Raw genomic sequence first — 101,133 nt, forward strand, 5'->3', positions numbered from 1 at the left:
GCCGTGCAGCCAGTGGGAGCTGGAATCCAGCCTCAGGTTCTGCTTGCTGAGTGTTTGCTCTGGTGTAGGGCTGGGCTCCCCTGAAGAAGAGCTGCCTTTTCCTGATTTGCTCAAAGCCGTGTTTGGGCTGGCTGTGACCATGGATGGCAATGGGACTCCTCCCTGCAGGGGAAGGTGGGAACTGGGAGGGAGTCAGCTGTAGGCCTTGCCCCAACTTAGCTCCTGGGGTGCCAGACAACTCAGGGTCGGCTGTAGCTGCCTCTCCTGGACAAACGAGGAGCTGAGGTACTCTCCTTGGAGCTGCTAGGGACACCCGTCTTGGCCTATCACACCCCTTCCTCAGGCTGCACTTCTTATCCCAGGGCGAGGGAGAAGCTCTTCAATGGCATGATTGACTCCCCTGTCTCTAAACCTCCTGGCCCTGAAATCTTGATGGTTCTAAGCCTTTCTCCCACTTTTGAGGTCCTGAGCCAACAAACCTTACAGAAAAAGATAAAATAATAGAATTTTTTAATAAATCTTTTTCCCAAACAACTTCTGTTGATCTTCACCACACAGGGGCCATGGTGGAGAGGCAAGTTCTCTCCAGGCACCTTTAAAAGTGTCCAGGGTAGACGTAGGAGAAAAGTATCCCTCCAGTGTCGGGAGGCTGAGGGGGGCTAAGGGAAGCAGGGGCCGAGGGTCAGCCTGGCCCTCTGCAGGGCTCCTTGGTGGGGCTTCCTTCCCCGAGCTTCCGAAGGCTCTGCTGGTGGAAGATGCTTTGCAAACAAAAGCTCCTCTCGAGTCCGCCGTGGGCACTGGGAGAAGGGGTCAGCGCCTGCCTGGGATGCCCCACCCCAGCTTTGGGGTGGGAACGAATTAATGGCCAGAGTTGGGGAGAATCGGGCTGAGCCACCAGACACAGCCTCTTGGGGCCGCCTTAAGCCAGCATCCCAGGAGGCAGGGAGAGGTGGCCTGGTCCTAGGGGAGAGAGGAGCAGGGAGTGGAAAGAGGCAGCAAGGCCGGGGGCGAGGATTGGGCCAGAGCCGCAGCTGGGGGCTGGGGCTGGGGGCCACCCCAGCCTGTGCAGTATCAGCACCGCAGTCAGAGGTGGTGGGGCGCCAAGAGCAGGAGACAAAGCAGAGGGGTGGGGAGCCCGGCCGAGAGCGCAGGGCCGCGGGAGTCCGGGGGCACCTGACAGGCTGCGCCCGGGCACGTCTGCTCCCCTCGCTGGTCCTCGCCCCCGTAACCCCCCCAGTAGTCGTCCTCGGTGGGTGAGTCCCCGCCCTGGCGCCCCCGCGGGTCTTCGGCAGGCAGGTCTCGGTAGAGGGTGGAGGGGTCGGCGGGGGGCGCCCCAGCCTCCGCCACCCCGTACAGGTGGTTGGAGGAGCTGTTGCCGCGGGCGCGGCTGCCGGGCCGCGTGGGCGCCGCGGGCGGGCAAGACTGGAAGTCGGCCTCGCGGAGCGCGCGCAGGTCCCGGCCCTGGCGCTCCGGAGGGGTGGCGCAGGTCACCTCGGAGCTGGACACGCGAGCGCGCTGGAACCAGGCCCAGAGCGGCCGCGCGCGGCAGTCGCACGCCCAGGGGTTGGCGTTGAGCCGCAGGAACTCGAGCGCCGGCAGGTCGGCCAGCGCCTCGCCGGGCAGCGAGGCCAGGCTGTTGTTGAACAGGTAGAGGATGGTGAGGCGGCTGAGGCCCCGGAAGGCGGCGCGGTGCACGCCCTGCAGCCGGTTCCCGTGCAGCAGCAGCCGGTCCAGGCCGCCCAGGCCGCGGAACACGTGCTCCGTCAGCAGCCGCAGGCGGTTCCCGTGCAGGAAGAGGTGGCTCAAGTTGGCCAGGTCCGCGAACAGGTCATCCTGTGGGTTAGGGTGGAGAAGACAGTGGTCCTGAGACAGGTGGGGATTTCTCCCCGGGGCGCTGGCGGAGGGGAAGGAAGAGGAGCACCATGGGAAGGAATTTGACCTGTCCTTTCAGAGTCCTGGGTTTGAATCCTGACTCCTCCAAGCTAGATACTGGTGAACGTGGGAAAAGCGATATAGTTGAGGCCGGTGTTCCTTAAACTTTTGGGTGCGTCAGAATCTCTGTGGATCCCGAAACGCTGCCCGGACAGTTTGTGATTTAGCAGGTGCGGCCTGGCCAGAGAACCTGCCAGTCTTTACAAGCCCCCAGGGAGTACTCACTCTGCAAGTCAGAAAATCACACTTGGAGAATGAGAAGCTCTGGTTAAGCATTCAGACTGCGGGCGATTTCCTGACTTCAAATCCGGGATCTATCAGTTACTGACTGTGCTACCCTGGGCAAGTCACGGGATCTCTGTGCCTCAGTTTCTCCCTCTGTAAGAGGGGGAGATTAAGTCGAGCAACGTGCATTAAGGTGCTTAGAACAAGGCTTCCATGTGGAAGGCATTCTATAAGTCGGCCATTATCATAACTTGGCCACGCCAGTAATCTCTCTGAGCCTGTTGCCTCATCTATAAAAAGGGGATGAGGGTACCGCCTCATGGCTTTGTTCTGAGGATTAAAGAAGATGATCCACATAAAGCTCAGATGGTGAGGTGCTGGGCACGGGGCCTGGCACACCAGTGTCCAGTCCGTTGATGAAGCCTGTGGGCTCAGAAGTCATGGCCCCTGGTGCCAACCCAGCTTGTGCTCTTCCCACCTGTCTGACTTTGGGTGACTTATGTAGCCTCACTGAGCCTCTCTTTCCCCAGTCTGTGTAACTTGGAGAACAGTACCCTCCCCACCAACCGGAGGGAGAGTTGGATGAGATCATGCTGTGAGGGCACAGTACCTGGTAGGCACATGGACGACCATGGAGAACCGATGGTCGCTGTGACAGTCGGGGCTCAGTTAGATAACTAATGTCCCTTTCCTGCTAGCAGGGGAGCTCTCTGGGGTCCAGAAGGTCTGCCAAGAGGCCAAGATATTAAGGGGACCAGGTGTCATCTTTCCCCGTCCCCACAGGCAGCAAGGGAGGGGAAGAGAGGCTGCTGCCTGATGTCCTGCATCACTGCCCCCTTAGAGGGGCTGTCCCACTTGTCTGGGCTGGGGATGCCCAAGCAGGCCATGTTCGTATTGGGAGGATCTTGGACTGTGGTTCAGAATGAATGGGGGTGTGGGGAGTGGATATGCTCCACGGGTGGGAGGTGGGAGGGGCTGGGGCTGGATTCTGCATTTTAACCAGCTCACTAAGGTATTGGTGATGATTAGCTCCAGGGACCACCAGCCCAGCCCGCTTTTTACAGAGAAGAGCACTGACACCCAGGGAGATGGAGGGCTTACCAGAGCATGGACCAGGGCCCTGGGACTGAGGTCCTCCCCCAGTGATACAGGACATCCCTGTGGTTGGCAGGTCCAGGAGGCCTGGCTCTCAGGGACACAGCATCCTCTATGCGCATACCAGCGTACCCTGGGGAGCCTGTTTCTGGGCTGTAGCTCTCCCACCCTTCCCTGTCTGGGGAGATGATCCCCCCCTTCCCCAGGAGCCTGGTCACAGGCTCTCAGGTGGGGGGAGGGCATTGACTCCCAGCCCACACCCACAGCCTCCACCTTCCTGTGCTCCTGCGTGTTCTCGCCCCCTCCCATCTGGCTTCCGCCCTCTCCGCTACAGGAACTGAGCTTGCCAAGAACCCTCCTCTTGGCCACACTGAGATCCGTCCCCCTCAACCTTCTCGGCTGCCTCTGACACTAGCGTTCTTCACCCCCTGTGCCACCGCCCATGCTCAGGCCTCCAGCGGGCTCCCTGCACCTCTGTGGCCTTGGGCTGGCCCTACTGGGCCGGGTACCTTTGTCCTCTTTCTGGCCCACCAGGGAGTGGGCTCTGAGTCCCTTCCACTTGAACACCTAGTTAGGGAGTGTCAGTAAGAGTGGGACACGCTCAGAGGATCAATGTATGTATGTGGGGGGCGGGTAGAGGGAGCACAGGTAATGGACCTTTGGGACTTGGGAAGGTTAGGAAGGGATGACCAAAGGTTCAGGGCCCCTAGGGAACTCAGGTGCCTTTGGCCCATAGTCCCAATTTTTAGGCTACAAAGTTCCTTGGTTCCAACCACCTCTCTTTCCCTTTTTTCCATTTGCAAAAGTCCTGCCCCTTGCCTCTCTGAGCCTCAGCCAGGGGGTCCATTTCCCCTCCCCCCATCCAAGCTGTTGCCAAATCCCGCTGCAGCTCTCAAATCCGGTCCTCCTCTCTCCATCGTTAAAACCGTTCTCTGTGCATTAATAAGCTCTTGACTTTCACAGCCCTCGCCCTCCCCCACCACCCTCCCTATCGCCCGCCCCCCCCCCCCCCCCCGCCCCCCGGGCTGAGAGTGGCTGCTAAAGTCATCTTCCATTTCCAAAACCACATTTCCCTCACCTCCCCCAGCCAGTTCACAGCTCTCTGCATCCATATGGAATCTCAATGCAGCATCCCTGCCCCCCTTCTCCGGACAGCATCCTGTTCTTAACCTTGCCTCCTTCTAGCCTCCCAAGGTCCAGTCTTTGGCACTAGTGCCTGAGCTGTGCAACCTTGGGCGGCTCCAGGTACCTCTCTGAGTCTCAGGTTTTTTTTAATCTGTGAAGCAAGGGACTTGAGATAGATGATCATTAAGATCCATCCTCATCTGATATTAATGAGTGAGTGAGTCCTGGACTGTACCTCATTCATTCAGCAAAGCTGTATTGAGTGTCTGCGCTGTGCCAGGCACCCCCCTCCCCGTGCTCACCGATCTACGTCTGGTGTCATTGTCTGGGCAAGCAGCTGAGCTTCAACTATGAGCCAAGCTCGGTGCCACGCACGTGCCATGTAGTAACCTGCACAACCCTGTGCAGCAGAGAATGTTATTATCTCCCCCTGCCCCGCCCCTTTCAGAGATCAGGAAAGGGAGGTTCAGAGAAGGCAAGCAACTTGCCTAGGGTTCAACAGCTAATATGTAGTGGAATGCAGATGTGAACTCTGTAGACAGGGCTCTGAAGAGCTGCACTTGAGTCAGACCCAGGCCAGTTCTAGGCTGTGCCCTTTACTAGCTGGGTGACCTTGGACCAGTGCCTTGACTTCACTGAGTCCCAGTGTCCTTCGCTATTAAATGGGGTAAATGATGCTTTCTCTGCCCAGATAGTGCTGAGCCCTTTTCCAGTAGCCTCTCCTTTAATCCTCACCAGAAACCCCTGAGGTAAAAGTATTTCCCCCATGTTGCAGATGGGTCCATTCAGGATTAAAGTGGTGAAGCAATTTGCTTAAAGCCACAGAGCAAGTCGGAGGTGGGGCTGGCATTCAAACCCAGATTTTCCTGAGTACAAAGGCTGCTCTTATACACCATGCAGGCTGCCGTGATGAGTAAAAGAGAGAATGGACGTCCTTATCATCTGGTTCCATTCAAGTAGGAACTACACTCCAGGAGCGCAGGGACACTATTGTTGTTTGCTCCTGAATCTCTGGAGCCCAGAGCACCACCTGGCATGTAGTAGGTGCTCAACTGATGAATGAACCCGCCTGGCACAGTACCTGGCATGCAGACGACAGCCTTTGAGAACCTCTAACCCAACTCATTTCCATTTCCACCTTCCTCATCTTTAAAAGCTGTGGTCCTCTTGCCTCCTCGGGCAGGCCCAGCCTTATCTTGGGCCACACCTGCATTCTGTGGATGTCACCCCAACCCACATTTCCTCACCTGTCTGTGGCCTCTCCCAACCTAGTTCCTCCAGGCATTTCCCAGGCAGGGCTGTCTCTTTCTTTCTCCTCTATAAAGGACCAGGTAGGAAGATGTCTCTTTCCCATGGTGCCCATACCAGTCATGCCAGGGATGTACAAAACACACTTCCCATTTCAGGAGATCCCAGCATCCACTCAAAATACTCTTTGTCCAGGTCTTTCCCGGGACCTGTCCCTGGGTCCTGGCCTGTGAGTCAGTGGAGGATCAGGTTCTAATGACATGATTTACTCAGCACCGAACTATGTGCTCTATATACACTAACTCATTTACTCTTTACAGCTGTTCTTTGTGGAAGGTATTCTTTTTATTACTTCCACTTTAAAATTAAGGAAACTGAGGTCCAGAGAGGAAAGGCATCATGCCTAAAGTTAAATACATCAGAAAATAGCAGAGCAAGGGGTCCAAACTCAAGCCCTCTGACTCCAGATTTCTTGTTGTGAACAGCCGATAACTATGGAGAAGGAGGCCAGGGCTTCAGTGGCAGTGCTTGAGTGTGGCCCTGTGCTAAAGCTCTCCTGATCGCCACTTTACAGATGAGGAAGTGGAGACTGAAAGAGGGCTAGGAATCTCCCCAAAGTCATAGAGGAGCTAGGATCTGAACCTACATCCGGTAGACTCCAAAACGAGTGCCTTCAAAAATGAGTCCACACTGCTGTACTTCAGGGTACTCTCACCCCCACCCCCACCCAGACAGACCCTAATGGAGAGTTGTACGTGGTGAAAGTGGCCGAAATGTGGTCCGCCCATGTAGGCTCAAGCATCACCAGCTCTGCCTGGCTGGGCGGCTCAGGAACTTCATTCCACGTCCCTACTGCCCCTCCATGTCCCTACTGCCAGGCTGTTGTGAGGCGAAGTGGGCTGGTGAGAACCTGTGAGCCCCAGTCACACAGGCAATGGTTTAAGGGACTTCATGTGTAGAGGCCTTATATCTACAAAATCTTGGGACTCTGGGCCTCAGCTTCCTCACCTGTGAGGAGGTGCAAACATCTCCCAAAAGGGCTGTAAAAATGAGATGAGGTGGCTGAGCATGCTTTGGAAACGGTGAGGTGCTAGGCAAACTGGGGATGGAAAGAAAAGAGAGAATGTGTTCTGGGACCCACCCAGGGCCTCAGTGCCATGCTTGAAGTTGACCCACATCTCCAGGATGAGGTCCAAGATGGGCCATTTCTCCAAGATCAATGTTAAATGAGGCTTGTCACTCTTTTAAAATAGTATTTTAACAAGCATTTATATAGTGCTTATCGTATGCCAAATGCTATTCTAAGTGCTTTACAAATTATTCATGCACTTACAATTATGAAATCTCTAGGACATGGGTGCTGGTGCTCCCCCCATTTTACAGATAGAAAAACTGAGGCTCAGAGGGGATTAGAAAATGTCACACACTTGCAAACTGCAGAGTTGATACCCATAAAGTCCTTCACACAGCACCCCATGCACAGCGTGTCTGCTAAATGATAGTGGGTGCCATTATCATCACTGATGCAATCATAATAACCACAACAGCCCTGGCTGGTGTGGCCCAGTGGATTGAGTGCCGGCCTGCGAACCAAAGGGTCGCTGGTTCAATTCCCAGTCAGGGTACATGCCTGGGTTGAGGGCCAGGTCCCCAGTAGGGGGCACATGAGAGGAAACCACATATTGATGTTCTCTCCCTTGCTTTCTCCTACCCTTCCTCTCTCTCTAAAAATAAGTAAACTCTTTAAAAAAAATAACCACAACATATTTTTTCCAATGTGCTACATACAGCAGTCTCCCCCCCTCACCCTGATTCACGACTTTGCTTTTCATGGTTTCAGTTACCCACGGTCAACCATGGTCCAAAAATATGAAATAGAAAATTCCAGAAATAAACAATTCCATAATTTTAAATTGCGTGCTGTTGTAATTAACGTGGTGAAACGTCTAACCTGCCTGCCTAGATGTGAGTCATCCCTTTGTCCAGCATCTCCTCACTGCCTTGGTTTCCTGCCTGCTACTCACTCATCGGAGCAAGTGTGGTGGTACCACCGAGCTTGTGTCCAAGATGCCCTTACTTTACTTAATTACGGCCCCAAAGCCATTCATGTAACTTTTATTACAGTATATTGTTATAATTGTTCTATCATTAGTTATTGTTAATCTTTTACTGTGTCTATTTTATAAATTAACTTTATCATTGGTGTGTATGTACAGGCAAAAACATAGTATGTATAAGGTTCGGTATCTCTTGCAGAAAAGCGGGGGCAGGCTACTGTATTTTCTGTCTCCCCCCCCCCCCCCCCCCCCCGAGAATGCTACCCCTGTGAAGGCAGGGAAGGGTTGTCTGCTTGGTTAAGTGCTGTATTCTCAGCACCTTGCACATAGTGGGTGCACAATACTTGTTTGTTAAATTATTATTGCTCCTGTTACTATCTTTATCAGCATCAACGTGACCTGACTTTTAAATCAGCACATTGGTGACCAGTTAGGCACCAAGCTGGGTGGGAGGAGGACCTGCCTTCAAGGTCTGCCGGGGGAGAAGGGAGACGCGGGATACTCTTGCCCCTTCCAGCCGGGGGCTGTGGTGCCCAGGGAGGGTTTTCTCCCGGAGTGGTTTGGAGGGCGTGTTATTACTTCCTGGGGAAATAGAATGGGAGGATTTGACTGTCAAACAGTCAGCTTAACAACAACAATAAACAATATTTAGATCAATAATAATAACAATAAATAGCAATTACTGTTATTCCTTCCGTTTTCAGAGCATCCATCTTTCAGCTACTTAATGGCTCTTTACCCTTTTTCCCCCTTCTTCCCTGTCAGCAAGACAGCAGGCTTGGCAATGGGAATCTAGACAGGGTGGTAGAGTCTCCCCTTGTCCTATTACCCAGTGTGTTGCAGGGAGGTGGAACCTTCTATGGGACACCGGTGGCACTGGGAAGGGGTGGGGGTGGGGAGAAAGGCAGCCATGAAGACCTTCAGGCCTGGTGCCTGAGGAAAGGCAGCCCCCGCCCAAGGCAAACAAGGGGGAAAGGAGAGATCACAGAAAGAGACGCATCACCCAGACAGACATGGGGGTGCGTGTGGAGTAGGCGTGTGAACGAAGACAGACAGAAGACGCAGAAGACAGATGGGGGAGGCAAGTTAGTGAGAGAGGCAGAGAGGGGCAGAAAGGGACAGACAGAAAGGCAGAGGCAGAGGGGGACACACGGGGTGGGGGTGGTTAGAGGAGTGAGAGTGGGGGGCAGCAAGGGAACCACACAGGTTAGACAGACCGACCCACGGAGACAACATGAAGAACAGTCCCTGGAGAAAGTGAGAGGGACACGCTGAGAAAAGGAACAGACATGGGGAGAGATGCTGAGATGCTGAGGCAGGAAGGGTGCCCTGGGGAGAGAGGAGGGACACACACAGGGACAGATGAGCAGAGGGGGGGTGGAAACAGGAGCGTCTGCGTGTGTGCGCCTGCGCCCTGCGCGCGCTGGGTGGGGCGGCTCACCTGGAGGTGGAGCAGGCTGTTTTCCTGGAGGTAGAGGTACTGCAGGCTGACCAGGCCGCGGAAGATGTTGCCGGGCAGGCTGCTGAGCTGGCAGCGGTACAGGTGCAGCGACTGCAGCCGCTCCAGGCCTTGGAAGGTGTCGGGCTCCAGAGAGCGCAGGTGCCGGTTGTCACCGAGGTCCAGCTCCTCCAGGGCCTGCAGATGGCGGAAGGTGCCCGGGTAGATGGTGGAGAGGTTGTTGGAGAAGAGCCACAGGGTGAGCAGGTTGGGCCCGAAGGTGCCCGGCCGCAGCGTGCGGATGAGGTTGTTCTGGAGGAAGAGTCGTTGGGTGCTGAGCGGCAGGGACAGCGGCACCGAGGAGAAGTTGTTGGCCTGGCAGCTCACGGTGGGCGGGGAGGCATAGCAGGTACAGAGCATGGGGCAGCTGGGGGCCGCTGGGGGCAGCGCCAGGAGCATCAGCAGGAGGCAGGCCGAGGCGGGACCTGCAGGGAGAGGGGGGCAGGCCTTTCTGGGCAGGCTGTGAGGGCGGGAGTGCCTGCCAGGGGCCAGCCCACCCACCTCTGATGGCGAGGAGCCTGCTGCTCCCAGGTGGGAGGGTTCTGGGAGCAAGTAACCTAGTTGCGAGAGGCCCGGGCCACTCCCACTTTTTGAGACCCCTGGAATATTAAAAAAATAATAAAGCAATGAAGAAATGCCGAGAGGACCCTGCAGAAAGCACAGCGCTCTGTTGAGAGTTGTTTCCTGGGTGGACGTCTTTTCCATCCTTGTTCTCACTGTGGTGGATCTGACCCGTTACCTGTCAGGCTTCTCAACCTCAGCGTTGAGAGTCGGGCTGATCGCTCTTTGTTGTGGGGGCCGTCCTATGTGGTGTCCTATTTAGGGTGTTTAGCAGCATCCCTGTCCTCTACCCACTAGATGCCAGTAACACCTTCCCCCTGATTATGACAACCAAAATGCCTCCAGACGTTACCAAATGTCCCCTGAGGAGCAAAATCGCCCCCACTGGAGACTGGCTGGGACTAAATTGAGGTCTCTTGTGAGTCTCTGGCTGGTGTAAAAGGGCCTTTTGGCTGCCCTGGGGGGCTGGCCTTGCTGAGCCCACCGGTGGCCACAGCCCCTACCTTCCTGCAGCTTTCACCTTGGAAGAACCTGAGTCTCTTCCTGTGGGCAGGGCCTTAGGGACCAGGGGCAATGGGCCTATAACTGGGGACACCAGCCACCTGCAACAGAACCAGCTGGAGGTTCGGAAAGAATGCAGCTCCCCTGGCCTGCCTGTGCAGAGTCAGAATTTCCGGATGAGAGCCAGGGAATCTGCATTGCACACTCCAGGCTCTTTTCATTTAGAGTCCCTTAATTTTTGTTTTCAAAATAACTTTTGAAGGTTGGATATGGTCCACCCTTCTTAAGATGCAGATGGAGAAGCAGGTCTGGGAAGGCTGCAAAGCCTGGGGGCTAAAGGGGTGTGTCTAAGCCCCAGCATCTCTGTGCTGGCCTGGGGAGCTCGGCCACTGGGCCCGAACTGGCATGACCTCTACTCTTTATCGTGAGTTCCACATGACTCCCGGGATTTTCTGCTGGGAGGTTTGCCTGGGGAGAAGGGGAACCAGCACCCCAAAAGCCGGAAAGTCATGCCCCAGGCACACATCCAGTGAGCACCTTCTGCCCCGGGCAGCGTGCTGGGCCTACCGAGGCTGAGGGGAGGAAGACGGGGCCTTGGACCCAAAGCCCTCGCCCCTGGGACTCTCGGGGTTCGGAGGCCCTGGGGAAGACTGATGCCTGGCGCCCGGTAAGTGCTGTGTGTGAATGCCTGTGTCTGAGCCGAGTGCACACTACATGAGCCTCAGGGTTTTCATGGCCCCCACAGGCCCCTGGCGTGGTGTAGACATCACAGAGGCTCCGGTGTGCCCCCTTCCCTGGGGGAACACACAAGCGAGGGTGGGGGACCCCATGCCCGACGTGCGTGGTGCTCCCATTGCGCCTCAGTTTGGGGCCCCACCACCGTATCCCTGCCCCTCCCTGTGGCCGCCGTGCAGGCTGCGCGTGTAAGAGCGTGTGCTGGCTGTCCTTGCATGTGTGTGTGTGTGTGTGTGTGTGTGTGAGTGCCAGCCCCCTGCGTGTGTAGGCTGGGTGTGATGTAATACTCATTCGTTCACACCACCTCCGCATTTCTCGGCCCTTCTCACCCCTCCCCCGAGCGGCGTTTCACGATTACTTTCTCCTCCTGAGTTTCTCAGAGCCACGTGGGATGGAGGAGCATGTCTCTCACCCCTCATCTGAACCTGTCAGGGGCAGAGTGCGGGAGCAGGTAGGGAACCTGGGGTAGGTCTCAGCCAGGGCTGAGGTTTGGGCCTTAGAACAGGAGATTACAGAGCTGGAAGGGTTTTCCAGGTTCATCTGGCTCAAGTTCGACTGAGGTCACAATCAATCGCGGTTCAGAGAGGGCAAGCGACTTGCCCAAGGTCACACAGCAAAGTGGTTGGCAGGGCAAGAACGAGAAAGGAGTCTCCTGATGCCTGGCCAGGGCACTTCCCTTCCTGGCAGAGTCACCCTCTGAGCTCGCTTCCCCAAGGACTTGACACCAGAAAAAGCCAAATCCTTTTCCGGTCCCTTAATCCCACCCCTTATTCACAACTGCACAAGAATGCGAGTTCTGAAGGCCACCAGTCCTGGGGAGGACGGGAGCTCTTCCCTCAGTCTCTAGGGCTGACTGGTACCCCAGGAGAGACAGGGAAGGATGTGCAATCCCAGAGCACTCCAGAGTCAGGGGCCACTCCCTGGTTTCCAGGGTCTCTTCCTTCCTGGAGGCTGCTCAGCTGCTCAGCAGGGCCTGCCCCACTCTATTCACAACTGGCCCCCTACTTACCCACATGAGGGCTCCTCTCTTCTTTCCCTATACCCCCTCCCTCTTGTCCCCATATATCCCCCATCCTGGCCCAGCCCCTCAAGCCTGAGACCTGTTCCTGGCAGGCTCTCTGAGGAGGGGCCCTGAGCACGGGGCCCCTCCATGACAGCTGCTGGGTAACAGTGACTCTGTTGCCATTTCTGGCCCTCGCAGCCATGCAAAGCAGCTGTAACCCAAGGAGCCTCATCCATAATTCAGGCTGCAGCTCTCACTGGAGGCTAGGAGGAGGGGAAGGTGGGGGGCACTGGGTTTCTCTGCCCCTAGGCCTGGCTGGATGCTTCCTGGATGAGGCCGTGGGGGCTGGTGAGCTATGCCTCTCTCTCCCTCCTCCACCCTCACCCTCCGGTCCCTGCCCAGGGTGTGCCCTTTTCCTTCTCCCCACAGTCCCCTCCCTACCCTCTGCTTCTCACGGCTCTTCACTGTCACTCCTTCCCTCCAGGCCTGTGTCCTTCTCTCTCTCTCCAGGACCACAGTCCCACTTCCGGCCCTCATTTTGTGAATCCCTGGCAGAGACTGGGGCCAGATGCACAGCATGTCAGAGCTGGAAGGGGGGCACCTCAGACACCACCAGAGCAAACCCCTTATTTCCCAGGTAACACAATTGAAGGCTGAAGAGCAGAAGGCTCTGTTGCTGAGTGAGCAGCCCGTGTCTCCTGACCGGAATCTCTGACAGTCTGCCTTCTATACCTTTCACGAAGGCTTCATGTCATCTCCCCCCTCCTATATGGGCCTAGGAAAGTCCTTTCTAACAGTGTCCCCACACTCTCCACTCACCCCATCCTTTCTCTTCCCTCTTTTCCTTTTCTTCTAAAGTTAGCAAGTAATGGCAAGAGTTGCAGGGGAGTGTAGAGCAAGGATGGGCATCTGTTCAGAAAGCATCTGTTATTAAGCACCTACTGTGTGCCAGGCACTGGATTTGTACATGTCTTCATATACATAGAACACAACACAACCCCATGAGATCAATATTATGGCCCCCAGTTAGCAGGAAAGGGGCAGGAGACCCAGAAACATGAGAGGAGTGCAGCCTCGGGTCATGCAGTGAGTACAGGAGGGACCCAGAATAGACAAGTGCATGTCCAAAGGGATTTCTGGTCTTTCTTCGGGACACTTCACATCATCTAAGGAAAGCACCCCTGAGTGAGAGAGAGGCTGCCCTCCAGGTAAAGGGAGGGAAGAAGTTGCGCCCAGGTGCAGAGGGCTGGGCCAGCTATGATCCTGGGTCTGTTTGGCTGTTCAGGGTCAAGGCAAAGAAGGAACCCAGGCTCCCTCTGCAACTTTCCTCTCCTGGGTTCCAGGTTGGGGTACTCTAGGGGGATGCTATTGGGACTCAAGAAGAGATGACCAGTGTCCAGGAGATATGGCCAGAACTGACCAGGGGAGGGATGGAGAGAGGCCAGAACATGGTATCGATCCCGGAAGGCTGAGGTGCCCAGAGCCAGCAGTATCCATTCATTGAGGGACCACTGTCAAGGACTCTGGGCCATCACCCTGGAGTACCAAGCTCAGAAACAAACTCCTCACCCCCGGAGCCACCCTGTGGTTCAGAGGCCCAGTGAAAGGACACACTTGAGGAGGAGGCTGATGGACCCCTAGACTAGAGGGCTGGAGCCAGGGGGCCAACCCACAGGGCACAGTGGCCCCAGGAAAGGTGCTCTCTGGAGTCAAGGTCTTTGACTTTGAAGGAAGGTGCCAAGGTCCCAGATGAGAAGCAACAGCTCCACACCCAAAAGGTTCGGGGCCCAAGGGTGCCGGGGCTGAGGAGGTGGCGGCGATGCCAGTGACGCAGGGGCCTGGGGAGGCACTGACGCGGCGATGGAGGTTTAGACTGTTGCAAGCAGCTTCTCACTCTGCCAGAATGTGACACCCCAAAATAAGCAGTCACCGTGGTGGCGGTGGCGGCTGCAGGATCCGACGTGAGGCCCGCAGATATAAATGGCAGCCAGGAAGCCCACCCTGGGCGGCTGCCACTCGATTAAAATGTTCTCCCTGTTCTTCCTCACAGCCAGACCTCAAAGCCCTGAGCTCTGAACCCGGGTCTGCCCCACTCCCCGAAAGAAGGAATGCGACGGGCAGGCGCTTTGGGAAGGGAGGGCTTCCCACGTGGAAGTGGTTACCAGACGCGTCTTTGTCTCATCTCTGGCAACTTTCCCCACCCCCACCCCATCCCTCTCTTCCATCCCTTTCTCGTCCTCCTCCCCCTCCTTCCTTTCCAGCCCCCATCCCCACCCTGGCGTCTACTCCTAGCCCCTCTTCCATCTGTGGTTCCCTGTCTCCAAACCTAGCGCTCATCCTTGACCCTCTCCCCAGTTCCTGAGACTCCATCTCCATTCCCCACCCTCATCCTCAGGCTTCGGATCTTCCCACTCCCCTTTCCTTCCAGGTCCTGAGGGCGCCAGGCTCTTTCCCATGACACCCATCCGCAGATTCTGGGTGCTTGTCCCTAGTCTTCTCTTCACCCCTCCCTTCATCTGGTGTCCTTTCTCCTTCCCTCTTCTTCCGTCCTAACCTGGGTCCCACTTCCCTCCAGGATTTTCCCATCTAACCTTTATTCCTCCTCCTCCTCCTCTTCCTCCTCCTTGTCTCCCTCCTCCCCTAACCACTTTCTCCCGTCGATAACGGCCCCCTCCTATCCTCCCTCCGACCCCTCCCCCCGCCCCGCGCCCGCCCCCAGTCTCCGGCCCACACCCTTGGCTGTCACTCAATCCTTGGAACTATCCCCTCTCCAGCGCCCTCCATCTGTCCTACGGTGGGGGGCCCTTGGATTTCCCTCTGCACCCCGCCCTCGCACACTGCCCCCTACCCACACCCCTTGTCCTCTCAGGTGACTGGAAAGTGCTGAGGCACGGGGCACGAGAAGTTGCTGAGTCGGCGCTTCCCCAGCCGGCCCGAGTCCTCGGCGTCCCCGGGAGCAGGTGGAGCTCGGACAGCGGAATCTGAGCCTCCCTCCCCGCCGCAGGCCCGGTCCGCCTGGCCCCTGCGTCCCCCTACGGTCACGAGCTCCCCACACAGCCCGGCAGTCTCCGAGCCGGGTGCGCTCCTCCAGCCGGCAGCCCTGGGGGCGGCGGCGGGGCCCCGGGATTAAGCCTTTCCTCCCCGCCAGGCTACCCCCACCTTCTACAACTGCCCCACCCTCGAGCCCTGAGGGCGGGGGTGCCCGCTGCCCTCCTCCGGATGGCCTTCGCCCTCCAGCGGGTCCCTACCTTGCAGCAAGCACCTGAGCCCGGGCAGCATCTTGTCTCGACGCTCGGGGGAGGGGGCGGCGGTGGGGGGCGCTCCCACTCGCTCCCTGAGCCCGCCAGACGGACGGCGGGGACTCCGCGGGGCTCCGGGAGGGCCCGGGAGTCCCCGGGAGGTGAGGCCAGGCCGCGGCACTCTACCCTGCGCCCCCCGGGCTGCGGGCCTCGGGAGGAGCCATCGGCCCCGACGGGACGGGGCGGGGCGTGACTGGGCGGGGAGGGCTGGAGCCGGCCGTCGACGCCGGTGCCGGCGCCCCCCAGCAGCGCAGGCGGCGTGCGAGTCCCTCAGTCCTTCGGTCCGCGCGCCCCGGCTGCGAGCCGAGGGAGAGTGGGGACGGCGAGGATGCTCTTCCCAACCACCCCCACTCCTTCCCGCACTCGCTGGCTCCTCCCTCTCTTCTTAGCTCGCCGATTTAACCCTTTCCTGGCCACTAGGAGGCGGGAGCGGCTCTTTAGCCCCCTCCATCCCGGACCCCTCCCCTCCTTGGAGGCCCCGGAGGAGTGTGTTCGATTGCCTTCGCGGCGCCGAGCTTCCAGGGAAATCCCTTACAGAGGGGGTGCAGTAGTGCATGGGAACCCCGTGGACTTGTCCAGTCTCCCCCACCCCAGTTATCCCGGAGGACATGGGCTGGGCTCCCGGGTCACCCCCACCTCCTCGCGGCGTCCCTGGTGCCAAGGTCCAGTCCTCCAAAATTTCTCTTCCCTGGGAGCGCGTCAAGGCTCCATTTTCCCTTCGTCTCTTGGACCCCAAGCCCTGGGAGTGTGCAACTGTGTGTAAGAATAGTACAGGCAAGAGTTTGTGTGCTGCTAGATCGAGTGCAGAGCAACGTGCATGCGCGCACGCAGACGCTTGTGCAGGTGTGATTCTTGAGTGCTTGCACGCTACACTTTATATGGGCTCAGGGAAGCGGGGGGCACGTGAGTGTGCCAACGGGTGAGCCGATGAGTGCCCGCCCGCGAGCGTGTCTGCGCTGGTAGGAAACGTGAGGCTGTGCGAGAGTTTGGCGGAGCGAACTTGGGGATGGGTAGCTAGGGTACAAGTGTCCGGGTGTGCGTGTGTCTCTTGATGCATTTTGCGAGCGGGTGCAAGTTTGGGTGCGCGTGTGACTGTGTGAATTTTTTGTGTATGTTAATGTGTACGAAAGGGGATATCTCATTTCCCGCGGGGGAATAGGAGAGGGCTCAAGGGTGGGGAGGGGAGCATTGGCTCCGCGCAAGCTGCTTCTACTTCCTTTTAGAGAGAGGTGCGTTCTGATCTCAAGGGGGTCCCTTATGCCTTCAGAGGCCGCGTTCCGGGCGATACCAGCCAGCCAGTGACCTAATCTAACATTTCCTGACAAAGGCGGCGTTGTCGACCGTCCCGGCTTTGACCCGGCCCAGAGGGCCCGGCCTCCGGCCCTTGGAAGCCTTCCCGGTACGGGATAGGCGTGGGGGCCTTGGGGGAATCGCTTCGGGGATCGTGGCCGGGCTGGGGCTGCCGGAGCGGCGCGTACCGCTGGGGCCAGAGCCATCTGCGCGCAGCCCAGCAGGGCCGGCGGATGCGCGGGAACCCCGGCGGCCCCTCCCGGTAGCAAAGAAAGGAACCCCTCGCCCTGCCGCCTCTCCCTGGCTCCTCCTCTCCTGTCTGTGCCCAACTCCCACGCCGCGCCGGGCAAACAGTCGGCGCTGTGTAAATGCTGGTCTCATTTTCCCATTCATTCTCTTCTCCATCCACGGTCTCATTCTTCCCTCGTTCTCATTAGATTTTTCTCATTTTCTCCCCCCACTCTTATTCACATTTTATGTGTCTCCGTCTTTCTGTTCCCTCCTTCCCGCCCTCCGTGTCATTTCCTCCCTTTATGCATCGTCTCTGTTGCTATGTTCCGTCTCTCCGGGCCTCTGTCACTTCCCTCCGGTCCCTGTGGCTCCCTGCCTCTCTGTCTCTCCCTCTCTGTGTCTGGGTCTCAGCCCTCCATCTCCCTCCCACCCCAGTTCTTCAGCAGGCTCCCGGCCCACTTGCACCTCGGCGCTCTGGCGCCCCCTGCTGGTTCCGTCCTTTGCTCTTCTCGGGCTCCCAGGCCCTCTGGGCACCTCTTTTTCTCTCCCACCCTCCCTCGATCAGGTCGCGTAGGAGCAGAAAGGGGGATCTCTGGGGCTCTGCTCCCCCTCCCATCTCTAGAAGGAATGGGCTCCCGTGTTTCCCGGGACCCACCCAGCGGAGGGCCCGCGCCAGGGAAGAGGGCCTGGAGGGGGAGGCGGGGAGGGAGTGTTGGGGGTAGCAGGGTGGGATTTGGCGTCCTTCCCCGGTATGAGCCGCGGCACAATCTGTCGCTGGGTTTGTTTGCCGAGCTGCCTCCGGAGCGCAGTGGGGCTGGCTCCCGGGTAGCGAAATATCACAAGATGCGTAGACAGACGCTGAGGGGCGGGTGGGCGGCGGGCTGACTCAGGTGTGCTGTCATCAGCTCCCCGGCCCGCTCTCCTCTGAGAGGGGTGAGGGGACCCCCGGTCCCCAACACAGGTGGGAACATGAAGCTGGGCGGGGAGCCCCCATCCCTGGTGAGCTTCAGGGATAGGGGTGCACCTGCCAATAGTTCTTGACTCTAGGCCTCTCCTTCAGGCCCGGGTACCCCTGGGGACACCCCCAACTCGAATATGCTGCTGACTTTTATCAAGCCCTCTGCTCATATACCATTATACAGGCATCGGTTTCCTGTAATTATCTGCCGGCTCACCACTTTCCCCCACTAGACTGCCAGCTTTTTGAGGGCAGGAGCCTCCTCTCGTTCATCTTTGTGTCCCCATCAGGGGCTCAGTGCATACAGTGCATCGACGAATCGATGGGGGGGGGGTGAGTGGCTGGCTGGTCTGTCTGCAGGAAATACCACAATGCATTTGGTCTCCCTGGTAGAATATTCTGACCCCTCGTTCCTCTTTCTACCGACATTTGCAGCCCCCCCTCCTCACCCCCACCTCCAGACAGGCACGGGGGATTGGAAACAGCTCTCCCTGGAGTCTGAAGACCAGAGTTCTGTCCGTTACCCTAAATAAGTCACTCCCCTTCCTGATGAGTTCCTTCGCTTCCTTATCTGTTAGTGCGAATATGCCACTCACTCATAAGGCTTTGGCGAATCTCCAGTCACTCAAAGTATGAGAGAGCTCTCAGTAAAATGAAGTTCTGACCAGTGTCTGTGGTGGTGGCTGTCGTGGTTACTTTTTTGGTGTTGACTATCCCTATCCCTGTAGAACCAGACACCATGTCTGACCATGAGTTGAACGCCTGCAGTTGGACGTTTTGAGACCTGAGGGAGTAAGCTGATGGCAAAGTGTAACGAAGGGCAGTGCCATAGGGCATCTAGGTCCATCCCTGGCTGGTGGCCACTTTGCCACGTCCTGAAGTACTGGGTCCTTAAGGCTTGGCCACAGAGCTGGCCCGCCCTCTGGTGGCTGTAGGCGGATCTGCAGCCTCACGGAAAGCCAACGATCTCCAGAAGTGGGCTGACCTCCAGAAGTGGGCTGACGGATAGATTTTCCCTGAGAAGGGGGAGGACCTGCTGTGCGGAGAACAGTGGAAAGAAAGTCATGTAGAAGAAGCAGGATACTGGCACAAACTAGAGGAGCCTCGTCCTCCCCTGAGTTTCCACTTATTAGCAGCACCCCTGCTCTCAGTGAGACACCCGAGGCCCCTCTTGCCTCTGGGGACCCCATCTAGTGAGTCCACAGAACTCTCCTGGTCCTTTTCTCCACCTGTTTGGAAACCTCACTGTGCAGGACACTTGGCAGTTAGTGTACGGGGTGGGGTGGCTCAAAGGTCAAGAGCAGAGTCTCTCTCTTATGGGTTCATGCCCTGGCTCTGCCCCTCACTAACTAGATGACCTTGGGCAAGGTGTTTCACTTTTCTGAGGCCCAACTTCCTCATCCAGAAAGTGGGAGGCAGGCAATACTAGTTCCTACCCCATAGAGTTGCTTGAGGATTAAATGAGGTAAAACATGAGAGAACCCGACAGAGTGACTGACCCTGTGCCCAATAAACACTAATAATAATATTACTAATTTTCTCCTTTAGCCCAACGGCACCCGCAGAAATAGATGTTGCAGTTCGGGGGAAGAAAGCACAGTTATGACCTGAAAGTTCATCAGCTGTGAGTGGCAGAGCCAGGTCTGGGAGTCAGTTCCTAGTTACAACCTCCCACACTCTGTGTATCTGACTCCTTTGCTGGCCGCCACTTCTCTGCTTTCCCCTGGCTCAGACCAGGCTGCCCAGTGTGATGAAAGTCATCTCTGCCTGAATTAGAAGTCTTGAGTTCTAGCCTGGGCTCTGACTTTGAATGGCTGGGTAACCTGGGACAGATCTCTGCTCTCCCTGGGCTTCAGGCTCCCCCTAACTGAGAGGAACACCTTGGACTCGATGCTCTTGAAAGTCTCATAAAGCTATGACTTTGTGACATCCTTGCTTCTCTGTCAGTCCAGAAGAGGAAGGTACCAAAAAATGGAGTGTCTCAGCTAGATCCCATGCCCCTACCTTCCCAGCTCTAAGGGTGTGGTGAGAGTTCTGGGGGGAGATCAGAATTTCTAGAGATCTCCTAGACCCCCGCTCTGGGTTCCACAGCCCTCCCAGTACCCTGCAGGCCTGCCCCTGTGCTTGTCAGTGATCCCTACTCTGGGGGAAGGGCCTTGTCACCCAGAATCCTTCCCTCAGTGAGTTCCATGTCCTACTTTGCCCAGCCTGATGGGAACATGGATCCTTTCCAGGTTATTTCTAAAACAGGGAAGAAAACCTAAACCTAGATTAGTTTAAAGGTCAAGGGTGTCAGAAATGTTTTCTCCTTCTGGCTTGGTTTCTAGGTCTCTGTCCATTTATATTCTTTGCAATAATAACTGGCATTTATTAACCACTTACTTTATGTCATGAACTTATATGTGTTGACTTGTTTAACAGAGTAGCTCTGTGGAGGAAGGTCTATTAATATCCCCCTTTTTACAGACGGAGAAACAAACCCAGAGGTATTCCTATGCTTAGATTTGGACAAGGAGGGTCTTGGCCTGGGTCCCATGCTAGAGGGTGTTGCTCTGGTCCTCCTTCAGCCAGCATCCCTGCATGGGGGGAGAAGTCCCCGAGACCAACGGGATGTGCCCTCTGGGAGTCTCCATTCCCCTTCTAGACCACACTTTGGGTAGCCAGGACATGGGAATCTCCATCTCAAATGGCCCAAGTCTACTTCCAGGACCCGTGTGGACATCGTCAGCCAGTGTGTGTACCCCTGGCCAAAGGTGGTGGAGGGGCAGCTGTTTGGAGAGGATGTGGTTGAAGCTTGGACATGGGGGTGAGCTATTCCCATGCATGTACATGAGGCCCTTGTTGTTTGGTATGGAGCTGTGTTTGTTAAGAGAAGAGGAGGTGGCTGTGTTTCTGTAGAGACCTCCAAGGAGTGTGACCACAGTACAACTGAACCTGGCTTTTCAATGCCAGGTTTCTTTGAGGAATACAAAAGAGCAATGCAGGGGGGCTGGGTGGTGAGGGCACCCTGTGGACTGGTGGGGCGAGGGGAAACCTCCCAGCCTGTGGTAGCAGCACCTCTGTTCGCACTCCAGCCATGCAGATGACTTCATCGAAGGTGACATGACCAGGAGGCTGTAGAGCCAGACTCTGAGTCCAGGGCTCTGTGAATATTTCCTTCCTTTATGAGGGTCCATGACAGTCTTGACCAAAAGTCAGAACTTTGACTCCCTGGAGGTCTGTTGGTGAGAAAGTTGGGTCACATTGTACATGCCTGAGTTTCCTTCCCAGAGAAGAGAGCTTCCTTTTCTCCCTAGACTGTGAGTTCACTGAATACAGAGCCCATATTTTTTTGGACTTTTTTTTGGTTTACACATCTGGCCCAGCCTTGACCCAGAGTAGGCACTCGGCAAATGATGCTGACCTATTGGACACACGGTCTAGAAGGGAAGATGCTAATCAAACAATCACAGCACCAGGTGCTGGGGTCATGTTGATGACCAACAGGTGTGGAAAGTCTGGACTGGGGAGTGGGTGTGCAGAAGTATTGGGAAGCATTGCCCGTGGGTGCCTATTAAATGAGCTGCCTTTGACTCTATTCATTTGAGAACCCATTTTATGGGGTTGTAAGGATGCAGAATGAGTCACCCCAAGATGTGCCTCAGTGGCAGGCAGATTATTATTATTATTTTAAAATCCTCACCTTAGGGTATACTTATTAATTTCTGAGAGGAAGGGAGAGGAGAGAAACATCAATGTAAGAGAGAAACATCGATCGGTTGCCTCCTGCACATGCCCTATCTGGGGACTGAACCCACAACTCAGGCAAGTATCTTGACCAGGAATGGAACCCACAACCCTTTTGTTGTATGGGATGATGTTCCCACCAACTGAGCCATCCAGCCAAGGCTACATAATTTCTGTCTGTGAAGCTCTCCTGTATGTGGAGTTCCCATACGTGCATATGTAACTAAACTTGTTATTTTCTCGTGTTAATCTGTCTCGTGTACATTTAGTTATTAGACTGGACAAAAGCTCCTTGAGGAGTAGAGGGAAGTTTCTTCCTCCCCCACAGAATGAAAGACTGATGATTCCCCTTTCACTGCTGCACTAATTCTCCACCCCCCAGAGGAAGAAGTACCCAGTTAAAGTCCCTCAGGTGGAGAGGGGGTACTTGTGGCAGCCCCTCATGGCATGGCCCTTTATGGGCGGCATTCCTTTCATGTACATAGTGAATGGACAAGAGAGAACACTTCATTTTCCCTCAAAGTCTGTGGACTGAAGCCACTGAGTTTGCAAGGGAGAGCGAGTACTTGTGTGAGGGGCTTGGGGAGGGGCAAGGTGGAGAGTCACAAGCTCTATTTCGGGGGATGTGGACCCTCCTGCCCATTCCCACCTCCACTCAGACCCCACTAGGGGACCAGTCACAGTAGCCTACTGACAGATTTCTTTGTCTCTCAGTTCACTTTCCTTAATTAATCTCAAAATTAATCTTCCCAAGGTGTAGTTTTGATCATGTGCCTTCTTGCTCCAATGGCTGAATCTGGCTGGCAAATGATGAATATCTACCGACTCTCAAGTGCTCACTCAAACTGAAGAAGAGCCTTAAGGCGTCAACAGATAAACAGGCGCAGGCTGCGGACAGGTACTTTACTGAGCAGGGTAAGCAGGGAGTCAGCACATACCTGGAAAATGGTTCAACAGAAAGCCAGGTAAGAGATGTGGGCAACCACTTTGCCTAGGAGGATAAGCAGAGACTCAACAAGTACTCAGAAAATAGTTCTCCCCATTCCTCATCAAGGAGACGGACATGTAAGCAGTATGGGACTAGCATTTTATACTTACTAAATTAGCAGAATTGGTAAACACCATCACCCCGCACTGGCAAGGCTGGATGAAGTCTGCGCTCCTTACATCTCTGGAAACAATGTGTAAAACTTTGGAAAACCAGCTAGGGAAGTGTAACAAGAGCCTTGAAAATATTATTACCTTTTGACTTCTTAATCTCACTCCCAGGAATTGATCCTAAGAACCTAATTCAATACGAGAGACGCCTCAGGGGTGTTGCTGGTGAGGTCCTTCTGCACACTTCTCCAGGCGGTGAGGTGGTGAAGGCAACCATGGCTAATCTAGTCAATGCAATATCACCCAGCCACAAAAATAATGATTATGGAGACCATGCAGAAGCACGGAAACTGTGTATCGCATCGCATTTGTGGAAAGCAGAATACAAAATCTGTGTGAATCCTGTGATTGCAACCATGAACGGTCAAGTATTCATGTTGACAAAGTCTGGAGGCAAATATGCAAAAACAAAAATCATTTGAAGGTGGGAGAACGATGAGTGGTTTCCCTTTTTGTTTAAGCATCTTCCTCGTTAGTGTTGTTGAAGTATTATTTTCATGGTAGAATGAGTTCTATAAAAGCAAAGCTTCTTTTATTGTCTGGGGGATATAGTCAAAACTCTCCTGCGTTCGCTGTAATAGTTACAATGACTGCATTTGTAAGTGTTCGCTGCATCGCAGGCAGTGAGGTGAGTCGCGTATAGACGCGATTTCACTGGATCTTCGTGACAAACGACACTGTGGGGAAAAACCCCTATTACACTCATTTTGCGGATTAGGCATCTGAGTTCCTGTGAGGTTAGCCCCCTTTCTAGGAAATCATCCTTGTACACAAAGGCATCTGTAGATCGGGTCAGCGCGGCCTTGCCCGTGCGTGGTAGCATGTGATGCAGTGCGCCCAACCTAGATATCGGCAGTGGGGTCGGTTACATGAATGTTAGTACAGCCATGCACAGCCGCCAAAAAGGATGAAGGTCTATGTGTTCTTCTACGGACTTAGTCTTTCTCAAAGACACTAAGAAAACAAAGCAAGTCACAGAACAGTGGCATAGGACGTTACCGTTTGTGTCAAAACCCTGTTTCATATAATCACACACACGTACAGATAACATGTACAGACTCTCTGAAAGGACATGAGCCAAACGGGTAAGAGTAGCTGCCCAGAATTTGGGGTTGGAAAGACTCTGGTTGACATGACCGGGGCGGCTGGCTCTGCCACAGTGTTGGTCCAGCCAGCAGACTGTACTGGAGTCTCTGGGTAATTTGAGAAGTTTGGGGGTGTGAGCAACAGAGATTCCCCCTCTCCGTGCCCACAACAGCCGCCCTAGGCTCTGCCCCAGATCCTGGGAGACTTATTCTTTACTCTGTAACCTTTTGTACTGTTTACTTAAAAATAAAAACCCTGCGCGTGCATTACCTCTTTAATAATTTAATATTTAAAATTTAAAAAAGAGGAATGTCCCGCCTGAGGCAAAACCCACCAAAAGAATGGGGGGCTATCCGGGCTGCAGGTGGGCCCAGGTGGAGGTGCTGAGATGTCAGGACCCTGATGGCCTCTCCCGTGGGACCTGGGGACCCACCCTCTCTCTTGTCTCTTGGTCTCTTTTCAGCAGAAGCTTTCATCCTCTCCTTTCCCCAGCCGCGGCTGGTGATGGCGTCAGAGGCGGGTTTTTGGTCGAGGCAGGTTTCAGTAGCCTCACTGAGCCCGAGTTGCATCACCTCTCTAGGACTGTTTTCTTGTCTGTGAGGTGGGGAAGCGCGTACCTCACGGGGTGTCTGTGAGAGGGAAGTAGCCGGTGCTAGGTGGTGCATAGAGATAGGAGAGGGTGGGGTGGGGCCTCTAGGACCTTGGCGAAAAGGGAGAAGTTGACCCATGAGACCTCAAACCAACACACAGGGGGAGTGGGAGGGATGCCCCCAGCAGTTACAGCATTTTGGGGTGCAAGTTATAGAAACCCTCACCCAGACTGGCTTAAACATGCCTCTTTGTCCATCTTCAGGAGAAAGTTGGCCTTCCCCAGTCATGGGGTAAAAAAGTCTTTTTCCTTCTCTCTGGGAAATCTGAGGTCAAACCCCACTTGAGACAAGTAATTGTCACCCAGAGGATAACATACCCGGATTGACGTAAGTTGGGGGTTCCCAAGTCAGTCTGGCAAGAGCATGGTAGCTCCACGATTATATTGGACTCATCAGGGCAGCCCTGTGGGTGGGATCTGGAGCCGCACTGCTGCTGAATGGGGGGAGGGGTCAACCACAGTGACCACCCCAGCCCCCTAGGTCCTAGGTAATGAATGGTATCCTAGGTGCACATTAAACATAGCTGAATAAAGACCATCCATCCATCCTTTCATTCACCCATTTATCTCTTTGGTAATTTATTTTTAAAAGATTTTATTTATTTACTATTAGAGAGGGGAAGGGAGGGAGAAAGAAAGGGAGAGAAACATCAATGTATGAGATATCGATCGGTTGCCTCTCACATGCCCCCAACTGGGGACCTGGCCCAAAACCCAGACATGTGCCCTAACTGGGAATTGAACCGGCGACCTTTCAGTTTGCAGGCTGGCGCTAAGCCCACTGAGCCACACCAGCCAGGGCTCTTTAGTAATTTATTAAATGCTACTGGGTGCCTTGCATGGGCCGGGGGCTGGAGGTTTAGCAGTGACTGCAGCTCTCTGCCAAGTGCTTGCTTCCTTCAGCATGTTGCTCATGCCCCCCTTTTCCTGAGGCCTCCCTGCTGCCCTGCACCTCACGATCTCACTTGCTCTCACGTCTTCCCACACTCAGTTCTATTTTATCTTTTTTCCCAAAGCATTCACCACTACCTTCCAACACACTATATGAGTTACTTATTTATTCTGTTTATTGTTTATTGTCTGTCTCTTCCTACTAGATAGAATGTAGACTCCAAAAGAACAGGGATTTTTGTCATTTTATTCACAGATGTACCTGAGCCCCTGGAGCAGTTTCTAGCACCCAGCAGTCACTCAATAAATGGTTGTTGGGTAAATAACTGCAAAAGTCCCTGCCACCACCCCGTGCCTTTGAGTGTTTACATGTATGTGGTAGGGAGGGAGAGAACTCAGACGTCAAGTAATCCCAGACAAAAATATGTAGGTACAAGCGGGGATAAATTCTATGATGAAAGAGTGTGGGCCATGGTGAGAGAGCTCACACCAGTCCTGGGGATTGGGGACAGTGTCCTTCAGAAAGGGACATTTGAGTCAGGCTCTGAGGGGTGAGTAGGAGTTGGCTGGGAGTGAGGCAGTGAAGGACAGAGGAGGGGGCTTTGTGCTGGAGGTGGCTGTACATGGAGGGCCCAGTGGATTCTCCTGCAGAGCGGTGAGGAGAAGGGGAGCTCAGGAGCACTGCAGCCCATCCGAGGTTCCAGATCACTTAAACGAAGGGAGAGTAACAGCTCTTTCTGGGGCCATGGGAGCTCGGCACTGACCCCCAGGCAGCCTGTCTTGGGGTCAACAAGTATCTCTCCCCGGCCTTGGCTGCTTCCTGTCCCTCTCTGCGCCCCAGCGTCTCACACCCCAGCTGCTCCCAGCCAGAAGCCTCACTCAGTGCCACTGCTCTCAGCCCTGCCTCTCTAGTAATGACTACGATGATGATGGCTAACCATAGTGGTGGAGGGCCTGGAGGAGCGAGGGTTTCTGACTCTTGAGCAATGCTCACACAGTGCTGGGAGGGAGCTCAGTGCAATACCACCCCTCTTTTCTGGTTGAGGATGGTGCTCAGAGGAGGAAGGACTCATTCAAGGACACACAGTGGGGAGTGTCTCAGAGCGCAAGGAAGGCTGGTGGATGAGGGGCGGCCATCAGGGGCTTGGACAGAGATCACAATGACCTTTGACTCCTAAGCCTCACTTCTGTAGAATTAGTGGGGACTGTGGGGAGGAAGACATTTTTATGTGCCCTTCGAGGTTCTTCTGGCTGGCCTAATAATTAAATTCACACGAGTCAGATTAACAAGAGAAAAGGACCAAATTGAATTACCAGCGTATATATGGGAACCCTTCACCCATGAGAGGTTCAGAGATGCCAACTTAAAGATTCTGCACTAAGGATGAGGTAAGATGCCTTGGCGCTTCAGAGAAAAGGAAGAGCATCGCAGGACAATAAGTACTTAGGTGTTGGTCCGATGTATGGTAGGTCATAAAAAGTCATTTCTGGTAATAACTCATCACGGGCAAGGCCCCAAATTTAGATTCATTCAGGGAGAGGTAACTGTTTCTTGTGAGCCTGCAGGGTCTTGATGGCCTTCAGCGTGAAATAATCCACGTGCCAAGCTGGCTCTTCGTGGGGAGGCCTGTTCGGAACTCCTCTGGGGCAAGGCCCTGCCAAACACACGTGGGCAGTCTTGGTTCCATCTTCTTTGTGATCATTTTAACTCCAGCGTCTTGTGGCCTGACCTGGATTCTTCACAGCTCTAGGCTTGTCCAGTCCCCAGTCACAGGAACCCCGCAGACATCCCAGATCCAGAACGGACCCAATCCATCAGCATGACCGGGGCCTAGACCGGGCCATGTGCAGAGCTCAGTGGGGATCAGTCCCCTCCAGTTGCTCTTTCTGGATAGATCTGCCAGCCCTCTTTCCTGGATCCCATTATCGGCATTCCTCCAGGCCCATCACTTGCTTTGGACCTCTCTGTTTCCAGATTTGACTTGAGGTCTCTCCTTTGCACCTCAATATGACTTAAAGACTGACCCTATATGGGGACTCTGATGATCCCTGACTTTGAGGTACACAGGTTGTAGGCAGGTCAGCTATAACTAGCCCCAGCAGCCCCAGTGGATGCAGAGAAATGTGAGCTCGAGGAAGACAGGTGGGTGAGGTGAGAGTTCGAGAGGCCTCCTTCCTGTCTCAGTCCAGGCTCTCTGGCTGCTCTGGCTTCCTGGCTTGGGAAGGTGGAAGGGAGGTTCTGTGGCTGACTTGTGGGTGGCAAGGGGAGATTGCAGAGAAAGTAAACTTAGCCTGGTCTGCTCTTGCCAAAGTCTCAGGCCACCAGCTGCAAAATGCAGTCTGGGCATCACCACCCCACCCCCGCCTCTCTCACCTACTCAGATGCTTGGCCTGAGCCCAATCACTTAATCTGAGCCCAGATACCTATCAGGTGTGCACTGATAAGTAGCTGATAGTATCTGCGCAGTTACCTCTGGGAGGTGTCTTCTTCTCACTGGGGACTTTGAAACCAAACCCTTCCCCAAGGTCTCTGCCTGTAGCCCTTCCGGCTGGTGGGGCAGGTGCTCAGGGAGGGCCTGGAGAAGTGTTTTGTTTGGCAAATTGTAGAGAACAGTGTCCATATGAGTGCGTGATTATTCTGTCTCTTCCTTTTCCTCTGTCAGCAAGCCCTTGCTCAGCTAACAAGGGAGGAAACAGGCTGGGAAGGGGAGACAGAGGGGCAGGGTCTTTGAGTCACACTGGTGCTGTCATCTCCTCCCCAGGTAGGTCTGTGTCCTCAATGGGAGGAAAGGGGATCACGCTCCTGTTGAGCTGTTCAGAAACGGGGGCCATGTGTGTTCAGGAGCCTTATGACCTTTAAGAGCTTTTTGTAGGCTTCCCTCCACTTAGAGAGCGAGCGAGTCCAGTGCCCAACAGACCCAGCCTCTCCGAGGAGGGCAGCTGCCCTGGCCCGGCTCACGCAGGAGAGGGCGGCTGAGTGGCGGCTGGGATGTGGGACGGAACTATGAAAACAAAGAAGCTCCAATTCTTAGCAGTTCCCAAAGGAATGGTCCATGAAAGCAGGGAACCATGAAGCCACTTGGTATCTTAAATCCAAAGCCGATTCAACTTCAGAGATTTTTAACACGCCTCTGACACCATCACCAGGAAGGAACTTTGTCTAAAGTCCCATTCTGAGGTGACGTCTTGACTAGGAATTTGCTTTTTTCAAATCCCAGAGAAATAGGCTTAAAGTTGGAAGTTCTCTGTCCTAGAAAATGTTGGTCTCAGGGGGAATTCAGAAATACCTGACTGTACGGATGGGGAGCACATCCAAGAAGAACCTGGGCACATGGCAGAGTCTTCCCCAGAGCTTCATCAGAATCATCAGGTGTGTCTGGGGCTGGGACCCAGGAAGCTGCATATGACAGCACATCACATGTGCTGAAAAGGACTGGAACCTCAGGAGTGAACAGTCAATGAATTCTCACATGTGAATAGAGCTGCACAACCACCACTCATACCCAGACAGCGGCCACTTCCCAGCGCCCTGGAGGCTCCACCCGACCTCTTCTCAATAGAGATGACTAACTCACCTCTTCCCTGCCGGCAGTCATCAGCCTCTGTTCTGATTTTTATCACTATCAGCTCATTTTGGCTGTTCTGGAACTTCACACAAATAGATTTGCATTTTATATATATGTAATCATATATATACATATATATACATATATATATAATCTTTGTGTCTTGCGAGAAATAGAGTGAAGAAATAAAATGGAGTCATTTTATCCAAGCCGCTAAATTACTAAAATCAAGTAGGTTGAGGTGGGAGGAAAAAATTCTATCTTTTTTCACCCTCCCCCGCCCCCACCATTCCATTCTTGTTTTAACTAGCCTAGAACTTCAGCCTTTGAACTTTCCAGCCCTGAGTTGATGCCTAGATATAGATCAGACCTCCAGACACCCCTCTGGTTACCCCCCGAAGGAACGAGGAAAGAATGTTCGCACATCAGACCGCCTGACCCCCGTTGTCCCGACCGTTGGTCACGCAGAGGAAACATCTCAGACCAACCCAGAGGCCAAGAAGGCAGGACTGATCATTCCTCAAGAATGTACTTGTTACTCTAACCATACTCAGCTTTTCTATCTTCTTCGGAACACGCTGGGTATTGCCTAGTTGTGTTCCCGGTTTGCAACCCTAAGACCCTTGAATCAATCCTTATCATTTATTCCTATCTAAAGCCTCCTGACTCTTTCTATGTTCGGCACGTGGGTTTTGTTTGTTTGTTTGTTTGTTTGTTTGCTCAACATCATGTGTGTGAAGTTAACTATGTTGTGTGTAGCGTTGGTTTGTTCTTTTTTATTGTGGAGCAGTTTTCTCCTGTGAATATGGGAGAATTTGCTTATCCACATTCTTACTGGCGGCCTTTGGCTGCTTCCAGTTTTTGGCTGTTATGAATAGAGCTGCTATGAGTATGCTTGTGCATGGGTGCTGGTTAAGAGATGCACTCATTTCTCTCAGGGAACGATCTAGGGCAGAATCACCTGATCATAGGGCAGGTGTGGTTGTAGGAATGTACCAGCTTCACTAGGCTGAATTTCATTTCTTGCATGTTTCTGGTTAGGTTTGGCCACGTGGGAGATTCTGGGGGGATTCGAGGGCAGAAGGGAAGCAAGAAGCCATGCTGTGGCTCCTGCAGGGTGTGGCTGATCGGCTGACCCACCCTGTTGGCAGGAAGCAGCAGCTGGTCCATTCTTTGGCTTCTCTTCCTGATGAGCCAGGTGTGTTTATTTAGCTTTAAGGTAAAGATCCTGGCTTCTGCAAAACAACCACATTGTCAATGACAGAGGCAAAAAAAAAAAAAAAAAGAAAAAAGAAAACAACCCCAAACAAACAAACCCTGATGTGAATTTCAGGGGTTCGGTTTATCCTTGAGACATTCCAGTTGGGACTTATGGGGTCCAGCCTCTTCTTTTATTTTAATCCTCACCCAAGGACATGTTTCCATTGATGAGAAAGAGAGGGGGGCAGGGGGGAACATCAGTGTGAGAGAGAAACGTGGTTTGGGTGTTTCCCGTACACACCCTAACCAGGGATCGATGCCGACACCTAGGTACGTTCTCTGACCGGGAATTGCACCGGCAACCCTTTGGTGCATGGGAAATGCCCCAACCCATTGAGCCACACAGCCAGGGTCAAGCCTGTTCTCTACGTCCCCCATGTTCCATCCATCTTCTGTTCGAACTGCCTGACCTGTGGAATTCCAACTCCCATGTGAGATGCAAAGACAATGTCCTGGCAAGTTTGCTGAATCAGCTCCCATGTTGAGTAGGCTGGATCCCCTCGGCAAACCCATAGACACAGTGGATCTGCTTCCCTGGGTTGAACCTGGTTGATACTGTAGGTGTTTGTTTAACTCAATTAGAAGCTGCCAAACAGATTTCCGAAGTGGCTATTCCTACTTACTGCCTCCAGTTGTTCTGCATCCTTGCCAGACCTACTTATTTTTATCCTTTAAAATTTTGCCCATCCTGGGGAGCGGGGGTGGGGTAGCTCCATTCTTCAACAAGCTATCCTTTGGATTTTTAGGAAGGATCCAAGATAAGGAACTGGTTCAGGGAAAGACCTTGGCACTTGAAGGAAGCCAGTGTGATTTGGAATTATACCTTCACCACTTACTGGCTGTGTGATCTTAGTTGACTTTTCATCTTTGTGGGCTTCAGTTTTTTCATCTATAAAATGAATTATTAATCATTTCTAACAAGCAGTGAGTGCTTACCAGATGCCAGACACTGCTGTAAGCACTATATGTGTATTAACTCATTGAATTCTCTAGACAAATGATAAGGTGGGTGCTAATATTATCCCCAATTTAGAGATGGGGACTCTGCTAACTGGGCCTGAAACCCAGGCTGTCTGGCCTCCATGGTTTCCTACGCCTGCCATTCCTCCTTTGCAAAGCAGCAGGAGGATGAAATGATAACAGGGGGGTGAAGGCCTTGCACAGGGCAGTACAGCCTGTACGTATTGACTCTTCTTCAGCGAGTCTCAATAGGAAATCGCCTTTCAGTCTTATCAAATATGCAGAAATTAATCTAAACAAATAAGCAAAGAACAAGCCGGCTGCGATCCTAATGCATGCAGCTGGAAAGGTAGGATCTCATAGGGTCCAGAAGAACCCAGCATCATGCAGAGAAGAAGACACCCATAGAGCTTCCTGCCTTGGACATGTTGGCAGGTAGGAGGTTTTAGAAGGACGTGTCAGCCTTCACCTAAGTGTCAGTCCATCAGCTTCCTTCACTCTGACTTTGTACTCAACAAAGAACCTTCTAGTATTGATTTCCTTTCCCAAAAGTCTATCCTTCCTGAAAGAGACTGTGCTGACCAGCCAACCTCAGGATTCCTGTGTGCTGGGTGGTTTCATTTCTCAGTGTCAATTAACAAATTGCATTCCAGGTTTATCGATCAGTCTCTTGTGAGTTTGTTTAGTGTAGGTCATTTCCCTCACACTGAATCACAACAACTAAGCTCTCATAGGAAGGCTGGCGGGGAGACACCAGGAGGGTAGTAGAAGCGAGATGTCCAAAGAATGGTATAAAAAGGTATGCTGCGAGACCGAAACCAAGGATCTTCACGACTTTGATTAAATATAGCTTGAAATCCTAGCTCTAGAGATCATATGTCTTTATATATAGCTCTCAGAGAATTAGCCTTTTTCCTGGATAATCAGCAGGCAACGGGACAGCAGAAGGCAGTAGCTGGACCTGACTAATGATCACACGGTCAGGCCCTCTGGCAGGCTGGGGATAACACCTTTCCCTTAAGTTGGGTTTCAGCTCCTGAGTCCTCAGGTGGAATGGCCCACTGGCTACTTTTCCATGACACCAGACAGAGAGATGCTGGAACAGACCTTAGAACTGTCCTCAAGACCTGAAGAAAGGATTCATTACCCTGACCTCACCATTGCTCCTGGCACAACCCCAAACCCCTTACCCACGGTGTCTTGTGATTTAGCCCTATGTCATCTGTAACCTACACGCCTAGGGGGTTCAGGCTTTTGAGCGTTAGCCTCCATTTTCCTGGGTGGCACCATTCATAACAAAACAGCCAATATTCTCCACTGTAGTTCTCGGTGTTTGGCTCTGCGAGCACTGGGTGGACCAGCACTTTCTGTTCAATATCAAGATGAAGAGGACAGAGAGGATTGCTGTGCAGGGGAGGGGAGTGGAGGGCATGTCAAGGAAGGCTTCCTGGAGGAGGATGAGGTTGGCACAGCAAGCGGGGCTCTATAGCATAGAAGTGTGGTTCAAACACAGCTCTGGAGTCTGCCTGCCTACCTGCGTCGGAAGTCCCTCTCTTTCCACTTCCCAGCCTTGGCCAAGTTACTTCCTCTCTCCAGGCCTCACAGTCTTCACCTTTAAAGTGGGCATAATGGTGGGAGCCACCTAATGGGGGGCCGTAATGGGGCGAAACAATTCTCTTAGCACAGAACTTGACCTACGAGCTGCACGCAGTACATGGTTGTCATTACTGTTGCCATTATTAGTACCCCAAGTGATGTTTCTTTGAGGAGAATTCTAGGAGAAGAGGACACCTTTGAGGCCTGCTGTATCCCCAGAGTCAATGTTGTCTCCAAAGGACTGAAAGCCGAGTCTGTGTTTGCTTTAAGACTCAGAGGGCAGAAAGCTCTTTGCTGGGGACGGCTCTTTCCTTGAGCGTGGTCACAGCCCATCCTGTGGTTTTGCAGCCCACGAGGAGAGCTGCCCGTACAATCTATAGGAACCCATCAGCCTCGACAACTTCTGTGGTTTCTGAGTCACTGTCAGGCCATTTCAGCTTCCAGGCAGAGTGTCCCAGGGAGGACTCGCCATCTAGGCCTTTGCTGTCCTCTGAATAAGGAGGGGGAGAACATGACACCCCACAGCAGACTCTGGCTCCCCTCCAGTCTCTGCATGGGTCCCAGCATCACAGCCAGTCCCAAAGGGAAAGATGCTCAAGATTGCCCAGCTGGGGTGCTCCAGACCCACGTCTGCATCTCTGTCCAGTGTGCTGTCTACAGATTCTCATGGGGGCTTCTGTAGTGTCACCATGAACTTGATCTGGCCAATGCAGGGAGGAAGGGAAGAGAGGGACAGGAAGCCACGCTAGAGGAGTGCTGGGTTTCAGTCAAATTGGGAAGAAGGGGGAAGCTCTCCTGGAGAGCGGAGAGCTTCCGCCTTCTTCCCAATGTTCCCCTCCTTTGGCACCATGGGAACTGCTCCGGCTCTGTCCCGCTTTCCTTTGCCTTTCCCCATAGCAAAAGGGGAGTGTTCCACCAGCCCCAGCGGTTTCTTGTTCCTTTTATCTTGGGGTTGCAGTGCGTCTAAAAAACCCTGTTGTTTTCACTCAGGAGTCCTGTCTCCTCTGCCTGGACCCATTTCCTCTTTTCATGAGACTGCATGTGGGTGAGGGTGGGCGGTTGGAAAAATTGAGCTGGGAGACATGGCCCCGGGGCTGAATGAGAGGCACTGTTTCTTCCTTGTTTTAACCAATGACACTTCTGAAAGGGGTCCCCACTCCAATTCCTATTACTAGTAATTGCTGCCCATATTAAGTCAATTCAGAAGTCACGCTCCGTCCAGCGCCCGGCGGGGGAGAGGGCGAGGCTCAGGGAGGCTGGTGGGGTACTGGTTCAGAACATCCAGATTATATCCCAGCTCTGTCACTTCCTACCCCTGTGAACTCGGGGGAGTTGCTTCATCCCTCTGGGCCTCAAATGGCGCAGATAATGGATGCTAATAACAACACCTATCCCCGCAGGGCTGGCGTGAGATTTAGTGAAAGAATCGGCACAAAGCACTTAGAATGGTGCCTGATAGGTGGCCAGCGCTCAACGAGTATCAGGTCCTATTGACAGGTGTTGTACCTCTCAGGGGTGGCGCCTGCCTCCGAGTTGACAGCCTTCTTCAGCCTGTTCTTTAGCTTCGGAGATTCACAAGTTGTCAGTGCACCCAGGGTACCCTGTTCTAGCAAAGTTTGTACGAGAAGTCGTTACCAATAAACGGTTTCTTGGTGAATGTGGACTTAGAGCTGGGTGGGGGCAATGGGCAGCAGGAGGCTCAAATGGCCTCATTTCTCTCCCAGGCACTGGCCCAGAAGCTCCCTGTGGCTGGTCCAGGAGCTCTGCTCTCCTGCACATAGAAGGGAGGCCTGATCGGATTGCAACATCTGCTGACTCCAACATCCCCTGGGCCTGAGCTGTTTGATCTGACTGGTTGGAGCCACCCCTTCTTCCCAGTAGCTTTTGGGTGTCCTTTTGATGCACCCTTGGTCAGAGAAACATCTTCCCAGAATAAGGAGGCCTCATCTTCATTCAGGGCCACGTAGAGGCTTGGCCAGCCCTGTCAGAAATGCTGAGCACAGCGGGAGACACCCTGAAGGCCCAGCTGTCAGACTCCCGCCCCTTCTGTCCTCTCTGGCCTGTGAACAGATGTCCTTCCTTCCCACAGCTCACGGTACAGGCAAACAGCACTCTGCTTTGGACAAACCTACTCAAGTGGGGAGGTCACCCTGGTCACACTGATGTTTGTTTGGGTGCCACACAGAGATCAGTTCTCTGGGGTGGGACTTCTAATACAGGTGACCGAGCTCACCCGTTACACAGCGATTCCCCCCCACCCTTCACTGATTTGTTTTTCAGGTTGTGAGCACTTTGCAACCCTCCTCAAACATCCACCCTTCATAATTTATTTTGCTTTTCAGTAATTAAATACTTTTTGTTAACAATAGCTGCATTTATTAATTAGCTAGTGTACTAATTGGGCAATTTTCTTGCATTATCTTTAATCTATACAACAACCGATTTCAGTTTTATAGATGAGGAGACTGGAGCTCAGAGGGATCTGTACTATCAGTAATTGGCCCAAAAAATCTGTGTGGGTTTTTTTTTTTTTTTGGCATTGCCTCAACATGATGAGTATTTTTCTCCCCAGTTGAAATGGAAAATATTTGCATTTACTTTTTGTCTTCCAAAACAAATTCTTGAAACCTCAATGAAGACCAAAGCTGGAAAAAAACAGACATTTTGATTTTTGTGAGCCCAGATTTTTCAAGGACAAAAAGTTCACGTTTCTGTTTCATTTGCCTGTTTGCTTGGCATATCGAAAATACAAGTCCTGTATCAAATGGGAACCATGGAAACCAGCAGCAGAATGCAATGGTGAGAGGTGGTGATGTCGAACAGGGCAGGGGCCAAGGGTGGGTAGGGGAGACATGAAGAGGTAGAATCCATAGACGTGATTGACTGATGTGGGCTGTGGTCCAACACCTTCACTTGGGCGGTCACTTCAGCCTCAAGCGTTGCCATTCCCTTTGCCATGTCTGCTCTAGTGGATTCCTGAATGTCCTGGCTCTGCCCAGGCTCCATGCCTCTGAAAGTGTTGCACTGGCTTCTGCCGGGGAAGACCATTCGGTCACTCCAGAAATCTTGTGTTTCTTTGTCTCCCCAACTAGACAACGAGCTCCTTGAAGGAAGGTGCTGAATCTCTTCTCTCAAAATCCCAGGCTCTGGCAGAAAGCCTCGGGCACCAGGAATGTTTGTTGAGAGCAGATCAATAAATTTAAAAAGATGCAGGATGAAGAGGAGGAAAGGAAGTAAGGAGAGAAAGAATGAAGACATAGGGTGTGCCATCTGACCTTACGATGATCAATGCTCTCTCTGATGTTACCTATTAAACCTCATTGGAGTGAGGTGTGAGAGTGATCCTAATAGCACATGCTTCTGCTAGCTGCTGGAACTCGGACCAAATGAAATGGGAATGGTTCAGAGGATATTCTAACATTCCATCCCAACAATTTCCATGAGACTGATGCACCACTAGAGGTAGCACCTTCTGCAGACATTGATGTGGGTGTGGGCTGGGGGCACTAAGAGCCAAGAGAGAGGTAATAAAACAAGGTGGACAGAGCCCTGACAACCTGTCCCACATCCTGAGCTCCAGTCCTGGATGCACAGATAGCCCGTGAGCTGGGCCTTTCTGACTGTTCCTGGTGATTTACATTATAGAATCTCTCTCTGTTTGCTTTGACTTTTTCTGTTCCTTCCTTGCTACTTCCACACTTAACTGATCCCCCAGGTCCTCAGGAGACCAAAATGTAAGCCAGAGCAGGAGATAGGGCTTGAATTAATTTCAGTGTCTTTGTGTCTTGCGGTAAAATAGAAAATCTTGCATCTTATGTCCTGTTTGCCTTGGCGTGCTATATTTTCTTATTTATTTCCCCATCAGTTAATTTTGGGGAAGAAAAAAAAAAGACTTGTCTTCTCTAATGTCCAAATATTCTATGTTAAGTCTGGTAGCATCAGCACATAGGTTTGGGAGTCAGGGAGATATTGCAACTTTGCAGAGTGACCTTGGGCAAGTTCCTTTGAAGTCCCCTCCCAAAGCTGGCTCTATGGAAACTGGAGAACCCAGTACCGTCTAAAGTCTGGCTACTGCCTTTCATACCTGCAGCAACAAACCCACCTCATATTTCTTTTATGACAATTACTGTAATTAAAGCAGCACAGTTTTCATTTCACCGGCGAGGCAGACAAAGAGCTTGCTCAGAACTCTGTAGCTCATAATGGCATAGGACCAGGGCTGCCCCCACCCCGTGCAGTCAGGTGGTTGCACTTTCTCAATCCTTTGCGTTTTGGTAGCAATCTGGAAAGCACTCCCTCCCCTGGCCTTCCACTGTCCTAATCTCTTATTTCTTCTGCATTAAAAAGAAGGGTGGGCTTGGAATAGCTTGAGTCCCTGGGATCCCGGAAGCAAAGGTGGGGGATTCAGGAGGCGGTGCCTGGGGGCGTCTACCTACCAACTGCATGAATATGCAAGAAGCTCTCCCCATTTCAGCTTTTGAGGAGGAAATGGCCACACAGGCCAAGGAAGCTGGCAGCTCACTTGCTCTGGGCCAGAATGAGAGCAATGCAGCTGGTTGGGCTGGCTATCTCACGCTGATCACGGCTCCGATGGGCAATTATACATGTCTTTGATTAATAAAAAATGGGGCAATGAATGAATACTTAATCAACACAGTCTGGTAGGGAGGCTCTTTCAGAACCTGGGCTGGGGGTGAGGCAGGGAGTAATCAAAGGGGCCCCGGAGGTGAAAAGTCAGGGCAGCCACAGGGGGCGGTTCTGGAAAGCTCTCCAGTCCTGGTCTTTGGGTCCCTGATGGATTCTGTGCTGGTGGATCTGCTGTGCTTGGGATTTGCTGGATGTTCTGGGAGCATGAGATGAGAGAGAGTTCAGCTGGTGGGCGAATGGGGGAAAATGTATTCTGAGCCCACCCACATGGTCAAAGAAAAGCACAAGGAATAGGTGTGTGTGTGTGCATGTCTGCAGGTGGCTGTGTGTCCTCTGTGTGCGATGTGAGTTTGTGGTCTATTCGGTTCCCTGGGTCTGCCTGTGTATTAAAACTCACTTGGTTGGGGAGGGAGGAGAGGCCAGGGAGCTGGGAGGCTGAAAGAGTGTCAGGAGAGATGAAAGGGGCCGCTGCTGGGGTTAGAGGGGGAGACAGGAGGGAATCCAACGGCTGGATCACAAAGGGTGAGAGAGAGCCTTCAAGCCCCAGCGCAAGGGAAGGAAGTGATGGAAAGTGGGAGGTGTTGGACCTCCTGGACACCGCCCCGCGGTCCTGGCCCTTCCGGAGGAGGTGGGGTGGGACGGGGGAGGAAGGGGACGGATGGCGAGAAAGAGGTCTGAACCTGAACCTCAGAACATCACAGAGTGTGGGGACTGCCTGGAGAGTCCGGGAGGAGGCAGCCGGTAGGGTGTTGGGGAGGGGCTGGCCGCATGGCCACGGAACAGGGGAACGGGAGACAGGGGTGGGAGGAGCAGTGGACAGTGAGGCCACTGACCCCTGGGCACCTATGCGGGGTCGGGGGGTGCAGATGGACCTGCGCTGTAGGGGTACAGGCTGGGGGTGGCAGGCTGGGCCTCTTAGCTCGCTTTCCCAGCACATGGTGAGCAGAGCAGGGGACATGGGGAGTCCAGGGAGGAAGGGATATTTTGGAGTTGGAATCTTTTGGGCATTAGACTGGCCCAGGTTGTGACTAACTAACCCAGGTGACCTTGAACAGGTTGACATAAATCCTCTGGAGCTGTGGCTTCCCTGTCGGTAAAGGGAAGCCCGATTGCCAGGAGGATCTGTGAGCCCACATATAAAGTCCCCTCACCCCACTGACTGGTGCAGAGCTGCTGCTGTCATTGTTTTTGCAGACAGTTTCCAGAATCGGTCTCAGTCCCCCTTCCCCACCTGCTGCCAACTGTGGTGGAATGGAGAGGCTTTTTGCAGCTGTTTCTAACAGCTGGCCTGGCTGTTCAGCCCACAGAAAAGACTTTGTCCACCTCTGGCTTTCCCATGAGCCCCTTGTGCCCAGCAGCCTCTGCCTCCTCCTCCTCCTTTTTTTTTTTTAAAAAGATTTTATTTACTTACGTTTAGAGAGAAGGGAAGGGAGAAAGAAAGGGAGAGAAACATCAATGTGTGGTTGCCTCTCATGCACCCCCTACTGGGGACCTGGCCTGCAACCCAGGCATGTGCCCTGACTGGGAATCAAACTGGTGACCCTTTGGTTTGCAGGCCGGCACTCAATCCACTGAGCCACACCTGCCAGGGCATCTCTGCCTTCTTTTATAGGATCCAAAGATGCGTCCACCAGTGGTTTCTACCCAAGCTGGAAACAGCCAGGAGCTGAGAGCTATGTGAACAGGAGGGCCTGCCAGGGGAATTTTCCAAGTGCTCCAGTGCCAGGCCTTGCCGCTTCTGAGATCTACCACCAGTGCCGGTGGGGTTGGAGGGTCTGCTGTACTTCAGGCCATGCCAAGCCAGGGGCTGCCCCTGCATGTGGCCACCCTGCTCACGGGGCTGCTGGAATGCCTTGGCTTTGCCGGCGTCCTCTTTGGCTGGGCATCCCTAGTATTTGTCTTCAAAACAGAGCATTACTTCGAGGACCTGTGTGAACCGAGCACTGGGCTGACGAGCAATGCCACGGGCCACGATGGTAAGGGAGTGGTGACTTCTCTGGGAAGTTGAGCCTGGCTCCTAGGTGGTGGGAAAGGGTAGGGAGGACTTTACCTCCTGCTCACCCTGCCAGCCTTTCTGTGGTGAAAGGAAGGGATTGTCAGCCAGCCTTCCTCTCTGCCCCAACCTCAGTCTAAGGGGCTCCTGGGGAGGGAAGAACCAGCTTCTGAGGGGTAATTAGGAGCAGTCACGCTTCGACTCGCCTAAGGGAAACCTTTCCACCAGGCACGCTGTTGACCCATCCGCCTGGGCTTATGAGCTCCTCCCTTCTCTCCTCCAGACTGCAAAGCCCAGGATGAGAGGTTCTCCCTCATCTTCACCCTGGCGTCCTTCACAAACAACTTCATGACCTTCCCCACTGGCTGCATCTTTGACCGTTTCAAGACCACCGTGGCCCGCCTCATAGCCATGTAAGTCGCAGAGGCCCAGCCTGGGCACTGGTGGGTGGCAGGAATTCCTCTGGCAGCAGCCTTGGCTGGAGGGAAACCCGGGCCAGACAGCCGGGCAGCTCTGTTGGAAACAGCCCAGGGAGCTGCACCCCTACTTCCCTTTCCTCACCTTCTACTTCTACTCCTTGTGAATATGTGTTCATCAGGAGGCCGAATTGAACAAGAGCCTAGGCCTACTTCCTGGGAGGGCAGGCCTGGGGCCAGGGTTACCAAACTAGCAATACCTGAAATTGCCACTCTGCCTTCCCCCTGGGGATCCTTGTCCAAATCTCCTACAAGGCCTCACACCAGGGGGCTCAGGATTAATCATCATCTTCCTTACCCTCCCTCATTCCACTAAGGCTTAGTAGATGAGTCAGGGAGGGTCAGGGACTTGATTTTGCTCACACAGGATGCCCCTGCAGCTGGCTGTGTTTAGCAACAACCAATGGCCTGCTGGGGGCTGGTAGGACCTGAAGCAAGCGCCTCCTGGTGGGCATGTGAGACATTAGTTGTCAGATAGAGGGACAAGAGGGCAGGCTGGGCCAGGAAACAGGCAGAGAGCAAGCCCCTTGTTCTTTAAGCCTTCCGGTGCGTGAAGGCTTTGTGTCAGTTTCTTGGCCTTTGGCTCCCTGTCCCCTCCTCCATCCTCCCCTTCCTTTGCCCCTTCTTCTTCCCCAGCCTCCCTCAGCATGCTAAGAAAATCTCAGTCTTCCTTTCTGTGTTTCTTCTTTACTTTCACACGAAACACTTCAACTGTTGACACTTCTGGTCACCACATGTGTGAGTTGTTTTTTCCATACCAAACAATTCTGTGACACCAGCTGGGTGTTCTACAATGTAACTCAGTTCCGTAGCTCAATTTTCTTCAGGGAGACAGTGTCAGATCTCAGAGGTTAAGGGCTCAGTCCCATGAGACTGCCCCTATTTCAGATGTCACAGGTGGTAGGTCCCCTGTGTGGGGGGAGGAGAAAATTTCCTCTTTCCACTCCTAGTTCTTCAGGCTGGTCTAATGATCAAATTGGCATGAGGCAGATTGACAGGAGAAAATAACCATATTTAATTACATACAGGGGCTCCATAAGCATATGGAGCCCAAGATCAGGCAGTTGAGGCTTATCTGTCATCTGGAGCTAAGGAGAAAGGAGGACAGGTAGTGGTTTGGGACTTCAAAGGGGAGGAAGGCAATTCACAGGGAGCTGGACAAGCAAATGTTTGGTAAACACATGTTTGCTGGGCCATCTTTAACCATGGGACCCGGAGGGACTTCCATGAACTAACTTGCTAGGTTCCTCCCTCTCACACACTAGTTCAGCTTAAACTGTAGTTGTCTATGAGGATACCACCCATCCTGGAGCAGGTCCTCTAAATATTTTTAGGTAATTAGGGGGAAGATCAATGCTCCTTTCTGAGTTTTTTGTTTCTTAAAAACAACCAGGTTAAAATAATCAATGTTCTGTCCTGACTGGCGTGGTTCAGTTGGTTGGGCATCCATCAAGAAAAGCGAAAGGTCACCAGTTCAACTCTCAGTCAGGGCACATGCCTGGTTTGTGGGCCCACTCCCCGGTTGGGGCGTGTGTGAGAGACAACTGATGGATGTCTCTCTCCCTCTCTTTCTCCGTCCCTTCCCCTCTCTCTAAGAGTAAGTAAATAAAATCTTTAAAAAAATTCTTTAAAAAAATCACTGTCCTGAAGAGGCACATTTTGGGTGGCAAACTTTGTTCCCCTTTACCAGGTTACCACAACTTTTTTGTCTAACCTGGCTACGGATCAGAGGTTCCCATGATCTCCTCCAGATTTCACTATCTGATAAAGCAGCTTATAGAACTTATGGAAACACTTATCATGAAAGGATGTGATAAAGGATACAGAGAAACAGCCAGATGAAGAGATACATACTAGCCATTCTCAGAGAACACTCAGGTAAAGAAAATACAGCTTCTGTACATAAAGCTTCTGTCCCTGAGGAGTTGGGTGCGTCACCCTCCTGCTATTGGGATTCTGTGGAGGCTTCCTCAGGCAGGCGTAATCAATTATGAACTCCATTTCTAGCCCCTCTCCACTCTCCAGACCAGCGTGTGGGGGACAGGGCTGAAAATTCCAAGCTTCTAAACGTGGCTTAGTCTTTCTGGTCACCAGCCCCCATCAGGGAGACACCCAGGGTTGTTTCATCAGAACAAAGACGCTCCAGTGCTCTTCTCACTTCACTTAGGAATTTAGGACAGTTTTAGGAACTCTGTGTCAGGGGCTGGGGACAAAGACCAAGTATATATTTCTTATTATAAAATCATAGTATCACAGTTCACCCCCTGGTACAGCAGCCTGGATTCCGTATAGCAAAGCAATCACAGAGCTCAAAAGACACAACACATTACGAATCCCCTTCAGTCACTAATAACTATCCAGTCCGTCATCATATCATATGAAAACGTCTCCCAGGGCCACTCAGGTCTGCAGGCTTCTATTCGATCTTGCCCAGTTCCAAAAGTAGGAGTGGTGTCAGCACTTTATGTCCTCACCCTTTTGGGCATCTGGGGTAATTGAGCTAAGAGACAACATCATCCCTTGCTCTGAGCCTCTTTTGAGGTGTTAACATAATATTGGATTTCCTTCACTGCATAATGCACTTACTCATTCCTTTACCTTTAGTTACTACTCCTCCTTCTCTTCATTTTTACCCAAATGTTCTCATGATGTTGGTCTGGATTGCCGGCAAGTGCCCCTCCCCCACCTCGGCCCACTTCTATTCAGGTCACACAGGTGCAGAACTACTAGGCTGTCTTCGGCACCGTGTGGGCGATCTAGCTGCATTCACTGTTGGCCCTGAATTTTGCCAGATGGTCTGAAGGCACATCCTCCCTCATCGAGCTCTTAGGAATTGTAACATGAAGGTTAAACACAGTTCTAGTTTCTCTCTCAGGAATCCTCCCTGTTTCCATCTCTTGTACCCACTGCGTTGGTAAGGAAAAAAAAGTTGAGTGGATGTGGAGCAGAAAGAATACCACAATCTTCCCTATCTCCTCTTCCCCAGGTCCACGTAAAAAACAGGGACATATATCCAGAGGGGACACTCCTGTAAGGCCCTGTGATGCTGAGTGTGAGCACACACTTGTGACGGCGTGTAATCCAGCCCTTCCCGCCCTTATCTTTCTGCATTTCCAACAATCAGTACTTCAGTTGCCTGTTCCAATTCTCTGTCAAACTCGTACTCTGAGAATATCTCTGTCCATTGTTGGACACTTGGGCTGTAAAGGGTGTTCCTTGGTCTGAAGAAACGGTGGTCAGCCGTACAGATTGGTGTAGTATCGGTTCCTTTATGGCATCTACCCCTAGTAAGCACAGCCCAGTCCAGAGTTAGTGTGGATTTCATTTGGGACCCGTGTGTAGCTGCCTGATGCTTCCAGCAGCTGCTCCTCTTGCCAACTCTGTTCAGGGACTTCCCCCCAGGGGGTCTGCCGTGTGGCCATCTGCGGTCTCTGCCTTTTTTGCTGGCAGGCAGAAGAGCTCTTACTAGAGTTCTGAGCCTCAGAGGCTGTGAGAGGCGATGTCTAGGGCCAGCCCCTGTCTGCACTGCTGCAGCAGCCCCAGGTCCACTCGGCTGATGGGCCCTGGTGGCCACATTAAGCGAGCACATAGGGACATATGCTTGTTGATTTCAGTCATTATCTGAACTTGGAAAGGGGTTCTTTGGATGGACATCGGCATGCCCTGCTTTAAGGCACCCCTCAAATGCCATAGTGATTTCCACAGGGCCATTCCCCCATATGGGCATCCCTTTAATAAGCCACGTGTCCATAGCCCTCTGTCTGACCATATGGCCAGGTCATTGGCCTCTGCCCACCAGCCAGGAAAAACTCAGTTTTCCATCTTTGCTCCTGCAACTCAGCCATGGAGCTGGTCTGTGTTTACCTCCTTTGATCAAAGTGGTGGCCTCCCAACGGGATGTTGTCCATTTACCACCAAACTGCCGTCCGCAAGCCCAGCAGCTCTGTGTGGGTCAGTTAAGGGTCCTTCATCAAGCGTGTCCAAGTGACAGTGGAATCCAGCAGCTCTCACACAGCTCTGGAGTCAGACCTACGAGAGAAGAGGCTCCCTGCTTGGGGGCGTCTCCTCCTTGCGTTCCCCAGGCAGCATGAACCGGTGTGAACCCCCTGTTATGGAAGTCTTCCGGGCAGTGCCACACCCCTTAGAATGTTTCTCCAACGGACATTGTGGATATTTCGTGTTTTAAGATCCTTTGATGTTCTTTAGTCATCAGTGTAGCTTCCACTAATGTCTGATAACAAGATCATAGATCCCCTCAGATGGAAATTCTCTAGTCCAAAAGCCCAGTCATCATCCCCGGGAGGTGCCCACAGGCTTTGCTATTGCACCAGTCTGGACTCCACGTGGCTGTGGCGTAGAGAACTTGTCCCTGCCAGCCTTCTCATTTGTATTTCACAGTGCGAATTCAGGCGTTCTTACCGGCGCCTGTCCAGCATCTCCAGTTAGCCTGGCTTGAAGGGTAGATTCACATGCCTCTGTTTGACAATGAGGTAGGGGCCCTGGCCCCCAGTCAGACACAGTGTGCACCCCCATAATACAATCAGGTGAAAGAGGCACCACCACTTCACACAAGTCCTGTTCAAGCATACCAATTTCCCACACACTCTGTAAAAATCCTCACCTGAGGCTGTGCTCATTGATCTTAGAGAGGAAGGGAGAGAGAGAGAGAGAGAGAAAGAGAGAGAAATGTAACATTGATATGAGAGAGAGACATCAATTGGTTGCTTCCTGTACGTGCCCCGATCAGGATTCGAACCCTCAACCTTTGGGTGTACGGGCTACACTCCAACCAACTGAGCCTCCCAGCCAAGGCTTCCTGCACACTTTTGCCTTAACTCCACCAACCCTTACATTCCTCACTGTAGCCTCCTTAGGGTGTTATTTGCAGGGTTTCGTTTTACAGTACAGGCAAAGGAAGTATTCCCTATATGACATGTTAGCCATTCTCATAAAAACATCCAGGTAAAGGAAACACACTTCTTCGCATAAAGCCTGTTGAAACATTCTGACTTTCATAATCTTATCAACTCTTACATTTTCAGCTCCTCCCCTAAAAATCGTCGTCCTTGTCAGGGCCTCACCGGTGGGTTTTGGCACCGTCGTAGGTGAGCCTGCTATTGCAAGGAGCCCTGAAAACGTCTTTCTCACTCCCGACCATATTTACCCACTCTTGTGCAGCAGGAGTTGGGTGCCCAGTGAGAGGTCAAGGGACTTTGGCCCTTGTGTCTTTCTTTAACTTGATTAATCTGCCTCAAGCAATTGCTGGTCCGGTTTCTCGTTGTCCCCTCTGAACATTTTTCTAAACTGGGATAAATAGGTGGGACTTATTTGAGGTTCCTTTAAGGCGGAGGGACTAGCAGGGGGTCCCCTTGGCCCACCCTGCCGTCAGTAGTGCTGTATCAAAGCCTCTATTTTAAGGCCCCATGGTGCTAGCAGGATGGGCAGGTGTTGGGCTTTTGCAAGGCCAGGAAGCTTCTCAGCCACAGGAGATCAGAGGTGGGAGATGAACAGCACCAGGAAGCACATCTGGGCCCAGCCCTGTCAGCCGCCCTCTGGAGCCCCTTTCCATGCAAAGGGTGCTGTGCTGGGGAACGTCGGGGTGGAAGCCAGACAGCTCCATTCTGCCATCCCAAAGTAACGGTTGTTTGCATTTTACTGAGGGAAACGATGAAGCTCTGGTTGTTGGATTCGGTCGCAAAGGTCATGCTGCTGGTGACATTTCCGGAGCCTGCTTTAAGGTTGTCAAAGTAGCCAATGTCTCTGTGGCCTTGTACAGGCTGTAGACCCATGTTTTGATGGGGAAAACATGGCACTATTTGCTTTATTCACCTCATTCCTTAATAACAATTTAAAATTTCTACTGGTCCTTTCCTGCTCTCCTCTCCCTTCCCCAATTCTCTTGTTAATTAGGCTAATATATTTATTAACATCCGTAAGACCCAGGAGGGGAAGCAGGAACAGCAAACTCGGTAAGGCTTCCCGAACTGTGTTTGGGTTTCACAGCAGTAAGGTTATGTGGGGTGCCCACGTGGAAGGGGGCCTTAACCACAGCATTCGCCACGACCCGGGTAACAGGCATGTTCAGCGGGCGACTATCCTGATCCTCACTGAAGTCACGCTCCCGTGACTCGCACACAAAGCGTAGCAGCTACTCCACCTGGGGCGCTCCACTTGGCACAGATGGGAACATGGACCCCGCAGTGGGTTTTATCCAGTCCACCCGGCTGGCCGCTCCCTTAGGAACAGCCTCCTGCATGTCCGCGTCACTCACCACCATCAGTGTTGTTCTGTAGTGAGCGGAGGGTCCTGAATCCACCCAGAGGCACTCTTCCCCTCCGCAGCATTCAAAATCGAAGGTGCAGCCCCACGTACATCACTCTCACAATTGACTCCAGTGAAGGTTCCTCGGGACGTTGATGACGCCGGTCCACAAAAACAACCCCTTCACACCATGTCCTCTGGTTTCACTTATACCTTGGTTTTGCTTTCCTCCCTCACTGACTGCCTTCTTCGTGCCCAGAGGTCTTAGAGGTCCTTTCTGTCATTCCCACATAATTTTTCACTTGGCAGGGTGGCTTTAGGGCTAACTTCTGCAGCTCAGACTGACCCAACTCTGAACTTGGTCTAGCCTCAAGGTCTGACCCAGCACTGTCTTTTAATTTCATTTGAGCTACTACACATAACAATGACTAAGAGGCTGTGTATTTTACCTTTTCTTTCTTAGTTTGCATTTTCTTATGCATCCAGTGAACCAATTCCCTGAGAGTTGGCTCCATCTCTAAATTTTAGTGGTAATTACACCTTTAGTGACTGATTGTAACACAGCTGCTGGACCACACCATGGGGTCCACGTGGTCACCCAGGAATCAAAGGTTCTTCATCCCACACCTGTTCATCCTTTCTCTTCCCAGACCATGTGCTTCTACCAGCCAGGGTCATTCTAGCAGATCCCACCCACTGACACCAACTGGATCGGAAAAACCTTTCGCCTTTACTTTCACACAGAACACTTCACTTCTGACACTTCTGTTCACCAAATGTGCGCACCGAGCAGTTCTGTGACACCAGCTGGGTGTTGTACAATGTAACTCAGTTCTGACTTTTTTATCTGGAGGTGCGTCAGATCCCATGAGACCGCCCCCCACTGCAGATGCCAACCACAGGTGGTAGGCCCCCAAGTTACCCACAGCTTCTGTCCGACTTGGCTACAAATTAGAGGTTCTGTGACCTCCATCCCCTACCCCTTGGACTTTCTTTGCTAGAACATCTCACAGAACTCAAGAAAACACGTGACTCACAGTCACCAGCTCATTAGAGGACATGATAAGGGATACGGCTAGCCAGCCAGATGAAGATATAGATGCACAGGTGAGGTCTGGGAGGGTCCCCAGCACAGGAACTTCTGTCCCGTGGGGTTGGTGTGTGTCACCCTCCTTGGCATGTGGATGTGTTCCCCAACCCGGAAGCTGTCAGAACCCCTTACTGTTGGGGTTCTTTGGAAGCTTCTTCACCCAGGCGTGCTCAGCTATTTCCAGCCCCTCCCCTACTCTAGAGAAATTGGGGGAGGAGGGGCAGGGGGCGAAAATTCCAAGTATCCAATCATGACTCGGTCTTTCTGGGGACCAACCCCTGATGCGGACTCCGCCCTGAGGAGTCTGTATGTTGTGGATGAGATGAGTGAGACAAACTCACATGGACTACCAAAGTCCTGTGGAGAAAAAGGGATGGTGCTGCCACTCTCTGAGAGAGAGAGAGCACCTCGACCCTTGCCTGGACAGGCTTTTATTGGCTTTCTAATAGCATACATCAAAGAAGGTTCTCATTCATTATGCTCAGGTTTGCTTTAGGTGATTACTTTTTACAGATAACAAAGGAAAGGATGTTACTGATTACTTCTTATAGATTAACAAGGAAAAACTGTTGCAAAAGCAAGGGAACAATAAGAGTGATTGGTCTGGTTACACTCCATCCCTGGGAGAATTAGCACAGACTTCAGGAAGTTACTTTAAAGATATGCAGTAAGCATTTGCTGCTTCAACTCAGGGTGAGGGAGTTTTAGCAAAAGCAAGCCTCAAAGCAGCCTAGGTATAATGCAGGCCTGGTTTCCCACAGGAAAGCTTATTTGCGGGTTTGGCTTCCTGTGCGCCACCTCGCATCTATTGGTTTTCTGATAGGGCTGGGCTACATTTGCCATTCCCTATAAGCCCCCATCCAGGTGCATACTGAGAGTCGCCACATCAGAACAAAAGATGCTCCCAGTACTCTTATCACTTAGGAATTTACAAAGGTGTCAGCAGCCCCGCATCAGCAGCTGGGGAACAAAGACCAAATATGAGTTTATTATATATTTCTTGTTATATATCACACTTAAGCATTGCTTTTATTACTTATGCATTCACGCCCCCCAAACTGCTAAGAGATCCCCATAGCCTTGGGATTGTGGACCTGAAGTTATAGGACCCTAGAACTGTACACTTCAGGTTTAGATCATTCCAATCATTTCCTTCTATAGAAAGGGCTACTGAGGCTCAGAGAAGGGCAGTGCCTTGCCCAAGGGTACACAGCCAAGAGGAATTAGGACTCAAGGCTTTCATTTTGGAGACCAGGCACTACCATCTTTCCCCAAGGGGTTGGCCTGTGGGGAGTTCATCTGCTCCACCCCTCCAGGTTTCTCTCTTCTTGACAATACCCTCCACCTCCCATTGTGCATTTCAGATTTCTCTACACTAGTGCCACACTCATCATAGCCTTCATCTCTTCAGGTGAGTGCTGTCAGGTGGGAGGAAGGGACGCCTAAAGCTCAGGGGCGCCTGATGGACGGGGCAGGTGCAGGAGGTGATGGCAGGACACACGGACTCCCATGGTTACTCAAAGATCCATAGACTTTGCACTTGAAAGAATCCTTGAAGGCATTATTGCTGCTCTATGGAAACAGTTCAGTATACTGAGAAATGTGGAAAATAAGGACAATGGAGGCCCTGCTTCAGAGGGTAGGATTTATCCAAAGATCACATCCTTCCTCTGGTATGTGTTAAAATGTTCTGTCTCTTTTAAAAATGAGATGATAATATGAATGACAGGTGCTCTTAAAAATGTGCTTACTTAGCAGAGAAAAAGTAGACCACCCTATGGTAGTCCAAAGTTGTGTTTTCAAATTTTGCTGGTCTACAAACATAGAAAATTCCCCAAGTCTGGGAATTCCAATACAGTTCATTACCACCTTCCCCCACCAAGTAGAGGACAAAACTGAAACCGGATAGAGACTCCTGGCAAAGGCTCGCCCAAGGCCACAGAGCAAGTGAGTGTGTGGGACCCCTGACTGGCCAAGAGATGCCTTCCCATATTACTCCCCAGTGTCAGGTCACGAGGCTCAAATTTGGGGTTAGTAAGAGCACATAACTCGTGTGTGTGTGTGTGTGTGTGTGTGTGTGTGTGTGTAGTACCTGTGCTGAAGCCTGAAAGTGACATGGTGTCATCTCCATTGGTATCTAGTTAACACAGGCTGGGTGTCTCTGCCCAAACAGATCTCAGGAGATAGCCTGGCACCCTGAGCCAGCTATTTAAAACCACGCTCCTCGTCAATCTGGCTTCATCTTTCCTAACAGCCTGTAAATGATTTTCAAGTGGCCGAATGTGGAGGGGATGGTGGGGGACGTTTGGCTCATTGTGAATCAGTCATTTGAGCAATTCCGCCTTCCCCCATAACATAGCGCTTTTAGCTTTGCGGGGAAGTCTTGGGACTACACTGACCCTGTTGCGCAATGAATCGCAACCAACCTTTAGTGCCCTCGGAGAGGTGTGCCTTTTTAAAGACGGAAATTGGATGGCAAACAGGGTGGGCACTTTACCTGCTTCTCAAGGTGTAGAACAATTGTCAATTACTTCAGAGGCTATTAGGAAAAACACACACCTGCTACATTAACAAACGGTGAATCACTCACGTGGTGGCAAAGTTGTTCCCTTTTCATTTCCCTGTGAGGTCTCTGATTTCACGAATGGAGGTCTTCATGCGGGTGGGGCTGGTGTGATTGAACTCTGCGGCAGGAGCAGGTGGCAGGCTTTGAGCATTCTGAGGGCAAGTGCCTCAAGTTACATTGTTACATTGTAACAATATTCTTTCCCTTTCATTGTATTTATTTTTGCAGTTGCTTGCTATTCACGACAAGCCACACAGGTTGCTTTTCATTTACGATAGTGACATGAAATTTCTTTTAAAAATAAGAGATTTCTTTTGGGTAAAAGTGAGTCAACTTAAAGAAAACATGTTAGCAAATACTAGTGTTACTGAATGGAGACCCAGACCGGAGCAGGTCTGCCTTGGGCCAGCCAGTAGTGTGTGGGTTTTTGACTTTGTGCAGGAAAGGTTACATGAGTCCAGGTGATTCTGAAAGTACGTTTATTAAAGCTGGGAACAGTGAAACAAAGGAAGGACTTAGGGCAGAAGAAGCAGCAGGAGGGAAACTAGGCTGAGCTCTGCTAGCTGGCTCCCTAGAAATGCTGCAGGAAAGAAGTGAGCCAAGGTGGGGCTTCTTTTAGCTCACTGGAGAATCAGAGAAAAGGGGCCCTTGGAGACAGATTCAGGGGGTAGGACCGGGGACGAGCTGCCATGCCCACTGCTTCCCTGGTTGCAACTCTCACGGGGTCCCTTAGAGTTTAGGAGGAAGTAAAAAGTTCATGCCTGAGAAGGACCATGGGTGTGCTCTGGAGAGAGTCCGTACTGGCGTCCTTTGTCTTGGGGGATTTCCTCTCTCTTCTGAGACTGAGAATCAGAGGGGAGGGTTTTGGCAGAATATGCATCAGCTCTCCAGGTGCGTTTTTAATATGCTGATGCATCAAAATGAGCTCATAGGGGAGTATGGGATCCTTCTCTGGTCAGCTTCATGGCTTCACTTTTATCTTGGGTGTGTCTGGCTCTAGTTGGGTTTTTGTTATTTGTTCCCCTGACTTCATCCATCCTTGGGTTTGGCTGGCACAAACAGCATGAATTGGGTCTCTGTGTCCTATCTCCCTGACCATGTCAATTCAAGCTATTTATTCTCAGGCTAGGGAGGGAAGGGATAAGCAGTTGTTCTCCAGTGTCCTTGGTGAGGGAAGATAAGGTCTTGCAGTTCAGTAGCTGGCTGTAAGTTGTTCAAATTGTTTGGCTTTGTTTAATTATCTTGTCTCAGTTTCCCCATTCCACCAGCCCAGGAATATTCCCAGCTTCTTACCATCCTGCCTCACTAGGACAGGCATGGGTTTTGGCCAAAATCATGGAAGTGGGCAGAAATTTCTGGCTTGGGAGAGACTCATTATTAAGCCATCCCCCGCCCCCCTCCCCCCCGGCACGTTAGTTGTTTGCTATGATCCAACATGTTCCAGAATTATTGCAATGATTTTTTTTTTTTTTTTGCACATCAGTTTTTTCAAGGACAAGAAATATTCTTTACTCAACCTGCATCCCTCAATGCCGAGCCCAATGCCTGGCATGAAGGAAGTGCTCCAAGTTCAATGAACAAAGGAAGAACAACACACAGGCTTGTTCTCACTGAGCTCGCTCTCCCAGTGCCCCATGAGGCAGGAGGAGCAGGTGACTGAGTCACAGAGTCAGAATCCGCTCTAAGTCGTGCAGTGAAGGAGAGGCTGGGCTTGGGGGCTAAGTCCAGGCCTCCCCCGCACAGCGCCTAGGATGAGCAGAGGGCTGCCTGGGCTTTAGTGAGGGCAGGGAGCAGTGGCTTTAGCTTTGAGTCCTGCCTCTTTTGGTAGAGAGACCCAGGCCTGCCAGGGACCAAGGGCCATCTTTGGTGGGGAAGAAGGTGGCTCTGGAGATTTCTGCAGGGTCCCTCTGTGGGGAACATTTGGGGGAACTCTGACCAGTACCCAAAGAGTCCCACCTCCAGGGTTGTCAGGAATTTGGAGCAGGTGGGGGCCAGAATTTGCGGCTCTGTGTTTGCATTGTACTGTGACAACACCTACCTCTGAGCTTGATTGTTCCAGCCTCAGCGCCACTGCTCTTCCTGGCCATGCCCATGCTCACCGTCGGCGGAGTCCTGTTTCTGATCACCAACCTTCAGGTGGAAGGCCGCCCTCAACCCCGGGACCCAGCAGGAGGCTGCGGAGGGATACGGGGGAGCAAAACACTTTTGTCCCTCAGCTGCCTGAAGTGGGGGCTTGCCTAAGCCAGGGTGGCAGCTGTGGGACGGAGGGTGGTCTGGGTGTCATGGAGGCTGGGCCCACGCTGGGCGCACTGGAAACAGTTCTCTCGTGAGTAAGTGAATGATTCGGGCTGGTCGTGTGTCCTCCAGATTGGGAACCTCTTTGGCAAACACCGCTCGACCATCATCACCCTCTACAATGGAGCATTTGACTCTTCCTCAGCCGTCTTTCTTATCGTTAAGGTAAAAATCAGCAACGGGCCAACATTCATTGAACACTTACATCTGCCAGGCACTGGTCTAGTAAACTTTGCGTGATTTCTCTCCATGAGCCCTTCTGCTGCTAGTAAGGTGACATTTGAACGTGAACCCAGGACTGTCTGGTTCTAGAGCCTGAGCCTGTAACCCTTAAGCCTCTTCTTTAAATTTACATAGGATTTTGGGGAGAAGCTAAGGGAAGCTGTGGCTATGATGTGCCTGGGCCAGTGTTGGCCGCACAGTGGGTCCCTTTGGCACGGGGGTCTTTGCTCCAAGAGGTGGGAGGCAGCTATGGGGACTGTGGGGGCATAGTCACATAGCATAGTGTCCTCAGGGTTCATCCATGTTGCACCCTGTGGCAGAATTGCCTTCCTTTCAAGGCTGAATGATACTCTATTGCATGTGTAACCACAGTTTGTTGATCCACTCATCTCTGGACGAACACTCGGGTTGCTTCCACCTTTGCATGTTGTGAAAAATGCTGCTGTGAACATGCGTGTAACACTAACTTTTCTCTCCTTCTGCTGCAGCTGCTTTATGAACAGGGCATCAGCCTCAGGGCCTCCTTCATCTTCCTGTCTTTGTGCAGTGCCTGGCATGTGGGGCGTACCTTCCTCCTGATGCCTCTGGGGCACATCCCCTACCCCCTGCCCCCCAGCTACAGCTATGGGTAAGGACTGTGATCTGGTGTTTGTGGGCCAGAGCCCCTCAGGTGGCCTGAGGTAGGAAGCAGGGGGCAGGGCAGACAGGGTGATAGAGGGCAGAGGAAACCTGTCACAGATGAGGACTGGAAAAAGGGGGTATCAATTAGCTATTGACACATTACATCCCCCCCACCCCCCACAGCCAACCAAAACTCACTGGCCTAAAACATGAAGCACTTACAATTATTCACAAGTCTGTGGGTAGCTGGATAGTTCGACTGACTGGGGACAGGCTTGGGTGATCATGACAGGGCTTGCTCATGTCTCCGATCATCTATCTGGTGGGCTAGCGGGGGGCTAGGTGGTCTAGGATGGCAGACATTTGAGGTGACAGGGATGCCTGGTCACCTGGCTCTCATCATTCAGCAGGCTAGCTTGGGTTGATTTACATGGTGGTTTCAGGGTTCAAAAGAGTGCAGAAGTGCCCAAGGTTCTTAAAGTTGAGGGTTGGAATTGGTACATCACCCTGTCTGCTGTGTTTTCGTGGCTGAAGCAGCTGATAAGCCAGCCCAGATTCAAGGGGTGGAGAACAGTGAGAGCTGCAGTCACATTGCCAAGCGTGGGGAACAGAGGAGGTGAAGAAATGCAACCACTTTGCAGTCCATCACCACAACTAGCAGAGAAAGGACACGCATTTGCTGCTCACTTACTATTTGCAGACCCACAGGCTCTCGGGTTTCATCTCACGATCATCCTCTGAGTTAGATGTCCTTATCTCCATTTTCCAAATGGGAAATTTGAGGCTCAGAAGGGTTAAGTCTGCATCATCTTGCCAGCTAGGATGTGGCAGAGCTGGGCCTGTCCTACTCTTCCCACACTTCCCAAACATTGCTGCCTATTTGAATCACCAGGATTATTACTTGGAGACCTTTGAAAAAAACATGGAAGCCTGGCTTGCATGACCAGGCATTCTGACTTCACCAGTCTGGGCTGTGAGCTGGGCGCTGGCGTTGGTAAAGGTGATTGCATTGTGCAGGGACATTGGAGATCCACTCCGCTGTGTCCTCCAGCCTGAATCTCAGGCTTAGCTCACAGCCCTTGGGCTGGGATGGTGTGGCTTCTGTTTCCACAGCCTGTGCTCTAGGGATAGCACTGGAGAGATGAAGGAGGAAAGAGCTGAGTTCAGAAAGTTGGACCTACCGTCCAAGGAGCTCCTGTCACCAAAGGAAGGTGAGCTCTGCTGGGTAAGCCATTTCCCCTTCAGAGCCTGGTCTTCTTCCCCTGGCTGACCTGGCTCCTCACCCCCAGAGCTCCACCAGGACTCAGACTCAGGAAAGGTTAGGTGGAGACGTCCTGTAGCATCTTCTCAGCCCCGTCATTTCATGGAGTCCAGAGAGGGGCAAGACCTTTGTCCCTTCTCTGTTTTCTATCCCTCTTTTCTCTTTCTCTCATCTCACCATCTCCCATACCCCTGAAGTCAGCCTTCTGCCATTGTTTTCCTTTCCCCCAACTGCTAATTCCCAAGTCTAGCTTGTTTGTCCCATTTCCTGCAAGTCCCCTGGGTCTGCCCCCTCTAACTGTCCCATCTCCATTGCTTCCTCCTTTCTTTCCTCTGTCTGCTTTGGGTCTTTGGTACAAAACATCACAAACCACTGCTGGCTAAGGTAGAAACAAGAAAGGAGGTCACAAAAAAGTTTGGGAAGCTCACAAAATCAAGGGAAAATGAAATTGCCAGGCTCCGGGAACAGTGGAATGAGGGATCCCAGTCCAAAGTCATAGCCAGTCTGCTTCTCTAGGAAGAATGATTGATTGGTCCACCTTGGGTGAGGCACAGAACGCCTGATTCATAGTTCTATCTCCCCTCCACCCCCCCCCCGCCCCATGAGGGATAAAGCAGGGATTTCCAGAAGGAACCAGGGTCCTGGGACCAAACGAAAGCGAGGGCATGCACAGCAGCCAAAACAGCAGCTGTCTTCCATCAACCCTTTGCTCATCTCTCCCATTCTCCTCTCCTTGTCTTTCCTTTCACTGTCCTGGCTAAAAAAGATCAGGGTAAAGTATTAGTGTGAGAAGCGGTGTTGGCTCCAAGCTGTGAAAGATGGGATTTCAGCATACAGAGAACATAGGGGCGGGTCATTCAAGGTGGTAGAGCCAGATGACAAAGGCATAAGGGTAGGGACTTGTGAGTTGTAGTCAGCCTTGGGAGCACCCCCAGATGAGTTCTAGAGGGCCATGATAGAAGTGAATTTGGACCTCAGGCTGTCCCACTAAGGACTCTTATTCTTGTCTATCCCACCCCTCTACTTGCCTTGTAATTCACACCCAGACCCTCCTTTCCCCAACAGAGACCCCAGGACCAGCACAGCCGGAGAAACAGCGTTCTTTCCGGAGCTATGTTTTCTCTCGGCTCTTTGCCTGGCACCTGGTGTGGCTTTCTGTGATACAGTTGTGGCACTACCTCTTCATCGGCACCCTCAACTCTCTGCTCACCAACTTGGCCAGTGGGGACAGGGCGCTGGGTATGTGGCGGGGCTGGGAGGCAGCCCATCTGCACATCCCGCTGGGGACTTGGAACCTGAGGGCGTGGGGTGCTAAGATCAGCGGGGCTATGTGCCCCAGCGGGAGGTCTGAGCCAGCATTTGGGGAGGAGGGTCAGGCCAGACAAGGGCAAGGTGGGAAAGCCCTCTCCTGTGAGGAAGGCCTGGAAATTATCCACCAAGCCCCCTCTCTGTCCTCTGCAGTCAGCAGCTACACAAATGCCTTTGCCATCACTCAGTTCTTTGGAGTGCTGTGCGCCCCCTGGAATGGCCTGCTTATGGACCGGCTTAAACAGAAGTACCAGAAGGAGGCGAGAAAGACGGGTGAGACCTGGGCTCCTGAGGATCAGGGAACCAGAAGGGGAGAGGTCTTCGTACAGCTCCATGCCCGTCTTCTCTTTTGTTCTTAATCTTTTTGTACTTGTATCTGTCCATCATCCATCCATCCATCCATCCATCCACCCACCTACCCACTAGTCTTTGAGTACCAATAACGTGCCAGCCACAGTTCCAGATTCAACAATGGACAAGACAGAGAGAACCTTGTTCTCAAGCTGTCCTCAGTCTAGAGGTTGGAGAAAGGCAAGTGTCAGTCATTGCAGTCCATGAAGTAAATCGCAGGGGGCTATGGGGACATGAAGAAGGGCACATAACCTGTTCCGGGATAGGATGAGATTGGTGTCAGGGAAGGCTTCCTGGAGGAAGTGGCACCTGAGCTGAGAGCTGAAGGATAAGTAAGAAGTGAGGAGATGAAGAGGAGAGCCCTGAAAGAATGGCCCAGGAATACAGTGGGGTCAAGATGATGAAGGAAGGAGCAAAACATTGAAGAATCTGGGCAATTCCAGAAAGTGATTCAGGCATGCCAGGGCACTGAGTACTAGGGAATGGTGGGCAGGGGCTGGTGAGGGAGGAGTCAGAAGGGGCAGGCAGCTGGCCACGTCCAAGGAGCGTGGACAGGATCCTTGGATGTGTTGAAGGGACGGAGGAGTGCTGAGGTCTTTCAGCCTCTGGGGGTGTGCATGGGGAGGGACTGAAGCAGAGAGTCCCGTTTATCCTACGGTTTCACCCACACCTCTCCCCCACTTCCTGGCACTGCTTCTCCTGCTCCTGCCGGAGTCTTCTAAAGCAAATCTCAGGCGTCAAATCATTTCACCCGTAAACACTTCAGTTAGCGTCTGTAACAACTAAGGACTCTTTTACTTAAGCATCGCTGTAATATTATCACCCCTAAAACAACCCTGATAGTTTCTTATTATCGTGTAATGTGTAGTTCTGTCCAGATTTCCCTAGTTGCTTCAAATATGTCTTGTTACAGTTGGTTTGTTCAAATTAGGGTCCACACAGTGTATTTTTGTTTGAGGTCTTTTCTGTCTTTTAAAATCTGTGTCCCTCTCTCACTCTCCCCTCCCCCGGTTGTTTATTTGTTGAAGAAACTGGGTCTTTTGGTATGTGAATTTCCCAATTTCAGATTTGGCATCCTTTTCATGTCATTGAAAAATGTCTCTTTAATTGGGTATTTCCTGTAAACAGGCAGATTGGAAGCTGAGGGGACTCGGTTTAATATTTTTTGGTGAGAATGATTCAGCGGTGGGGTGGAGGGCTCAACGGCCCTCGGTACTACTTGTCCCTGCTTTACGATGTTGCGATTGATTAGCGGGATCAGATGCTGTCATGCTAATGGCCCATGATAAAGTTTCCCATCAGCTGCCTGCCTCGTGATCTTAGCAGCCATTGATGATCAATGCCAAGACCCATTATTTTATTAGGGTTACGAAATGGTGATTTTCTATTTGTATCTTCCCTTCCGCTTTTAATAGCTAGAATTTCTCTCGAAAAAAAACTTTTCCTGAAGTAAATGCTTGGCTTTTCCTCTATTTACATTTCATAATAATGAGGTTGCCATAGCAACTCCTAGGGTGACTACTTGTTTGTTTTTCAAAGTTTCATTTTTAAATCCATTTGAATGTATTTCAATCCGTTTCTATCAAAATTCTTGATGCTCACATTGTCCCGTTTTTGGACTTGACCAGTCCAGTGTCTGTGACCTTTAGATGCAATCCTACTTATTTTAGATGGTGTCTTTACTTTCTAGCATAATCGGAGGTCTGGGTCCATTTCAGTGGGGATGTTTCCCGCCCCAGGCCTCAGAGCAGCCATCTTTCCAAGTAGCCCTGGGTCCCTCTAATGGGCAACAGTATTTAAAGACTACAGTGTGGGTGTTACTATTTCTAATTATCCTGGGTTCTCCTTGCTTTTAGGCCTTGGACAGAGGTAAGACATCCATAATTTTTTAGATGAAAAAATACATCATGAATAGCTAGTGTTGGTGTTTTAATTTAAACTGTACTTCATTGAGTTTGCATCTGTGTATCTTTTCCTCTGAAAATTGTGCTTCCTGACAATACTATCTATATACATATACTATGTGTACATAGTATATACTATATACATGTATAGTATTTTAAAAATATACTTTATATACAATTACTGGTTTAGTAATATCAATATTTTTAGAATTTTAATTTTCCAGTTCCAGTCACTGGTAAATATTATGTTAGTTTCAGGTGTACCTCATAATACAGGGTCTGGCACAAATAACACCCATTTTAATTACAAAATCATAAGCATGTAATTCTGTAACATAACAATATCACACCCAAGCACACCATATGACATTTTAGGTGAAATGTTCAAATTAAAACTATAAATTATTACACCCGTATTATTACCCCACTAACCACACTTGAGCCGGCGTTACTTCTGCTGGACCCTGTATTACTACTGTATTTTCCTGTGTATAATGCACACCCACGGTTTTGTGCACATTGTACACGGGACTATTACACCCGTGGTATGTACTCATTATACCCATGTACAATGCACGCCCTTACTTTTCCCTCAAAAATTTGGGCAAAAGGTGCACATTATACATGGCAAAATATGGTAATAATATAATTGCTGTTCCTTCCTCCCTTGCTCATCCCTAGGCTATTTCCCACAAGAGACATACAAGAGACTGGCTTAATTCCTATGCTACAAGTCACCAACTTGATATAAAATTATGTTCATCGGTTTCATTTTCTTTCTGATTTTTGGGGGATTGTTTTGCTTGTTTCCTTCCTATTATTTTTATTTAATTTTATTTGAAAAACATTTACATATCAAACATGTCCATTTTTCTCAAGCCAAAGCTGTGAAACAAGATATATTCAAAGACATTTAGTTTCCCTCTCTGTTCCCTGTACTCCATTCCTTCTCTCTCTCTTTGGTAATTATCTTTATTGTTTATTTCTTAAAGAAAGGCTATATACATATAATTTCTCTCTTTCTTAGATAAAGGGCAGCGCGCTGCACACCCTACACTGCAGATTTCTTTCTGTGTAACTCTCTGTTGACTGAGTGTAAATGAATCCGGAGACTTCGCTAGAATTAAACGACAAAGTTCTATTCAAGGGTCTTAAGTGAGTGAATTACAATTCTGGAAACACCACTAAGCAATACCTAGAGTGTTCCAAAGAAGAAAAAAGGGTGGAGAGTTTTTATGGCACAAAGCACATTCTTGAAGAGAATCCGCCTTGCATTCTTCTGAACTGGTGATCTTCCAGGCGCCCAGGTGTCTGGACATGCCAACATTCTTTCCTAAGTTCTTCAGAGGATTAGCTAAAAGATTTATGTACCTCCAGGCACTGATGCACAACTGAAAAGTTTGGAAGTTTAAGTTTCCAGGCTAAAGTTAGATAAAATCGCTTTCCTCACGTTTCAGCCCACACTGACTTTTGTCTGGTGACTGCAGGGACTCCATTTTGTTTCCTCACTTTCCTCACCCCTTCCCTGCTCCACAGGGATCCATCCTCCTTCCTTTAGTCGCTGCCTGGTTCCCTGGGATGTGGCTGCAACACAGCGGATACAGCATCCCCTCTTGGTGGCTATTTGGGTGGCTTCCAGGCTCTGGCTGTTACCAGTCGAGCTCCTGAGAGTACCTGGCTCTGGGCTGGAGGGACCAGAGCAGACGCGGAGCCCTGTCAGAGGCTGAGTCCATGGTTGTACTAATCCATGAGCGATTTGACGGTGGTCTACAACCAAGCTGAGTCCGTGGAAATGGAGAGTCGTGGATATGTTTGAATGTTATTCAAGAGGGGGATTATCGACATTTATTGATGGATCGGAGATGGGGCATGTGGGAGAAGGATTCAAGAATAATCCCCAGGCCTCTGCCTGGATGGTTGGGTGCATGTTGGCTCCTCCTTTTCTCCCCATCTTCTTGCCCCTCCCTGCCCTGCCTGGTGCCCCCTCCAGGCAGCCTCTCCTTGTCCCCCTTGGACCAGGTTCTTCGGCCTCAGCCACGGCCCTTTCCTCAGCGGTGCCTTCGCTGACCTTGACATCTCTGCTGTGCCTGGGCTTTGCCCTCTGTGCCTCGGTCCCTGTCCTCCCCCTCCAGTATGTCACTTTCATCCTGCAAGTGATCAGCCGCTCCTTCCTCTACGGGGGCAACGCTGCCTTCTTCACCCTGGCGTAAGTGGGCTTGGGGTGCATTACATAATGGGGGACACATGGGGCAGAAAGAAGCATGCTGGAGGTAAGAAATCAGGAGGTGAGGGCATCCCTGGAGGTGGTCAGGTGTGGCAGACAGGGCCCTGGAGCAGGTGTAGGGGGTTGAGCTGGGGTGGGGGGAGGGCTAGTGGAGGTACAGAGAACGCACTGACTTGAGCCTTCTTGACAGCTCCCTCCTCTGCCTCTGTTATGTGTCTGGTGAACTCCCAGTTGCCCTGCAGCACTCAGTTCTGTTCCAAATCTCCCAGGAAAGAGTGTTCTCCTCTTTGCACCCTTGGCACTCACTCTGTTACAGAACCCACCCGGGGGAGTGGTGAATGATAAACTATTACGGAATGGACCCACCCTTGTACTCCAAGGGTCCCCCCCCCCCATCCCTGTACTAGGTTCACCTTGCCCGCCTCCAGGGAAAGATGTCTCTCAATGCCAGAGATTGGTGAAAAGGAAAGGGATTATTTATTTAAAGAGTTATACAAACTTAAGAGTAATGACTTAATGTTTTCATTGAGATCCCAAAGTCCTTTAGAATACCCACAAACACACAGTCCTTCCTTCCCCCTCTGCCCAGTCCAGGGTACCATTTCTCAGAAAAAGAAATAGAAGTCTATGGTTCTTCTCTGCCCAAGCCGTGTGATCCCAAAAAGACCCCAAAGACATGTGGTCCTCCAAAAGATGCCGCATGGCTGCTGCACCTGGGTTTAAATCCCAGCGCCAATCTTCCTCTGCTGCACCATTTCCGACTCCAGCATTCTCATATTTTTCTAGCTTTACTGGGCTGCCACAGTAAGTCCGGGCAGGTGTGCCTCTGTGGTGTGGAGCCAATCATCTCCAAGCTCTTATGCAGGCTCTATAAGCAGGGGGAGTTGCCTCCCAGTTAAATCATGGGTGGAAGTCACTCCCATCCCCCTGGCTCAAAGCATGGCCACAGCTGTTTAACGTATCTATGAAACCAGTTAAAGGTTATAGATATGTTAAACGAGATTATCTGCGAAAATGTTGTTATTCAAAACAACTCTCAGTGGCCCAGCTCCACGCATCCCATCCCCAAGCTCAGACTTGTGGGGGTGAGGACATCCTATATATGTATATATTTTCTAATATATAATATAATAATAATTATATTATATAATATAATAATATATATATATATATATTTTTTTTTTCCTGGACACCAAGTTCTGGACCCCATTACAAATCCCCATTTGGGGGCCCCCCTTGGCTGCACCCTGTTACAACTCTAGCTTTGCTTCCTCAGGGCACGCACCGCCTGGCATAGGGTGATCTGTTTATATGTCTGTCTTTGCCTTGAGACCTCCCCAGGTCCCAGCCTGTGTCTGGGTCCCCGCTGTCTCCCCAGGGCCCAGCGAAACATCTTCTCAGTGTTCTGAGGTTTGAAGGGTTGAGCCAAGGCAGAGGGAGAAGGGCTGCATGAAGGTGGGCGGATGAAGGCAGGCCTAGGACAAGGGGAGTCGTGAGCGAGTAGCTGACAAAGGCCCCTGGAGGCCAGGCCCTTACCTGGTGGGAGAGGCCCCGGAGCTCACCGGAACCCCCTTGTCTGTCACCAGTTTCCCTGCGGAACACTTTGGGAAGCTCTTTGGGCTGGTGATGACCCTGTCAGCCATTGTGTCCCTGCTCCAGTTCCCCATCTTCACTCTCATCAAAGGCCCCCTCCAGAACAACCCGTTCTATGTGAGTACCGGGGGGACAGGACATCCAGCTCTGGGGGGCCCCAGCAGAAGACACCCCAAACACGGCAGTGTCCTGACCAGGGCACAGCTTTGTTAGCCTCATTTAAAAAGGTCAGCAAAGTGTAGAACAGGAGTTCAAATCAGTCATTAGGAGAAAAAAAAGGACTGAACTTACAAACCAAGGAGAACTGCTAGATTATGACATTGGATGAGCCTCACTTAATACTCAGGAACTGTGTGTTCCCACATGACTTTGAGCAGGTCATAGAGTGCTCGCCAGGCCTCTGTTTCTTCGCCTGAGAAACGGGCATAATATCCTTCCCCCACCCCACTCCATCAGGCAGAGTAAAGAATAACTGATGGTCCTTCCCCAGGGACACCATTGTGTCTGAGTGGAAACAGGAGATAAACCAGGCAGAATACTGGTCCCTATGTTGGTGGTGGGGGCCGTCAGCGTCCCTGGGCTTTGCCTCACTCCTCCTCCCCCTCCAGGTGAATGTGATGCTGGTGCTTGTCACTCTCCTGACATTTGTCCACCCCTTCCTGGTGTACCGGGAGTGCCAGCAGGAAGCAACTCCTGCCACCACAACTGCTTAGTTCAGAAGCCCTTGCTTTCAGCCCTTCGAATGCTTTTGCTTTTCTTTCTTGGAGGATCCTGTTTCCAGAAAAACTTTGTCTTGTGTTAAGTAGCCATTGTTTTCTCTCAAATAAAAAATGATGTATTTAACTGCTGGCCAAGACTTTTGATCAGTTGCCAAGCTGATTGACTTCATTTAGACCTGCAGCAAAGGCACATAGAGAGTCTCCTTGGTCCGGAGCAGGAGGCCCATCGCCTCCGCAGACATGGCCTGAGGGGAGGTGATGTAAGGTCTGGTGCTGAAGCCTGTGTGTGCCTGAGCTCTGTGCTGCCGGGGTGACTTTCCAGGTGAAGAGTGAGGTTGTCATGGCCTTGGCCATGCCGCTTGGCATCCAGGGGTGGTACCCAGTTTGCTCTCAAAGACATAACCTTGGTGAAGGACAGCAATGAGTCTTGGGGATAAAGAGGAGCAGATGGGGTAGGGGTGGGTTCCGTGGGCCTAAGTCCCAGCTCTGCCACTGATGCTGGATAACCATATGCCAGACTTTGTCTGGACTGAGCATCAATTTTCCCTCCCAAACAGGAGGGTTCTGGAGCTGAAGTTTCTTTCTAATGTCCTAGAAGACTTTAGGGACAGTGACAGGGTCAGGCCACCCAAAGAGCCTCGGGAACAAGCTGGCCTGCTTGATTGAAGGGTTTCTGATGAAGACTTTTGGGTATATTTTCATCTCCAAGAAGAGGGTGGTGATTACTTACTTTGGGTGTTAAATAAAAAAAATTTCTCTGGGGGATAATTTTGAGATAAATAAAGCATCTCTGCCTAAGGCAACCACTGCTCCGCCTCTCCGGGTTTGGGAACTGTGGGTGCATGTGTATGCATGGGCGTGCGTGTGTGTGTGTGTGAGCCTGCCCGGTGTCCTCGCTTAGGGGAGCGAACGCTCAAATAACAGCGGAGGAGTCTGGCTGCAGGCAGCATTGTGGTGTGGCAGCCGAGCCCAGAGGTGAGACAGGAACCCTGAGACTGGGACCACCCACTGGTCCTAGAACAAGGGCTTGAGATCCCTTCTCCCTGGGAATCTCTTCCTTTGCCTCCTCTTCCTCCCCACCCCACCACCACCTGAACACAGCACACCCCCGAGGGAAGCACTAGGTGGAATCAGAAGGCCCCTGTGTGAGTCTTACAGCTGCCTCTCTGCAGACAGGCAAGTCCCTTCACCACTCTGAATCACAATTCCCTCAGGTGAGAACTCAGAGTTCAGTGAAGCATTTCTATCTCTGAGGGCATTGGTGAGAATTTAAGTAATTGCTGCTGCTTAGCACGTGGCAGGATCACAGGAGTGTTCCTTTATCTATGCATGACCAGAGAGGAGAGGGTAGAAAAGAGGGAGGAGCCGAGGGATCAGGAGGGAGAGAGATGGTAGCTGGGTGAGATGGGAGAGCCTGGAACACATTAGGTGTTACATTTCACTTAGGCAGGAGAGGGGCTGGGATAAGACAGTGAAGGGGAGGTGCATTCATTCATTCATTGTCATTCATTCAGCAAACGTTTATTGAGCCCCTACAATGGGTCAGGTGTGGTCCTAATGCTGGGAATATGGGATGCACAGGGTCTGAACCCACCTGTTCTCTGAACTGCCAAAGGGTGATTTCCAAGGGTCTAGGATCCTGGGTCTGAAGACAGACACCAGAGTGCTAATGGATGTCTTTCATCTAATCGTGCCCCAAAACTTTCATGTTTTGCCTTCAAGAGGGCTCCCTGCTGCCCAACAAAGAGCCTAGATCCTGGCTTGGCATTCAGGGCTCTTAACAATGTGAGGCCAACCTCTTCCTCTTCCCATCCCCGTTCACCTCCCACCCCAGGGGGACAGAACTCATCCCCAAGGGCCCAGGGCCTGGTTTCTGGGTCTGTGAACACACCAGTTCCCCTGCATGGGGGCTTGACCTACCTCTGCTAGGGACACCTGCCTGGTACGCAGGGGTCTGGTGCAAAATGCCAACTTCTCTTAAGATATCTGATCTTGGGCTCTCCAGCAGCTCTGAGGTCCCAGCACTTGTTCACGACCTTCCTGGCGACAGCATCTGCCCACTGCAATGGCAACCTCTCCTATCCTGGACAGCCAGGTCCAGGAGGCAGCATCGGGGTCCGGCTCGGTGACTAACGTGTGCTTGCCATTGCTGTGGCACCAGTGGGGGTTGTTCAGTAACAGTCACTGGGCAAGTGGATTCTGGTTCTGGTCTCAGAGCCACGTGGAAGGAGGGAGCAGAGCACATGGGGTGGCAGGGCAGCGAGGTGCAGGGGGAGAACAAGGAGGGACCGGGCCAGACCTTTTGTCATCCTACCCCATCACCAGTGACTCTGCATGGGCCACTTCACCTCTACGTACCAGTTTCTTTGTCAGGACTGTTGTAAGAGTTAGAAATTAGGTCAAGTACCTACATGTGGTAGGTACTCAGCAGGTCACAGCTGTCATTACAGTTAGTATATAAAGTTCGAAAGGGATGCTGAGTGTCCACCATGTGGCGGATGGAGAAACAGAACGTGGTCCATGCGCACAGTGGAGCATTAGGCAGCAATACAAAGGTAACGGAGCGCTGATCCAAGCTATGGCACTGATCAGCCTTGGAAACCGTGTGCTCGGTGACAGAAGGCAGTCACAGCAGACTGCACGTGGTCTGTTGCCTTTGCTTGTGAAATGTCCAGAGCAGGCACACCTCTAGAGGCAGAGAGTAGATCAGGGATTTCCTGGGACTGTGGGAGCAGGTAATGAGTGCTAATGGGGAAGGGGCTTCCTTATTAGGGAGATGAAAATTTTCTAAAATTGATACTGGTCATACAATTCTGAAATATACTAAAAACTACTGAGTTAACACTTCAAATGGGTGAGTGTGTGGTACGTGCATTATATCTCAATAGAGATGTTACTTAAAAGAAAGAAGGTGCCTGGATTCCTCAGAAAGGGCAGGGAACACATATCCAGAGTCAGAGATGATTTCTGGCCATATGAGTAAGGGAAGAGAGCAGCCCACGTGCCCAGCCTCGTATTTAGTCTGGGGAGCCTGCCTCCTGTCACCCCTTCCACAAAGGGGACCAACTGCTCTTTCAAAGGAGGAAGGAAGCAACCAGGAGTTTCACAAGTTTTGATCTCCCTTTGCAACAGGCTCCCAACGCAACCCTCCTCTTCCCTACCAGCATCAGCAGAGACAGGCTGGAGCAAAGCTGTCCCCTCTGCAGCAGGCAGCCTGCCAGGCGTAGCCTTGTGCGGGGGACAGAGGACACTTCAAGAGCTGGAGGAACCCTGCCATTTTGAGGACAGCTGACAGCATGAGTTAGGGACTTTGTGTGACCGTCTAAGTCCTCATCCCCCATTTGCAGATGAGGCAAGTCAGGCTGTGAGTGGCACATGGTGTCCAAGATCATCCAGTTAGCGTTGTGCAGCTGGTATTTTAACTCAGGGTTGTCTGCCTACTGGGGTCAGGTGCACTGCAGGTGTTCCCTTCTCTTCACATTCACTCTTTCATGAGAAATGCATGGTGGTCGTGAGACGGATCAGAAAACACAGAGCTGCGTGAAGAAGAAGTCCCACCCGTGAGAAACAGCTGTAGTTCACACGCTGGCACGTGTCCCCCAGAGTCACATGAACGTGTGCACGGGACACTGGAGATAATTCTGTAAGCCTTTCTGTATGTCATCCAAGAGTTGCCAAGAACGCGATTGTAAGCAGCTGCTCATGACGCACCCCATGGCCATATCACAGATGGTTTATCTCAGCCCACCCATCCTGGCGGGGGTCCCCTTCTCATACAAGTTGGGGCACTGTGTCCCCACTCTCCTGCTGATCCCCTCCGCTGCCTGAGCAGGGGTCCCAGATGACAGTGAGCCATGAGAGTCTCTGAGGTCAGCAGATGGGAGAACATCTGCTGAGATAATCGAGTCCAGGGGGCCAGCTGTTGCCAAAGAGCCACTTTGGAAGTTTCTAGGGACTGACAATGCACCCATTAATCATTGTTGGTTAATCTACTCTGTAGCTGAAGGTGTTGGCTGCTGGCTTCCCAGGGTCCCTGGACCCTCATCCCCAAGTTGGAAGCTTTGGCAGGACTCCACTGGGTATTCCTGGAGTCCCTTTTCCTGCCAGCCCCTCAGAGGCTAGAGGATTCTAGGTGCATTGGGTGTGACTTGGGCACAGCAGGGAGCACATGCTCTAGTATTCTTTGGGAAGGACACTTCCATGCAGCCCCAAAGCATAGTCCTGGTCCTTTGTTCGGCCATGGGGAGGCCTCAGGTGGGACATGTCTGATGGCTTCTGGGCACCCGGCAGGTCCCTGGCCACAGTGGAGCTACTCACCAGCAGGGAGGGTGATTAAACCCAGGACCACCTCCTAGGTCTTCCAGGTGGCACCAGCCCCTCTGCCAGCAGGTTGGACTATTTATTTTCTAACTATAAACATCTGCTCCTTGGCCCCTCCCAGTGTTACCTCCTAGGCCTGAACGTGGACTCCAGTAGTAGGTGCCACAAAGGGTCTGGGCGTGGAGGGCACTGACCAGCTCTTTGACCTTGAAGAAACCCTTCATCTGGGCAGCCTCAGTTTCCTCTCCTGGAAGAGTGGGAAGAGGTAGCACGTGGCCTGTGGGGAGGATCAGAGAGAAGCTTTGGGAATAAAAGGTAGAAGCAGCTTGGGCTGTGAAGTTGGACTGCCCAACACCAACTCCCAGCTCTTCCCCATGCAGGCTGTGGCACTTAGGTGCCTCAGCTTCTTCATCTGCAAAACGGGAATAACAACAGGGATACATCATGGAGCTGTGAGGACTGGGTGAGTTAATGAACCTAAGGCACCACAAACCTGACACATGGCCCTGGGGGCAGGCAGCAGGAATGTGCGTGGGTGGATGTGGCTACAGGTATTGTTGGGAACAGCTGTGATGGCCTGGGGGAGAGCAGAGCAAGGTGTGCCCACATTTCCCTCCTGGTGCCTGCTGTGGCCTTGGTTCAAGACAGAAACCACCCTGCAAGCATTTGCCCAAGGTTGCTTCTGCCTGATAAAGTGGCACAGGTTGTCTTGTGCTGTTTAGAATGGGCAATCTTCAAAGGCAAAAGTACCCAGTGTTAAGCCAAAGTCAGTGGTAGACATCAATCTTCCTGTTCAGTTTTAGTGCCACTCTTAGTTTTCCCAGCAGTCCATGCAGACAGTCCATGAGCACAGACATGTCAATCACCGGGGCCAGGGCTGTGTGTTCCTGGTGGAGCCAGCGGTGTGGGTGCAGAGAGGGCTGAGGCACCTTGGTTCTCACCTTCTCAGGCTGCATGCCCTTGAATGAGTGTAGCTTCTCAGTGCCACGTTCGCTCACCTGAGATGGGGTTAGGGTGCCCACCTCTGAGAGAGAGGAGGATAATTGAGTCCCCACATGAAAAGTGCTTGGTCCTGGCACACAGTAGGTCCTTAACTAACAGCAGCTATTAATATTTATTATAAACACAAAATCACATTAAAAGTGAAGTTGATATTTAAAGTGAACTGGTTTTATTTTCCTTGCTTGGAAGGTACCCTTCCCAACCATAGGTAACTCCCACAGTTCCTTCTGCTCCCAGTTCAGATCTCTCTTCCTTCCTTCTGGCCTGTTAATCTAGTAACAGGGTTTCAAAGCACCAGGTACCTCTCCCTGATAGAGCTTGTCACAGTGACAGTTTACATGTGATTTCAACAAATCAGTGTCTTCCATTAGGCTGGGAACTCCATGTGGGCTGTGACTGTACCCTTTATTACCCACTGTATCTCCAGTACTCCTTCTTTCAAGGAAAAAAAGGGAAGAAAAAGAAAGGAAGGAAACGAAGGAAGGAAGGAAGTGAAGGTGCTTTTTTAACCCGCTGCCACCCTGAGATTTCTGGGCGCACACTCAGAGGGGCTTGCTTGCAGAAACTTCAGGCTGACCTGAGCCAGGAGGCCTTGTGGAAGGTTGGCATTTCTTGCGTAGAGATGGAAGGATGGTCAGTTTGAGTCAGAATGCTGTCCCCTCACACCTGGCCAAGAGAGGATGGATGATGTAGGAGGAAGACCTGAAGCTACCTAGCGCCCTTCTGCATGGGCACCCTCAGCCCTCTGGAGGAGTCTTCCTGTGTTCTGGCAGAAGCTGCCTCAGGGGTGGTGTGTGTGGCCAGCCTGGTGCTGAGAGCAGCGTACCAGCAAGCCCATCCACCACTCACCATGGCCAGCCCGCCTTTCCCCTCATTCCACCAGCTCCTGCCAAGTGGGTGAATCAGCTGAAGTGCTTGGGCACAAACCTCCCTGCTGTGTCTGTGTGTACCCCGTGCCTGGGTTCTTCCCACTGATGGAACCTCCAATCTCATCTCTGAGTTTCCAGCTGGGGGAAGCAGAGTTATAACTCCAAGTACTCATGACTTGGGTCCTCTTGGTGGGGGCTGAGAATTGTCCCATGCAGGGATGGGTATGTAGAAAATGCTCAGAAAATCTCTCCTTGTGGGTGACAGATGAGTTTCAAGCTCCACCAATTGCTAGGATGTGAAATTTGGAGCATCACTTCACTCTTCTGAGCTTCCCCCTGTCTGTTCCTGGAATGGGGATAACATTGGGAAGTGTTTCTTTACTGAGGACTTACCACATGTCAGGCGCTTAGTAGATTGTTGCACAACCAGCTTCTTGGTTCACCTTCACTAAACCCTGTGAGGTGTCACCCTTAACTTAATTTGCATGGGGCCACCAGAGCCTGGGAGATGAGGTGCCTGCCTAGCAGGCCCGGTCCTGGGTGACAGAGCCAGGAATGGAGCCAGGGTCCTCTTAATTCCAGGAAGCACATTCTTCATGCCTCCACGTTGTCACCTGCACCAGTAACTTCGGGTCCCCGGGAGTGCTCTGTGTGTTGATTCTGCACATGGGAAGGGAGGTGTGGAGGGTTAGAATGCTCTCCACTCAAATCCTGGCTTCGGTGGTTACCTGGCAGTAACATAACCAGTCTGAGCCTCAGTGTTTTTGTCTCTAATTTACAGATGACAATGGTACTTGTCTCCTAGAGGTGCTGAGAAGATTAAATGATATGGAGCACCACAGATATTGAGCACATAGAAAGTGCTTCCTCTGTATTAGCTGCCTCTGTTATTGTATGAAAACTGGAGCCTGAGATCTCATTTCAGGGTGTATTTGCTCAGCTCAACCTGTGGCAATCTAAAATAAGAATCACTTTCTTCCATCATTCAATCATCTGCAGGATATCAGAGCATGTTCTTTTGACCATGAGGGTTCTGCAGAGGAAACGTTGGCTGCCTCTGGTCCATGATCCTGTGGGGATGGGGCACCGTGGGGAGGCAGGCAAACCCCCTTACTCTTGGGTTCATTGTGGGGTTAAGGACTGCAACCCAGTTGGAGATGAGGGATCTCAATCATAGAGAAGGAAAAGGCATTCTGGATCTTGTCCCCACCAGGGAGGTGAGCAGAAAGTCCAGGGTCCATGGCCAAAGCCCTTTTTGCCTGGGACTCCTCAAATTCCGAGAATTAAAGATGGGACCAGGGCTGCAGAGGGAGGCAAGTAAGGAATTTTAATTTTTTGAGGGTGGCCCAGCTCGGAGAAGCTACTTACTCAAGGTTGCACACTCAGTTGAGAAAGAGATAGAAATGAAACGGGGCCGACTGTAGCTGTGCCACGGCCAGCTGCTGATTTCAGAGAGGACAGAGTTCTGAAACGCTGTGCTGGGTCAGCCTCGCACTGGCTGCTGTGCAGGATGTGGCCGAAGTAGATGTGTCCCCCTTGCCCTCTACTTCACATCCTGATGGAGGAAGGCACTGCTTCCCTTTATTTGGTTATGCATAACAACGAAGAAGAGAATTTTGCATTTATTGATCCTTTACCAGGCGCCAGGCTCTGTGCTAAGTGGTGGGTGGACTTTATCTTGTCCCTCATAAATCTGTTGGAGGGTGTGTATGTGACTGAAGTGTGACTTCCGATCCCTAAGAATCCCCTCTGGGCATTAATGCCAAGAAGGGGGAAGAAGGAGGGGTCTGCAGGTAGTATTCTGTGTCCCGACCCGGGCAGGGTTACTTGGCTGCATTCATTCTGAGTAAATTCCTTGAGCAGTCCATGTGCTTTACCGGATGCGTGTTAGGCATCCACAGAAAAAGATCTTGAAATGTAAAATTAATGAAATAAAACGACTCGCCTCACATCCCAAAATATGGGCTTTCCCCTCTTCAACAAGGTGCTAACTAAGCTTCGTGAAACTAAGCTCCTGTCTTTACAATGGAATCCCTGGGGCTCCTGGCAAGCACACAGCAGGAGCACACTGGAGACTCAGTGCTCACTTGTGGAGAAGGGTCACACTTCCAGTCCTGGTTTCCTCACAAGGCCACCCCGGCCCCTGTGCCAGGCAGTGTCTTGAGAGCTTTACTGGAGCCCATCTCCTTAGAAGTAGGTTCTGTCCTTAGCCTCAGTTCACAGATGGAAAACTGAGCCATGGAGGGGCGGACTCTGGGACTTGTCATTCATTTGCATCACACTACACTGCCTCTCCAGACAGTGAGTGAGAAGCACCCTCTACCTTCTGTGGGACTGGACTGAATCCTGAGACAAGAGGCAGAGTTTGAAACCCCTAGGAACACAGACACAAAGAGTAAGCCAGACAGTTGGAGGTTCACAGATGCTGAAATCATCAGCATCCTTGCATAGATTGCCTGGGGGTAATGTAGACACCACTGTGGTCTTCAAAGCCATTGAACTATCTTTGACTGGGATTTGAGTGCAAAGAAACCAGGGTGGAAGGGACAAGCTGTAGAGAAGGGAGGTGAGTGAGAGGAGGCAGAGGAAAGGCAGCCATGGGCATGGGGGCTGAGGAGCTGGAAGACACGCAGTGAGGCCTGTTTCTGACTTCTGTGTGATCTGGGCAACTTGTTCAGGCTCTCTGAGATCCCCATTTCCTCACGCGTAACACAGGGCTGTTCAAATGAAACAGTGTGTGTAAAACTGGTAGTGGGGCTTGCTCTTGAGAGCCACTGACCCTGTTGGTCATTGAAACCAGGAGTGATGGGGTGCCTCTGCTCTGGGCCACAGGAGGGAGGAGAACCATGGGGAAGGGGTCTAGCCCTCCCCACACTTCTGCTAGGGTGGCTCAAGTTTTAAATTGCAGACCAAAAATTTGGGCCCCAGAATTGGCCAATGCCCCCCTGCCCCCAGCACCCATGTCAGGTTGATAAGCTGAGGGTCTGGTCCGTTGGGCCAGAGAGATAACAGCCCAGGCCGTTAGTTACTCTGCAATGAGGCCCAGCAGAGGGCCCCTCTTGGATACTTCTCCATTTGCAGGTGCCCTTGGGGAGCAGAGAGAGGAAGGAGCCCAAGCCTTTTCCCCTCTGAGCTACCTGTCCTTGGTGCCCTGAGCCCTGGAGGTCTGGGCTGGGGTCTGAAGAAGAAGTAGGCACTGCCCAGCGAGAATGTCACAGAGTTGAGTCACCTACCCTGGCAAGGCCAGTAGCTCCTGGCGGAGATATCTGGGAAAGTGAGGGCTCCACAGCTGCAGGGGTGTTTTTGGACTGCATTGCGCTTGGCTGGAGCTTGGTTGATTCGAGATTTGATATTTTGTTCATCACAGATTTTTTGCATTTATTTTGATTTTTCAGAAAGATTGCATTAAAGTTTTTATCTTGACTACTGAATTTTTTAAAATTTATTTTTTATTGTTATTCAATTACAGTTGTATGCCTTTTCTCCCCTTACCTCCCCCTCACCCCAGCTGAACCCACATCCCTCCCCCACCCCCACCATCCCCCCGATTTTGTCCATGTGTCCTTTATAATAGCTCCTGCAATTATAATATAATATAATATAATAGCTCCCTCTTCCCACTGTCCCCACCCCATTCCCCCCTGGCCCCTGCTAGACTGTTCCCCCCCTCAATGTCTCTGGTTGTATTTTGCTTGCTCTTTTCCTTTGTTGATTATGTTCCAGTTAAAGGTGAGATCATATGGTATCTGTCCCTCACCGCCTGGCTTATTTCACTTAGCATAATGCTCTCCAGTTTCATCCATGCTGTTGCAAAGGATATAAGCTCCTTCTTTCTCTCTGCTGCATAGAATTCCATTGTGTAAATATACCATAGTTTTTGGATCCACTCATTTGCTGATGGGCACTTAGGTTGCTTCCAGTACCTGGCTATTGTAAATTGTGCTGCTATGAACATTGGGGTGCACAGGTTCTTTTGGATTGGTGTTTCAGGGTTCTTAGGGTATAATCTCAGCAGCGGAATTGCTGGGTCAAAAGGCAGTTCCATTTTTAGTTTTCTGAGGAAATTCCATACTGTTTTCCACAGTGGCCTCACCAGTCTGCATTCCCACCAACAGTGCACTAGGGTTCCCTTTTCTCCGCATCCTCTCCAACATTTGTTTCTGGATTTGTTTATGCTGGCCACTCTGACTGGTGTGAGATGGTACCTCATTGTGGCTTTAATTTGCATCTCTCTGATGGCTAGTGATGCTGAGCATCTTTTCATATGTCTCTGGGCCCTCTGTATGTCTTCCTTGGAGAAGTGTCTGTTGAAGTCCTTTGCCCATTTTTTAATTGGGTTGTTTGTCTTCCTGGACTACTGAATTCTTTATTGCCCTCTTAAAATTAGCTCCTGAAGTGAGTGCCTCACTCTGTTCCCCCAGTCCTGATCCTGGTGGCAACAGAGGGCTGGTGGGAGCTGGGTAGTAGTGGTGCGGGGGGCGAGTGGCCCACAGGGTGTGTGAATGATTCTGCATGAACCTTTCCAGTCTAGCTGTGGCCTCTTGGCCCAGAGATCTGTCTTGAAGTTGAACAGAGTGGCCTATTCTATATCAGGGATCCTCAACTGTGGCAACTTTGCTCCCCAGAGGGCATCTGGGAATAGGTGGAGATGTCCTCAATTGTCTTTGGGGGACAATCGGATTGACTGGGTGGAGCTGCCTGTGACGTCTATTGACATCTATTGTCACACTTTCTAAAGTGCAGACGACAGCCTCCCACGTCAAAGACGTATTTGACTGCAGATGGGAATAGTGCAAAGGCCGGGAACCTGGATCCTGATCCGTAGCATGGAAGAAAGAGCACAAGTTTTCACACATTCAAGATGAAACAAGAGGGAGAAGAAGAGTGAGAAAGAGAAGGAGAGGGAGGACAGGAAGGAGGGTGTGGGAAGAACAGGAGAAGGGGGAGACGGGGACAGGGAGGTTTGGGAGCCTAAAAAGACTTAGTAATCTCAGGCTCCCCACTTCCTGTGCAACCTTGGCAAGTGGCTTTCCCTCTCGGAATCTCATTTTTCACACCTGTGAAGTGAGGACCTCATGCATTCTCATGGGAACCAGGTGAAGGTAGGATTCTGGGATGGGATGCATATAAAATCCCTGGTCTAGACAACCACTCAGGAGAGTGAGGCTCCCTTTGCTCCCTCCCTCTCTCCCTCCCTCAGGGTCCTTTAGCATCCTGTGATCCTCCACTTTATTTGCTGGGGTATTGACCAGAGGCAGGCTGATGCAGGGTAAAGGCTGGGGCCCATTTGAGGTGCCAATATTAAGTATGTCTGGGCAGTAGACATCTGGGGTCTTCTCCAGCACCTGGCTGTTTGGACACCCATATGTGTCAGTAGGCCCTGGGAGACAGGTCCCTGTAGTCCCAGCAGAGAGCAGGTGAGAGAATTGAGCAAATGTCTTATCAGCTCCACTGTCCAGCACCCCAGCCTGGGGCAATTATTCAGGTGTCTTCCCACTTCCCCAAAAGCCCAGTATAAGGGCTGCCTTGGGTGCCCAGCAGCCAGAGACACTGAGAGTGGAAGTGCAGACTCTTGCAAGGTGAGTGGTCCCCTGGTGTCCCAGGGAGGGTGGGTCCGCAACTTGGGAGAGGGCAGAAGCCTGTATGGCTTGTCCTTAGGACAGTGATGGCCACTCTCCTTTCCCTCCTCCCCCAGTGTGAGTGAAGGTGGCTCTGACCCTGAGTGGACCTGCTCTTGCAGGGACAAGGGTCTGGGCTGAGTGCTGTCCCAGGGACAGTGATGGAGCTCTCAGGTAGAAGGGACTTTTATACTTGAGCTGACTCCCCCACATGCTTTTTGTGAGTCTCAGGTTAGGGTCTGTGTCTTGGGGGAGAAGGAAGCCCTCTAGTTTCTCCTTTAATCAACTAATTAAACAAACCATTGCATCTCTGTTGAGTGACAGGGCTGTGCAGACACACAGGACATCCTCAAGGGGGGAAAGTGGTGCTGTGTCCCTGTCACAAGACTGAGTGGATATGAAACACCCCCTACTCCTGCCCCTTCTTCTGCTGGGGACTGTTGCTGCTTTTCATCTGGGTAAGTCCTCCCCTTCCTTCCCATCCAGATTTATCTTTTCTCCTCTTTCCTGCACCTTTGTGGCTGTCTCTGGGCCAGGGTCACAGCTTTGCTTCTTCAGTTGACCCAGCTTTTCTCTGGTAAGATTTCCCCTGGGCTCAGAACTGTGACCTTAACTTTTTGTCAGGCTCCTTCCCAAGGTAAAAACCACTCACCTGTGAAGATGAAGGGCTTCCTCTTCCACCCGACCCCTGAAATACACACGTGTGTTAGCCAGCATCAGGGTCTCACGCACTTGTGTGAGTTCTCACCTCACCCAACACAGAGGAGATCCTTCCAGTCTTGACTCCAGACCACAGCTGTAGGGAGTCCCCAGTGGGGCTGTGCAGAGCTGTCCATGGTCCCGGAGGAAGGCAGAACCCCACCTGATGGCAGGTTACTTCTTCTTCCCAGAGAATCATGCTCCCCACCTGGACTGCCAAGAAACACAGGCAGACCTGAGCCAGGGTCTGGAAGGTTCAGGGGATCAAGAGGGAGAGTTGGCCCTGACTGAAGAGGAGATTCAGTCAGAAGAAGCACAGGTGGAGGCTTCCAGCTACCACGATGACTTTGAGGAGGAGAAGGCCAAGGAGTGGGACCCAAGTGCCGTAGACAACAACTTGCAGTGCCCCAGGACAGAGGACACAGTTGAAATAGTGGGCAGTCCTGGGTGCAAGACCTGCCGCTACATCTTGGTGCGGACTCCCCGAAGGTTTGCTCGAGCTCGGGTAATTGTCAGCATGGCTACTGTGGAAAGAGGACTAGGGGGAGGGAATAAGAGCGGATTCAAACTTCTGTTTCTTATTCATGAGAAGTGGTTCTCAAAGTCTAGGTCCATCAGACATTCCTAGAAGTCTGGTTGAGAGACAGATTTTAGATGCCCAAGAGTTTGCACTGATAACAAAGTGCCAGAAGATAATAATATTGTTGGTCTGGAGACAACACTTTGAATCACTGATGGACAAAAGGCATTAGATATACTTGTGTTAAACCTTGGCTATACCTGCCATTGGCTGTGTTACCTGAGCAAGTCACTTCAGCTTTCAGAGATTCAGTATTTTCTTTTTTAAAAAATTATATTTCATTGATTATGCTAATACAGTTGTCTTGATTTTTCCCCCTTTGCCCCTTTCCACCCAGCACTCCCTACTCCCTCCAGCAATCCCCCCACCATTGTTCAAGTGCACAGTTCATGCGTACAAGTTCTTTGACTACTCCATTTCCTGTACTGAACTTTAATTACCATGCTTATTCTGTAAATATTTATTTGTATTTCTTAATCCCCTCACCTCTTCATCCATTCCTCCATACTGCCTCCCATCTGGCAACCATCAAAACGCTCTCCGTATCCATGATTCTGTCTCTGTTATTATTTTCTTAGTTTGTTTTTTAGATACAATTGTTGATAGATACATATTTTTTTGCCTTTCATTGTTCATAGTTTTGATCTTCTTCTTTTTCTTAAATAATTCCTTTTAACATTTTATAAAATGATAGTCTGGTGATAACGAACTCCTTTAGTTTTTTCTTGCCTGGGAAGCTCTTTCTCTGCCCTTCTATTCTAAATGATAGCTTTGCTGGGTAGAGCAGTCTTGGCTCTAGGTCCCTGCTTTTCATGACTTTGAATATTTTTTTGCCAGTCCCTTCTAGCCGCAAAGTTTCTTTTGATAAATCAGCTGAGAGTCTTATGGGACCTCTTCTTAGGCAATGAACTTTGGTTCTCTTGCTGCTTTTAAGATTCTTGCTTTATTGTTATTTTTTGGCATTTTAATTATGATGTGCCTTAGAGTGGGCATCTTTGCCTCCATCTTGTTTGGGACTCTGTGCTTCCTGGACTTTCACATCTATTTCCTTCACCAAATTAAGGAAGTTTTCTTTCAATATTCTTTCAAATAGATATCCAATTCGTTGCTCTTTCTCTTCTCCTTCTGGCACCCCTATGCTGTGAATGTTGGAATGCTTGAAGTTGTCCCAGAGGCTGCTTATACTGTCATTATTTTTTTTGTTTCTCTTTTCTTCTTGTTGTTCTGATTGGTTGTTTTTCCAAATCATTGATTTGATTCTCAACTTCATGCACTCTTGTGTTATTTCCTTGCAGGTTGAACTTTATTTCAATTAGTGTATCCTTCATTTTTGACTGGATCTTTTTATGCTGTTGAGGTCCTCACTAAGTGCCCTGAACATCCTTATAATCGTTTTTTTGACTCTGCATATGATGTATTGTTCATCTCCATTTCACTTAGCACTTTTTCTGGAGTTCTGATCTGTTCTTTCATTTGGCCATGTTTCTTTTTCTCTTCATTTTGGCATCCTCCCTGTGTTTGTTTCTATGTTTTAGGTACAGTGCTTTGAACCCATGTCTTGGTAATGTGGCCTAATATAGTAGATATCCTGTAGGGTCTAGGACACAGCCTCCCTATCATCCATGCTGGGTACTTGAGCTGTGTCCTTCATGTGCACTGAGTACACCCTCCTCTTGTAGTCGAACCATGATTGCTTTTGGCAGGTCAATGGGAGTGATTTAACCAGGCCCGTCAGCTGTAAGGACTGGGTGTGACCAGTGACCATCAAATACAGCCTTTCATGGAGGATCAGCTGTGCAGGGGCAGGGTGGTGGTGCTGAGACCTTCAGTATTTTCACTTGTACAATGGACATATATAGTACCAACTTCTTAGAGTTGTGGTGAGCATTAAGTGAAATAATACATGGAAAGCATTTGTAATAGTCCCTGGGTCAAGGGAAACTGTCAATAAATGTTGGCTATGATTTTTCTGACTATTATGATTAGTTCCTGCAGAAAGATCCTGATGACAGATAAAGGAGCAAGAGATGGGAATGAGGGGGCTAGGAGGTCCCTGATTTCTGACGAGACAGGGGATGCAGAACTCTCTGCTGGAGACTCAGGGACTTGAGAAAAATCTGTGAATTCTCTACCCCACCTCTTCTTTATGCAGAAAATCTGCAGGAAGTGCTACAGAGGCAACCTCGCCTCCATCCACAACTATAGCTCCAACTATCGTCTCCAGTGCTTGACCAGTGGAATCAACCAAGGTCAGGTCTGGATTGGAGGCACAAGCAGGGGCTGGGTAAGTGATGGGCCAACTCCCAGGTACAGGAAGGTCTCTTTGATTGCCTCAAGGGAGCACCTGCCTGGCATCAGGCCTCATTCCAGCAGCTGAGGTGACCTCGGTGTGGGTGCTGACTTGTGCTGGCTCAGGAGAACCAGTGATTGTATGAATCTCATCTCAACTCCATTGCTCAGTGACTTCATGCCTGCAGTATGAAATGTCCCACGACGGGTGTGTTCACACCAAGGAAACTGGCAATTGTTACAAATCAGCGTTCCTCCCACACTCTGCCTTCTCATCTTCCCCCAGAGCTGATTGTTAAACACTTGCTGGCACACCACTGGAGTCAGGAGATAGGTTCCATGCTCAGCTTGGTCACTTTCAGACTGAATGGCTTCCTCATGTCTAACATGGGGTTCTTCTTCTCTCCAAGTGGCTCTGGCCTAGTGGGTAAATAAGTGCCATTATATTTGCTACTCCAGTGCGGTCCATGGACCAAGCAGTATTGGCATCTTCTGGTAGCTTGTTAGAAAGGCACTATCTTGGCTCCCATCTGTGAGTCCTGAGTCAGGATCTGCCTGTTAAAAAGACCCACAGGAGATTCGTGTTCACAGAGAAGCCTGAGAGGCCTTCTCTGTGTGATGGCTCTGTTGTCATTGCCTACACATCCTCGGGGACGGGCCTCTAAGATTTCTGGCTCCTAGCTGGGTGAGCAGTATCCAGAAAGGGATATCAGTGGGCATTTTCTGGAAACTCTGAATTTGTCTCCCTGGACGTCCGCCTCTCACTGAGTCTATCTCTTCTCTAGCGCCGCTGCAGGAGGTTTCGCTGGATTGATGGGAGCTCCTGGAATTATGCAAACTGGGCTGCAGGACAGCCTAACTGTGGTGTTGGCCGTTGTGTAACTCTGTGCACCAGAGGTGAGGGGGACTGGGCACCAGGGCAAAGGTAAGGGATAGCAAGATGGACTCCTACATACTGTCTCTTTGAGGTTCCTGAACACACAGCCCCCTTCAACTGGAGAACCAATGTCCAGTCTGTGTGGAGGGCTGAGATAGAGGGTGAGGGGGTGCCCTGTGTGGGGGCTCAGAGTCTAGGCCTCCATTCCTTTCTCTGCTAAGAGGAAGCCACTGATGTGACAGATGAGAGTGACAGGTGCGAATGAAAGGTGTGGATGAGAATGAAGGAGATATGTGGGAACTGGGGATGGCTGAGAGTCAATGTGCCAGCTTTGACTGCGTGGTTGCCCGACGTGAGGGAGCTCAGTCAGTGCTGAGGCCACGTGTACGGGAGTAAGGTGGCCACAATCCATTCCCATCCCAAGTCTGCACTTGCTGCTGAGTGTCAGGCCCCTCCTCTGTGAAAGGGGTGTTGGTGATTGACCTGCCCTCTTGAGTGGTTGTGAGGATTCAGTAGGGCCCAGACATGCACTTAGCACACTGCCTTCTGGGGTGAAGGCCCAATGCCTGGAACTCGTGGGGACATGTGGCCAAGAAAGACAGGCAAGAAAGACATAGGATGAGGGATGGGGCAGGAGACATGCTGGGATGGGCAGCTGACCTCGCTGTGCTCTCTACCTCCAGGGGGTCAGTGGCGACGTGCCCGTTGCTGCAGGCGTCTGCCCTTCATCTGCTCTGCCTAAGCCAGCGGTATGGAGATCCTGCCTCAGAGCCTTCTGCCTGCACCCCTCCTGGCTGTCCCCACCCACCCTGGGCCCTGGCTGGGCCTCCAGCCTCTGCTGTTCATAAAACCAGGTTTCCCACCGCATTTCCTGACTCTTGTCTCTTCATTGCTCCTTTGGAGGACTCCCGGGGCTGGAAAGCCTGGAAGCCCTCGCTCCTGCAGGGTGGGGCTTTGAGGGAAGTAAAAGGTGGCAGCCTGCCCTGCCAGGGTAGGTGATGACAGAGATGGGGCGGGGCAGCATGCTTGGAATGGGGTTACTGAGGTGTTTCACTGCAGCGCCACCTGGGGGCGGAGACCGGATTAGGTGGCTCTCCCCATCCCCCTGTCAGCCCTGGCTGGGGGATTCCACCCCACCCCCTCCCCAATGGGCGAAGGTTCTCATGGGGTGGGAGTTGGGGAGCTGGCCCTCCTGCTTTGTTTGCGTCTCTGTGGGTTTCGGGATGGGGTGGGAGTGGGGCGGCTCTCCAAAAGGAGGGTGATGACACTGATTCGAGAACTGGAGGAGTGTTAAAAACAAAATTCAGCTGAGTGCATTTTAAGAGGAAATTGGCTTTATTCAATGATTCATGAATCAGGCGGCGTCCCATCCAGCAAATAGAAAGGAGCGCTGAGGAGCTGTACAAAACGGAAGGCTTTTGTAGGCTGAAGGGATCAGAAGGAATGTTCTAGCAAAGAATGGATTGTTCAGGTGAGGCCACCTTCCTTTGGAAGTGGTCTGTCAAGAGGATTACCTCACTCGTTTTGAGCAGGTAGTTGCACATTGACTGGTTAAAGGCAACATTCCTGGGAGAGGCTGAGACTGCAGTTAGGTTCTGTAGTCAGTCTTGGTTTGGGCGGCCTAGCACAGGTGACTCTGTTTGGGGCCTGTGATTCCTCCCTCCCTTCCTTCCTTTTTTTCTCCCTACCTCCCTCCCTCCCTCTCTCCCTCCCTCCCTTTTTTTCTTTCTTATCCTCAGTCAAGGACATGCTTATTGATTTTAGAGAGGGGAAGGGAGGGAGAAAGAGACAAATTTCAATGAAAGAGAGAGAGAGAAGCATCAATCAGATTGCCCCTCATATGCACCCAGGTGTGGGTCCAGACCCACAGCCTAGTTAGGTGCCCTGAGGGAAATCTAGCTGACAACCTTTTGTCTATGCAACAACATGCCAACCACCTGAGCCACAGTTGCCAGAGCCTGGTACTTTCTTTTCCTTTCCTTTTTTTCTTCTTTTCTTTTCTTTTCTTTTCTTTTTCTTTTCCTTTCCTCTTTCTTTCTCTCTCTCTTTCTTTCTCTCTCTCTCTCTCTTTCTTTCTTTCTTTCTTTCTTTCTTTCTTTCTTTCTTTCTTTCTTTCTCCTTCCTTCCTTCCTTCCTTCCTTCCTTCCTTCCTTCCTTCCTTCCTTCCTTCCTTCCTTCCTTCCCCTCTTTCTTTCTCTTTCTTTCACAGTGGTGACATCCCACCTGTGGTAACCACATGGGAGGGAAGAGAGAATAGCCTTGTATGGCCCTATGTCTTATCAGGCCCTGTGCCTGATATGGGCCCTATTTCCCAATTCGCAGCCACCAGTGGGTGAGTTCAAAGGCTCCAACTTCTTCCAATATATGTACCCTGTTCCCAGGAGGGTGGCTCCTCTCCCTCAATCATTTTCCCTCTTGCCAATCTCTAGTCTATGTCCCTGGAGGGACCACTTTCTCAGGAGGAAGCTACCTCCCACCAGGAGAGCCTTGGGGCAAAAGTCAGGGCATCTGGTAGCAGTGTGGGTCCCACCCCAGTTCTGTAGCCCCACCACTTCTGTCCCTCCTCCCACTTTCTCAGACCCTGGGGACACTGAGACAGAAGACTGTGGCTGCTCTTTGTTCCAGGTGGGGTGCTGGGGTCCAGGAAGGATCTGGAGTTGGTGAAGCAGGAAGCTTGACCTGACACTGGGTTTTCAGAGGGCAGAGAGCCCTGGGTTGTAGTTGTACATGGGGATCAGGGAAAGTGTACATGTATTTCTGTGGGTGCTCATGTGCACGTGTGAGTATGTGTATCTGGGTATGTACACAAGTTGTCTTTGTGCACCTGTGTATGTCTGTGCATATGGGAATCTATGTGTGAATGTGCACAGTCTGTGTGTCGGTGTGTATCTGTGTGTTGCTTGAGTGTGTGTATATTGTATAGATCCCTGCTTATCTATGGAAAGGCCTGTATGTCCGTGTACATCTGCCAGTGTGCATGTCTGTGCAGCTTCGCACCCTTACACACCTGAACCTCTGTGTTCTGCACCTGCGTGTCTTTGGCCAGTACATTTGGGAGTGTGCATACGTGCCATTGTGTGTTCAGGCCTGTGTTTGTGTGTGTGCGTGTGTGTATCCATATGGGAATCTGAGGGGACATGGAGTTTCAGGAATAAAAAGAGCGAAAAGGAACAAGAGACAGACATGCTTTGTTTCTAACGATGCTGGAGTTGATGCAACAGAAGACTGGGGCAGCCCGGGGAAGGAGGGTGGTGAAGAAGCAGCTGGGGTGAGCCCCTTGAACATGAGCAGGCCTCTGGCACCAGGGTAATGGGCCTTGGCATCGCCATGAGCCTCCCCAAAGCTGGGCCACTGGGGATGCCTCTAGGTGGAGACCTGTCCTTTGGAGAGAGTCTGTCCATCTGCCTTGGATGGAATGGGGTCCGGAAGCTCCTAATCTCAGCATGCCAGTCTCCCCAATGGCATGGAAGAGGAGCTGCCTGGGGAGTCAGCCCCCACCCCAGGTCCCAGCATGGAGTACTGTCACAGCTAATTCTGGATGCTCTGCCTCTAAAAGGTCAGCAGAACCTGGTTGTTGTGGTGGGAAGGATACACTGTATGTGAAGCCGTGCATAGGTAGCTCTGGGACTGGTAATTCAACTGAAGGGCAAGCTCCCTGTTATCAGCCTCCATTTGCATCCTTGATGGAAAATGGGCTTTAGCCAATCCCAGGAGTCCAGTATCCTGCCAGCCAAGACCAGCGGTAGAGGGAGGGAGGGGAAAGCAGAAGGTAGCTCAGTCCCCTTCAGTCTGAAGCATGTCTGAGGGAAGCCAGGGTGGATGTCTCTCAAATATCTAGTACTGTTGTTATTGGGCCTCAGCTTCAACCATTATATATTCATTCCTTTGGATGTTTAAGGCCTTTCAGTGCTGAATAACCCTTGATTAAAAAGCAAACACTCTTAGGAGAAGAAACTCTTGACTGTGTTATTTATTTTTTCTAAAGATTTATTTATTTTTAGAGAGGGCAAGGGAAGGAGAAAGAGAGGGACAGAAACATCAGTGTGTGGTTGCCTCTTGTGCACCCCCTACTGGAGTACTGGCCCACAACCCAGGTATGATCCCTGACTAGGAATTGAACTGGCGACTGTTAGGTTCACAGGGCAGCGCTCAATCCAATGAGCCACACCAGCCAGGGCTTGAGCGTGTTATTTATTAATACCTCTGGGAGACTGATTGGTTACTCGCTGAGAACAAGGTTTTGTGAGAAGGAGCACAGAAGGGAGGGGTATAGGGAACTGTCAGTGGGCATGGGGGTGGGTTGTAGAGAAGAAAAGCCATTAAAAGGAGATGACGAGGCTGGGAGTGCTATGTGCACCATTTTCTCTGCATGGCAACCCTGGGAGCCTCTACTTCCTGGTACTCCCTGTAGGAAAGTTGGGCTCTGCACCTTGCTACTGAGTCTGGCCAGTGACATTTGGTTGGAAGTGATGCAATCCCCTCCAGGCCTGGCCTTTAAATGCTCCCCTATAACCCAGCCCTCTCACTCTCCTTGCCTCAGTGACCTGGGAGTCCAGTGGCTTGGTGGCATGGCTACCAGATGGAGGGGGCTGCCTGACCTCCTTCGTCATGTTAAACCTTGAGATTTTGCAGTTTACTTGTCACTGTGGCAAAACCTGGTTTAGCCTAACTTAGGGAAAAGAGGGCACAGGTCCAGGACACAGTATTGGGGTCCAGCTCAGTGACTAACAGGTGCTTGCCACCGGAGAGGCACCAGCTGGGGCTTGTTCAAAAACAGTTACTGGGCAAGTGGATTCTGGTTCTGTCTTCAGTGGCAACTGGAAGGAGGGAGCAGAGCACATGGGGTGGCAGGGCAGCGAGGTGCAGGGGGAGAACAGGGAGGGACTGGGCCAACACTTTTGTCATCCTACCCCATCACCAGTGACTCTGCATGGGCCACTTCACCTCTACATACCAGTTTCTTTGTCAGGACTGTTGTAAGAGTTAGAAATTAGGTCAAGTACCTACATGTGGTAGGTACTCAGCAGGTCACAGCTGTCATTACAGTTAGTATATGAAGTTCGAAAGGGATGCTGAGTGTCCACCATGTGGCGGATGGAGAAACAGAACGTGGTCCATGCGCACAGTGGAGCATTAGGCAGCAATACAAAGGTAACGGAGTGCTGATCCAAACTATGGCACTGATCAGCCTTGGAAACCGTGTGCTCGGTGACAGAAGGCAGTCACAGCAGACTGCACGTGGTCTGATTGCCTTTGCTTGTGAAATGTCCAGAGCAGGCACACCTCTAGAGGCAGAGAGTAGATCAGGGATTTCCTGGGGCTGCGAGAGTAGGTAATGAGTGCTAATGGGAAAGGGGCTTCCTTATTAGGGAGATGAAAATTTTCTAAAATTGATACTGGTCATACAATTCTGAAATATACTAAAAACTACTGAGTTAACACTTCAAATGGGTGAGTGTGTGGTACGTGCATTATATCTCAATAGAGATGTTACTTAAAAGAAAGAAGGTGCCTGGATTCCTCAAAGGGCAGGGAACACATATCCAGAGTCAGAGATGATTTCTGGCCATATGAGTAAGGGAAGAGAGCAGCCCACGTGACCAGCCTCATATTTAGTCTGGGGAGCCTGCCTCATGTCACCTCTTCCATGAAGGGGACCAACTGCTCTTTCAAACAGGAAGGAAGCAACCAGGAATTTCACAAGTTTTGATCTCCCTTTGCAACAGGCTCCCAACGCAACCCTCCTCTTCCCTACCAGCATCAGCAGAGACAGGCTGGAGCAAAGCTGTCCCCTCTGCAGCAGGCAGCCTGCCAGGTGTAGCCTTTTGTGGGGGACAGAGGACACTTCAAGAGCTGGAGGAACCCTGCCATTTTGAGGACAGCTGACAGCATGAGTTAGGGACTTTGTGTGACCGTCTCAATCCTCATCCCCCATTTGCAGATGAGGCAAGTCAGGCTGTGAGTGGCACATGGTGTCCAAGATCATCCAGTTAGCGTTGTGCAGCTGGTATTTTAACTCAGGGTTGTCTTCCTACTGGGGTCAGGTGCACTGCAGGTGTTCCCTTCTCTTCACATTCACTCTTTCATGAGAAATGCATGGTGGTCGTGAGACGGATCAGAAAACACAGAGCTGCGTGAAGAAGAAGTCCCACCCGTGAGAAACAGCTGTAGTTCACACGCTGGCACGTGTCCCCCAGAGTCACATGAACGTGTGCACGGGACACTGGAGATAATTCTGTAAGCCTTTCTGTATGTCATCCAAGAGTTGCCAAGAACGCCATTGTAAGCAGCTGCTCATGACGCACCCCATGGCCATATCACAGATGGTTTATCACCAGCCCACCCGTCCTGGCGGGGGTCCCCTTCTCATACAAGTTGGGGCACTGTGTCCCCACTCTGCTGCTGATCCCCTCTGCTGCCTGAGCAGGGGTCCCAGATGACAGTGAACCATGAGAGCCTCTGTGGTCAGCAGATGGGAGAACATCTGCTGAGATAATCGAGTCCAGGGGGCCAGCTGTTGCCAAAGAGCCACTTTGGAAGTTTCTAGGGACTGACAATGCACCCATTAATCATTGTTGGTTAATCTACTCTTTAGCTGAAGGTGTTGGCTGCTGGCTTCCCAGGGTCCCTGGACCCTCATCCCCAAGTTGGAAGCTTTGGCAGGACTCCACTGGGTATTCCTGGAGTCCCTTTTTCTGCCAGCCCCTCAGAGGCTAGAGGATTCTAGGTGCATTGGGTGTGACTTGGGTACAGCAGGGAGCACATGCTCTAGTATTCTTTGGGAAGGACACTTCAATGCAGCTCCAAAGCATAGTCCTGGTCCTTTGTTCGGCCATGGGGAGGCCTCAGGTGGGACATTCTGATGGCTTCTGGGCACCCGGCAGGCCCCTGGCCACAGTGGAGTTACTCACCAGCAGGGAGGGTGATTAAACCCAGGACCACCTCCTAGGTCTTCCAGATGGCACCAGCCCCTCTGCCAGGAGGTTGGACTATTTAGTTTCTAACTATAAACATCTGCTCCTTGGCTCCTCCCAGTGTTACCTCCTAGGCCTTAACGTGGACTCCAAGGTAGGTGCAACAAAGGGTCTGGGCTTGGCGGACACCGACCAGCTCTGTGACCTTGAAGAAACCCTTCATCTGGGCAGCCTCAGTTTCCTCTCCTGGAAGAGTGGGAAGAGGTAGCACGTGGCCTGTGGGGAGGACCAGAGAGAAGCTTTGGGAATAAAAGGTAGAGGCAGCTTGGGCTGTGAAGTTGGACTGCCCAACACCAACTCCCAGCTCTTCCCCATGCAGGCTGTGGCACTTAGGTGCCTCAGCTTCTTCATCTGCAAAACGGGAATAACAACAGGGATACATCATGGAGCTGTGAGGACTGGGTGAGTTAATGAACCTAAGGCACCACAAACCTGACACATGGCCCTGGGGGCAGGCAGCAGGAATGTGTGTGGGTGGATGTAGCTACAGGTATTGTTGGGAACAGCTGTGATGGCCTGGGGGAGAGCAGAGCAAGGTGTGCCCACATTTCCCTCCTGGTGCCTGCTGTGGCCTTGGTTCAAGACAGAAACCACCCTGCAAGCATTTGCCCAAGGTTGCTTCTGCCTGATCAAGTGGCACAGGTTGTCTTGTGCTGTTTAGAATGGGCAATCTTCAAAGGCAAAAATACCCAGTGTTAAGCCAAAGTCAGTGGTAGACATCAATCTTCCTGTTCAGTTTTAGTGCCACTCTTAGTTTTCCCAGCAGTCCATGCAGACAGTCCATGAGCACAGACATGTCAATCACCGGGGCCAGGGCTGTGTGTTCCTGGTGGAGCCAGGGGTGTGGGTGCAGAGAGGGCTGAGGCACCTTGGTTCTCACCTTCTCAGGCTGCATGCCCTTGAATGAGTCTAGCTTCTCAGTGCCACGTTCGCTCACCTGAGATGGGGTTAGGGTGCCCACCTCTGAGAGAGAGGAGGATAATTGAGTCCACACATGAAAAGTGCTTGGTCCTGGCACACAGTAGGTCCTTAACTAACAGCAGCTATTAATATTTATTATAAACACAAAATCACATTAAAAGTGAAGTTGATATTTAAAGTGAACTGGTTTTATTTTCCTTGCTTGGAAGGTACCCTTCCCAACCATAGGTAACTCCCACAGTTCCTTCTGCTCCCAGTTCAGATCTCTCTTCCTTCCTTCTGGCCTGTTAACCTAGTAACAGGGTTTCAAAGCACCAGGTACCTCTCCCTGATAGAGCTTGTCACAGTGGCAGTTTACATATGATTTCAACAAATCAGGGTCTTGCATTAGGCCTGGAAGTCCATGTGGGCTGTGACTGTACCCTTTATTACCCACTGTATCTCCAGTGCTCCTTCTTTCAAGGAAAAAAAGGGAAGAAAAAGGAAGGAAGTAAAGAAGGAAGGAAGGAAGTGAAGGTGCTTTTTTAACCCGCTGCCACCCTGAGATTTCTGGGCGCACACTCAGAGGGGCTTGCTTGCAGAAACTTCAGGCTGACCTGAGCCAGGAGGCCTTGTGGAAGGTTGGCATTTCTTGCGTAGAGATGGAAGGATGGTCAGTTTGAGTCAGAATGCTGTCCCTTCACACCTGGCCAAGAGAGGATGGATGATGTAGGAGGAAGACCTGAAGCTACCTAGCGCCCTCCTGCGTGGGCACCCTCAGCCCTCTGGAGGAGTCTTCCTGTGTTCTGGCAGAAGCTGCCTCAGGGGTGGTGTGTGTGGCCAGCCTGGTGCTGAGAGCAGCGTACCAGCAAGCCCATCCACCACTCACCATGGCCAGCCCGCCTTTCCCCTCATTCCACCAGCTCCTGCCAAGTGGGTGAATCAGCTGAAGTGCTTGGGCACAAACCTCCCTGCTGTGTCTGTGTGTACCCCGTGCCTGGGTTCTTCCCACTGATGGAACCTCCAATCTCATCTCTGAGTTTCCAGCTGCAGGGAGCAGAGTTATAACTCCAAGTACTCATGACTTGGGTCCTCTTGGTGGGGGCTGAGAATTGTCCCATGCAGGGATGGGTATGTAGAAAATGCTCAGAAAATCTCTCCTTGTGGGTGACAGATGAGTTTCAAGCTCCACCAATTGCTAGGATGTGAAATTTGGAGCATCACTTCACTCTTCTGAGCTTCCCCCTGTCTGTTCCTGGAATGGGGATAACACTGAGAAGTGTTTCTTTACTTAGAACTTACCACATGTCAGGCGCTTAGTAGATTGTTGCACAACCAGCTTCTTGGTTCACCTTCACCAAACCGTGTGAGGTGTCATCCTTAACTTAACTTGCATGGGGCCACCAGAGCCTGGGAGATGAGGTGCCTGCCTAGCAGGCCCGGTCCTGGGTGACAGAGCCAGGAATGGAGCCAGGGTCCTCTTAATTCCAGGAAGCACATTCTTCATGCCTCCACGTTGTCACCTGCACCAGTAACTTCGGGTCCGGGGGAGTGCTCTGTGTGTTGATTCTGCACATGGGAAGGGAGGTGTGGAGGGTTAGAATGCTCTCCACTCAAATCCTTTGGTGCTTTGGTGCTTACCTGGCAGTAACATAACCAGTTTGAGCCTCAGTGTTTTTGTCTCTAATTTACAGATGACAATGGTACTTGCCTCCTAGAGGTGCTGAGAAGATTAAATGATATGGAGCACCACAGATATTGAACACAGAGAAAGTGCTTCCTCGTATTAACTGCCTCTGTTATTGTATGAAAATTGTAGTCTGAGATCGCATTTCAGGGTGTATTTGCTCAGCTCAACCTGTGGCAATCTAAAATAAGAATCACTTTCTTCCATCATTCAATCATCTGCAGGATATCAGAGCATGTTCTTTTGACCATGAGGGTTCTGCAGAGGAAACGTTGGCTGCCTCTGGTCCATGATCCTGTGGGGATGGGGCACCGTGGGGAGGCAGGTAAACCCCCTTACTCTTGGGTTCATTGTGGGGTTAAGGACTGCAACCCAGTTGGAGATGAGGGATCTCAATCATAGAGAAGGAAAAGGCATTCTGGATCTTGTCCCCACCAGGGAGGTGACAGGAAGTCCAGGGTCCATGGCCAAAGCCCTTTTTGCCTGGGACTCCTCAAATTCTGAGAATTAAAGATGGGACCAGGGCTGCAGAGGGAGGCAAGTAAAGAATTTTAGTGTTTTGAGTGTGGCCCAGCTCGGAGAAGCTACTTACTCAAGGTTGCACACTCAGTTGAGAAAGAGATAGAAATCAAACGGGGCCGACTGTAGCTGTGCCACGGCCGGCTGCTGATTTCAGAGAGGGCAGAGTTCTGGAACGCTGTGCTGGGTCAGCCTCGCACTGGCTGCTGTGCAGGGTGTGGCCGAAGTAGATGTGTCCCCCTTGCCCTCTACTTCACATCCTGATGGAGGAAGGCACCACTTCCCTTTATTTGGTTATGCATAAAAAACGAAGAAGAAAATTTTGCATCTATTGAGCCTTTACCAGGTGCCAGGCTCTGTGCTAAGTGGTGGGTGGACTTTATCTTGTCCCTCATAAATCTGTTGGAGGGTGTGTGTGTGACTGAAGTGTGACTTCCGATCCCTAAGAATCCCCTCTGGGCATTAATGCCAAGAAGGGGGAAGAAGGCGGGGTCTGCAGGTAGTATTCTGTGTCCCGACCCGGGCAGGGTTACTTGGCTGCATTCATTCTGAGTAAATTCCTTGAGCAGTCCATGTGCTTTACCGGATGCGTGTTAGGCATCCACAGAAAAAGATCTTGAAATGTAAAATTAATGAAATAAAAGGACTCGCCTCACATCCCCAAATATGGGCTTTCCCCTCTTCAACAAGGTGCTAACTAAGCTTCGTGAAACTAAGCTCCTGTCTTTACAATGGAATCCCTGGGGCTCCTGGCACCGTGCAAGCACACAGCAGGAGCACACTGGAGACTCAGTGCTCACTTGTGGAGAAGGGTCACACTTCCAGTCCTGGTTTCCTCACAAGGCCACCCCGGCCCCTGTGCCAGGCAGTGTCTTGAGAACTTTACTGGAGCCCATCTCCTTAGAAGTAGGTTCTGTCCTTAGCCTCGGTTCACAGATGGAAAACTGAGCCATGGAGGGACGGACTCTGGGACTTGTCATTCATTTGCATCACACTACACTGCCTCTCCAGACAGTGAGTGAGAAGCACCCTCTACCTTCTGTGGGACTGGACTGAATCCTGAGACAAGAGGCAGAGTTTGAAACCCCTAGGAACACAGACACAAAGAGTAAGCCAGACAGTTGGAGGTTCACAGATGCTGAAATCATCAGCATCCTTGCATAGATTGCCTGGGGGTAATGTAGACACCACTGTGGTCTTCAAAGCCATTGAACTATCTTTGACTGGGATTTGAGTGCAAAGAAACCAGGGTGGAAGGGACAAGCTGTAGAGAAGGGAGGTGAGTGAGAGGAGGCAGAGGAAAGGCAGCCATGGGCATGGGGGCTGAGGAGCTGGAAGACACGCAGTGAGGCCTGTTTCTGACTTCTGTGTGATCTGGGCAACTTGTTCAGGCTCTCTGAGATCCCCATTTCCTCACGCGTAACACAGGGCTGTTCAAATGAAACAGTGTGTGTAAAACTGGTAGTGGGGCTTGCTCTTGAGAGCCACTGACCCTGTTGGTCATTGAAACCAGGAGTGATGGGGTGCCTCTGCTCTGGGCCACAGGAGGGAGGAGAACCATGGGGAAGGGGTCTAGCCCTCCCCACACTTCTGCTAGGGTGGCTCAAGTTTTAAATTGCAGACCAAAAATTTGGGCCCCAGAATTGGCCAATGCCCCCCTGCCCCCAGCACCCATGTCAGGTTGATAAGCTGAGGGTCTGGTCCGTTGGGCCAGAGAGATAACAGCCCAGGCCGTTAGTTACTCTGCAATGAGGCCCAGCAGAGGGCCCCTCTTGGATACTTCTCCATTTGCAGGTGCCCTTGGGGAGCAGAGAGAGGAAGGAGCCCAAGCCTTTTCCCCTCTGAGCTACCTGTCCTTGGTGCCCTGAGCCCTGGAGGTCTGGGCTGGGGTCTGAAGAAGAAGTAGGCACTGCCCAGCGAGAATGTCACAGAGTTGAGTCACCTACCCTGGCAAGGCCAGTAGCTCCTGGTGGAGATATCTGGAAGTCAGGGCTCCACAGCTGCAGGGGTGTTTTCGGACTGCATTGCGCTTGGCTGGAGCTCGGGTGATGAGAGATTTGATATTTTGTTCATCACAGATTTTTTGCATTTATTTTGATTTTTCAGAAAGATTGCATTAAAGTGTTTATCTTGACTACTGAATTCTTTATTGCCCACTTAAAATTAGCTCCTGAAGTGAGTGCCTCACTCTGTTCCCCCAGTCCTGATCCTGGTGGCAACAGAGAGCTGGTGGGAGCTGAGTAGTAGTGGTGTGGGGGGCGGGGGGGGCGAGTGGCCCACAGGGTGTGTGAATGATTCTGCACGAAGCTTTCCAGTCTAGCTGTGGCCTCTTGGCCCAGAGATCTGTCTTGAAGTTGAACAGAGTGGCCTATTCTAGATTAGTGACCCTCAACTGTGGCAACTTTGCTCCCCAGAGGGCATCTGGGAATAGGTGGAGATGTCCTCAATTGTCTTTGGGGGACAATCGGATTGACTGGGTGGAGCTGCCTGTGACGTCTATTGACATCTATTGTCACACTTTCTAAAGTGCAGACGACAGCCTCCCACGTCAAAGACGTATTTGACTGCAGATGGGAATAGTGCAAAGGCCGGGAACCTGGATCCTGATCCGTAGCATGGAAGAAAGAGCACAAGTTTTCACATGTTCAGGATGAAACAAGAGGGAGAAGAAGAGTGAGAAAGAGAAGGAGAGGGAGGACAGGAAGGAGGGTGTGGGAAGAACAGGAGAAGCGGGAGACGGGGGCAGGGAGGTTTGGGAGCCTAAAAAGACTTAGTAATCTCAGGCTCCCCACTTCCTGTGCAACCTTGGCAAGTGGCTTTCCCTCTCGGAATCTCATTTTTCACACCTGTGAAGTGAGGACCTCATGCATTCTCATGGGAACCAGGTGAAGGTAGGATTCTGGGATGGGATGCATATAAAATCCCTGGTCTAGACAACCACTCAGGAGAGTGAGGCTCCCTTTGCTCCCTCCCTCTCTCCCTCCCTCAGGGTCCTTTAGCATCCTGTGATCCTCCACTTTATTTGCTGGGGTATTGACCAGAGGCAGGCTGATGCAGGGTAAAGGCTGGGGCCCATTTAGGTGCCAATATTAAGTATGTCTGGGCAGTAGACATCTGGGGTCTTCTCCAGCACCTGGCTGTTTGGACACCCATATGTGTCAGTAGGCCCTGGGAGGCAGGTCCCTGTAGTCCCAGCAGAGAGCAGGTGAGAGAATTGAGCAAATGTCTTATCAGCTCCACTGTCCAGCACCCCAGCCTGGGGCAATTATTCAGGTGTCTTCCCACTTCCCCAAAAGCCCAGTATAAGGGCTGCCTTGGGTGCCCAGCAGCCAGAGACACTGAGAGTGGAAGTGCAGACTCTTGCAAGGTGAGTGGTTCCCTGGTGTCCCAGGGAGGGTGGGTCCGCAACTTGGGAGAGGGCAGAAGCCTGTATGGCTTGTCCTTAGGACAGTGATGGCCACTCTCCTTTCCCTCCTCCCCCAGTGTGAGTGAAGGTGGCTCTGACCCTGAGCGGACCTGCTCTTGCAGGGACAAGGGTCTGGGCTGAGTGCTGTCCCAGGGACAGTGATGGAGCTCTCAGGTAGAAGGGACTTTTATACTTGAGCTGACTCCCCCACATGCTTTTTGTGAGTCTCAGGTTAGGGTCTGCGTCTTGGGGGAGAAGGAAGCTCTCTAGTTTCTCCTTTAATCAACTAATTAAACAAACCATTGCATCTCTGTTGAGTGACAGGGCTGTGCAGACACACAGGACATCCTCAAGGGGGGAAAGTGGTGCTGTGTCCCTGTCACAAGACTGAGTGGATATGAAACACCCCCTACTCCTGCCCCTTCTTCTGCTGGGGACTGTTGCTGCTTTTCATCTGGGTAAGTCCTCCCCTTCCTTCCCATCCAGATTTATCTTTTCTCCTCTTTCCTGCACCTTTGTGGCTGTCTCGGGGCTAGGGTCACAGCTTTGCTTCTTCAGTTGACCCAGCTTTTCTCTGGTAAGATTTCCCCTGGGCTCAGAACTGTGACCTTAACTTTTTGTCAGGCTCCTTCCCAAGGTAAAAACCACTCACCTGTGAAGATGAAGGGCTTCCTCTTCCACCCGACCCCTGAAATACACACGTGTGTCAGCCAGCATCAGGGTCTCACGCACTTGTGTGAGTTCTCACCTCACCCAACACAGAGGAGATCCTTCCAGTCTTGACTCCAGACCACAGCTGTAGGGAGGCCCCAGTGGGGCTGTGCAGAGCTGTCCATGGTCCCGGAGGAAGGCAGAACCCCACCTGATGGCAGGTTACTTCTTCTTCCCAGAGAATCGTGCTCCCCACCTGGACAGCCGAGAAACACAGGCAGACCTGAGCCAGGGTCTGGAAGGTTCAGGGGATCAAGAGGGAGAGTTGGCCCTGACTGAAGAGGAGATTCAGTCAAAAGAAGCACAGGTGGAGGCTTCCAGCTACCAAAATGACTTTGAGGAGGAGAAGGCTGTGAAATTGGACCCAAGTGCCCTAGACAACAACTTGCAGTGCCCCAGGACAGAGGACACAGTTGAAATAGTGGGCAGTCCCGGGTGCAAGACCTGCCGCTACATCTTGGTGCGGACCCCCCAGGCCTTTACATATGCTCAGGTAAGTATCAGAGGCTACTGTGGAAGGAGGATCAGTGGGAGGATAAGAGAGTGGATTCAAACTTCTGTTCCCTATTCATTCCGACTAGTGGTTCTGAATGTCTACGTGCATCAGGCTCTCCTAAAGTTTGCATTAATAATAAAGTCCCAGGTGATGATGGTATTTTTGGTAGGAGACAGCACTTGAAAATCACTGATTGGACAGAAGGTTTGGTATTCTGTGGTAAACCTTGGCCATTCCTGTCATTGGCCGTGTTACCTAGGCAAGTCACATCAACATTTCAGAGCTTCAGTATTTCTTTTTTTAGAAAAGTATATTTTACTCATTATGCTATCACAGTTGTCCTGATATTTCCCCTTTTCCCCTTTTCCCCTTTCCACCCAGCACCTGCCACTCCTTCTGGCAATCCCCACACCATGTTCATATCCATGTGTCATGGGTATCAGTTCTTTGGCTACTCCATTTCCTATGCTGTACTTTACATTACCAGAGCTCTGCTTGAAATACTTATTTGTACTTCTTAATCCCCTCACCTCTTCATCCATTTCCCCACAAACCCCTCCTATCAGGCAACCATCAAAACGCTCTCTGTATCCATGATTTGTGTCTGTTCTTGTTTCCTTAGTTTATTTTTTAGATTTAATTGTTGATATGTATGTATTTTTTGCCATTTTATTGTTGGTAGTTTCAATCTTCTTTTTCTTAAATAAGTCCCTTTAACATTTTATGAAATAATACTCTGGTGATGATGAACTCCTTTAATTTTTCCTTGTTTGGGAAGCTCTTTCTCTGCCCTTCGATTCTGAATGATAGCTTTGCTGGGTAGGGCAATCTTGGCTGTAGGTCTGTGCTTTTCATGACTTTGAATATTTCTTGCCAATTCCCTCTAGATTGCAAAGTTTCTTTTGAGAAATCAGCTGAGAGTCTTATGGGACCTCTTCTTAGGTAACTAACTTCTGTTCTCTTGCTGCTTTTAAGATTCTTGCTTTATTGTTAAACTTTGGCATTTCAGTTATGATATGTCTCAAAATGGGCCTCTTTGTATCCATTTGGTTTGGGACTCTTTGTGCTTCCTGGATTTTCATGTCTATTTCCTTCATCAAATAAGGAAGTTGTCTTTCATTATTTTTTCAGATAGATTTCCAATTTCGTGCTCTTTCTCTTCTTCTGGCATCCCTATGATGCAAATGTTGGACCTCCTGAAGTTGTCCCAAAGGCTGTTTATACTATTCTCATTTTTTTGGATTCTCTTTTCTTGTGTTGTCTGATTGGTTGATTTTTGCTTCCTTATATTCCAAATCATTGATTTGCTTCTTGGCTTCATCCACTCTACAGTTGTTTCCCTGTAAATTGTTCTCTATTTCATTAGGGTATCATTTATTTCTGCCTGGATCTTTATGCTATTGAGGTCCTCACTTAAGTTGCTTTAGCATCCTTATGACCAGTGTTTTGAACTCTGCATGTGATAGGTTGCTTATCTTCTTTCATTTAGCTTTTTTTCTGGACTTTTGATCTCTTCTTTCATTTGGGCCATGTTTCTTTGTCTCCTTGTTTTGGCAGCCTCCCCATGTTTGTTTCTGTTTTAGGTAGAGCCACTTTGAGTCTATGTCTTGGTAGTATGGGCTAATGTAGTAGATATCCTGTAGGGTCCAGGGCACAGCCTCCCATTTCACCCAAGCTGGGTACTTGAGGTGTGCCCTTTGTGTGGGCTGAGTATACCCTCCTCTTGTACTTGAGCCTTGATTACTGTTGGCAGGACAATGGGAGGGATTTAACCAGGCCAGCCAGCTGCAAGGACTGGTTGTGACCCCTGACCATCAACTCCTAACCTCTGTGGAGCTTCAGTGGTGCAGGGGCAGGGTGGTGGTGCTCAGAGCCTCAGTTTTTTCACTTGTACAATGGAGATATGTAGGACCAAACTCATAGAGTTTTGGTGAGAATTAAGTAAGATAATACATGGAAAGCATTTGTAATAGTCCCTGGGTCATTGTAAACTGTCAATAAATGGTAGCTATGATTATTCCGAGTATTATTATTAATTCCTACAAAAAGATCCTTATGACAGATAAAAGAGCAAGAGATGGGATAGAGGGGGCTAGTAGATCCCTGACTTCTGACGAGACAGGGGATGCAGAGCTCTCTGCTGGAGACTCAGGGACTTGAGAAAAATCTGTGAATTCTCTACCCCACCTTCTTTCTGCTTCAGAATACTTGCAGAGGGTGCTACAGAGGCAACCTCGTCTCCGTCCACAACCTCGGCATCAATTATCATCTGCAGTGTATGACTGGAGCACTCAACCTAGGCCAAGTCTGGATTGGAGGCTTTATCTGGGGCTGGGTAAGTGACAGGTCAACTCCCAAATACTGGAAGGTCTCTCTGATTGCCTCAAGGGAGCACCTGCCTGGCATCAGGCCTCATTCCAGCAGCTGAGGTGACCTTGGTGTGGGTGCTGACTTGTGCTGGCACAGGAGAACCAGTGATTGTACGAATCTCATCTCAACTCCATTGCTCAGTGACTTCATGCCTGCAGTATGAAATGTCCCACGACGGGTGTGTTCACACCAAGGAAACTGGCAATTGTTACAAATCAGCGTTCCTCCCACACTCTGCCTTCTCATCTTCCCCCAGAGCTGATGGTTAAACACTTGCTGGCACACCACTGGAGTCAGGAGATAGGTTCCATGCTCAGCTTGGTCACTTTCAGACTGAATGGCTTCCTCATGTCTAACATGGGGTTCTTCTTCTCTCCAAGTGGCTCTGGCTGAGTGGGTAAATAAGTGCCATTATATTTGCTACTCCAGTGCGGTCCATGGACCAAGCAGTATTGGCATCTTCTGGTAGCTTGTTAGAAAGGCACTATCTTGGGTCCCATCTGTGAGTCCTGAGTCAGGATCTGCCTGTTAAAAAGACCCACAGGAGATTCGTGTTCACAGAAAAGCCTGAGAGGCCTCCTCTGTGTGATGGCTCTGTTGTCATCGCCTACACATCCTTGGGGACGGGCCTCTAAGATTTCTGGCTCCTAGCTGGGTGAGCAGTATCCAGAAAGGGATATCAGTGGGCATTTTCTGGAAACTCTGAATTTGTCTCCCTGGACTTCCGCCTCTCACTGAGTCTATCTCTTTTCTAGTACCACTGCTGGAAGTTTTTCTGGAGTGATGGGAGCTGCTGGAATTATGCAAACTGGGCTGCAGGACAGCCTAACTGTGGTGTTGGCCACTGCGTAACTCTGTGCACCAGAGGTGAGGGGGACTGGGCACCAGGGCAAAGGTAAGGGACAGCAAGATGGACTCCTACATACTGTCCCTTTGAGGTTCCTGAACACACCTTCCCAAACCCACAGCCCCCTTCAACTGGAGAACCAATGTCCAGTCTGTGTGGAGGGCTGAGATGGAGGGTGAAGGGGTGCCCTGTGTGGGGGCTCTCCATCCTCACAGACAAAGGTCGGCTCAGAGCCTGGGCCTCCATTCCTTTCTCTGCTAAAAGGAAGCCACTGATGTGACAGATGAGAGTGACAGGTGCGAATGAAAGGTGTGGATGAGAATGAAGGAGAGATGTGGGAACTGGGGATGGCTGAGAGTCAATGTGCCAGCTTTGACTGCGTGGTTGCCCGACGTGAGGGAGCTCAGTCAGTGCTGAGGCCACGTGTACGGGAGTAAGGTGGCCACAATCCATTCCCATCCCAAGTCTGCACTTGCTGCTGAGCGTCAGGCCCCTCCTCTGTGAAAGGGGTGTTGGTGATTGACCTGCCCTCTTGAGTGGTTGTGAGGATTCAGTAGGGCCCAGACATGCACTTAGCACACTGCCTTCTGGGGTGAAGGCCCAATGCCTGGAACTCGTGGCGACATGTGGCCAAGAAAGACAGGCAAGAAAGACATAGGATGAGGGATGGGGCAGGAGACATGCTGGGATGGGCAGCTGACCTCGCTGTGCTCTCTACCTCCAGGGGGTCAGTGGCGACGAGCACCTTGCCTCACAGCTCTGCCCTTCATCTGCTCGGTCTAAACCAGTGGCCTGGAGATCCTGCCTCAGAGCCTTCTGCTTGCACCCCTCCTGGCTGTCCCCACCCACCCTGGGCCCTGGCTGGGCCTCCAGCCTCTGCTGTTCATAAAACCAGGTTTCCCACCCCATTTCCTGACTCTTGTCTCTTCATTGCTCCTTTGGAGGACTCCCGGGGCTGGAAAGCCTGGAAGCCCTCGCTCCTGCAGGGTGGGGCTTTGAGGGAAGTAAAAGGTGGCAGCCTGCCCTGCCAGGGTAGGTGATGACAGAGATGGGGCCGGGCAGCATGCTTGGAATGGGGTTACTGAGGTGTTTCGCTGCAGCGCCACCTGGGGGCGGAGACTGGATTAGGTGGCTCTCCGGGTCTCTCTGTCAGCGCTGGCTGGGGGATTCCACCCCACCCCCTCCCCAATGGGCGAAGGTTCTCATGGGGTGGGAGTTGGGGAGCTGGCCCTCCTGCTTTGTTTGCGTCTCTGTGGGTTTCGGGATGGGGTGGGAGTGGGGCGGCTCTCCAAAAGGAGGGTGATGACACTGATTCGAGAACTGGAGGAGTGTTAAAAACAAAATTCAGCTGAGTGCATTTTAAGAGGAAATTGGCTTTATTCAATGATTCATGAATCAGGCAGCGTCCCATCCAGCAAATAGAAAGGAGCGCTGAGGAGCTGTACAAAACGGAAGGCTTTTGTAGGCCGAAGGGAACAGAAGGAGTGTTCTAGCAAAGAATGGATTGTTCAGGTGAGGCCACCTTCCTTTGGAAGTGGTCTGTCAAGAGGATTACCTCACTCGTTCTGAGCAGGTAGTTGCACATTGACTGGTTAAAGGCAACATTCCTGGGAGAGGCTGAGACTGCAGTTAGGTTCTGTAGTCAGTTTTGGTTTGGGCGGCCTAGCACAGGTGACTCTGTTTGGGGCCTGTGATTCCTTCCTTCCTTCCCTCCCTCCCTCCTTCCTTCCTTCCTTCCTTCCTCCCTCCCTTCCATCCTTCCTTCCTTCCTTCCTTCCTTCCTTCCCTCCTTCCTTCCTTCCTTCCTTCCTTCCTTCCTTCCTTCCTTCCTTCCTTCCTTCCTTCCTTCCTTCCTTCCTTCCCTCCTTCCTTCCTTCCTTCCCCTCTTTCTTTCTCTTTCTTTCACAGTGGTGAGATCCCACCTGTGGTAACCACATGGGAGGGAAGAGAGAATAGCCTTGTATGGCCCTATGTCTTATCAGGCCCTGTGCCTGATATGGGCCCTATTTCCCAATTCGCAGCCACCTGTGGGTGAGTTCAAAGGCTCCAACTTCTTCCAATATATGTACCCTGTTCCCAGGAGGGCGGCTCCTCTCCCTCAATCATTTTCCCTCTTGCCAATCTCTAGTCTATGTCCCTGGAGGGACCACTTTCTCAGGAGGAAGCTACCTCCCACCAGGAGAGTCTTGGGGCAAAAGTCAGGGCATCTGGTAGCAGTGTGGGTCCCACCCCAGTTCTGTAGCCCCACCACTTCTGTCCCTCCTCCCACTTTCTCAGACCCTGGGGACACTGAGACAGAAGACTGTGGCTGCTCTTTGTTCCAGGTGGGGTGCTGGGGTCCAGGAAGGATCTGGAGTTGGTGAAGCAGGAAGCTTGACCTGACACTGGGTTTTCAGAGGGCAGAGAGCCCTGGGTTGTAGTTGTACATGGGGATCAGGGAAAGTGTACGTGTATTTCTGTGGGTGCTCATGTGCACGTGTGAGTATGTGTATCTGGGTATGTACACAAGTTGTCTTTGTGCACCTGTGTATGTCTGTGCATATGGGAATCTATGTGTGAATGTGCACAGTCTGTGTGTCGGTGTGTATCTGTGTGTTGCTTGAGTGTGTGTATATTGTATAGATCCCTGCTTATCTATGGAAAGGCCTGTATGTCCGTGTACATCTGCCAGTGTGCATGTCTGTGCAGCTTCGCACCCTTACACACCTGAACCTCTGTGTGCACCTGCGTGTCTTTGGCCAGTACATTTGGGAGTGTGCATACGTGCCATTGTGTGCCACAGCACACCTGTGTTCAGACCTGTGTTTGTGTGCGCACGTGTGTGTATCCATATGGGAATCTGAGGGGACATGGAGTTTCAGGAATAAAAAGAGCGAAAAGGAACAAAAGACAGACATGCGTTGTTTCTAACGATGCTGGAGTTGATGCAACAGAAGACTGGGGCAGCCCGGGGAAGGAGGGTGGTGAAGAAGCAGCTGGGGTGAGCCCCTCGAACATGAGCAGGCCTCTGGCACCAGGGTAATGGGCCTTGGCATCGCCATGAGCCTCCCCAAAGCTGGGCCACTGGGGATGCCTCTAGGTGGAGACCAGTCCTTTGGAGAGAGTCTGTCCATCTGCCTTGGATGGAATGGGGTCCGGAAGCTCCTAATCTCAGCATGCCAGTCTCCCCAATGGCATGGAAGAGGAGCTGCCTGGGGAGTCAGCCCCCACCGCAGGTCTCAGCATGGAGTACTGTCACAGCTAATTCTGGATGCTCTGCCTCTAAAAGGTCAGCAGAACCTGGTTGTTGTGGGTGGGAAGGATACACTGTATGTGAAGCCGTGCATAGGTAGCTCTGGGACTGGTAATTCAACTGAAGGGCAAGCTCCCTGTTATCAGCCTCCACTTGCATCCTTGATGGAAAATGGGCTTTAGCCAATCCCAGGAGTCCAGTATCCTGCCAGCCAAGACCAGCGGTAGAGGGAGGGAGGGGAAAGCAGAAGGTGGCTCAGTCCCCTTCAGTCTGAAGCATGTCTGAGGGAAGCCAGGGTGGATGTCTCTCAAATATCTAGTACTGTTGTTATTGGGCCTCAGCTTCAACCATTATATATTCATTCCTTTGGATGTTTAAGGCCTTTCAGTGCTGCATAACCCTTGATTAAAAAGCAAACACTCTTAGGAGAAGAAACTCTTGACTGTGTTATTTATTTTTTCTAAAGATTTATTTATTTTTAGAGAGGGCAAGGGAAGGAGAAAGAGAGGGACAGAAACATCAGTGTGTGGTTGCCTCTTGTGCACCCCCTACTGGAGTACTGGCCCACAACCCAGGTATGATCCCTGACTAGGAATTGAACTGGCGACTGTTAGGTTCACAGGGCAGCGCTCAATCCAATGAGCCACACCAGCCAGGGCTTGAGCGTGTTATTTATTAATACCTCTGGGAGATTGATTGGTTACTCGCTGAGAACAAGGTTTTGTGAGAAGGAGCACAGAAGGGAGGGGTATAGGGAACTGTCAGTGGGCATGGGGGTGGGTTGTAGAGAAGAAAAGCCATTAAAAGGAGATGACGAGGCCGGGAGTGCTATGTGCACCATTTTCTCTGCATGGCAACCCTGGGAGCCTCTACTTCCTGGTACTCCCTGTAGGAAAGTTGGGCTCTGCACCTTGCTACTGAGTCTGGCCAGTGACATTTGGTTGGAAGTGATGCAATCCCCTCCAGGCCTGGCCTTTAAATGCTCCCCTATAACCCAGCCCTCTCACTCTCCTTGCCTCAGTGACCTGGGAGTCCAGTGGCTTGGTGGCATGGCTACCAGATGGAGGGGGCTGCCTGACCTCCTTTGTCATGTTAAACCTTGAGATTTTGCAGTTTACTTGTCACTGTGGCAAAACCTGGTTTAGCCTAACTTAGGGAAAAGAAGATGCCAACAAATTTCGTAGTTTTTCCAAGGCAGATGTAGCACAGAGGTCAAGATCCCAGACTGCGGAGTCATAAAGCTGTGGGTTCGAGTCCCAGTTCCAGCAGTTCAGTTTCTTCACCTTACTAAGTGTCTTCTTCTGTAACATGAGGGCTGGGTTAGACAAACCCTGTTATGTAGCTCGCCCATGGCTTGACCATGGAAAGTTCTCAGTAAAGGTTAGTTTTCTGTGGTGGGTATTTAAGGAAGCCATGCAGTGTTAGGAATGAGCATGGGTTCCTTGCATTGGAAGTTTCTTTTTCTACTAAAAAGCATGAGTAACAGACCACAGCAGCCTCACCAGGGTTGGTGTGTGATTACATTGCTGATTGTGCTGCGGATCCATGAGGCAGCA

General features: G+C 51.3%; 4 protein-coding genes across 8 annotated transcripts; 3 read left to right on the top strand and 1 right to left on the bottom strand.

Moving 5' to 3' along the window:
- Positions 1–493: 493 nt before the first annotated feature.
- RTN4RL2 (reticulon 4 receptor like 2) lies at positions 494–15,594 on the bottom strand. The gene is made up of 3 exons (XM_053924642.1): positions 15,229–15,594; positions 9,124–9,605; positions 494–1,833 (listed from the first exon to the last, which is right to left on the bottom strand). The coding sequence occupies exons 1-3, from the start codon at positions 15,257–15,259 to the stop codon at positions 1,084–1,086; spliced, it is 1,263 nt and encodes a 420-aa protein (XP_053780617.1). The 5' UTR covers positions 15,260–15,594; the 3' UTR covers positions 494–1,083.
- A 22,336-nt stretch (positions 15,595–37,930) lies between these two features.
- SLC43A3 (solute carrier family 43 member 3) lies at positions 37,931–62,316 on the top strand. Of its 3 annotated transcripts, XM_053925701.1 has the most exons (14): positions 37,931–38,038; positions 38,910–39,057; positions 39,208–39,273; positions 39,574–39,703; positions 48,482–48,528; positions 51,743–51,819; positions 52,051–52,143; positions 52,689–52,828; positions 53,935–54,032; positions 55,148–55,321; positions 55,544–55,663; positions 59,665–59,851; positions 61,456–61,579; positions 62,071–62,316. In XM_053925701.1, the coding sequence occupies exons 4-14, from the start codon at positions 39,639–39,641 to the stop codon at positions 62,173–62,175; spliced, it is 1,230 nt and encodes a 409-aa protein (XP_053781676.1). In that variant the 5' UTR covers positions 37,931–38,038; positions 38,910–39,057; positions 39,208–39,273; positions 39,574–39,638; the 3' UTR covers positions 62,176–62,316. The 3 variants fall into 3 exon arrangements, with proteins under 3 accessions (XP_053781676.1, XP_053781675.1, XP_024433527.2); XM_053925700.1 differs by having other exon boundaries at positions 38,910–39,273; XM_024577759.3 differs by having other exon boundaries at positions 37,938–38,038; positions 38,853–39,273.
- Positions 62,317–73,905: 11,589 nt separating this feature from the next.
- On the top strand, positions 73,906–79,292 carry LOC112320319 (proteoglycan 3-like). Of its 2 annotated transcripts, none has more exons than XM_053924854.2 (6): positions 73,906–73,951; positions 74,315–74,448; positions 74,881–75,194; positions 77,422–77,553; positions 78,344–78,455; positions 79,119–79,292. In XM_053924854.2, the coding sequence occupies exons 2-6, from the start codon at positions 74,388–74,390 to the stop codon at positions 79,175–79,177; spliced, it is 678 nt and encodes a 225-aa protein (XP_053780829.1). In that variant the 5' UTR covers positions 73,906–73,951; positions 74,315–74,387; the 3' UTR covers positions 79,178–79,292. The 2 variants fall into 2 exon arrangements, with proteins under 2 accessions (XP_053780829.1, XP_053780828.1); XM_053924853.1 differs by having other exon boundaries at positions 73,931–73,951; positions 74,309–74,448.
- A 12,546-nt stretch (positions 79,293–91,838) lies between these two features.
- LOC112320304 (proteoglycan 3-like) lies at positions 91,839–97,243 on the top strand. 2 transcript variants are annotated; one of them, XM_053924855.2, is made up of 6 exons: positions 91,839–91,882; positions 92,246–92,379; positions 92,812–93,125; positions 95,332–95,463; positions 96,254–96,365; positions 97,070–97,243. In XM_053924855.2, the coding sequence occupies exons 2-6, from the start codon at positions 92,319–92,321 to the stop codon at positions 97,126–97,128; spliced, it is 678 nt and encodes a 225-aa protein (XP_053780830.1). In that variant the 5' UTR covers positions 91,839–91,882; positions 92,246–92,318; the 3' UTR covers positions 97,129–97,243. The 2 variants fall into 2 exon arrangements, with proteins under 2 accessions (XP_053780830.1, XP_053780831.1); XM_053924856.2 differs by having other exon boundaries at positions 91,847–91,882; positions 92,240–92,379.
- The last annotated feature ends 3,890 nt before the right edge of the window (positions 97,244–101,133 follow it).

This window comes from Desmodus rotundus, chromosome 5 (assembly GCF_022682495.2).
Source record: "Desmodus rotundus isolate HL8 chromosome 5, HLdesRot8A.1, whole genome shotgun sequence".
Classification (NCBI taxonomy): Eukaryota; Metazoa; Chordata; class Mammalia; order Chiroptera; family Phyllostomidae; genus Desmodus; species Desmodus rotundus.

Excerpts from the sequence above, each read along its gene's own strand:
- RTN4RL2 (XM_053924642.1), bottom strand. The coding sequence starts at position 15,259 with ATGCTGCCCGGGCTCAGGTGCTTGCTGCAAG. Across the intron at positions 9,606-15,228 it reads GCTCAGGTGCTTGCTGCAAG|GTCCCGCCTCGGCCTGCCTC; the intron begins GTAGGGACCCGC and ends CTCTCCCTGCAG. Across the intron at positions 1,834-9,123 it reads ACAGCCTGCTCCACCTCCAG|GATGACCTGTTCGCGGACCT; the intron begins GTGAGCCGCCCC and ends CCTAACCCACAG.
- SLC43A3 (XM_053925700.1), top strand. The coding sequence starts at position 39,090 with ATGCCAAGCCAGGGGCTGCCCCTGCATGTGGCCACCCTGCTCACGGGG. Across the intron at positions 39,704-48,481 it reads GTGGCCCGCCTCATAGCCAT|ATTTCTCTACACTAGTGCCA; the intron begins GTAAGTCGCAGA and ends TGTGCATTTCAG. Across the intron at positions 51,820-52,050 it reads TTCTGATCACCAACCTTCAG|ATTGGGAACCTCTTTGGCAA; the intron begins GTGGAAGGCCGC and ends TGTGTCCTCCAG.
- LOC112320319 (XM_053924854.2), top strand. The coding sequence starts at position 74,388 with ATGAAACACCCCCTACTCCTGCCCCTTCTTCTGCTGGGGACTGTTGCT. Across the intron at positions 77,554-78,343 it reads GAGGCACAAGCAGGGGCTGG|CGCCGCTGCAGGAGGTTTCG; the intron begins GTAAGTGATGGG and ends TCTCTTCTCTAG. Across the intron at positions 78,456-79,118 it reads TGTAACTCTGTGCACCAGAG|GGGGTCAGTGGCGACGTGCC; the intron begins GTGAGGGGGACT and ends CTCTACCTCCAG.
- LOC112320304 (XM_053924855.2), top strand. The coding sequence starts at position 92,319 with ATGAAACACCCCCTACTCCTGCCCCTTCTTCTGCTGGGGACTGTTGCT. Across the intron at positions 93,126-95,331 it reads AGGCCTTTACATATGCTCAG|AATACTTGCAGAGGGTGCTA; the intron begins GTAAGTATCAGA and ends TTTCTGCTTCAG. Across the intron at positions 96,366-97,069 it reads CGTAACTCTGTGCACCAGAG|GGGGTCAGTGGCGACGAGCA; the intron begins GTGAGGGGGACT and ends CTCTACCTCCAG.